Source organism: Hyposmocoma kahamanoa, unplaced genomic scaffold (assembly GCF_003589595.1).
Source record: "Hyposmocoma kahamanoa isolate Upper Pololo Valley unplaced genomic scaffold, ASM358959v1 232, whole genome shotgun sequence".
Classification (NCBI taxonomy): Eukaryota; Metazoa; Arthropoda; class Insecta; order Lepidoptera; family Cosmopterigidae; genus Hyposmocoma; species Hyposmocoma kahamanoa.
The window spans coordinates 3986828-4127423 of NW_020653750.1; the positions used below are offsets into that span (position 1 = coordinate 3986828).

General features: G+C 37.8%; 6 protein-coding genes and 2 pseudogenes across 14 annotated transcripts; 2 read left to right on the plus strand and 6 right to left on the minus strand.

The window, feature by feature from the left end:
- Positions 1-4861: 4861 nt before the first annotated feature.
- LOC113228621 lies at positions 4862-7938 on the minus strand (annotated as a pseudogene).
- A 9848-nt stretch (positions 7939-17786) lies between these two features.
- Positions 17787-39360, minus strand: LOC113228534 (WD repeat-containing protein 81). Of its 2 annotated transcripts, XM_026461880.1 has the most exons (19): positions 39154-39360; positions 38173-39070; positions 36668-36827; positions 35702-35861; positions 35470-35594; positions 35028-35206; positions 32246-34732; positions 31630-31805; positions 31317-31504; positions 31020-31092; positions 30683-30859; positions 30237-30397; positions 26068-26328; positions 25656-25863; positions 25127-25282; positions 23602-23736; positions 21302-21451; positions 20913-21019; positions 17787-19159 (listed from the first exon to the last, which is right to left on the minus strand). In XM_026461880.1, exons 1-19 carry the CDS (start codon positions 39358-39360, stop codon positions 18928-18930), a joined length of 6240 nt encoding a protein of 2079 aa, XP_026317665.1. In that variant the 3' UTR covers positions 17787-18927. The 2 variants fall into 2 exon arrangements, with proteins under 2 accessions (XP_026317665.1, XP_026317666.1); XM_026461881.1 differs by lacking the exon at positions 39154-39360 and having other exon boundaries at positions 36668-36839; positions 38173-38227.
- Positions 39361-52357: 12997 nt separating this feature from the next.
- LOC113228535 (uridine 5'-monophosphate synthase) lies at positions 52358-55097 on the minus strand. The gene is made up of 4 exons (XM_026461882.1): positions 54951-55097; positions 54370-54844; positions 53086-53555; positions 52358-52980 (listed from the first exon to the last, which is right to left on the minus strand). Exons 1-4 carry the CDS (start codon positions 55095-55097, stop codon positions 52648-52650), a joined length of 1425 nt encoding a protein of 474 aa, XP_026317667.1. The 3' UTR covers positions 52358-52647.
- Positions 55098-56538: 1441 nt separating this feature from the next.
- LOC113228553 (zinc finger protein 41-like) lies at positions 56539-77205 on the plus strand. Of its 2 annotated transcripts, none has more exons than XM_026461901.1 (10): positions 56539-56740; positions 57020-57186; positions 57485-57657; positions 59679-59832; positions 72230-72351; positions 72807-72990; positions 73525-73661; positions 74208-74400; positions 75191-75372; positions 76461-77205. In XM_026461901.1, exons 1-10 carry the CDS (start codon positions 56553-56555, stop codon positions 76596-76598), a joined length of 1638 nt encoding a protein of 545 aa, XP_026317686.1. In that variant the 5' UTR covers positions 56539-56552; the 3' UTR covers positions 76599-77205. The 2 variants fall into 2 exon arrangements, with proteins under 2 accessions (XP_026317686.1, XP_026317687.1); XM_026461902.1 differs by having other exon boundaries at positions 73528-73661.
- A 5204-nt stretch (positions 77206-82409) lies between these two features.
- LOC113228546 (zinc finger protein 583-like) lies at positions 82410-90908 on the minus strand. 2 transcript variants are annotated; one of them, XM_026461893.1, is made up of 8 exons: positions 90523-90908; positions 88583-88762; positions 86137-86280; positions 85664-85857; positions 84637-84811; positions 84398-84494; positions 83244-83437; positions 82410-82931 (listed from the first exon to the last, which is right to left on the minus strand). In XM_026461893.1, the coding sequence occupies exons 1-8, from the start codon at positions 90809-90811 to the stop codon at positions 82789-82791; spliced, it is 1416 nt and encodes a 471-aa protein (XP_026317678.1). In that variant the 5' UTR covers positions 90812-90908; the 3' UTR covers positions 82410-82788. The 2 variants fall into 2 exon arrangements, with proteins under 2 accessions (XP_026317678.1, XP_026317677.1); XM_026461892.1 differs by having other exon boundaries at positions 85664-85869.
- A 12778-nt stretch (positions 90909-103686) lies between these two features.
- LOC113228412 (zinc finger and BTB domain-containing protein 14-like) lies at positions 103687-119177 on the minus strand. Of its 6 annotated transcripts, none has more exons than XM_026461700.1 (14): positions 117672-117840; positions 116419-116557; positions 115432-115519; positions 110614-110721; positions 110290-110373; positions 109533-109553; positions 108749-108849; positions 108043-108186; positions 107449-107550; positions 107146-107293; positions 106556-106784; positions 105468-105634; positions 105020-105171; positions 103687-104547 (listed from the first exon to the last, which is right to left on the minus strand). In XM_026461700.1, the coding sequence occupies exons 1-14, from the start codon at positions 117713-117715 to the stop codon at positions 104413-104415; spliced, it is 1662 nt and encodes a 553-aa protein (XP_026317485.1). In that variant the 5' UTR covers positions 117716-117840; the 3' UTR covers positions 103687-104412. The 6 variants fall into 6 exon arrangements, 5 of the variants coding, with proteins under 5 accessions (XP_026317485.1, XP_026317487.1, XP_026317488.1 ...); XM_026461703.1 differs by lacking the exon at positions 117672-117840 and adding an exon at positions 119070-119177 and having other exon boundaries at positions 103695-104547; positions 115432-115534; XM_026461699.1 differs by having other exon boundaries at positions 103697-104547; positions 115432-115534.
- On the plus strand, positions 117944-118995 carry LOC113228622 (annotated as a pseudogene).
- Positions 119178-119434: 257 nt separating the features above from the next.
- On the minus strand, positions 119435-120135 carry LOC113228543. Its single transcript, XM_026461890.1, has 2 exons — positions 119979-120135; positions 119435-119865 (listed from the first exon to the last, which is right to left on the minus strand). The coding sequence occupies exons 1-2, from the start codon at positions 120068-120070 to the stop codon at positions 119562-119564; spliced, it is 396 nt and encodes a 131-aa protein (XP_026317675.1). The 5' UTR covers positions 120071-120135; the 3' UTR covers positions 119435-119561.
- Positions 120136-140596: the final 20461 nt, after the last annotated feature.

Here is a 140596-nt window from a genome sequence, read left to right on the forward strand (position 1 = left end):
TGACAGGCAAATGACTCCACTCCACCTGATGTTAAGTGGAAAGTGGTATCCAAACGCGAAGGAACCTAGTGCAGCGATGGAATCCTCACTGCACTAGCCGCCTCCACCCTGCCTGCCTACAATATGCCTCTTCACGCCTCGTTTGAAGGACCCCATATCATAAGAGGGAGGGAAGACATGTGCCGGAAGGGAGTTCCATTTGTCAACCGTGCGGCAGAGAAAGGAGCCACCGAACCTTTTAGTACGCGATGGAATGCGGCAGGTAGTGAAACGGTGACTACGAAGGCCAGCACGCGTGCTTCTGAGCAGGAACGGGGAAGGGGGGATGAGGTTGAACAGCTCCTCAGAGCACTCACCATGGTACATGCGGTAAAAGGCGCTAAGCGATGCAACATCTCTACGCAGTTGCAGAGGTTCAAGGCGTGATGAGACCTCTTCGTCGCCTATAATTCGAGTTGCACGACGCTGTAATTTATCCAAGGCATCGAGTAGGTACTTGGCGGAGCCGTCCCACAAGTGCGAACAATACTCAACGCAAGACCGGACCTGTGTTTTGTACAGCAGGCATAACTGGTCCGGCGTGAAAAAACGTCGCACCTTGTTCAGGACTCCGAGTTTCCGTGAGGCTGTTTTGATCACAGATTCGATGTAGCTCCTTGGATTCAAATCACAGCAGATTTCCATACCGAGCAAGGTGAAACTGCTCTGAGGTGAAAGTGCTGTGCTCATCAGAGAAGGCATGGGAAGGAACGGCGACAATTTTGTTGTTAACGCGCAAACCTGTGTTTTCTTGGCGTTGAACTCAACAAGATTACTGGATCCCCATGCAGATATGAGGTCCAATATCCTATTGAGCTCAACGACAAGATCAGATCGCTCTCTGTCAGTATCGGCGCGTCCAGCTGCGGGGAATCCATGATATCCCCCATGAACAGTGCTATCATCTGCATAACAATGAATATTCCCAAGTGGAAGCATATCATTGATATGCAGAAGGAAAAGCGTGGGAGATAGGACGGATCCCTGCGGTACGCCGGCGTTCACATTCACGAACCTCGAAATGCTGCCGTCAGAAACGACGCGAATTCTCCGCTCACGAAGGAAATCGGCAATCCAGCTGCATAACTGGGCTGGCAAACCGTACGCCGGGAGCTTGGAGAGAAGAGCTTTGTGCCAGACCCGATCGAACGCTTTGGCTATATCGAGGCTAACAGCCAACGATTCGCCACGTTTGTCTATAGCCTCACCCCAAATATGCGATAAGTACGCTAGAAGGTCACCCGTTGATCGTTTCGGACGAAACCCATACTGCCGATCATTAATTATGGAGTGATCTTCTAGGTATTGGGTCAGTTGTTTATTAAGGATCCGCTCTAAAACCTTGCATATTATGGAAGTAATGGCTATGGGACGGTAATTATGCGGGTCTGATCGGTCGCCTTTTTTGGGAACTGGTTGCACATTAGCCTCTCTCCAAGAGTCCGGCACACGACCTGAAGAGAGCGACAGACGATACAGTCGCGTTAGCACGGGAGTCAACTCAGCTGCGCAATTCCTAAGTACAATCGCTGGGATACCATCAGGACCACTAGCTTTCCGGACGTCGAGAGACTGCAGCTGCGTACGCACATCGCATTGTCTGATACGAATATCAGACATCGTGTAGCCACAGTGAGGTAGAGTTGGTGTTGGAGTTGGAGTTGGTGGCTGTGCGTTACAGTCGTCGAGACAGGAGTTAGCCGCAAACAGATTTGCCAAGAGGTCGGCTTTATCTTGCAGCTTGTGGGCTAGATTGCCGTCAGAATATCTCAGCGGTGGCAGCGAGGGCTGGCAGAAGTTCGACGCAACGGCTCTGGCCAGACGCCAGTAGCTACGACTACCTGTGGGATGCGTCAAGAGTTCTTGGCCAACTCGTGCGACGCGCTGAGCATCCGCTCTGATGTACGCTCTTTTGCAAGACCTGGTGGCATTATTGTAGGCTGTTTTAAGTGAGTTCGTATTGGGATCGTCTGAAGCTAGACCCCTGATCCAAGCGCGGTATGCAGTCTGTTTGTTCTCAACAGCCACAGCACACTCGCGGTTGAACCAGCGGTTGCGCCTCCCTTTACTGACGAGATCCGAATGCGGGATGTAGTATTCCATCCCGATTAAGATCTCATCAGCAACGGCAGTCGCGCTAGCTGTTGGATCCACCTCACTAAAACAGCGCTGTCGCCAGGGAACGGATGCAAAATAGTCCCGCATACCGTCCCAATCTGCCGACGCATAATGCCAAATGCGGCGTTTAGCCACAGTAGGTGGTGGTGGCAGTAACGTTGCCACTTTAGTGGATATCAAGCAGTGATCCGAAGTGCCCAGAGGGGCTTGGACCACCACCCGATATCCAGCCGGGCGAGACGTCAGCAGAAGGTCCAACAAAGAGGGCGCGTCACCAACCCTATCTGGAATCCGGGTGGGCTGATTCACCAGTTGGGTTAAATCGTGTGTGAGAGCGAATGTGTGGGCAGTTCTTCCAGCATGGTCAGTTTTAGAGGAACTTAACCACGACTCGTGGTGAGCATTGAAGTCCCCTAAAAACACCAATTCCGCTGTAGGAAACTGCGCCTGCGCGTCATCTGCCGCCCGAGTAAGGTGGTCCATGAGACGAGTTGTCTCCATGTCGCCGTGGTGGGATCTGTAGAGGCACATGTAGACACGGCAATGACTGCCCAGGTCAACATGTACCCCAAGGATGGAGAAGGAGGGGTCCTCCAAATGACGCAGACGGCGACAGCAAACATCTGCCCGGACAAACAAGCAGACCCCAGCTTTCGCTTTGAAGGAGTCTTCAAGCATATAGCCAGGGTAATTCAAGTAGCTGCTGTCAGCCGGGCAGAGTATTTGCGTCTCCGTAAGGAACAGCATTTCTGGTCGAGCCGTCTCAAGATGTTGATGGATGGCGTGGATGTTACTGTGGAGTCCTCGAATGTTCGTGAACTCCACCTTAAAGAGCGCTTTAGTGGTGGGGGTGTGCACCGCTGTACGACCGAAATTTGTACTTTGCGCTAACATGTTGGAGGGAAAAAGAGGCGTGAAGCGAGAAAACAGTGCCGCGACAAAAGCGGTCAAATCGCGGGGCCTGCTTCCCCAGAGACTTGCCTACAGACAAGTTGCGCTGATCCGCCGGACGGAAGGGCCCCCGAACCCCCCCGGGAATGGCTGCCGGGACCCCACCTCCCGGTCACCAACCGGCACGACGAACCACACCGAGATTATGCGCGGCATGGTGAGGCAGCCTCACGAGCTGGTTAAGCACGCTTGGGCCCCTGTACTGTACCGCGGGCGGCCAGCGGAACAACCGTTTCTACGGGTCTCCCTGGCCGGCGGGTCAATGCAGTTGTCCTGGCACTGGTTCGGAGTATTTATAAATGCAATATAATAAATTCAAAATCTCATATGACATTCTCAGATATTCCCATATGACATAAAACATTCCCAAATGGAATATTGATATAGACCATACCTTGATTACAGTAATCTATACATATAACAAACATAAAAAACAGTTTCAATTTTTGGTTGGTTTGGTTACAACAGTTGGTGAAATTACTGGCACATGGGACTTGACAACTTATGTCTCAGGGTGACGGGCGCAGTGGTAGTGTCCTTCAGATCTTTGCAATTTAAAGCTCTGAGCGTGTAGATTACCATCAGGCGCACAACTTGTTCATACCGTCACTTGATGTTTTATAAAAAAATATAAAAATTTTTTAACGATTGATTTATCGATGATTATGGTACAATATTAAAGAAATCGCCATTTATAGTGTACAATTTTGGTTTAGATACGTTTATTCCGTAGATAGGGCAGCTCATTTATTTTTTTCCATCCTCTAAGATCGAAACTGCAAATACACCGCACTAGCATTTGGCATTCAAACTTTTATTCAATTGCATATCAACTATAATTTTGCAAGTATATACTCGTATAATAGAAGTTTGCAATTAATTTGCAGTCGGGATGCAGCTCGTATGGACTAAGAATTTGGGTAGTTAAGTCATTTGATTAAATTATGCTCGTGACACATGACTTGCTGAAATTGGGTTATTTTATAGTGTAGTCATAGCCGTCGAGATAGCGAACGAATAATAAAAACATGTAACATAAGAAAACTTTATGATAAAACATACGACCCATAGTGCAAAAGATGAAATATATTAACTAATTATAACTTTTTTAAACAAAAACCGACCTCAAAAGTTCGTGGAGTTGATCTATTTGCCAAGTTTTATTGAAATCGAAACTCATGGGAAAATACGCTCTATTTATTTACGTTTTTACGTTTTAAATTAAATGAGCGTCCCGGCCACGCGGGCGAGTCTGGCTTGAATTTGGTCTACGCGACGATCAGCGCGGCGGCAACGCGGACTCGCTCGGCGACCGCGTGCGGGCTGGCGGCGGCGGAGCGCTTGTATTATTCAGAGGAATTTAAATGTTGTTGTCTAGTGAATAGAATTCAGATTTGCCATTAATGCACATGAAGGCGTGGTAACTGAGCGGCCGCGCTAAAACTTTCGCCTGTGTAACTGGGCGCTTAGAGGTGGGATATTTTCTTCAAATTTAAATGGGACCAATACTGAGGTACCCTCTTTCCAATAAAAAAAATCGTCAAAATCGATTATTCGTACTGGTGCCGTGTAATCGAGTAATCGTGTAACGTATACACAAAAAATACAGTCAAACTGAGAACCTCCTCCTTTTTTGAAGTCGGTTAAAAAACAAAAATAGAATCCTTTCATTTGCTACTACTTTTTCGCCTCGTGAGGCTGGTTAACGAAAACTAACACTTCTTATGTTGAATTTACACAGCAGACATTAGACTCAGTAATATGTTTCTTTTTCTACAAATTCCGACAAATTGTTTCTTATAATATAACGTCGCAACTCATCTCCTCCTATCATCAACACCATAAAAGGTACAGCCAAAAAGAAATCATACCAATACAAGGGTTCTGTACTAAAAATATTATTACACCAAGGCACGTATGTTACCAACAAAGCTGCTATCAAATCCACAAAAATGCTCGCATTTAGAACATGATTCTTCATACCTTTTTTTAACAACGAAATTCGCCTAGTCTTACAAATAATGACATCAGATATTTGTGTCCAACAAGTAGATACAAAATACGCAGTTTGCGCTTTCCGTGCAAGTTTTTGTCTTTCAGCATAAGACCATGCACGATCATAAGAATTATAAACAACACCGCGTGTGTTCTCCCAGCTGCTGCGAGTAAACAACAAACTACGTGGAAAAAATCCCTCTCCGGCGAAAGTTACGTAATAAGCGTACATTCCAGCACAGAATTGAATCAGGCCTATTTGGAAGTAAGCCATAAAAATCAATACTCGATTGACTAGGTGATCACTGGATTTGCGCGGGGGGATTTTCATGATATCTTGCTCCGAAGTCTCATAAGCTAAGCTCATTGCAGGCAACAAATCCGTACCCACATTTATTACTAGAATCAACATCAAGCTCAATGGTAAAGGTATTCCTAGACAGGCATACAAAACAAAGGGTAACATTTCAGGTGTGTTGGAAGTTAAGGTATACGCAATAGTTTTCTTTAAGTTATCAAAAATCCTCCTACCCTCTTCCACGCCTAAAACGATAGACGCAAAATTGTCATCAAGAAGGATCATGTCTGCAGCTTGCTTTGACACTTCTGTACCATTGATACCCATAGCTATCCCAATGTCTGCTTTCTTCAGAGCCGGAGAATCGTTTACTCCATCTCCAGTAACTGCAACAACGTAGTGTAACGCTTGATAATTTTCAACAATGAAAAGCTTCTGCTGAGGGCTGGTCCGAGCGAACGTAAGTTCAGCATACTTGATAATCGCATGTTTTAAGTCGCAAGCTGACATCTTACGTAACTCGTCACCCGTAATCACTGCAGCATGGAATTGATTTTTCATATGTGTTGGCACATCCATTACTTCAATATGATGCTCAAAAGCGTAGTCATAAGCGGTGGGCATTGTAATAGTACCAATCTTGCGAGATATAGCTAAAGCAGTAACCGGATGGTCACCGGTCACCATAGTAACTTTGATTCCTGCCTGCCTGCACAAAGCTATCGCAGACTTCACTTCTCTCCTTGGTGGATCTATCATCGAGATGGCGCCAAGAAACGTCAAATCTTCCAATGGGAAATTTCGCGTTTGTGTGTCGAATTTGTATCCAAGAGGATATTCATTTATCGGTAAATGCACATCACCATAACCTATAACTCGTTCACCCATATTTGCTAATTTAATAAAATTTTCTTTCAACTCTTTTTTGACGTGTGCATTGGTTGGCATTGGACCGGTCTCTGTCATTACATAAATACAAAACTCTAGAATAATCTCAGGGGCACCTTTCATAACCAAATAATAACTCTGAGTACTTTGCAATTGATGAATTGTAACTTGGTATTTATAAGCTGAACTGAACGGAATTTCAGCTACTTTTGGATTCTCTGCTCTGACTTTTGTCGCGGAGCGATTCTTTTCCATGTACCTCAGTATTGCTGATTCTGATGCATCACCGATTATCTTTCTTTTTTCAACCGGCAATTTCATTGTATCATGCGTGAAAGTTGCTTTGAGATTTAGAGATGCAGCAAAACATAAACGTATATAAGGTGATAACGATATTGCACTATGGTCCGATTTGTCATATATTTTGTAGTTGCAAAATAAGTGAGAAACCGACATTCTGTTTTCCGTCAACGTACCGGTTTTGTCAGAGCATATGGCTGACGTTGAACCCAACGTTTCTACTGCCTGCAACGTCTTAGCCATACAATTCTTTGTCTTAAGCTGCTTAGCAGATAGAGTCATACAAACGGTCAATGTCACGATTAACCCTTCAGGAACATTGGCTAGAATGATACCTAGCATATATTGCAGTGCCATTATCCAGTTACGGTGGATAAAAAATACCATTAGGAAGAAGATAAATCCGAATGCGAAAGCTACACCGCAAATAAGCTTAACAAAGTATGTTATTTCTTTGCTAATAGGCGTTTCCTCTTTCTTAAGTCCTGTGACTAGACCCGCAATTTTACCTATTTGCGTCATCTCGCCAGTGTCCACGACCAATCCACGTGCAGTGCCTTCTATAACAGGACAAGAAAAATATGCCATATTTTTTGATTCCAAAGGATTTTCATTCGTACACTCCACTGTATGCGTAATGGGAATCGATTCGCCCGTTAGCGAAGCCATATCAGTCTTAAAATTACTGCAAGAAAGAATTCTAACATCAGCCGGTACGACTTCTCCTCCAGTCATCTCGACGATATCTCCTACTACAAGTGCATTGTTAGGTATAATTTTTTGTATCCCCTCCCTTATAACTATAGCATCAGGTGGAACTAGTTTTTCAAAACCACTCATTACTGCCATGTTCTTAGCTTCCTGGTAAAATCCAAAGAGTCCAGTACCAATTACTGTAATGGTAATCACACAGCCTAAATACAAATATTCATTTGAGGAATGTCCCTCGTGTTCATCATCAATTGACTTTCTCAAAGAAAAAAAGTAAGCTATGAAATTTAAAATGGCTCCACACCATAGCACGCACTGGAACCATCCAAAAAGATTATGCCGGAACACTTTCCAATAGCTGGTACCTTTAAGTTCTTTTAGCTGATTGGGTCCGTTGCGTTCCAAGAGCTCCATGGCGTGAGACTCGGTAAGGCCATCTTTGAGATTGGTACGGAAAACTGCTTCCAGTTGTTTATGTGTAAGGAAATGTACGCCTGTCTGAGTTTCCTCTTTAAGGAAGCTGAGTTCCTCGCTGAGAGCATTTGCGGAATGTGTAACATGTATATTAGAGTGACGTACGACCGTACCGCTTCCTGGAATGGCGCCGCTAGAACGTCTGTGGTCCTTGGTCGGCATTCCGTGGCCTCGCTTCTTCACTGACCTTATAGTCTAAAAACTACTTCCTTCTTCTTTTTGCGTATTAGCGGTGCCCGTTTTAAAATTTTTTCAACGTCAAGTTAACTTAATCGACGACATTACTTCACTTCAAAGACGAATCCATTCAGCACTAAAAAGTATAAATTCTTCTTCTTTTTTTATTATTATTAATGGCTTTGCCCTTGCATTTAGCCCTGATATAGCCAATGAAAGGGTTGGGAAGGCAGAATTACAGATTATGGAAGAGGTACGAAATTTGGCTGTTTCACCACCACGATATGCAATTATTTTTTGTGAAATTACTCCATTAGTTTGTTATATTTATTAAACAAAGATCGAACACTTATAAAAAATTCACTTGATATCATGGCGGTGAAACATCCAGACATTGAATAAAACTTAATTATACAAAAAATAAAACTTTCAATTCTAGAAGTTTATTAGGAAATCATAATGTATATTTTTAATAACATTAATACATCCTGCAATAGTTAATTTTTTGAATGCGTCAATTGATCAATGGTTATATAACAGACACAAACTACGGAAAATTATTAATTATTAATATTTCATGAGACTCAATATACAGAATGGCTTCAATGATTGCAATAGCCTCTCCAGAGAATACCGAGTTCAGATAAGGGGATTTAAAACTAAGTAAGACATTGAACTTAGGGAACCAAACGGCGGCTCCTAAGTTGCCATGTTCGTGTAATTTTGAAGCGTCGGTAAAAACAGTGGTCCAGTCATGCCATTCTCTTTCCACTATATCATTGAACACCTGGTTTGCTCCTGGGGTAGTTTCGTGATTCCAAAACTAAGATGGACTGTTGGGCAGAACGTTAAACTTTTATAGTCGGTTTCAAACAGCGGGTTCTTATGATTTTAAGAAATATGAAAAGGGAGACTGAAAATTTTATTAAAACTATTAACAAGTATGGGAGGTTTCTTATGGGTTCAATAATTAGAAGAGGGGATAATGTTCGATAATGATTGCAATATGGGGATCAAAGGGTGAGAGGAGAATTGAACGATTTTGAAATCTGTTGGCAAGGAATTGTCTGCGAAGATGTAAAGAAGGCTCCTCCAGGCATTCGACTTGGAGAGCATTTGTTGGTAGGATTTCATGGCTCCTGTGATTATTCTCAGACATCTTGCTTGAATTCCGTCCATCTTAGCTACAGCTAACCTGTTACAGGGTATACAGAAGGAAGCTGCCATAATCAAAATTACTTCTGATGATGGCATTGTACAGGAGCTTTTGACTATATGGGTGTGATCCCCAGCGAACACTAGAGAGCGCACGGAGAACATTTGCACTTTTTTCGGCTTTTTGACAAATATAATTTATATGATGAATGCCAGATAATTTTGAATCCAAGATAAAAAAGACAGAATTGAGCCGGCTTTCAGTATCTGAGAAAGAATTTGAGCATGCGTACAGAGCGATATCATCTGCATATTGCAGGATTTTACAGAAGCAATTGACAGAGGTGTCGAGGTTGAACGTGTACAAACTATAAAGGAGAGGACCGAGGACGGAACCTTAAAGCAAGCCATTCCAGACCATTCGGGAGGGGGTTGTGAAACTATTAACACGGACTACGATAGAGCGGCCCATGAACATGTTACTGATGATATTGATCATCCTCTCGAGTATACTCATATTGAACATCTTCTGCCTGAGTAGTGGAAGATTCACATTATCATAAGCGGATATTACATGCGTTCCAGACGGTTTTTTATTACATGATTAAAACAGATGATAGGGCGATACGACTACATTCATTTGAGTTAAAAGGATCTTTCCCAGATTTCCAGATTGGCACTATAATTTGGGTTTTCCATGAGTTAGGGTCTATACCGGATTCAAACATTTTGTTAATAATGTTCAGGAAGAAAATTTTGGTGGAAACCCAACAAGCACACAAGCTGCTTATATTACCTCTGTACAGCCTAAAAGTTGTATATTAACTGTTTAAGGGATGTACTATAGTATTTAAGTTCTTCAGTAGCGTATTCAAAAGTAATTAAACAGGCGCAAGTCGTACAATAGTCGTACAACGGCAAACGTAATCCTAAGAGAGATAAAAAGGCTAGTCATAGAGCTATGACTAGTCATAGAGTATGGGCAATTGACATATATAATAATTGATATATATAACACCTTGAATAATAAATAAATAAATAAATAACGCACACACTCAACATAGCCCCGCACTAGGGAAACCCTGTGTCGCGGGTGCCATGGACACACACATAGACAACCACAAATTACACCCAAACTCACGAGAGAAATAACTGTAAGCCATACAAACATTTCTCCCGGCCCGGGAATCGAACCTGGGACCTCTGCGTGCCAGTCCGGCATGGTAACCGTTCGGCCACTGAGGCAGTTAAGTTGAGGACTTGTAGAGGGATTTTGAAGTTAGAAGTATTTGAATGGAGTTATTAGTTTTCTTTAAAACGCTTTAGGTTGTATATCGTATATTTCGAAAGCTCTTATAGCACTTTGAGGTGATGTAGAGGGTTTGAGTCTCCTAAAGTAACCAAATACCACAAATGTAAGAGCGGTTAAATCGGTAGAACGGTGTTAGTAAACTCTGAAGGCTATTGTAACAGAGACGCCATTACAATTTTTAATAAAACCAGTTTTTTTAGGTTATTTATATATTTTTTTATAAATTAAATATGCATAAAAAACGAATCCACTTCATTCTTTCTCACCCATGACCTTAAAGAAACTTCCAACAAAGCTAAAATATCTCATTTAAACTAAATTCAAACTTCACGCACTGTAATTAAATGTAGGGGAAAGGTGTATGAGATGATCCTTGGAGTTAAAAGGTGATCCTTTTCAATTGTAGCAAAACTAGTAACGTCATCTAGATATTTTCTTCATTAAAATGTAGGCCTCAATGTAGGTCTCATCAGTCAATTCGTAATAGCGATGTGAGTGACGAGTTCATTTTTGTGGAAAAGAACAAAAATTGTGTGAGTTTGATCTAAGGTAAAGTTGCTTAAAAGGTTAGGCAACTTCCATTCTAAGCAATCAATTGCTAAGATTTGTGTGTTGGTGGCTTTGTATAATGCTCTATTTACTTTTTTATTGGCGTGGTAACAGTAGACAGCATACATGTTATTTTGCCGAACAAAAAATAAAAATAAATTGTGGCAAGATGATTATGGTTTTGGTGTACGAGATGATCCGTGGAGATCATCTTGTACTGTATAGATTGTTAACGGACTATTTTTAATGTGTATGTTTTTCTGAGTACTAAAACCTCTTAATTAAATAGATTGCAATACGAATAAAATAGTAGAAGACTGGATTTCGTTTACATGATCGATCTCGATTAATAACAAATATAAATGCTTTTTCTTGTTTTAGACCAGGCCGCGTAATTGTAAAAGAAAAAGCGTACGTGGTGGGTGGTCGGAAGACTATGATCTAAAGAACTAGAGGCGTAAAAAGTAGGACGCCATATAGATCAGCAAGTAAATAGTTAGAAGTAGGTACGCGTTATGTCATTAAAAATACGAGCTAAAGGTAAAAATAAAGGGTCTGTCAGTGCAATGAAATAGTTAGGTGAAAAAAAAACTGTTTTCATCAGATGTGTTAAACAGGAAATCGAGCTCGTAAAAAGTACATTAAAGATATGGAGACGAGGATGGATAGCAACTTGCCATAAAAAACAATATCGCCCACCTTTAAGTACCTGCGATATACATTAATTAGGATTATTTGTTCTCGAAGTTCCGTAACTGTTGTTTCATATACCTAGATTACATATCTAGTATACTACTTTATACTAGTATAGTATAGTACTAGGACTTTGTAAAGTCTAAAAAGTTGTTGTTTTAATTTGTTTCTACCAAAACCTAGAAATTTTCCTAAATAGAGGCAAGGTGATTCCCTGGATCATCTTGCCCATAGCCTTAGGATCATCTTGGACACCCCGGTGTCCAAAACGATCCTTTAGTAGGGTTTTAAAAATATTGAAATATAATAATGAAAGATCACAAAAACAACGCTTTTACATCTGCTTTAAGCCGAATATCTTTAATCTGCCACCATTCTCCCTTAACGGCATCATCTGGTACACCTTACCCATACTTTTTACAGAAAAGACTGCACATGTAGAAGGCGCGTAAAAATTTTAGCTAAAATATATGTATATATTTACAATAAACTGGTACTCGCACTTTTATTTTGTATGTATTAAAAGGAAAACTTATTTTATCAAACTGTTGTAATTTTTTATTTGCAATCGTATCCTCCATCACTTTCCAGTCAGCAAAGTCACGGTCTTTATAAACAATAAATAAATAAAATGTGTTTTGTTTATTTCCCCATAATATCACTGTTGTATATCTAGTACAGCGCCGTAAACTCTAATTGAGAGATACAGTCGCGTCTAAATACGATGCGAGCGCTATAGTCGCGCTACAAGAACTTATTTTAGATACTTGGGCGCACATTAGCGCTCGTATAGCTCCTTTGTATTACTTAGGCACACATTAACCGCTTGTGTAGCACCTTTGTATTACTTAGAACCGCGCGCATCTTCTTTCTCTCTCCTTTGTATCTTCGTACTAACACACATTTAAGGCCATTGCAGAACCCAAAGCGTATAAATTGGTGCCCATTTTGGGGGTACAGCGGTGCTATAGCCGCGTATACATCTACTGTAGAACTTGTTAATGCAGCCTAAGCCGTTATTAAGAACTTCTAACCCGCTATTGGACGGCTTGTTATTAGAGCTTGTGTGCTAGTTGGGAATAGAAGCCCTGGTTATAAACGAGTAGGGGATACCGTCCGCACCCGGTGCAGAATGTCTTAAGCGGTCCAATGCACAACTTAGTTCTTCAAAAGAAAAGGGGTCATTCATACCGTCAGAAGTTGGCAAAGAGGGATTAATAGCGGTAGATGGTTCTGAAAGAACAAAAGGTCGAGGGCGCCAATTTTGTAATGAAATGTGTTGGATCTTTAGACGACATGTTATTATAGTCAGTTTGAGGATAGGATTTTACCCTGTTCCAGACTATGGTCGGGTGGATGCGGGGCTCCAAAAATTGGTGTGAGGCTAGGCGGAGAGTCTCCTACAGAAATTACGATAGGCAAATGGTCGCTTCCAAAAGAGTTAAAAAGAACAAGCCAGGAGATAGAAGGAACTAAATTTGGAGAGGCTAAGGTTAAGTCAGGGGCGCTGGCGTTTTGAAGGGGGGAAGTTCTACGTGTAGGAGTGCCGTCATTAATTATACACAAATTTGTGCTGTCCAGAAGGTCAAGGAAAGAAGGATAGAGAGTCGGAACTGTGAGATCCCCACAGTGTATGACGAATATTAAAATTTCCTAAAACAATAAGGGGGCGTGGAGGGTTGAGAGGATCAAGGATAGTTCTGTGATGAGGTCAAGCTAGGATGGGGTATGTAAACAGAGACAAATTATTTGTTTTGCGCTCTAATAGCTACAGCATGGAGACCTGTGGAGTGCGTAGGAATGGGAAGTTGTGAGCATGTGGTGTTCCTTTTCACTATTAGGACGCATCCAGCCCACCCATCATCCCTGTCATCCCGAGGGCACGCATAGCCAGGAACTCTGAAGAGGTCTCCTGGTTTTAGTCAAGTTTCCGAAATGCCAACAATTACAGGTAGATACTTTTTGATGAGAAAAGTAAGCTCGTGTTTTATTTAAATATTACGGGCGTTCCACTGCAGAATTGACGCCATTGTTGGTAAGAACAGATTGTAATAATTTTGAGATCATAGTTTGTAAAATTTCATGGCCATTGTACGGTAAGATGTCACTGAATTTGGAAAGAACATTTATTAGTAAATTAGTTATATTATCGGACAGGTTGTCATTTGGATTAATAGAATGAGGGATATGATTCTTTGAAGAGTCCTGGAGAGAACACCATAAGGTTGTGTAGATTTTGAGGTAGACGTAATAATGTTAAGTGGCTTTGTTCGTATTTGTGGTGACTTTTCCTAAAGGTTGTCTTGCAATAGGATATGGTAGGTAGTCTGGGACTGTATGCGGGCAGGGGTAGCAGGAGGGGACCTAACTGTTTGGGGGAGTGGAGAGAAGAGGGGGTCAAGGGGCGTTGGGTTGGAGATGTCGTGTCAACCTATGATTTTCGGACAGAGCTGAACCGTCTGGAAGCTTCTATGTACCCGATGTTTTCTTCAGCCATCACTTTTTTTATTAACTTTTGGCGTGAGTGCTCAGGGCACCTTGTGTCAATGGTTTTATGGGAGCCAGAACAGAAAAGGCAAGATACTGCTGCATCTCGTATGGTGCAGGAGGGGCTATCATGGTTCTGAGCGCATCGGGAGCAGCGAGGATGTGGACGGCATCGCTCAAGGAAATATCCAAAACGGCAGCATTTGTGGCATTGGATTATGGGGAGAGCATATACGAGAGACATGTTAAAACAGAATACTTTCTCTGGAAGGTTCTAACCCAAAAATGTATTAACTTTATTGTAAATAACATTAATGTATTAATGTTATTAAATTGTGGTTAATAAACATGTATTAACCACAGTGGCAGACGGTTCCCAAGTAGTTTGCCCCTCAACTATTCGTTTTTTATTCAGCCTTTATAACTTTAACGTCTGGAGGACATTTGATGGAGTGGAACAACTCCTCAAGAGTCCACTCCATGGTGATTTGGCGGACTACACCATTGCGAGGGAGGTGAAAGCGGGGAATCACAGCGGAGAGTTTTTGTGAACTGAGGAATGGGCTCGCAATAAACTTGTTAGCATCCAAGGGTGCATGGAAATAAACTGCTACCTTGTCCCTGCCAATGCTTTTTATTTCTAAAATTTCCGATACTTTGCCGTTGTAGATAGTTTGGACTATTTTCAATGCTCGAATTGAGCTAGTGGTAGCGAAGGAGTCGCTCACTGTGCGAGTAACGTGGACAAGAAAGGGTCCGGAATCATTGTTTGTATATTTCAAATCAAAGTTACTTGCGTAACCCTCTAGGGTATACGTATGTTGTACCGATACAGACGGCGGGAGCCTTATCTTCTTAGCGGCGCTGTCAACGTCCGTGCAGGCAGAGCGTTTGCCCTTTTGGCCGCAGGTATTAATTTCCATAGAACTAATAGACGGAGAGATGAACAGAGAACGGGGCCCCTGTCATGGGGCTCCGCCTCATTCTCAGAATCGGTAAACATAAGGAACACGTTCAACTACGTGATTGGTCGTACATTACTTATTTATGCAATATAAATCCGTTGGTATATTTTATTCTTATTATTGTTGACATTAAATTCACAATGATAAGTAATTGTGTTTGTTAAATTATTATAATGCGTCGAAGAACTAAAATTAAAGAATTTCAATAATCACGCAATCACACAAAATTATAAGTATTGTACTGTATTTTATGACAAAATATGTATAACAAACAATTATAACAAAATAGTGGAGTAATTTCACTTAAAAAGTAATTGAATATCAATTCAATAAAAATTTAAAATACAATATAAATATAATAATATACAGTGGCTTAGTTGGTATAGCATCTGGCACGGAATGCTAGAAGACGTCGGTTCGAATACGGCCGGATTGAAGGATTTTTTGTGAGTGTTCGATCTTTGTATTGATAATTATAACAAAGTAGTGGAGTAATTTCACTTAAAAAGTAATTGAATATCAATTTAATAAAAAATTTAATATTAATATGTTACCAAAGACCACATAAATTTTCTTTCTTCCGTGATTGTTACTTTGTTACGACTTGATCGAATCCGCGGTCCGACGCATTTTTACAAACCCTGAGCTAGATTTCCATGCTTACACACGCCGCCACCGCTTCGGTGACGGCATCTCAAGTCTAGCAACCCTGCTGCGGCGCTATGTCTATATATAGATTCGTTCTGGGCCTTTTGAAGGGAAAAGTGTCGTTTTTATTTTGACTTTCAATTATTTTGTGAAATCCAGTTTAAAGTGGAATAGGATAGTGCTATTGTGCCTTAATCGAAGATTAAAACGCGAAATTATACGAGTCTCAAATTGCCTATCCTCTTTGTGGTGGTCATATTTGCAGAAATATAATTAAACGTTTATGTTTTCGGCTGAAGGACTTTGTTTCCATGGCCAGCAATAATTTAAAAAAAAATAGCTATGTCTATAAGTCCCTAGATGTTACAGCATTTTTAATTAAAACCTGTATAAAAAATATATTATTAACTTTCCTGAAGCTCTCTTCATTCTGTTAGAAAAAAAAGGTTTTTTTTTAAACTACGATTTTATTAACATGCATAAACCAAAATGATATTTTGTAATAATTTTACGAATAAAATTAATGTCAAGTTTATTTTTACTTAGAAGTATGCTCAGATTGCATGGAACAAACAAAATGCAAAACGGTTTTGCAGAAGGTTCTTAAAACCATACAGGGACGCGAACTATATGTACACATAATATGAAACAGCAAATGAGATCTTATTAGGCTTCAGAGAAAGATACAAGAACGCCGCATACAGAACATATCAGAATAATTTAGAGTGAGTGTTTAAAGTGCTTTATTAAGTGTGTTATAATGGTGCGGTGCGTACAGATGTAGCGAATGAGTCGTAAATGCGCCTGTTTGCGAAAGGCTCGCGAAATGCACACGTGCTTTATGTTATGGGATCTGGTCGCGTACCGTTCGCGCGACACATATGTTTGCTTGCCTGAAGAGGCGCATTTAACTGCACGCATGCAGCACACGTGAAGCGCACATGAAGCGCATTCGCCAGATCTGTACGCACCCTTAGACAACATTAAAGTTGCCATTGTATTCGCGAATCTACTGTATGAAAAAAGATAAGAATGAAGAAGAAATTTAAAATCACAAATCAACTTTATACCTCTCTTTGTTTAGTGTTAGGTGTAGAAATACGCATAGAATACAATCATCATAATCAAATCAAAAAATAGCCTTTTTATTGGAATTAATATATACATTTTTAAAACGATAAAATATTATGCCTTATTTTCATCTACTTTGGTAACAAGGTTTTGTACTTATTAAAAAAATACATTAATCATTAACAATAACATATCATATTAAGGACCGTATTAATAAATCCAACTCATATGCAGGGTCTATGCTAAGATCTTACTTAAGTCAACAGTCAATAGTAAAAAGAATTCACTAGAGTTAAATTACGACTACTCATTAATTACGCATAATTTGAGATGTCAAAATATTTCCGCTTATTAATAAACGTCAGAGCAGTTACACACGGCGATTGCATTGCTACACTTGTGATTTATAAGCGCAATGTCGCGTTTGTATCGATGCAGTAGCGCGATTGCATCGATGCAATCGCCTAAGTGTAGCGATGCAATCGTGCGTTTCACGAACGCACGTTTGCATCGCTGCTAAATGTCGCCATGTCTAACCATTCTTACTTAGCACTTAAATTACGACTCGAGATCGTTAATAAATCCTAAGTATATTGGCACTTTGACTTCGGCTAAGCAAGAATCGCGACCTAAGCAAGATTTTCTTATTTATAAAACGATATTTACCTAAGTCAAAGCAAAAAATTACTATTATTAAGTAGTGAACTCAAAGTTTAATTTAATTCCTTGCTTAAACTTGGGCAAAGTTCGTATTGTAAATACGAAAACCTTGCTTAGCTCGCCATTTTTGCTTAGTTGAAACCAAAGTGCGTTTTATAAATCTCAGTATAAGGGCGCCTTCAAATTATAGGCTTGTAGAAGCGCTGCAGTGGCGCTTCTATGGCGCTGCAGCCGCGCCACCACTAATTTTCATACAATATTTAAAAGCGCAGCTGCAGCGCCACAGTCGCTCCACGCGCGCGCCACTTTTGCAGGCTAGATATTCTGCCGCAGCCATTAGTCAAAAACTCTTGTGGTAAACTTGTGACAAAAAGTCAAAACCAAAAATTCTTTTTGTTTAAAGCAATGAAATAAAAAAAAATATTTACTTTCTCTTACGATAACTTCATACCTCATCCACATATGATAAAATAAAAATAGTGACAGATCGGCCTTTTTTTTACTGATCACGGCAGTAAACATATAAATTTTCTTGAAAAAATGTCACAAACGCCCTTTCAACTAAATGCTATTAAAACTAAAACTAAATTTGTAGAAAATTACTAATTTTCACCGCTGCAGCGCTTCAACAAGCGTTTCATTAAACTCGCCATTAGTCACTGTAGATGGTACCTATCACCCAAATTGCCGATGATTATTACTTGATTAAATAACGAGAGCATGAAAGGTATCTCTAAATCCGAGAGACATCTTAGCCGATACGTATTTAAAATCTGATGAGAGCTATTTATTAAAACGGGCCTAAGGTGTTTTACAAATTACAAGACTAAATGTAGGATTAAATTATACTTACAATTAAAAATGTATACAATTGGAATGATTGCATAAAAATATACGTAAATAATGGTTTGCTACCTATAACCCTGTACAAAAAATATCTTTACATTTCATTCAAACAAAATATGGATAAACGAATTGCTGTGTGAAAATATTCAATTAATTTCAGATTACACTAAATTGTTTTACACCTTGTAGTCTTAGCGGTAAGGGCGTGGCAATATCATTACAGGATTTAAAAAAATTAACTTTCTGGAGATCAATTTACCACTCGTTTAACACCAATTTAACGGATAAGAGTGTCATAAAATGTTCTAATAATACTAATATTTGCAAGAGAGTCCATTACACTGAACAACTATAGCGAGGTTTGTAATTAATATTTTTTATTTTATGCAAAACTTTGTCATCGCTGCGATGCAAAATATATGGAAAGTCGGTTCGGAAAATAATACAATATTGCAACATCACCAATCAAAACGACTAACCAACGTTTTATTAAAACAATTATTTTACTGTACAATGCATGGTAATGCCACGGCCTGACCACAAATATAGCGATATCCAGTTATTCCTAAATCACACTACACCATCATCAATCAGCAAAGTAAACTTATCGTGCCATTATCGCTGCCCAACAACAAGAGCCTATTCAAAGGCAATACAGCCATACATGTTAGAACACCTTTGAAGGTATCTGACCGTAGCTTAGTGCTGGAGAACGAAGCTTCTTGATCGAGAGCGGTGTGGACCCCGATGCGGTTGTTCGTCGTACCCGATATGAGCTCATTGTAGTAGACGGAAAGACAGTGCACGGGCTCAGTGCTACCCCTGTACGTAAATAAAAAATAAATAATAAGTTCAGGGGCAATACCAATGGAAAATACGGAAATATTACGCAATTTCGTTCAACACCAGAAAAAAATGAACAATTTTACGCCCTGGTATGAAGCTGGCAATATTATGTTACAAGTATCATGTGCGAGGACCTCGATTCAGAATTCTTTGATATCTTAACCGAATCGTTCGATTGGATATCGTTCTCGAATCGAAGGGCGCTTTCCAAGCTATTCAGAACATTCGAGTTACAACGTTCGATTCAGATTCGGATACGATATCGTTATCCAACAACGTTTATGGAATTAGTCGGCGAATACAGATTATAAGAAAAATGAAAATCCTTTTGCACATGTTTAAGACTTTAAATATACTAATTTTAAATATACTAATTATTAATTTTATATGCTAAATTTAAATATACTAATTAATTTTATATGTACAATCTTGCATTAAAATTAATAAAATTGAACAAAATCCAGACTTTATTTAAAATAATAAGAGATTTCTATATTACATTCTTGCTTTGTAAACAATAGGAAGTTAGGTAACTTTCATTCGATAACTGTGTTCTGAATAACGTTTGTAGCCTTTGCCGGTCGAAAAACTGAGTAATCGTACGATTATTAGTATATTATACGGTTTAGAATACGACAATTCCGAAGTTCGATTCGGTTATTGTGAATAAAAATGAAACGAAATCGTATAATATCTAATCGAATCGTTCGACAACAGAGTTATCGTAAGGTTCTGAATCGACCTGCAGTTCCGAATCCAAGAAATGACGGTCCGAAATGCACAGGAATCATTTTATCTCTAGATGTACAAGGGATGTTCGTATTTCTCGTATTCGAATGGGACTCAGTGCACAAGCGATATCCGAAGTGGGTCCGAGTTTTCTAGATTTGCATAATTTCGGATTCGAAATGAAAAGGAATCAGATGCAGGGCACAAGCGCGCTTACCCTTCAAAACCGGAACGCAGTAATGCTCATATTATTACTTGGCGGCATGAACAGGTAAGGTGGCAGTAATTCCCTGAACAAAGTCTTTAACAAGGAGCTCTACTGCTACTAAATTATATATCTACTTGCTACTAATACTTTGGAAATTACCATCAAATAGTAGGAAGCAATACAGATTGTAAGTATCGTCCAATTCAAATTGTTTTAGAGTCATAGTGATTAGACCGTGCCACTTCGACAGACGATTGTTTGTTACTTAACCATGTCGAATAGGCTGGACGTGTTACGTGAATTTTGGTAAATTTAGTTTTACTCCCAGAAAGGACACTTTTTAGCCCCGAACGAAATTGCGAAGAGCAGTTAATACATTTTAAAATTAAATTTTGATTGAATTGATATTAAATTTTTTTTTACGTGAAATTACTCCACTAGTTAGTTATAATTATTAATACAAAGATCGAACACTCAGAAAAAATCCTTCCATCCGGCCGGATTCGAACCGACGTCTTCTAGCATACCGTGACCGTGAAATACTTTCATAGATTTCTCATAGATGGCCATACAATTAAAAATCGTTGAAAAACCAAATACAGAGATACGACAATAAGCACATAGAAAAATTCGTGAGGTCGGCTGGTTCGTTCCGTGGCGTAGTTGATATAGCATCTGCCACGGTATGCCAGAAGACATCGGTTCGTATCCGGCCGGATCAAAGGATTTTTTTCTAAGTGTTCGATCCTTGTTTTAATAATTATATTTTAAATTATTTGCACAAATACGTACTTGAGGTGCGCAATGAGTTCGCCGTCATCTGGTCGCCACAGCGCTGTTACTTGATCTAAACCTGAACTAAGTAGCCGATGGTCGTCCACTGCGGCCAATCTGAGTACCTGAGAAAAATTCTCTATTACTGATCTCTTATTATTATTATTTTTTACTCTTTATTTATTTAGAGACTTTGATCGTTACTGAACATGTCAGCCCCATTAGAAAAACAACACCTCAAAAAAACACTTAATAAAAAATCCAGACAAATAAATCAAAATACTACCTAACCAAACATGTATACAAAATCTCCGCGGCGCTAGATGCTATAATATGATAAAACGCTGTATTTTTACTTGTCACGTAACTTTCGTGTTTTTTTAGCTACATTGGTCACATGGCCTTACCTCTCCGTCGTGCGCGCGCCAGCAGGCGAGCGGCAGCGTGGTCCTCGCGTCGAGCACGCACACGTGCCCGCTGGCCAGCCCGCACGCCACCCACGCGCCACTCGCGCACACGCACATGCAACGCACGAACGTCGTCGCGCTCATCGGCAACTACGAAACATTTTTTTTATAATATCAAGTGACGGGACGAACAAGTCGTGCAGTTGCAGTGTCACTCAGAGCTTTAAGTCGCAATACTGCGCCCGTCACCCAGAGACATCAGTTGACAAGTCCAATGAGCCTGTAATTTCACCAGCACCCTTACCCTTCAAAACCGGAACACAGTAATGCTGACACTGCTGTTTGGTGGCAGAAATAGGTAAGGTGGCAGTACTTCCCTGGACGAACTCTGTCACAAGGAGCTCTACTGCTACTAAAAGTACTACATGCAAACATGGTAGTAGTTGTTATTATTATTGATACAAAGACCGAACAGCCTCATATCTTTCAACATAAGTTTTGTTTACAGTGCCCCTCCCTATCAACCCCTCCCTATCAACCTTTTGGTTGTGCGGGAAGGGCGCTATGAGCCCGCACAGGGACCATCCAAGTCAGGTCCTAATCTCATTTCAGCCAGTTACAAAAGCCGAAAAAAGCAGTAGCAGCTGAGCATTAGTAGCAATAGAGTTCGTCCAGTGAAGTACTGCCATGTTCCTGTTTCTGCCGCCAGACAGTAATGTTAGCATTACTGTGTTCCGGTTTTGAAAGGTAAGGATGTTGGTGAAATTACTGGCACATGGGACTTGTCAACTTGTGTCAACGGGCGCAGTGGCAGTGCCCCACAGATCTTTGCGATTAAAAGCTCTGAGTGGCATTGCAACTGCTATGGATAAGCGAGTCGCTTATAGCCAGGCGCACGACTTGTTCGCCATCGACGGCACGAATTGGTATCATGAGAACAAAAAAACAAACAAACAACTATTGCAATATCTAATCAGAGTAAAGGACTTGTTCTTTGTGTTTGGTCGATATTTGTATCAATAATATAGTTAGTAGTACTTGTTTTCCTCCAGTGCCGACTGTAAACAGTGGATGAAAATTCAAATAACTTTCATTTTTGACGTTTCTGCACGAAAAAGCCCTCGACGTCTCTTGTAGTGTCATTGGTTTTGTTCATAGATATAGGAAGTTTCGTTCAGCCATAATCCTTCTACCCCGGGCCTATCGAAGTGTGAACAGACAAAGCCTGTGCATTTTCTAAACCCATTCTCTAAGGTGTAAATTAAACCGTAATTTATCAGGCCTCCTTCTACTTTGGATTTCATCTTATCTGATTTAATAGAACTCTTGCGGAGCACTCGCACTTCTATAGGTTTTAAGTTCCACAGTATTAATTGAGTAGTCCACTAGCAAACTCCGTTATGTGTGTGAATAAAAAAAAGATGTAAACTAAAAAAACCAATTATTGTTCCGAAAACGGTTTTTTTGAATGGTACTTTCTTAATTATCTGAAAATTGTGATAAAAAAGAGATAAACAATATGAAGAAACAAAATCACAGTATTACACTTTTTACTTCATTTCCATTTAAAAATTGAACATACGAGAGTTTGGCAACAGTAATCTTAAAATATCTAGTTTTGTAATTGTTCAGAATTAACGTAGCTAGTTTTGTAACAACACTATGATAACATGGTTAGTTTAACAGTAAAAAATACAACTTCAAACTAATTTTAATTTTCCATCCACATCGTCAACCATCAATGTATCTTCACTATCTGTCATTTCTTCTTCGGTCACATTTGATTTGGTTGACATTTGATTTGATTTGTACTTGTCCGATAATAGGAGTACAAAATTCAAGAATTTTGTATGTAAACCAATCTTCTCCGAAATGTTTGACGGGCAAGATTTTAATAAATTAACGCGAACGACCTCTCGGATGACAAAATATAAATACCAAACAAAATAACGGATTTTGCACGAGTTTATGCTATATGAGTAGCGTTTGCAGGTTGACGACAAAATGGAAACTTTTGAAAGTGTAAAACTAAGAACAATAGCGACTTTTGCATGAGTAGTCAAGTTTTTTCACACACACATTTGTGCAGAATATACCAGTTTTGGCGCCGTTTTGTTGAAATATTTGAAATTATTCAAAATACTGATCCATTTCACGCCATTATCTAAAAATCATTAAAAATGTCACATAGCGCTGTTTGCAAGTTGACTACTCAATTGGCGAAATTCAAATTTATTACAAATTCAATAATAAACTGAGTAATATTAGTGAAATGAAAATCTCTTAAATATGTGTTATACCTTAAGCTCGTGAGTGTAATTGCAAGCGCGTGCGTCGATAATTTTGAGCGTGGCGTCCGTGGTGGCTGCGATTACGGAAGCCGACGGCCCAGGCAGCGTGCGCACTATGCTCACGGGCGATTTTATGTTGTCCATCTGTCGAATAAGATTAAGAATTTATAAGTTTCTCAAAGGTGGCGTTACGGCAAAGCAAGCCGTAGTTTGCTAAAATAATTTTAGTAGCAGTCTCTTTAGAAGTCCAGGGAACTACTGCCAACATACCTATTTCTGCTGCCATACAGTAATGTGAGCATTACTGCGTCCCGGTTTTGAAGGATAAAGGTGCTGGCCAAATTACAGGCACAACTTATATCCCACGGGAGACGGGCGCAGTGGCAGTGCAACTGCTATGACAGGCGTGTCGCTCACCGCCAGGCGCACGACTGATTCGTCCCGTCACTTATCATGAACAAAGACGTCTAAATCCAACACAAAGATATGCAACGGGTCTGTGGAGAAATTTGTAAAGCCTGCTGACTCCACCTGTAGGTCGGAAGGCGCAGGTTCGTGTTCAGTCTGATCGATGAATTTTTCTTTGTATTTGTTCGATCTTTGCATCAATAATCACATTAAGATTATTGAAAGTTGGGTTAAGCCAATGTTGTATTCGCCAATATTTACAGTGCACTTACACTTGAAAACGTCGCTTTTAAGCTACTGCTCATTCACTACGCTGACTTCCCTGAGAAGAACAAGCAAGAAACTCCAGGGGTTGCTCTTTTCAAATAAACTTAAATACACTTTGAATCAAATTTGTGTGGAATCTAGAGCCATATCGTGTTTTCATACATCTTTATCTAACACGTTGTCTTCAATTTTGTAACATGACTTTTCAATTAAAATATTTTTAATGTAGTTTTTAAACTTAGGAAATGATCACGTTAATATATGCTCCGGAATCATATTGTAACAATGTATACAATTGCCCATAAAAGAGTCGTTTACCTTGATAAACGAAATCGTTGTATCATGAGTTTGGACTTAGCTCTAAGGTTAATATTATGGATATGTTCTTTCTTATTGAAATTATGTATATTTTTACGGGCATATAAAATATTTGAGTAAATGTACTGTGATGCCACAGTCATGATACCAGTCTCCTTAAACTTTTTTCTGAGGGAAACCCGAGAACCTAAACGGTACACAGAACGAATCACTCGTTTTTGCAATACAAATATGATTTGATTGTCTGCCAAGATGCTCTACCTCATAAAATTGAAATTGGTAAATCATTGGTAAATCAATTGACGTTACTCCATAGTAACGTTAATTGGCGACCATAAACCTTGCGACACAACCAACCGAACACGCAATTTGCCGATAAGAGGATCATCAGCGCAGAACTTATTTACTTATAGATGACGTTGTAAAATAGCAAACGTGGGTAGTAACTTAGTTACCCTTTTAAAATTTCAGTGAAAAAATAAAAATTAATTTTCACACAGCAATAACGAATCTTATTTACTATACCTATTGGATAACTGACCTGAGAAACTACGCTTTCCATAAAGGGGTCCCAGATGTGAACGACAGAATCCGTGGAGACAGCAAGCCGTTGTGATTCTAAGAAGGCGAGAGACAGCACGCCTTTTTTATGACCAGTGTACGTCCAGTTGCACTGAGTTGTCGCGTTACCATCGCCCTGATATAAAAATATTATTATAAAGGTGCGTACAGATCTGGCGAATGCGCCTGTTTGGAAAAGGCTCGCGTGCTCCGATCGCAGCGACGTTGTGACCTGTTTGCGTGACGCCCACGCGCGTCATCTATGCTTTCTTGCCCACATAGGCGCTTATAACCGTACATACAATGCATTCGCCACATTTTTACGCACCCTTACGTTGAAATTACACAGTCTGAATATGTGTTTCCATGCTGCCAAGTATAAAAAGACCAGAAAATTATGTAGAAAGATTAACAAAACTTTAAAAACATTTTTGATAACATAATATTAGAAAAACTAAAACGCATTAACCATTACAAAGCGTGTGATAAACAAAGAAATCTTGACTAACCTGATTCCTCAGCGACCACAGCCTTACAGTTTTATCTTTGGAACCACTCATGAAACTGTTCTCATTGTCTAGACAATGTATGGACTTGACAGAGTGCGTGTGACCGGTAAACGTCTGCAGTTTGATTTGCTTGAGGTTGAACCGAGCGTCTTTATCGGGACGTCCGATTTCGTGCTCCCAGTAGATGAGCCAGTCACCTCGAAGATGTCTAAAAGAATAACAATTACATAGACTGATTTCAGAGATACGTGTTCTTAATTGAAAATCTGCACTTTGGAAGATGGTCACAGAAAAACGTAAAGCACCATCGACGAGAGAAGGAGATAGAGATAACCAGAGACAGACAGACGGACAGACTGATGGACTGACGGACAGACAGATAGAGGAAGTAAAGTATTAAAATTCAAATTACCTGTTGCTCTTACACCCATTATCCATTTTATATGCAACTACGTCAAATCCGGTACCTTGGCCGCTACAGATTTCACTCGGTTCGCTAACAACATCAATCCTGTTGCCTACCAAAGTTACATTGGAGCCAAAACTATTGGAGCTCGATATATGATCCATAACAACTTCGGATTTAGATGGTGTTATGTCTATATTCCTTTTGTTACGCGGCTCATCATTTAAGGACAATTGGAAGCGCTTGTCTTGGCGGTTGAATGTGGAACTGAAAATAAACAAAAGGAATTAAGAAACATTTCACGCCCTAATCCACTACATTTTATCGTTCGTCTGGCCCTCCTCGTCATTACTAACGTAATCCACATTTTTAGCATTAACATAACAGCGAAAGGAGATCTACAACCCCCTACTAGCGGTTTTTTTAAATATCTTATTTAGTTTCAGTAAGTATTGTTAAGCAAAACAGCGTAATTTTCACTTTTACTACCAAAAAAATTGTAGGTGTCAATATCTCGAAATATGTATTCTAAATTTACCAAAATTCAAATGCGTTAGTTACGACAAGGCGGGCGGAATAGTGTCCCACATTAGTGGGCCTCTCCCTTGGACTTCTAACACTCTATCGGCGGCATTCAAGAACGCATCTAAGTCGTCCCGCCATAGGCATTGACGCCATCTTGTAGCACATCTCTGTGGCAAAACATGCCAAGCTTTTTTAAAATTTTAATAGACAAACCCCCAGAAACATCAAATGATATTGCCAACGTGCAAAAAATCACGTAATTAAACTCTACTATGTTATCAAGAAAAACTAAACTCTTTTTAAATCAGACGAGAAGACTTTGTTGTATAGGATAAATTATATATGTCGGAATCAGTTACCACCTCAAACGTAATGTAACAAAATTCGGTGTATTGTTGACGTAATGTGCATTACGTGAGGTTAAATCTTAGCCAATATTATAGCGTGTTGTTGTCTAATTATTAGACAAACGATGTACTAGGCTGCTTACGCATCATATAATAATAATAATAATAATAATAATAATACTTTATTTCGGACAGTTATCCATAGTTTGTTAGTAAAGAACTTAGGAATAACGTTAGTTTATGCTATTCAAATGCTAAAATTACAATAAAATAAGACAATGTGAAACAAATAAAAAATGAAAAACAAAATAATTATACAATTCAAATCCAAAAAATAAACCACGAATACAACATTAAATATAAAATTATAAAATTGAAAATTACAAAATTGAAAATTAAAAAAAAATTGAAAATTATAAAATTGAAACTTACAAAATTGAAAATTACAAAATTGAAAATTATAAAATTGAAATTAATTTAACATACTCATGTAGACTTAAAGTAAACCGCCACATGAAGTTTCATCCAGTGGACCTGGATGGGGCAATCAATTTTATTAACCACAGTTTTTAGAATGCTGTTGGGGCACCCGCGCACACGTCGCCAAAGCGAGGCGACCCGCTTCCTCATAATGGCATGAAAGCCATCTGTGCGTGACTCAGCGCACATGTCTGAAGCGCTACAGTGTCGCGGTAACCCCAACAACATCCTAAACGCGTTGTTATATTGTACCCTCAGCGTATTTAGGGTCACCTTATTATACTTCACCCACAGGCTACACGTGTAGAAGGTTTGACAGTATGCTTTAAAAAGCGTTAATTTTACCTCCCCACTACAACATGCAAACTGCAAGCGCTCTCCGTTCTCTCTCAATATCCACCAGATCGGACTGATCATCTGTCACCCAGTGACCCAGGTATTTAAATTTAAAAACTCTAGTAAGCTCACTGCCACAAAGGGAGACCGACGGTACAACGCCCACTTCTCCACCTCGCGGCTTAAACACCAGGAGCTCATTTTTCTTTGTATTATACCTGAGTCCTTGGGCAACAGCATAATTCTCACAAATCTTAAGTAGCTCGCGGAGGGCACATATTGATGGGCTCAGCAGCACCATGTCATCTGCATAGCTGATATTGTTAACTATAACGCCATCCAATGAGCAGCCTACATTAGTACTGCTGAGCTCACCAATCAATGCATTTACATACAGGTTGAAGAGCTTAGGTGACGTTAAACCCCCCTGCCTAACCCCGCATCCCAACATGTATGGTTCCGACAGCGACCCAGCCCACTTAACATTGTTGATCTGGTTTCGATACCAGAACTCGAACAACCCAACAATCTCAAACGGAAGATTTGTCTCACATCTCAGCTTATGCCACAACACGTCATACGAGACCATATCGAAGGCCTTAGACAAATCAAGGAAGCACGCATACACAGGCGTACTTCTGTCCGTGTAATACCGAACAGTATGCTTGAGTCAAAACACAGCGGACTCTGTAGAAAGTCCAGGCCTGAACCCAAACTGCGCATCATGAATTTTTAGGTGTTTAGTTAAAATGCGATCAAGCAAACCGTCCAGTACCTTTGCCATGATAGTGGTCAACGATATAGGTCTGTAATTGTTTTTGTCAGACACATCCCCCGTTTTGTTCTTAACAAGAGGTACCACCATCGTCTGCATCAAACCGGCAGGTAGGTACGAGTGCCTCAAACAAAGATTAAATAATTGAGACAAAACCCCCGGTAATCGCTCACCCGCATGTTTTAAATGCGCTACGCTCAAGCCATCATGTCCAGGTGACTTCCCCTTTGACATTCCCTTAATGATAGATGCCACATCATCAGCAGTGAATTGAGAGATAGATGGGGCACCATAAAAGGAAGTTTCTCGCACCCACCCGCGGTCCGGCAGCTCACGTGGCACGACTTTGAAATGCTCCATGAAAAGGTTTGCGATATCCTTACAGTCTACTACGCCATCAACACTCACCGGACGACCTGTCTTCGGATTCATTTTGCCCGATTCCTTCAAAAATTTATGAAAGTTCCTCGACTCATGATGTAATGCCATTATATCAAATTTAATTTGTTCCTGGTTCCTTTGGCACCACTTTAATTTAAATTAAATATTAACTATAATCCATTTATTTAGGTACAGGGTCAAGAGCACGTTAAGCTTGATACTTAAGACTTAAATCCAACTCTATGCCGCTTACGATAAGAACAGTCCAAAGCACAGTGTCAAGATTGATGTGTTCTTGACTGTATTTAACTAAATGTAAATAATCTTGAGATGTCTATTTAATTAAATATACATTTATAAAATGATTTTTACTTACCTTCAAATACAAAATACAAATACTTAGCTTCACATGAAATTGTATGCCTATTTTTATACCTATTGATTTGTAAAGTACATGTTTCAATAAAAAGATGTATCAAGATTGTTTACATTTAACTAAATGTCCATTTTTTTAACTTTTAACTATAGTCCATTTGTTTAGGTACTTAACTAAGTACCTAAACAAATGGACTATAGTCTCGATCATGGTTTCTTTGTTTACAAATGTTACGTCATTTTGACAGCTCAACCTGCGTAAGGTCACAGAGAGGGGGCGCTGGTGTAGTTTGAATTTGTTCAATTAAATCAGTCATCTGACGTGTCCTATGACATGATGGTCATTGGCAGGGTTGCCATATGAAAATAAGAATTGTAGTTGAGGGTCAATGCTAATAAACGAGCGCGCATTGACAAGATGGGATTTTGGTGTAAGTTGCTTGGAAAGTGAAGACATAAGCGCGGCCCCGCTCTCTGTAAACTTGCCGCGTGATATTTTGAATTCGTTTAACCTGATCCATCTTTTGTACTTTCGAACTAATTACTGTTGATAATAATATAGTCGATAAAACAATTAATTGAAATCAGTTGACGTTATTATTTCACCACCGGCTGAACGAATTGATAACGAAGAATGAATATGCCAATTATCAAATAATTCCTGACTAGGGCAACACCCTGAACGTCTCTCGTTCAGACGGAGATTAAGAGAGAGATAGCAATACGTTCTCGATTCCTCCAGATGCGATATATATTTTGGTAGCACGGTATCGGTATTTGGAGCAAGTAGGATCACGTGATTGCGAATCGATGTTTCCCGCAATTAAATATAAAATAAGAATTTAGGAAATGTTTTTTTCGATTAATTTTTTTAGTGATTTGGTTTCAGTTTCGGATGTAGAATGACCTCTGTAAATATGGTCAGAATGCAAATTAACACATTGTATAGTTTATACCTGATATAATGGTTCTGCTTATAGCTTTGGCACAGCGCTCGCAAAGTGTCGTTGTTTTTAAGGCAACGCTCGATATAGTCTGCGCCTATGAACTTCTCGAACGCCGTGTATGAGTGGTATGCTAGCGCCTCGTCGAACGCCATGAGTAGCTCTTCTTGTGCCTGTTTTCACATTTGTAAAAATGTTACTATCGTGTTAATTAAAAAAATCTTTACTATTTACTGTCATACATTTATATTTAGAACTAAAGTGAGGAATAAATCGAGATAATCGAATTTTACAATGACACCATTTTAGAGAGGCCTGTGATGGGCAGCCAGTAATAAAAAAATACGAGTTCTAACACCACCCTGCTGAACTCAGCAGGGTGGTGTTACGACGGTGATCGATCACATCTATTTAATAAAGTTGGTCTATCATAATTGATTGTTCTAGTGGATACTCACAGTGAGCCTGACGGCGTCGGGCGGTTGGTCTGACACGTCAGGTGGAGTGCATGCCATGTCGGGCAAGTCAGCCCGAACAACGCGCCCGTCTTTCACTGTCCACTCCGCCGTCGTACCGTCGCGGCAAATTTCCAAAAACCCTTCCATTTTAGAATCCGCTGCGTCTTGTTCTGATGACTATATAACAAAGATAATTCATATTAAATGAATCTCACACATCGCTGTGTGAAATACCATAACAGTTTGTAATTTGTGTTCACGATTTTTTGTTTCTCTTCTTTAGTGGCCTATAACAAAAAATTTTGTATGCTGTATAGCCATTTTTTAACAATCGTACCTTGTCGCCATTTGAATCGTCCTTTGGCCAGTTATCTGTTTTACCAGTAGCTTTGTCAAACGCTAAGAAGAATCTGAAATAAAACATACATTTTATGAACAGAATGTATTCATTCTTATATCATGTAGTTGTAACTTTTAAGCTTAATATAGCCACTTTTTTATCGGCATCATAAAGCGATTTTCACATCGCGTGCAAAAAAGTGTTTGTAGACAGTCAGACAGTTTTATCGTCATGTGTCATAATATAAACATTTGTTATTAAGAAATAGCTTAAAAAGCTGTCGGAATTGCTAACCTCTGCAGTGCAGGCACAGCTAAATGCCTTCGAGTCATCTCTGGACCTATCCTTAAAGCGAGCGCATATAGCGCGCCCACCAACTTTCGCGCGACGCAAACGCGCGCGCGACCGCCGCTCGGGTAGGAACAACGCGTCGTTGATGCTAGCCGAAGCGCCGGCTGTAGGATGGACTTTAGAAATGTATCCTGTGGAATAAAACATGACGTTTACAGACCTACGAGCTAATGAACAACTTTTGTTCCAAGTCTTGAAAAATCGTAAAACACAGGAGGTAAATAACAGTAAATAATCGACAGTTTGTAATAATCACCTGCAGTTGCTCCATAACTTTGACATCGGACAAATAAGGCAGCAAATATTTAACGAGCTGCAGGCAAGCTACCACGCCGCCCTCTAGTGGCGCCGACAACCGCTTTCGACACGATGCAATCAACTCGCCCATGTGTGGTAGGTACTGGAAGATTATAAGCTGCTCGCCGTACATTGCTGCACGAGACACAATCATTCATTAGAGCAGTCAGTCTGATTTTAGCTATTCGAAAATGTAAAAGTGTCAGATAATATTGTCTTTTTAAAGGTAAAACCACATAAGTGACGTTTTCCACAATAAGTTTTTAATTTATATAGCTATGGCAAGAAAATCACTATCATTCTACTGAAACTCAATAACAAAAAAACTATAAACTCAATAAGAGTTTTCTCTGCAGAAAGATGGTGATTTTCTTACAAGAGGTACATAATTTGGAGGTTTTTTATGGAAAATGTCACTTGTGATTTTACTTTTAAACAGACGATATGTATAACCTCTGATCTCACGAACTGGTATGAGACTACGAAAGGAAATAAGACTATTTTAAGTGATCTCATACAAAATTTAAATATATCAAATTTACCGCGTAAATAAAGGTCTAAGAAAATATGCTTACCGACAATAGAAACAAGGCACTTTATAACCTTCGACGCGTTCCTGTCACCAACCACACGACTATTCACAATCGCTATCTCATCAAATTCGTCCCTCTCATCCCCTTCGTAAGCTGCCAGATTATCTTTTCCGATATAACAAAGCGTCAACATTTTAAGCAAATTCCTTGTAATATGTCTACAGGTAAGCACTGGACCAAGTCTGTGCGCCAACCAAATAAGACTTTCTGAACTCATATCTGAGATCTTACATGGACTCAATTCTTTGCTAGACAATTCCCCTTCGTGCAGACTTTTGGATGACGTTGGATCAGCATTTTCAAAGTTCCTACTGAGTTCCGTAAAGCTTTTTATTTGCCGCGAGTGTGATTCTTTCCGCACCTCAACATCTTCAAATTTCACATCATCATCGGCAAAGTGCAGGTAACTTGTAAACATAGGTCTTGCTGGTGACGTAGGTCTTTTAGGTGTCTCTATAGATTCTTCATTAGTTACGAAAACACTGAGATCATTTGTTTTCATACTGATTGGCGTAAAATACTTCGCACTTGATGGAGAAACAAATTCTGAAGATGGCGTAGGACTCACTATGTCTTGTTGGGGGTTAGAAGCATATGAATCTATAGACTCCGCTGGCGATTTACTTCTACTACTTCTACTCGGCAATCTTTCCTTTTCAGTTTCAAAATGGAAGAGCTCATTCTCGCTCTTATTGTCAGAGTCTTTCTCTTTCGAACTTTCGTGGACTTCTACAACCGTTTTCTCAACATTAGGCGTGGCCACGTGCTCTGAACCGTACGATGTGTCCGGAGAAAATATATCAGAAGTAGTTGACAAAGCATTCTTGACGGTGTCGTCAGAATATCGAGGCTTTTTGTTTGCCATTGCTCTGTGGTGGCATGAATGCCCGGGAGAACCAACTTCCACGGTTACATCTTTGTATCCTCCGACAGCCTCAACAAGGTGCTGAGTGAAGGTTTCCAAAAAGCATTGAAGGCCAAGTCTTACCATCAATTGAAGTAAGAATATATTGTGGTATAGTTTCACGAATTTTTGTTTACCTGCGACTCCCGAACAAGTGACTGAATCCACCTCTGTTAATTTGTGCTGTTCAGGCTTATCAATGACGTAGTCATCATCCTCATAGAGATTTAGAATATGCTTCAATAGTTTACTTTTAGTCTCCGCAGGCCCTAATGCTTTGCTTACTGTATCAAATAAGTACCAAGCTGCCAACACTGAAGTGTCTTTATTGGTTAACAATTCAATGTAATGTGCGAGAAAAATATCAAGGACATCAAATTGTCCACTCAATTGATTGAGGAGAACTTCCAAATGAGTAGCACAGGCTTGGATTTTACCTTCCGCGATCCGCTGTGTGAAATACAATTTTGTTTTATCTATGTTCTGATATTTCTCACATTGAACTCCATCGCACTCATACATGTACAGAATATTCAATTCATTACTGGTTAATTCATATTCATGTAAAGTACTTAAGAGCTTATATAAAATGTTGAAGGTCTGTGGAAATGGTATGAGATGTTGCATCAATAAAGGTTGCAATAGCTGCGACGGTGTAGGCGGCGGTAAACCTTTGTCTGTTACGATAATTTTCTTCAACGGGTCCTCCTTCGATTTAATGGCCAATTCGTTCCGGAAACTTAGACTCGGAGGCTGCACATTGAGCAGCTGAGACGCTAAATAACTGACGCATTTAGGCACCGAGTGGAAATTATACTTAAGAACAGTTCGACAATTAGTATATCGCTCTAGAAAGTCACTGTGGGTCCTCAATGGGCGCATGTAACTATGCAGGAAAAGTTCAACAATGAGACAACCAATCACTAACATGTCTCGTCTCCGACTTTCCGTAACGAACTGTTTGTACACTGTAGCGTCTGTGGTATACCTCGTGTTAAATGTCCTATTCTTTCTTTCTTTTAGAACATTTTCTAGATGAGCATCCTGACTAAACTTCTTCAAATAATTTTGATCGTAAGATGCCAAGAACATGTGATTCGTAAACGCCGTGTCGTCGGAATCTTTTGTCGCTGTGCTACTTTCTTTTTTTATATCCTGTTGTACTGGAAACAGATTCAAAGTAGTTAGGTTGTCCTTGTGTTTCGCTTTGTCATCGGCTTTAGTGAAAAAACATTTTGTTCGGAAATTGTCCAAAGCTTCCAGAGCTTGTATGGACGCGACTGGGTTGAACTCTTTTGGGAGATAAATGATTCCTTTTCCAAGTTCGGAACGTTGGACTCTGTAATGTCTTGAATGTGAGGAGGCCCTGGTTTCCGTAGCTTGCGTTTCATCAAGGCCCTGACTATTGCTTTTAGTCAAAGATCTCGCGCGGCTGCTGCTTTTGTGTCGCGAGGAACGCCTTCGATGCGTTGGGACGTTCAGACGCGAGACATGTTGAGGTAAGCTGCTTGATTCTTCTTCCTCTTCTGTGAACTCATCAGAACTATCCTGTTTGATAGATTTTTCTGGAACAGAAAAAAATTTCAAATGGCAACACACACCCAAATTTTATCTGCAACTTGTTTATAGTAATTTATGTATTTGCTGTCATATGTATTACTCGCATCTTAAACGCTGTTGTTAAATATTCTAAAATCTACGCGAGGAAGGGCACATTAAGGGTTGAACCGTATTATATATATAAAGTATAAAGCAGACTGACCATAACCCAATCAAAACACATATTTAGTATAGTCGCTGCGTTGGTGCGTGCTGACTAAGCTAGTTTCACCATTACTAATAACAAAGAGAAGATCTTACTAGCATCTCTAGGAGTAGTCCAATGCAACCTGGGCGGTGCAGGTGGCAGTGCCCGGGGCTGGCGTGGCGGATGTGGAGCCACGAACAGCTGCACAGTTGCGCCACGTCGCATCTTTGTGTGACCATCTACTAGAGACAGGCAGACGTTTTTGGCCTTAACTGACGCGGTACCTGAAAGCCTAAGAAATACAAAGAAGGCAAAAATTAACAACACATTACAACTAGATTCTAACAGATTTCAGTCTAAGCAAATCGGGAAAGATCAATCATGTGTTGTCTGGCCAGCAGTTTTTGTTTCCACACTGATAACATAACAAGTGCTACTGTTTCTATGGATGTTTGTTACTTAATAACATCATGCTGGAAAAATTGATTGGGAGAAAAATTTACCAATTCATTCTATTTCGTAATATGACGAAGATGATTATGTTGAAATATTTACTTATATCCGAATGTGATGTCAATCCAGTGATGCAGATTTTCAGACACATGTGCACTCTCCAACGCTTCCCTATGTTTAGTTATGAAGTCCTCTACGCAAGTCGCCCACGACGGTATTCCTAGATCCTGCAAATAAAGCAGAGAGATAAAATACTACCGTTCATAACTAGCTCTAATGCCTATTCAAATGGGCCATAAGTAAACGAAGTCAAAATTTTTAACTGCATACTTACGGGCAGATCTTCATGTATGCTCTTGAAGACAGTGGGATCAGTGTAGAACTCTGGAATACACTCATCTGGCGTCCATTCTTGCATACGTTGGATTGACACTGGGTACTCTGCTGGCACCCAGTTGTTACGAACGTGTTTGCAGAGCACTTCTTTTGGAGTTCTTTAAACAAAAAATGTATTTTCAATGTAATGGATGTCAAAAAAAAGTTTAAAAGTTTTTGAAAAAGTAGTTCTGGTTATTTTATCATTGATATCATCATCATCATCCCATTTATATGGCTCGCTACTGAGCACGGGTCTCCTCTCAGGCGAAGCTCTAGGCCTATAGACCTATTATGGTCCACCACGCTCGCCCAATACGGGTTGGCGACTTCACACCACCACCACCTTACCTATTTCTGCCGCCAAACACTAAAGTGAGCATTTCCGCGTTCCTGTTTTGAAGGGTAATTAATGGTGCTGTTGAAGTTACAAGCACTTGAGACTTGTCAACTTATGTTTCAGGATGACGGGCGCAGTGGCAGTGCCTCTCAGATCTTTGCGATTTAAAGCTCTGAGCGGCACTGCAACTGTTATGGGCAGGCATGTCGCTAACCACGAGATGCACGATTTGTTCGACTCGCCACTTGGTATTATAAAAAAACACGCTTTCCGAGGGTTGTGAACCATCTTCGACGTGCAGGTTTCCTAACGATGTGTTTCTTAACCAAAAAACACAAAAGTTAATTTTAAATTTAAAGAATTTTAAAGAAACACAGAGGGCGAGACTGGATATGAACCCAGGGTTTCTGCTTGAGAGGCGGTCAAACCATTAGGCTACCACGACGTATACATATAGATATCATATGTTTTTTACCTACTGACTTAGTACCAAATTAAAATTAGAGCAGGCATAATGTGTATTTAAAAGTACATGGTCTTTTCGATTTATTTAATACATATTAGTTTATGAAAGAACTCAATTACCTTCTCGCCAAATAGACATAACAAGTGATGTCAGACAGGGCATCGGAGACATGATGTGGGATTTGATCACTGCAATTCAAGACGTCGTACGTCATGTCGAGCTGTCGATCGCCCTTGGTCAAGCGGTACTTTGTCTTTGTCAGGTCGCGCCAATTGCGCCCTGCAAATAGGTCTTCTTTAGCATTAACAAAGTTTTAACCTAGTCTTAGTTAAATAAGAATGCAGAAGCTCTGTCCATATCATTTATTGTAAGAAATTTTAAAAGAGGAAAGGCTGTAACCAATAAAATGTTATAAAGAAAAGTTGCAATTATTGTAACACACTTCCTATAAAAGTAACTAACACAACACTCACCCCAATAGGGCCTATATAACAATATAGTTGTAATAGTAATTGACGTAAGTTTAACTAAACGAAGGTGATTTGTGATTTACGGGCACATCCTCTTGTTTCATGAATTTTGGTGGTAGTGGTGACAGATGTACTAAAATAAGAATAGTGAAGGAAAAGGAAACTCGAGAGCTATTTAAAATTTTAAAAATAAGTAGCTAGGTACCAGAAAAGCGTGTTTGATAATAATTGTAACTTTCTTAAAATAAAAGTTTTATTGACATTGGTTACTGGAAAGTGCACAATACCGAATTCGTCCCCCAGCTTGCCACCCTTAAAGGAAATAAAATTAGAAAAATAAAAAAAATATTCCATTTCTTAAATTTAAATGGGACATTACATTAATTGCATAACATACATACAAAAAAAATACTGTCGAATTGAGAACCTCCTCCTTTTTTTAAAGTCGGTTAAACAGGTGGGATAATGGTGGTCAGCATCGTCATAAACTCACATTACAAAAACTTAGCACACATATACATGTATGAGAGTGGTTCGATAAATGCTTGACTTAAGGTTAAATAAAAACTTTTTTCAGAATTTATTTTTATTTCTTAATTTAGAATTCCCTAATAAGCAAATGACGTTACTTTATAAAATTAGTTCGTAAATAAAAAAAAATAAAAATAAAAAAGTTAGGTGAAGTCGATGAATGTTTTGAAGATGGAGAATACAGAATTTTGAGTATTATGTTTCTGGTCTGCAATCAGGACATCAAAACTTGTCGAATTATGATACGAACTGTATTGCTACACTTCCGTACTCACCAAATTTGGCAACATATTTCAGTATTTTTATCTGATTTTGTACTGATTTTGAAACATGAGGCTTATATTTCAGTTTGACAAAAAATATGTTTTTGGTGGGTTGAAGAAGTTGAGATATCGCTTGTCAAGGTATACAGAGTTAAAAGGAGATTACTTATGAAAATAAAACATAATTTAAAAAAAAAAGTATCTTCTTCTCTAAGTCCTCGACTTATCAAACTGCCCTTGTATATAGTGTGTGAACCAAGCACAGCGCTAATGAAGTTTAAAGAGTTGCTTTGGGTACATATAATGAACTCTATAAAAATTTTATACATAAATGTAATCGGAATAGATCACAATAGTTACCACATCGTGAGGCAAAATCAGTGACCCAAGGCACCATAAAATGGGCTTGAGGATCATTAGCAGATCTTCCTGCAAGCATGTTCAGATGCAGCAGATAATCCAGATTTGATATCCTCCCTTTCACCCATAGCAAGCACAGTTTTTCCAATTGTGCAACGTCATTTCGCCAACACCACTCCTCTCCTCGCCTTCCTTGAGATCCTTGATTTGACACAGCAGGTGTACTCTGCTTACTTCTATTCAACTCATAAATTAAAGATGCATCTAATGTATGTATATTGTTTATTATAGAAGGTAATATTTGCAACCACAAATTCTCTGTCAAATAAATATCTTGAAGCTCAATCATACCCAAACTCAAGCCTCTATCGCTCATAGACTTTGCAACATTCAACAATTGGTATATTAAAAACATGCCTCTGGTATAATTCTTATCTACAAGAGCTGGACTGAAATTTAAGCAATCCAATAAATTATACTCATAGTGGCCTCTGTAGACTACAAAGTAGTTATTATCAGTCTCTAATGTGAACATAGCTGCTAACAAATTGACATGAGACTCATAAGATTTTGAAACATATTTATTGGGCACTATATCTTTATATTCTGTAGACTTTCCTGAGCTGTCATTCTTTATTCTAATTACATTACAGCCATACAATCTCAGCATCACTTCGGAAAGAAGCTGATCATGCTCCATAAGGTTGACAATAGTACTTTCTTTGGAGCTTTCTGTGTTTTGACAGTATTTCTTATAAGATTCCTTCCAAAGCGTTCTTTGATTGGTTTGTGAGACATATTGAAGGAGCTGTGCGAATGTTAAAGATGATTCCGAGTTACTTTCATTGAGTTTATATCGAGGCAAAGGTAAAACCTTGGAAACCTTTTTATGTAGTACCTAAGACAAAGACAGAGTCAATGTTTAAAAACAATGTAATAATTTAATATAAATACACTCAAGTATATACAGTGCATACATACTCTGATAAATACTTTTCGCCATGGATAAGAGACACTTTCACCAAGTTGTAGGGTGTAATCTACATTATTCACGCATGAATCGATTTCTGCGTTCTTTAGCCATTTTTTAAGCCAACTGCTGTGTACAACGACTGTAAATAGGTCAGACGTAGAAGTTGAAAACACATTTTTGTTGTTTATGTTTAGTTCTTTACTAATACAATCCATTTTACAATCATTTAAAAAGTCGTTGTTTTGGTTTCTCGTGACTGTGAAGCGAAACAGAAATGTTGACATTTCTTTGACAATTTATATTTTAATTTTTTTTTCTTCTTTCCATAAAGGAAAAGGCAAAAGTTTTACACCATACAGCCAAGTCTTGGTACATTATTCTTTTTTGGTACATGAAGTTGAATTATGTTTCTGTAAATATGGCCGCCACAAAGAGGATAGGCAATTTGAGGCAGCGTGCTTGGATTGACTCGGGATTCCTTAGAACGGGCCGATACGTGTATTTTTTAGTTCGAGATTCGTATAATTTCGCGTTTAAATCTTCGATTAAGGCACAATAGCACTATCCTATTCCTTATTAGGGCGTCTTGGGGGCTCCACCTACATCTTGGAGCCCAAGCTAACCTCACCTGCAAGTGGTGCGCCTGCTGATAGACGGACGAGGCTCTAGCGAGGGGTTTTCCCTTTCGGGGGTTGGGAGGTCAGACGGCAGTCGCTCCCGTAAAAACCAACACCGCCACATCAACTTATGGAAGTCAACAGAAGGATATGGCATAGGGATAGGGCGCCGCCGCAAAACGGCGCGCAGGAGCCTCGCCCGACTTCTGTGGCAAGTGGACTAGGGCTACCGTGTCAAGGGTGGGCACGGTTAAAGAGGCGAGCCCCTACCCATCACAGGAAGCTCCGCTTTGCCACGTGGAACATTGGCACGCTGACTGGACGCGCGAGGGAGCTAGCAGACGTGCTTTCCAGGCGGAGGGTCGCCGTGGCGTTCCTGCAGGAGACTCGGTGGAAAGGCAGCAGATCCCGGCTCATTGGGAATGGCTACAAGCTGATCTACACCGGTGCTCCTAGGGGCGTGAACGGGGTGGCCGTGGTGCTCTCCGAGGAGTTTCACGATCACGTCCTGGAAGTGAAACGCTTTAGCGACCGGCTTATGGTAGTGAGGGTGCTTATTGAAGGGGTCGTGACCCACTTGATAAGCGCCTACGCACCTCAGGCCGGTTGCAGCGACACGGACAGGGCGAGGTTCTGGGATCAACTCGGGGAAGTGCTGAGTGCCATTCCTTTGGCGCAGGCAGTCGTCTTGGGTGGCGACCTGAACGGTCATGTGGGTGAGGCGTGCGAAGGGTTCGAGCGGGTCCACGGTGGCTACGGGTACGGCAGTCGCAACGCGGAGGGAGGAGACATCCTCACAACGTGTGCGGCGGCCAACCTCGCCATCGTGAACACGTTCTTTAAAAAGAACCCAGAGCATTTAATCACCTACAGGAGCGGCGGACACGCCACCCAAATCGATTTCCTACTCACCAGGAGACACCATATCAGCAAAGTGGCCAACTGCAAGGTCATACCAGGTGAGAGTCTCACTGCGCAACACCGTCTTCTTGTCATGGATCTCTGCGTAAAGCCGGTCGACAAGCCCGCTGAGCGCTGCCGACGCCAAATCAGATGGTGGCGGCTTGATAGTACCACGTCCCAGGAGTTCATCTCAGCGATCGGCGATAAATGCGCCGACACTGAAGGTGATCTAGTCCAGAACCACTGGGACAACATTCAGGCTGCCATATCTGAGGCGGCGAAAGCGGTGCTGGGCTTGTCCAAGGGTGGTCGCAAATGTGACAAAGAAACTTGGTGGTGGAACGACACAGTCCAGAGGGAGGTGAGGGTGAAGAAAGCCCTCTTCAAAACGTGGCAAGCGTCCGGATCTTCTGAAGACCGCGATGCATATAGGGATGCCAAACGTGCCGCTAAGAAAGCTGTAGCCAGAGCCAGACGGGACCACTTGCAGCCGTTGTACGACAAGTTGGAATCGTCTGAGGGGCAGAAGCTTATCTTTAAGCTGGCACGTTCGAGGGTCTTAGCGGCACAAGATATTTCCAAGTGTCGCTGCATTAAAGACTCTCATGGCAACCTTATATGCGAGGTCGACGCGGTGAAGGAGAGATGGCGCTCATATTTCCACGAGTTGCTGAATCAGCAGCACGGAGAGGTACAGCCACCGGTCCTCCCTCCAAATCAGGGACTAGTGCGACCGGTAACGCCTGAGGAAGTCCACTTAGCTCTTCGTCGCATGAAGAATCGGAAAGCTGTCGGAGCCGATGGGGTTCCCATCGAGGCCTGGAAGGCAATGGGTCCCCGTGGTGTGGGCATCCTTACCGGCCTCTTTAATCGCGTGCTCTTCACCGGTAAAATCCCTAACCAATGGAGACTGAGTATTATCAAAGGGAAGGGATCAGTGCAGGAGTGCAAGTGTGGCGATTATAGGGGCATAAAGGTCATGTCCCACACCATGAAGCTCTTCGAGCGTATAATAGACTCTCGGATCCGACAGGAGAGTGCTGTCTCGGAGGGTCAGTATGGGTTTCGGCCTGGTCTTGGGACCATGGATCCTGTTTTTGCCCTAAGGGTCATCATGGAGAAATACAGATTGAAGAATACGCCTCTGCATTTCATGTTTCTTGACATGCAGAAGGCCTTCGACTGTATCCCCCGTGTAATGATCTGGTGAGCACTGAGATCCAAAGGGGTACCAGAAGCTTATATTGACATCATCCGAGACATGTACCGCGATTCCGATTCCATGGTTAGGACTGCTGTTGGTGACACTAAACCCTTCCCTGTCACAGTCGGAGTTCACCAGGGCTCAGTTCTCAGTCCCTATCTGTTCAGCGTGGTATTAGACGAGGTCTCAAGCTCCATCCGAGACACGCATGAGCAACCCCCGTGGATGCTTATGTATGCTGACGATATTGCGCTGGCGGATGCGGATAGAGGGAGACTGGTACGACGAGTGAATTTGTAGAAGGAGTCGCTTGAGAACGGCGGTCTGAGACTAAATGTGGCGAAGACTGAGTACATGGTCTGCAACGCTACAGATCCCCTACCCGTTCGCATAGGCGAAGACGTGGTCGAGCCTACGGGCCAGTTTAAATACTTGGGATCTGTACTCAGCGCGTCCGGAGACATCGACTGCGACGTCAGAGCCCGAATCGCAGCCGCTTGGGCAAAGTGGCGTGAGGTGACTGGTGTCATTTGTGACCCCAAGATTTCCGGTTAAGCTGAAAGGACAGGTCTATAAATCCATCATTAGGCCTGTCCTTTTATATGGTAGTGAAACGTGGGCCGTACTTGAGCGCCATAAGCAGGAGCTGCGTGTCACGGAAATGAAGATGCTGCGCTGGATGTGTGGAGTTTCACGGAAAGACTGTGTCAGAAGCTCCCGCATCCGCGGCAGCCTTCACGACCGTGACATTGCAGATAAACTGCAAGAAAGCCGCCTACGTTGGTACGGCCACATCTTACGGAAACCGGCATGCTACGTGGGAAACAAATGTCTGGCTATGCCGCCTCCGCCGGGCCCCGGTAGAAGGGGCAGACCCAAGAAGTGCTGGCTTGACGTCGCCAAGGGTGATATGCGTGCCAATGGTCTCACCACTAAGGATGCCGAAGACCGTGCAAAGTGGAGGAGAAAAGGCAGGAAAGCGGACCCCGGGCTTCGCAGCAACACTGCTGAGGACGCAACCGGGACAACGCTCAGATGAGAGAGAGAGAGAGCACTATCCTATTCCACTTTAAACTAGATTTCACAAAATAATTGAAAGTCAAAATAAAAACGACACTTTTCCCTCCAGAAGGTCCAGAGCGAATCCTTATATTTTAAGCGAATAATGACAGCATATGATTTAGAAAACATACAGCCTTTTCCAAATGTAGAAAAAAAAATGTAGAAAAATCTACTAACATTCAATTTTGGAACTGATAAAATGTACTCCCCATACTTACCAAAAAAATGTGCGTTATTTACGCCAGAACAACTCGTCAAGTCTATACCATAGTAATTTAAAAAATCAACTTTCAGAGTCGAGCAGTGTCGTCGTTCTAGCACCTTTGTCGCTAGATCTAGAGGATTTTATGCATGTTTAGCGGGTAAAAATTTAGTGTTAGCGAGAAAAAAATATTTACCTACTTCTAGCGTCTTTTTGCCCGTTAGGCTCTTTTCATAAACAAAAATTATAACCAGTCAATCGAATACGGTAAATTAGTAATATTCGGCAAATTTTCTAATCTAACGCTGGTAACACTAACGTAGAATCAGACTGAGCGGATTCGCTCTGGACCTTTTGAAGGGAAAAGTGTCGTTTTTATTTTGACTTTCAATTGTTTTGTGAAATCTGGTTTAAAGTGAAATAGGAAAAAAAAAACAAAGAAGCATTTATTTACTAGATAAAAGTAATTACAGTATCCATTGTTGGGGCTACTTGTAAGTAGAAGTTACTTGTGTTAGAAGCCCCGCTCTTCAGGGTTACAATTTATTTATATTTTTTTTTATCCGTAAATATTTAACTAAAATAAAACTAAGAAAGATGCGGATAGTTAATGTGTATGTATGGTATATGTCTGTGTCAGTCTATAAGTCTGTGTGTGTGCGTGCGTGTGTGTGTGTGCGTGTGTGTGTGTGTGTGTGTATGTGTGTGTGTGTGTGTGTGCGCGCGTGCGTGTGGTTGTGTGTTTGTGTGTGTGTGTGTGTGTGTGTTTGTATGTGTGTGTGTGCGTGTGTGTGTGTTTGTATGTGTGTGTGTGCGTGTGTATGTGTGTGCTTGCGTGCGTAACAGAACGTATAAGTACTACATATCTGGTTGTGTAAATAAATATTGATTTAATTTATTATGCATTTATTTATTTATTTTAGGAGGTTACTCACCAATCCTTATTAGAGCCTCAATGTCATCATACGTTTTTATTTTTAGCCAATCCTCTAGTATCTTTTTACCTTCCCGGGAAGCTTTACAATAAATATTGGTTTCTTTGTTGACAAGGTTGTATAGATAGGTGGATAATTTTATAAATTGTCTTTGAGCATACGTCGTACGTACCCTAATCTCGGGTGGAAATGCCGTTCGGTACCAGGCTAGCAGAAGTCACGTGGCGTCCACACTGCACTCGCGCTCGCTCAATGGGCAATCTCCTCGCGTATATGTACTCTTAATATTTCAAACGTATTTAATTTTGTTGATAACTAATTTATTATTAATACAGAACTAATTTATTATTAAAACAGTGACAAAAATAAATTTTACACACGTCTACTCAATTTAGAGGTCCGGGGGAAGAGGAAATAGAATAGTGCCATTGTGCCTTAATCGAAGATTAAAACGCGAAATTATACGAATTTCGAACTAAAATACCCGTATCGGCCCGTTCTAAGGAATCCCGAGTCAATCCAAGCACGCCGCCCGCCTCAAATTGCCTATCCTCTCTGTGGCGGCCATATTTATAGAAAAACTTATTTTTATGTTTTCGGCTGAAGGACTTTGTTTCCATGGCCAGCAATAAATTAAAAAAAAATCAGACAGCGGCAATGGTCTGTTATAAACAAAACAACATCCATTCGTTCGTTTGATGCCTTTCTCGCTCGTTACGATAAGGAATGGGGAAGACAAAAACCTATTGATGACATTTTTTCACTCACAGAATGATGAGATGAATATAATTTTTTTTTTGTTGTGTTCAAAACTAAATTAAAATAAGTTCTTTTTGGTTCGTATTGTCGTGCTTATTTGCAATTTTATTTACTGTTTGTGAATCAAATTCGATTTTCAAAAAAGCATGGAAGTACCGCCAAGTCTAGCGGATTTTAGGAAATTATTTTTACCTAAATCTAGCAGAAAATCTCTGACCATCTAGGGACTTTCAATTATGTATGTACCAAAAGTCAATAATTACTATGGAGATAGAACTAGAAACGTATTCCATACTTACTAAACAGTTTGCCTGAGGTTATAGACTTGAACCTAAGAAAAGTAAAAAACATCTTTTGTTTTAGCCAGTGTTGCCATATGCACCGTAATTAGGGTAAATGCACCGTATTCAGCACTTTACCACCTACCGTCGACACATGACAACAGTGACAAAATGTACCGTAATATGCAGGAGTTGGATTTTTTTGTATGCGAGATCGGTGTATGCGGTTAGTTTAATAATAACCTGCCCCTTTAAGGAAATCTTTTGATGCAGCAGTCTGTCCAAAGGCATAGACAAATATGCGTCAATTTTAAGCCTAACGAGGAAGTGTTGAAAAGATTAAATCAAATCGTTTATAAAAATTGAAAGATTGTATTTGATAATAGTTGTTTTATAAAAAGGATGAGATTTAGACTAATTTTTACCAAGGTATTTGTCTCCTCATTTTTGTAAATGTTTAGATTTAATTTTTTTCTTATTATAATTGTAATTTTCCTTTGTAAGTAGTAAAAAGTAAATTATTTACTTAAGTAGGTATAAGATAAAGTAAGGTAATTCACTGTCATAAAAGGTTACTCTTACAAAGTTAGACTATTGAAAGTATAATAAATGAATAATACCTATACCATAATTACACTGTTATTTTTTAACCGACTTCAAAAAAGGAGGAGGTTCTCAATTCGACTGTATGTTCTGTTTTTTTTCTTTTTGTATGTATATTACGCGATAACTCCGGTATTTGTGAACCGATTTTCATGATTCTTTGTTTGTTGGAAAGGGGGTACTTCCATAGTGGTCCCATTTCATTTTGAAGAAAACCATCCACCTCAAAGGGTGGCTGTTCACGCATGAAGATTCATTTTTATAAATAGCGCCTAACTTTAATTTAGGAGCAATTACTTTTAGCAATTATTTAATTGATTTTGCTATTTTTCCAATTCAAGGCGTTTTTCTCTCAATATACTTTGAGTAGTGTCGTAGTGAGAACCTATTTTTATTATATCCAGTATCAAGTCCTGTATAGTGGCGAACTAGGGGATATTTCAATGAAACTTAGCAAATAGACGTAATTCCACGTACTTTTGAGGTCGGTTTTTTTAGTACTTTGTACTGAGATTATTTCCGGGGCCAATCACCGTAATTTCTTAGGATCTACCGTATTTTAAGAGCACAATCACCGTCGACCAGATTTTGGACATGGCAACACTGGTTTTAGCATTTGTTGTCAAACTCAGGGCCGTATTCCAGAACTCTACTCAATACTCAAGTCAGAACTAGAGTATTGCAGTGAGCACTGAAAATCATACTCAAGGCCTTACCATTAGGGTCGTATTTCCAATGCTTGAAATCATACTCAAGTCTGCTCAAGTCCTGACTTGATAATTGAGTAGAGTTCTGGAATACGACCCTAATGGTCGTATTCTAGAACTCTACTCAATGCTCAAGTCAGGATTTGAGTATGGTTTAAAGCACTCGAAATCATACTCAAGTCCCTGCCATTATAGTGTCATATTTCCTGTGCTTGTGTTGCCAGTGCAATCCTGACTTGAGCATTGAATAGAGTTCTAGAATACGACCCTTAAACTCACTGCACGATTTACACATTACTTACACATTGCTTTTTGCTGTTGATGCACCACATCGCGTTACCCTCTAGGCCAGGAGTTCCCAAACTTATTTTGTTTACTGCCCACTTTGAGATAAGACAAACAAACTAGATATGAAACTAAAATGTTACGGGATATTTTTGGGCTTATTCAAGGCCTTTGACAGTGTGTCTGTCCCCACCTAAATCACAAAACTTGAACACATCGGAATTAGTGGTATACTTGCCCCTCGAGATCTTTCGTGACTACCTTATTAACCGGTCCCAATGTGTAAAAAGTAGATACGTTGATTATCTCAAACTTATCAATAGATGCATGTTCCTCAGGGCAGTGTCTTGGGACACACATTGTCCTTGATATATATCAATGAGCTGTGCTTAACATCGTTGAAAAATTGTAATATGTTTGCATACGCTGGCGATAGCGCATTAGTAGTTTACGATACTATCTGGAAAAAAGCTAGGAGCAAGGCCGAGATATCTTTTAAGTACGACATGAAATGGTTAGCGTGTATCTTGCACACAAAACTTTGGGCTATTCTTTGCTTGAACAAAATTTTGAAGTAAATGTTACATTTCATGGTCTTCCTTTTATTTAAGATGCTATATTAGTTAGAAGAAAACAATTATTGTGTTTGAGGCTTTCGATCAGTATACTAAAATTACAGGTGTTTTTTGCGTCATACTCCGGGGCAGAACCACATAAGCTTTAATAAGTTTTTATTTTTTCAAAAATATCTATGAGATATAATATCTATAAAATTCTAGTTTTATTTAAGAAATACCTATATCATTAGTTTCGTCGTAAATATTCATTCAATGTGGTTGTGCTGCGGACCATTCATAACCTATTTTTTTTTTTTTGTTAATCCGGGGGAATCTGCTTACAGATACCCCGGCCCCGCGGGGGCAGAGCAGGGGTTATGTGGGACTGGGCTGAACCCTGAAGGGGAGCAGCCCGACCGCACTAAACCCCCGGAGTGTTCCTCCTCTCCGCTGTAGATGGGGGTACGGGTACGCTGTTGCACTCGTCCGCGCCCCCACCAGCGGCTGGCCGCGCCCTGCGCAGCCCCTCCCCGAGAAGGGAGACACGTCGGTCCCCCGACTCCGAATGTAATGTAATGTTCGCCGAACACATGACGAGCCTTCCATCCCGGGCCCCTTTATGCTGAGCAGCGAACTCCCCCGAGTCCGCTACCCAGGGGCCATGGGGGCCAGGACAGCATCCACTCAACTGTGAAGTTCAGTGGCTGCTCCCCCAGCCCCTGCGGCGGATCTGATGACAGGCTCCGCCGCAACACCTAACGCGCTTCCGCGCGGACTCTCCGAAGAGAGTCCCTTGGAGCGCCCACCACGGGCCAACCGCCCACATTCGGCCGCGGAGGATAGGACGAGCGGCAACGACACACCGACACGTCTCTTCCCCCGCGGCCCCGCCGCCACTGCATCGTCGAAAGCGGTGCAGCCCCGCCAGGGTCGCGGAGGACAGGACGAGCGGCAACGACACACCGACACGTCTCTCCCCCCGCGACCCTCCTCCTTGCGCATCCGCGCGGTCCCGCTGACCAGACGAGGCCCGCGCGGAGCGCCCTCCTCCTCGGGCCAGCCTACCACCATCGGCCGGCCCCGTGGGTTCCTCTTAGCTTCACCGTGGGATGAAATCGACCACGGCTACTAGAGCCCCCCCGCCCCGTCCGTTATTTTCGATGACGTACAAAAACGGCTATGGCAGGCCCATGAAAAAAACACTACACGTTACAATTTGAGACGTAAATTTGCCGAGTTCAACGTTGGTGACATAGTTATGAAGCGAGCTTACTTCTTAAGTGTCAAGGATAACTGTTTTTCCAAAAAGTTGGCCCCAAAATTCATTAAGGCTAAAATTATCACTAAAAAGTCACCCTTAGTTTATGTGTTGCAGGATATATGAACGGTAAAGACCTAGGCACCTGGCACATTAAAGATTTGAAGTTAGTTGGTGTTAATAAATAGTTAAGTTCTTTCTATTTTTCTTTTGCAAAATTATTCCTTCGCGCTCCTTTTCTAACTGAGACAAGTATTTGCAAGGTCCCTAGTACAATAAGCTAGATACCTATTTTAATGTTGTGTGTAGGAGTCAGTAAACTTAGTATACTGTAATTGTACAGTTTCTGATTTATGTTCGTTGAGCGAGATGTATGAAATACTTATGATATTAATGATCGTGTTAAGCAGGTTTTTTTTTTTTTTTTAATATATAATAGACACACGCTTGGCCACAATCTCACCTGATGTTAAGCGACGATGTGACAGACGATGGGACGCGTTTGCCTAAAAAATGCCTATTCACTCTAGCCTTGAATAGCCCCAAATTGTACTTTTCGGGAAATACAGATGCCGCATCACATCACGCAGAAGTAGAGCATTCCATTCCTTTGCCGTACGCATCAGAAAGGAGGAGGCAAAGCGCTTAGTGCGAATAGGTGGAATATCAACATAAGAATGGAGTGCTCCGGACCTTCTAGTCGACCGAAGGAGGAACGGTGAGGGCGGAACCAAATTGAAAAGTTCCTGCGCACACTCCCCGAAATGTATCCGATAGAAAACCGACAAGCAGGCTACTTTTCTGCGATGATCGAGATTTTGGAGCTTCGACTCCACAAGAGGATTATTGTTAATAAGTCTCTTTGCTTTACGCTCCACCGAGTCCAAGGCAGCTAACTGGTATTGGGCAGAGCCGTCCCAAAGGTGGCAGCAGTACTCCATACAGGATCGAACTTGTGCTTTATACAGATTTAAAAGCTGTTCAGGTGTGAAGTACCGCCTGACCTTGAAAAGTATGCCTAGTTTTCTGGCAGCAGTTTTTGCCAAGCACTCGATGTATCGCCCAAAGTTGAGGTTGGATGATAAGTCCAGACCAAGTAGCTCAAGGTGGTCCCTTATCGGCACGGATACACCTCGGAAAGTCGGAGTAAGGTGTAGGGGACTCCGTTTTGATGAGAAAAGACACCCCTGTGTTTTTGCCGCATTAAACCTGACCCTGTTAGCATCTCCCCAGTCGGAAGCAGCTTTCAGACTCAGGTTCAACCGGGTGACCATCGCCTCTCGCTTACACCGGACCTCTTCACTGTTGTCTCGGGCGTCTGGCACATAACTCACCGCCACTGTGCTGTCGTCTGCGTACCCAAAGATACCGGGCATCAGCAGCAGGTCGTTGATATGCAGCAAGAATAGAGTGGCGGAGAGGACAGATCCCTGAGGTACACCGGCATTTATACCATGAGGAGCAGACGAGTAACCATCTACAACTACACGGATTGACCTATCCTTCAGGAAATCGCCTATCCATGTGCAAAAGCCAACAGGAATTCCGTAAGCTGGAAGCTTGTTTAACAGGCTATCATGCGTCCACGGCGAAAACCATATTGTCGATCACTGAGGAGATCGTTATCTTCGAGGTATCCAAGGAGACGGCTGTTCAATACACGCTCCATAGTCTTACAGAGTATGGAGGTGATTGCGATAGGTCGATAATTAGATGGGTCGGCATGGCTACCTTTCTTAGGTACAGGCTGTACATTTGCAAGCTTCCAGGATTTCGGGACTTGTCCAGAACTCATAGAGAGGCGATACAGGCGAGTCAACACCGGAGACAACTCGGGTGCACAGTTCCGCAGGACAATCGCTGGGACTCCGTCAGGACAATCGCTGGGATTCCGTCAGGGCCACTGGCTTTGTTGACGTCTAATTTGCGTAAAGCTTTCAACACCTCTTTTTGACGGATAGTGATTTCGGGCATTTCCGAGTCACATCGAGGTAGTGTAGGTGGTGTTTGCAAAGTAGCGTCAAGACGGGAGTTGGAAGCAAAAAGAGAAACAAAAAGATTTGCTTTCTCTTCAGCGGTATGAGCCAGCGATCCGTCATCTCTCATTAAAGGCGGAAGGGATGACCTGCAGAAACTCGCTTCGACCGATTTAGCGAGTGACCAGAATGCTTTACTCCCTGATGGGTATGAAGCTAACCTGACCCCAATACGACTAATATGGCCGAAGCGAGCTTTCCGTATCGCTTTTTTGCAGGATCTAGCGGCTTTATTAAAGGCTTTCTTCAGACGGAGGGTTTCCGGTGCTTTGCGATCTCGAGCATCAGCCTAAGCCTGGTACGCAGATTGCTTTAGCGTTTCCGCTGCTACTACTACTGTATTCTCAATGCGGATTTTATTTATTTTAAGAAAACAATAAAATCCTTCACTGCGCGCGGGGGTATTGTAACGTAGTAAATTAATAATATTTTATTTATTTTATTTAGGATGTATTCGGAAGAGTCCCGTGTCCAACAGTGGAACGTATACTTAGAGATATCGAACGAGGAATGCGCGCAAGCCATTTTTTATAGGCGACAACTGGTTCGGTTCCTCGCCCCCTTTGCGGGGTATCAGGCAAGCCGCTGTCCCGCTACCGCTTGGACGACGGCTCACTCCAAAATCTATCTTGAAGAGAGACGCACGCGCATTTTCTTCTAATAGCGATTTCCGCAAAGTTAATTTTTTTTTGTAATTTAAAGTATTTAAATCGTTTGTGTTTTATACCCACTTGTTTGGTAAGTGTTGAACACGTAACTTTCTTTTACCTATATTATGCCTTCTTGTAACGCCTATTTAAATTGTAGTCGTAACGGTTTTTTTTGATTTTGTAATGTTTGTCTATTTTTTGTAATTTGAAATGCTTTGGAATTTCCATGTTACTCCGTTCTGATTGTGACAATTACGCAACACTGCATTCATAACATGGTGCTTTTCCCCACCTCTTTGTTCACTGCCGTTGTCACAATCAGGGGAGCAAACCGTGGACAGTGCTAACTGGACCAATGGGTATTCCAGAGTCCGAGGTTCCGGTACCTTATTACCGTTCTCCTCGTCGGCTGGCCTGAGCCCAGAGAGCGACACCGTGCCCCGGACATCTATTCGGCGCGGCGGACACTCTCAACCCGCACCCCCGGACTTCATTTCGGCGGACGGATCCGGTCCTGTCCTGGTTACTTCAACCCCGGACGTTACTTCGGCGGAACAGCCAGGGGAGTACCAGCTGCTGGTCGTAGGAAGGCAAAAGTTCAGTGAATAACCGTTGGGTTTTAAAATAACGAACCGCGCCCAAATAAATTTTGTTTACAAGGGTATTCCTTCTTTTATTTAGAGGCCCCCCGTAACACACTATTTAGTGGTAGACCTCCTGGATCCTTTACATTGACAAAGGTGGTATGTATGTATGAATGTACAAACGCGTTCTGTATGAGTCATCCCTTCAAATAAGGTACACAAAGAAGGCGTGAACCCGTGACCGCCTCCTACTTGGAAAATTCTTTACATGCATTATAGACGCGAATGAAAAACACGTGCAAAAAAATTACACCCATACTTTTTTGAGAAACATTTATTTAATTGGAATATAATGTATGGAAACGACAAGATATTGTATAATGTTTGGCATCAGTATAGCACCGAAACAGATTACCACAGCATTAAATATTGGTCCTAGCAGACTTGACTGAACTTAGAATAAACTTCAAAGTTTTTAATTACTGACTCTTGATTATGAATTATGATAATCTCTAGACATGTGTCTCACAGAGACATAAACGTATGATATTTATATAATACTTATTGACATATACTATCTGTGCACAAAGTGATATGTTGTTAATTAATTATTTCTAGCAATTTAAAAAGCAACTAAAAATTTAGTGCAAATATATGTATACAAATTTGCTTTGTAAATCATCAAAATTGATTTTAAATATTATTATAAATGGTCTATAAAAGACGTGCAGCTTATTTTACTATTGGACTATTGCACACCATGCTAGAGTACAACAAACACTTTATAAATATCAAATAACATCTCAATCTAACAAAGGAAACTTAACTAGGTAGTGAATATCAATTGAAAAATAAAGCATTACTCTATTTTTCCTGATACTCTTTTCAAATAACATTTCCAGAGAGTATCTTTGTAGATGACAACTTGAGCTTCTGGACTTTTTGCTGTAACTATACCTCTCCCTACCACAATAACATCAGCACCATTGTCCAGGACCACCTTCTCTGGAGTATTATACACTTGACCCATGTCATCCTTAGTGCTTTCTAGTTGAACACCAGGTGTGAGCTGGATAAGACCTGGATCACTGAATGTTTCCTTCTTTTGGCAGACAAAGCCGGTTATCAAGTCTGGATATTTTTCTGCCATTTTAACTGATGCTTCAGTATAATCTGGACTAATAAGGTTACCCTGCAATTAAAACAAAAAAGCTGTATTACAGTTTGATATTTATAATTACATATGTTACTGATGATTGAAAAAATATATATTTAGGAAAGACAAAATATTTATTACCTCACAGCTCATTTCAGCCAGTAAGAACACACCTCTATTGACACCATTCACACAGCCGTTAAGGGCTTTTAAAATTCCTTCACCAGGTAATGAATGTGCAGTCACACAATCTGCCCATTCACTAATCTTGTACAAGCCTTTCAAATATTGCAAAGAAACTGTATTACCAATGTCAGCAAATTTCCTATCCTCTAGTATTAAGAAGTTGAAACGGTCAGCAAGTTGCTTAAGCTGCCTCAAAAAAACATCAGTAAAATCTTCGATAATATCAATGTGCGTTTTTACTAAGCAAACATGCTCCCCAACTTTCTCTAATAAATCAAGTATCTTTGTAGAAGAAGTCAAGTCAACGGATAGGCATAAGTTGGACTTTTTTGTGGCCATTATGGTAAAAAGTCGTTTGGCAATTTGACTAGTTGCAAGCTCAGCTCGTTTTTCGTATGGAAGCAATATGCGGTTCACTGTAGATTCTGAAATACAACATATATTTAATATTTACAGTCAACATTTATTATTGATTTATGGATTATGGTTCATAACCACTTCTTGAAGTTACCATTTCTTTAAATGCTACTTCTACAAAAAAACACTTCTTGAAATGGCTACTTCTTGCATTGACTACTTTTACAATTCAATATGTTTCGGCTTCAGATTAGGAACACTACCACAAGTTTGACCATGGACCTTTAAGTATATATATTAGATATTGCTTATTATTGCCCTGGAGGGTAAAGTCCCTCCATCCATTGCAAAAAGGATTTTGAAACCATTTCATAAAAACAGGTGAATAAAACATTTCAAACATTTCATTTTCATTTTTAGTTTAGATAAATGTCTGGGCATGGTCCTAAATTGGCAAAAGGGCTTAAAAATAGTAAAAAACCAATTTATAATTAAAAAATTAAATGGTCATTTCAAGAAGTGGTCAGTTCAAGAAATGGTCAATTTGAAAAGTGGTCCTTTTTAACTGTTGTCATTTCTCATTGTGGCCCTAAACCGTCGAGGCCAATGACCACGGGATTCCATCCTTGTTACTCTTCCAACTAAGCTACAGGTCGAGTTTAACAAGCTGTCGAAATTCTTCGATGTATCTGTTATAGATGTTCACATTAAGTTTTTCACCTTTCGTTGCCGTAAATCAATATTCTGATCATAATTAAGATAACAAAAGCAAAACCTAATATCTATTTTGAAAAGCCTTAAATTATATTTATATTTGGTTCAACATGTAACTCTCAATCACAATTTTTAACAAAATATTAAATTTTGAGTTTTAATACATACCAGTAGGTGGAGCTTGGGTGCCTTTCAAGTAATCTTGTACTTTAACAGCAGTGTCATTAGTGATCTTGCCATGGCCTAATAAGATTTCAATAAACTTTGTCATTGTAAACAAAGATTTCATGTGTACTTTATTTGCCTCAAGATTTTGACGTCCACCTTGCTCTCTATCAAGAATAATTACAGCTTCAGTAGCTATGAGACCTTCTTTATGTAAGTCTTTTACAGTTTCTAAAATACTTGACCCAGATGTGACTACATCTTCAATTATGAGACACTTTTGACCAGGTTTGTAGTGACCTTCTATCATTTTTTTAGTACCATACCCTTTAGCCTCTTTTCGCCTCATTAGCATTGGTATTTTTGCCTGAATGCTAAGAAGTGTAGCAATTGGTAATGCAGTGTATGGGACACCACAAAGGTGGTCACATTTTGCATCCTTGACTACAATATCGTACAGGAGTGTAGTTATCAATACCTGAAAATTTATACCTATTAATAATGAAAAAATCATACATTGACCCAGGATCGGGTAACTCAAGTTGATAGAATATCTAAATTATTACACAATGCCAAACATTTACCATTATGTCAGGATAACTAACAATGACCCTCAAGTCAAAGTACACCGGTGTATTTATCCCGCTTTTTGTTATAAAATCACCAAACTTCACAGCATCTACGCTGAATAATTGTAACGCCAGTTTTTCAAGTTTGTTATTGTAATCCATAGCGAAATAAATATAACTTTACTTAAAAAGAGAAAAAACACGTGCGTAACGCGCAAAATTCAAGAACACAATAATTAATTAATTGTCAGACATATTGCTCACTACATTTTGAAAAAAAAAAGAAACCTAGTTATGTTTTATTTCTTTTACTGTTGACAAATTGTGCAGATGTGAACTGTTTTAACCGCAAATAATCATTCAATCTTTTGGCACTGTCAAATTATTCGGTTAATCATTCTATTCAAAATTAATCACTCATTCATTCTATCCAGTCACATTCGGAGTTTTGTTAGAGGGAGCATGTCGCGTTTATTGTTGGGGAGTGTTTGATTTACTCAGATAAAAAGTGAAAATACTTTACATTATATGTTTTAAATTGTAGTTTATTGGATTCATTTTATGGTAAGTAATCTGAGCCATACTTGTTGTAGGTCTTTTAATGAACTTTTAGTTACAAAGCCACTTTTTTCGGAAACTTTTTCGCGCCGGAATATGAAAACAAATACACAATACAGGTTTTATTTAGATATTTTCTAAGTAGGTATTGTATGTACATTAGTAATCGTGCAGCAGCAAGCAGAGCCTATTATTATTACATTTTATAAATCGTATTTGGGACCCAGGTAGAGGATTTTGAATCGATGTAAGGGTAAGGTAAGCCCACCCTCCTATCGGTCCGAAGTGGGGTCCCCTCCCGTGTATAGGGGAAGTTAGGGTAGACAAAGGGTAGTCACCCCTATTGCGTAGGGGAGCCTGGGCCTTGGGCGATATCCGTTGGAAGGATGGGAGGGGAAGGGATCACTATTTCAAGTTCGGTTTTTTTTGGCCCCTTGTCTCTTTGGTAACGGCTTGTGCGAGTGTGGGAAAGTTTTTGTAAAGAAATCTTGTAAGTGCTTTTTGTGCCTTTGATACTTTTTATTTATTTTAAATTCTGTTTAATTTTAAGATAATCCTTCCTACTATATTCTCTGTTTACAATTTTTATTTATTTATTACACTTTTAAATGCAGGTGCCTCCATTGTTATAATATTGTATATTAATGAATTTCTTTTATAAATAACTATCAAATATCTGCCTACTTGTGTAACGTAAACACTGCACAATATTTACGTACATAATTGTTACCCAATCGTTGCAGCATTTCTAAAAGTACCGAATATACCTACGAGTATTCCAACCTAAACAATCCGTTATTTGTCTCTTATTTACGAAACTTACAATTCAATATTCAATACTTTGGAAAATTATTTTTACTTTTTCTCGGTACTATTTTTTTCTTTTTTACATAACAGCTTAATAAAAGACACACCCAACCATTAATAAATGTTTACGTTAATATATTCTGAGTCGAAGAAAATTAAATGAATTACCCATGTGTACCTACCTACACCTTACACAACAACATTAGACCATAGTACGCCAACAGGAATTTCCTTACAGAAAACATAAACTCGATGGAGCTAGCGCTTCAACGCAGCCTGCTCCCCAAGAACAGGCTAGCTCTCATAGTCGACTCCCCAGAAGGTGTGCGGTTCTGCTGCATTCAGTGTCCAGCTAAATACGACGATAAGGAGAAATTGGAAGTACATTTGTGCACGCACTTTAAAGAATACAGATTCTTGTGCTTTATTTGCGGTACTGGGTGAGTTTTCCTGTTAAGATTTGTGAAAGGAATTATTGTACATCTTATAGAGCGCTATCGATCACGGAGTAAGAAACAAACCTAAGTTCTTTTAGAATGAAAAAATAAATCATACTGCCTCTAGAGTTAAAATTTAATACGTCTTGTTGTAGTCCTGATAATGCTTACTCCTGTATTTATATCTATGCTACCAAACACTCATATAAGTTATTGCAACATTTTTATCGAGATCTTTGATTTTTTATCGATAATCGAAATTTCTTTACCTCATCCAAACAGACTGAAACGCAAAGAACACCTTGATAGACACCTCTTAGGACATCAGGAGATTCGGCCGCACATTTGCTCCGAGTGCGGCAAGGGATTTAAACGAAAAGAGCACTTGAACATCCACCGCGCCATTCACAGCGGCGATAAGAACCAAGTGTGCCCGCTTTGCCAGCGATGTAGGTACACAGGCTAAACTCGGGAATAAAGAAAATAGATATTCGTTTTCTGTATAGTTCCAATATACCTTCCACTTATTTATTCACCTAAATTTCAAACAGTTTTTAAAATTTATGTACGTAGTAACTTCTCTCCCTACTTAATAGTGTTACAAAACTCAAGGGATTTTTTCCAATCGTACTATTCTACATAGAACACGCTATACGCGATTTACGCACAAGATAGGTTATGGATTTCAACTTGTGCAGCAGCACTCCAAAATATCGCGCAAATGTAACACGCAAACTTTTTTCTTAGCTTTCTACCGCAAGGACCACCTACAAAAGCACCTGCAGACTCACAACAAACTGTTTATAGAACAGAATATCTTTCCGGTCAGCGACCAGGAGCTAAGGGAGATCAAGCAAGAAATCTTGGACGAGGACGTGAAACCTGTGCTTACGGAGGAGCAGCAAGCTGAAGTTATGCAGGTATGTTTTACGCCCACGGTTGCATATAGATTTTTTTTTCCTATTCAATGTACATCAGGCTTTTTTCTCGTAAACCACGTTCGATTTTTTTCTGTTTTGCGTAGACCCCTTGCCTTTCTAATACGGATGTTTTCAAACAACTGCGTCCGTGATCGAACGATTACCATGCCGGACTGCCACGCAGAGGTCCTAGGTTCGATTCCCGGGCCGGGAGAAAATATTTGTATGACCTACATTTATTGCTCTCGTGAGTTTGGGTGTAATTTGTGGTTGTCTATTTTGTGTCCTCAGCACAAGGTTTCCCTAGTACGGGGCTATGTTAAGTGTGTGCGTTATTATTATTGTTATTACATTTTTGCTACCTAAACACTTTCATAAGTTAGTGTCATATATAGTGGGAAAATTTATAAAAAAAGGACTTGGTATATTTGGTAGTTGGACTAAATATATATCCATTTAACTTGTTTCTTGTGAAATGTTACATTCACAGGACATTTATGCCTATTATAAAAAAGTATTACGTATGTACCTATGTACATAGTGACTCGGATGGATAAATTACGGAACAGTGTGATAAGAGAGCGTTACGGCGTGGAAGAAGATATAGTGACAAAGATAGAGAAAGGGATGCTTAGATGGTTCGGACATGTAGAGAGAATGAATGAAAGAAGAGTGACGAAACAGATTTATAAGGCGAGTGTGAGCGGGCAAGTTGCTATGGGCCGACCAAGGAGAACTTATCATGACCAAATTGAGGCCATCCTAAAGAAGGGCCAGGTCAAGAGTACCCTTAACCGACGAGCGTGTATGAAAGCATTGATGCGTGTTGATGAGGCGATAGATGTGTGTCAGGACCGTAGCAAGTGGAAGACTGTTGTCTCTGCCTACCCCGATGGGAAAAAGGCGTGAAGTATATGTATGTACCTATTTACATACTGTCTATTATACTGTACTATCTGTGTTATGTAGATTATTCCATTTATGGAAAACCAAAATTTTAGTCACGATCTGCCTAAGTGGGTTCCACTTTCGTGGACCGCCACCTTATACACCCCCTATTTCCTTTTTTCGCTGACGTGGACCCGTCTAGGTCGGAGATGACCCCGGGGAGGTCGACATAGACCACTTTAGAAATAATCGACGCATACCTATAAAAGTTTTAAAAAAATTTTAAAACTGTTAGGAATAAAGTTTTCCCACTCACGAGGCGGTGCCTGTTTTTTTTTTTTTTTTTGGTATTTATGTGCAATAAAGTATATTTGTATTTTATTTTATTGAGGCGATCCCATCTGGACATTAAGATATTAAGTTAAACTCGGTTTTTCCTTATGTAAAAGCATTATTATTACTATAAATAATATTGTTTTGCAAATAAAGCAGCAAAGTTTTAAAAATAAAATATCTGGGGAAAGCTATAACGCAATGATGACGTCATGGTTTTTGCGTAATTCACCTACATTAGCAATTTCATACTCGCTGTGACGCTTTCAATTGTTTAACATTTAGGTCCTTTAAATTCTTCGAGTCAATGCTACAAGACAAATTTCTACTGTAACTTTTTACATAGAATAATAATATATAATAATAATGTGCCAGACAACGACACCAACTACCTGGTCTCAAACTAGGGAAATTTCTGTACTGTGAACATCAGAGCAACTGAACTTTGGAGTATTTCCCAGAATACCCGGACTAGAACCAATTTAGTTAGAAAAGTTTATGTCCCTATTGGCCCAACCGGGAAATGAACCCGGGACCTCCTCATCCACCGCCCACAGTAGTGTTGGGCCCCAAAGGATGTCATGGTACTACGTCCTCCGCTGACCCACTGAAGGACATAAATCCGTTGCAATAGTCACAATAAAAGCAGTAGAGTTTTAGTATGGTAGAGAAACCATCTTACTCTTTGCAACTCGACGTAATGGTACCTATTCTGCGTAATGAAGTAAGAGGTAATATTTGTACTGTGCATTAAGTTTGTAGGTCATTGTACTTGTTTAATAAAAGTAATTCTTTTTCAGATGGTCGAAACCGTGCAAATAAATCCTCCCGTAGATAAAGAGAGACCATTCGCGTGCCCAGTCTGCTACAAGACCTATAAACGCAGAGACCACCTTAAATTACATGGTCTTACGCATATGAAGAAGGATAAAATCTGCTCCGAATGCGGTAGAGGTGAGTTCACAACAATATATTTTTTATAAAACCATAGAAGTTCGTTTCACTCGTTTAAACATTTTATTACGAGTACTAATTTCTTTCACAAATACACGTTGTCAAGGCGTCATCATCTCCGATCAAACATAGGTACTTGCATATAAGCGAAACAACATATAAGTGTTTTCGCTTTAACACGTACAGGGTAAAGAACCCGTATCTAAGCTTGACACTTAAGATTTAAATTCAACTCTAAGCTCCTTGCAATAAGAACGGTACAAATGCCAAAATAACTAGCTTTATGAACCCTCGATTGTATCTACTTGCTATATATACTAAGTACTTGACCACTGAAGTTTCATGTTTCTTATGTAATGCTCTCCCCAGAGCGAAACATATTTCACTTTTTAAATATATCAATTAATTAGAAACAAGAAACTCGTACTAAACACTCGTACACACATTTCCACACACTAAGTACCTATCTAATTTGTAAGATATTCCCCGTGTCTGTCGTAAGGTCATATTCTATTTTTACATTTTCTGTTTAGTGGGGGAAATCCAATTCCAGAGGGGTAAGGCAGCGGTAGGCGTTACCCCAAAAATCCATGAACGTAACATGGTAAGGAAAACGCAAAGAACGATTTTTAACATATCAAACTACGTCAATTTTGAATCAACATCAAATTTGAAAAAAGTTGAATATCATCTATCACTTCAAGCATATGTATATTGATAATCTTATGAACTTTCATTGTGTACATTAAATTATTTAATGTAGTAGTTAATTTTCTTAAGACAGCTTTAATATTCGCACACGTAATTCAACATTTATGAAAATCCTTTACTTCTGTTTATTAATACTCGTATACTATACGATTGATACTACGAACTACTTGACTAACAATAAATGTAAATGTCATTTGGTATAATAATTTTGATTGCTTCAATCAACTCACGTGAACATGCTGAAAATCATTGGGAAGTATTTTCGACACAACTAACACAAGTGGTGGGGGGCGGGTTCTGACCCTTTTTAGCAAAATGATCATTAGTGTGTACAGCTCCTAAGTTGTGATATAATTAGTCGCTATTGTATATTTAGTAAGTTTCAGTTCTGTTATCTATCACACTTCAACATCAATCTATACCATTTTTAAGAAGAAAAAACATTTATTACTGAATACTTGTCAAATACACTTTCCGCAACCCAAATAAAGGGAGGTCACAAAATCAATAGCCAATGTCCAGAATTTAGAATGAGCCGGCAAGTTTACATACTCGTGAGGCCAGCCGGCATCGGCAGCCCCCTGGCCTAGGGGCGAACCGGCAACCCCCATGGGGGAGGGATAGATTATGCTCTTGGATATCCAATTTGTTTTTGGGAGGGGCTTTAAAAAAGGTTCATCGGACTTAAAATACAGTTTTAATAAAACTAAATTCTTTTCTACTTTTAAACCTTTAACAGGTATCAGTAATATTTAATTAAAAGAGACACTGTAAAACATTACTTCTAAGTTTATACTTAATAATGTACTACTTTATTCCAATAAAAGAAAACATCGCCTTTTACGAGTGCGAAGTCAATCATCATCCAAGAAATGATGCCACTATATAGTTATGTAATAAGAATAAGAACATTCTCTAAACTAAAATAAACGTCCTTGCATTATGTAGTCTACGTACGTGAATGAGTGAAGAAGGCAAGTTGCGCATAATAGGTAAGAATTTGGATATGAAGACCCGACGACGTCCCTCGAAGTTTCGGTCCCTCCCCCTTGAATTTCAGCCTTTGCTACAAATCCTTAACATCCCTCTATCGTGCTATATAATAGTATATACGTATATTTTATCTATGTATACTTATTGGTAACGGTATGAAAACCACTATTATGATATTTTATACATAGCTGCAGCTACATAACGTGGACATAATGTTATTCTTGCAATAGCAACTATTTACTTGTAATACTTGCCTTTAAGTTACTCATTCTACAAATCTCGAAAGTTTATTATTCAAGTCAATGTTGAAGATGCATATTTTAATTATTATAAACCGACCTCAAAAGTTTGTGGAATCTATTTGCCAAGTTTTATTGAAATCGGTTATCGGAAAATGGGTGAAATCCATTAATCCGAATTCAGCGCCAAATTTGCCACCCTTAGAATTGGACTATTTCCTTCAAATTTGAATGGAACCACTACAGAGGTACTCTGAAAAGACTCTACAAAAAGAATCATCGAAATCGGTTCACAAATAATGTCGAAGTAATCGCTCAACATCCAATATATTTGATCAAAGCGTAAACAATAGTGTCAAATTGAGAACCTCCTCCTTTTTTTTTGAACTGGGTTAAAAATCACGATTTCATATTCTACGATTCAGACATATTCTTTCGTGACAAGAAGAAGCTAGCTAGAAAAGGTGGAGGAGGTGAGCCTTCCGGTAGAGGTGACCGTTATACTTTGGATTCGTCGAATCCCACGTCTAACCACTGTTCTAGCCAGAAGTCAACTTGAAGAAATTTGTTTTTTTTTATGATACCAAGTGACGGGACGAACAAGTCACGCACTTGGTTGCAAGTGACACGCTTGTTCATAGCGATTGCAGTGCCACTCAGAGAAGGGGTCTACTAACAAATTGACTGATGGTTTACAGTGAGACTACGAGTGCATAAAGCTGATAATGACTCACGCATGAACTGCAATCGATCCCGGCTGCATCAACTTCGTGCAGTCGAGGTCTCGGATAACGACTTCACGCATTAATTCATACAGCCGAGATCGTTTGCATGCAGTTAATGCGTGAAGTCAATCTGTTAGCAGCCTTAAGGTTGTGGAGACGCAAGTAGGAACGATACCATCAAATTATGAAACTAAGGAATCAATAATAGTGTGGATAGGTCGCTCTAACAGACTTGGTGGTCATCAGTGGAAGGAATTTGAGAGTAAATCTTTAAATAAAAATCAGTTAAAGAAAGCATGGGGTACCTTTTCCCTCAAATTATCGACGACGATTGCGTCTTAATGCAGAATAATGCTTGGCCATATACTGCTCGTTGAACTCAACCTAATCTTATATTTGGATTGTACTGTTATGCACTGGCTGGCTGGCAAGATCAAGTGATATAAATCCAATACTCCATTATAGGTGAACTGCAGAATGCACTAATTGAGGACTCGAATGGACATAGTCTAGTCTCAAGAATCAATAGATAACACCATTCTATGCATTTTCTTCCCTCTTAAAGCCTATACGAAGAATGAAATACACATTGTGAAAGAATATTTTTATTGAAATGAAAATATTGGCTAATTGGATATTTAGCAGAATCAAATGGAATCCCGATCGTCAGCAGCGCGGAAACGTTCAAGAAAAGGAAAGAGTAACATGAGACGAGGCAAAAAGTAAATCCTTGTTTTTGTTTCTTTCTTTACAGTTCAGTTGTCCTGAATTCAATTCTTCTTATTATTTTAAAGTTATGGTTTTAAACGTGCAATATAAGGTCAAACATAGATTCTTCAAAATATTTGAAATATTTTTTAATTTAATTTTCGACCTTTTTTTGCACCGTTAAATTTGTCGCTAAAAGTTTAACAAATCTCAATAAGAATAAAAAAAGATACTTAAAAATGTCCCCTAAATATTTCAATTGCGGATTAATTCAACTGTCGAGGTCTCCTATTGATAAGTCATACAATGACCGCGGACAGGATGGGGGCTGGCGAAGGATTGTAGGGGACATTGCAGTGGGGGACTAGGCTAATTACATTTTGTATGGCGCAAGGGGGCAAGGGGGGGCTCAACTTATGCAAGAAATAAGTAAAAATTTGCATGTCTATGTAACATTTAGATATACGTTTATGCAGACGGGATGTAAGGTTACTATTGTAAAACCAACTTCAAATGTGGTTCTTTGAGTACTAATGACCGTAGGTTAAATTTTTTACGGTATACTTAAAATTCTCGCACGGTATGTTAGAAGACGTCGGTTCGAATCCGGCCGGATCGAAGGAATTTTTTCTGAGTGTTCGATCTTTGTAATAGGGGTTAAAGTATGAAATTGCCGATTTGTACTGAAAATCTAAATTGTTTATTTTTTAAATATTTAACAAATTTATTTAATCAAAATAGTTGCCATTATTATCTATACATTGATGCCATCTAATGGGAAGGTTATTAATGCCTTTGCGATAGAACTCCGACGATCTAGACTGCACAAACTGTGTGAAAGCATTTTGTACTGCCTCCTGGGAAGAAAACTTCTTGTCACGTAGATAATTGTCCAAATCACGAAAAAAATGGTAGTCCGTTGGAGCAAGGTCTGGTGAATACGGAGGATGACGAATGGTTTCTAACTGCAGTTCCTGAAGGGTCAAAATGGTTTCTCGTGCTGTGTGAGGTCTCGCGCTGTCGTGGAGCAATAATGGTGAAGATCGATTCATGAGTAGGGGCTGTTTTACTGCTAGTTTTGTCAACATGGTTCGGAGTTCGGCACAATAGACATCTGCCGTTATTGCTTGACCAGATCGGAGAAAACTATAGTGAATAACACCATGCTGAGACCACCAAACAGTTACCATTACCTTTTTATTGGTAAGTTTTGCTTTAGGACACTGTTGTGGCATTTGACCTGGGGTCAGCCATTGCATTTTTCTTTTCCGGTTATCATAAAGAATCCACTTTTCATCACATGTTACAATTCGATCCAATATTCCTTCATTTCTGTACCGGTTCAACAAGGCAACCCACGTTTCAACACGCGTTTCTTTCTGCAGATCAGTCAAATCATGAGGCACCCATTTTTCGTATTTTTTTATTTTATTGATTTGACGCAAGTGAGTCAATATTGTGGGTAAGGTAACGTTAAACCATGCCGCTAATTCCTGGGTAGTTTGACTAGGATCGGCTTCCACTATCTCTCTTAATTCATCGTTATTCACCTGTGTGGGCGGTCTTCCTCGTGGCTCGTTCTTTAAGTCGAAATTTCCATCACGAAAGCGTTTAAACCAAAATCGCACGGTACGTTCATTAGTAGACCCCTCTCCAAACGCAGCATTGATATTGCGGGCTGTTTCTGCCGCGTTAGTTCCGCGTCGGAACTCGTATTCAAAAATCACTCGAATTTTCGCAGTATCCATCTTTCTTGTCTAAATTGAATAACAAAAACAATTGAAAGTCGATATTCAAATGTTTCAAATTAAAAAAAAAAAAAATCACAGAAACCATTTGAAAAAAGTTTCATTCGAAAACCTCAAACCATGAAGATTCTATGAAAATTCAAAGAACCTATTGCAATGAAACGGCAATTTCATACTTTAACCCCTAATATTAATACATATACTTAAAAGATTTTATATTTTTTAAACACACTCACGCGACAAATAAATGTAGGCCATACAAATATTCCTCCCGGCCCGGGGACCAAACCCAGGACCTCTGCGTGACAGACCAGCAGGGTAACCGTTGGGCCATGGTGGCAGTTAATATAAAACAATATATTTTATAACATAATTTACATAGCTCGATTCTAAATTTCGTATTCTACGTTTTGCAATAGATACATTTAACAAATATTAAAATTTCAATGTTTTAAAAAAAAAAAAATTATTGTTAGTTAAATGAGAAAATGTAATCCTAATTTGCTGAAAATTATCAAAGGTATTCAGAAATCTGAAACAAACAGCAACAGATATTTGGGTCGAAACTTACTCCAAACTATTTATTTATTTATTTTGTGCATACAGCTATTTTTACAGGATTGTCCCGATACAATAGTGTAGCATTTCAATTTACTTATATAAAAAAATACTGACTCATAATAATTAACTAATGCCTAACTACTTCTATTCAGGCTTGCTACAAGAAGTCCCTATTACTTTACGCACTTCTGGTGCCAAGCCACAAAGTTATAACAAAGTATAACATTAATTCATTACGTTACGAATACGCTATATAAAAAAAGAAGTAATAATACTTCAGCTACTTTTTTAATATAATATCAAATGACAGAACGAAGATGTCGTGCGCCTGATAGTAAGCTACACGCCTGTTCATAACAATTGCATTGCCACTCAGAGCTTTAAATCGCAAAGATCTGAGCGGCACTGCCACTGCGCCCGTCAACCTGTGACATAAGTTGACAAATCCCATGTGCTACAGGCACATGGGATTGCCTGTAGTTTCACCAGCACCCTTACTGCTTAGCGGCAGAAATAGGTAAGGTTGCCACCTTGCCAGTACCAACCTGGACGAACTTTTTATAAGGAGCTCTACTGCTACTACTTGATTTAGCTTGTGTATAGTGCGAGAACTACGGACCATTGGTCAAAAAGAGATGGAGCATTTCCCCTTTCTGGTGTTACTTAAAATTTAAAAATCCACTCTTTGGATCCAATCTTCAGTGCGTTCATTCATGACATATTTAGGTATGAAGACTTTGGATGTACTTTTGTGACACAAGTGAACAAACTGCCATGTTACGATTAAATCGACAGCATTAACACTACACAAGTTATTTTGTGTTTGAAATGTAAAAAGTTATCGCAAGTTTCGAGTTACGAGCCTATAAAAGGGCTCTGGTGAAAAGTTGCAATTTTTAAGTGTAAGTTTTTAGTTACTTTACAGTTAATTGTTCGTGTAGAAATAAAAACATGATCATTTGAGTGATTGACGCGCTAAAAGCTGATGAGTCAAATACTCTGCTGAGACCCTTACAAATTAGGTACAAGTTTGCAAATGTATATGGCCATTAATGAAATTCTTTATTATCTGAAAACCATGTTTTGGTGAACAGCGCCTATACCCTTCTCTATAGGAGACCCGTACCGAACAGGGGCAAATGTAAGGGTTGAAACTATACGATACGTTACGTAGAACATCTGAGAGCGTCCTTTGTGCCGGTTGGTTGGTTTATTTCTATTAAGTTTAACGGGTTCCTTTCCTACATTCGTGGAGAAAAAAATCTTTGTGCAGACAGGGCGAGCAGTGAAGGGGGTTTCAATAAGAGGGAACTTTTTAATTTTCGGGGTAGAAAAAAGTCGATAAAAATGGTTAAATCGATTCATTTAAATATAAATGCAAGCAGAATATATTATGTTACGTTTAATAAAATGTCTTTATCTTGAAATTTTATTTAAAAAAATATTTTTTTCTATTTTCACAGTATAAATGATCCGATTTTCATAAAATGTTTCGAAATTGGACTTAGATTTTTTGTGTTCTTTTAATCACTCAAAACCATTCCATTATTTAATTTTTTTTAAATTCAATTCTTCATTTATTCATTCGTTATTACAGGTACATGATATAGATCGTAATAATAATTTTATGGAATCTCTACAATAAGCCAAAATGGCATACGAAGTCAATTAAATAAAAATGTAATGTCAAAATAAAAATAAAAGAAAAATGGATACAAAAAGAAAAAACTAATAATAATTAAAAAGCCTAAAAATATTAATAACTAAATGGTACCCAACTGTCAGCATTTACCTATTCTAAGAAACTGTCATTAAAATATTCTTCTATGCTATAGTAACACTTGTCAATTAATAATTGTTTTAATACATGCTTGAATTGCATTCCACTAAGGTTTTTTATTGCGTCTGGAATTTTATTAAATATTTTGGGTGCCATATCAACAACGCTATTTTTGTATAGGGCCGTTTTACATATATTTCTTCAGATCATATATTTCCTGGTACGAAATAAGTGCGCTTGTGAACTTACTTTTTCTGGAAATTCACTCAAGTTCGTCTTAACAAAGATACATGCCTCAAAGATGTACAGACATGGGAAGGTTAATAATTTTAGGTCACGGAAAAATGATCGGCAACTGTCAGTGTATTTAATGTTGCATATGGCTCTGACACATCGCTTTTGGGCTCTAAATATAGTTTCTCTGTAGAGTTACCCCAGAAAATCACACCATACCTAAGGATAGATCCAACAAAGCCGTGGTAAGCCATTACCACAGTTCGGCGGTCCGCAGTTTTCGACAATTTGTAGAGTGCATAGCTAAGCGTGTATAGTTTTGCACAGACCTGTTGCGAGTGAGTTTTAAACGACATGTCCCTATCTACAGTTATACCTAAAAACTTTGTTACATTTACTTTTTCTATAACATTGTCACCACATTTAACTTTTAGGTCAGGTAGAGTCATTTTCTGATTAAAAACCATAATTTTAGTTTTATTAGTGTTGACTTTTAGGTTGTTATTATTCATCTACGTAGCCAGATGGTCAAAAGTAGAGTTTATCTCGTTTAGGTAATAATTGTGGTCACCGTTTGTGTTTTCAATAATTACGGTGCTATCATCAGCAAATAGTATCATTGGATAACCACAGCTGCTGGGCATGTCATTTATATACATTAGGAATAGAAGAGGTCCCAATATGCTACCTCACGGAACACCATGCTCTACAACTCTACACTTCGATTTGTACTGCTTAACCCAACCGCTGTTGATACATACTTGACTTAGCTCTGTGTACTGCTGTCTGTTGCGAAGATATGATTGATTAGGTTCAGAGCAACTCCTCTTACTCCGTAATTATTTAATTTTTCTAGCAAGACCTTATGCTCTACATGATCAAACGCCCTGGACATGTCCATGAATACTGCACAGGTAGGAATTCTTTGGTCTAGTTTCGTTACAGCCCTACGTGTTAAGTCATAAATTGCTTTATTTATTGACATATTTTTTCTAAATCCTTTTTGCTCAGTGATAATAATCTTGTGCTTTTCTAGGAACGAGTATAAATTGTTGAGTATAACTTTTTCAAAAATTTTGGAAAATATTGGAAGTAAAACCACAGGTCTGTAGTTGCTAATATTTTCCGCGTCTCCCTTTTTGTACAAGGGCATAAGCTTTGCAAACTTCAAACTGTCAGGAAAAACTCCCGAGATAAGACTCAAGTTAATTATGTGACATAATGGTAGAGCAATGGAATTAGCCACATATTTTACAGGTATTGTGCAAATATCGTCATAACCTACACTATACGTATTTTTTAAAGATAATATAATTCCTAAAATGTCATTAGGTATAGATGGACAAATAAATATTGAATTCGGATTTATTTTAATATTTATGGGATTACTATGGTCACTGTTATTGGAGGCTATTTGGTCTAAGAAATACCTAGTTGTTAAACTCATTAGCAATTCCCAAAGGATCTGAATAACATCGATTATTATAATTAATTTTAGCAATAGGCTCTTTGGGATAACAACACTTACTACGATTAATTATCTGCCAGGCTGCTTGGCATTTGTTTTGAGAGTTACATATGAATCTATTGTTGTGACTGCGCTGCGCATTTTGAATAATTCTTTTAAGTTTTTTCGCATAAGATTTCAGGCATTCTAGATTTCTGGTGCTTTTATTCTTTCTGTATTTCCACAGTAGATTTCTTTTGTGTACACAACTCTTTTTTATGCCACGTGAAATCCATTTTGGCTTTTCTTTGAAAGATTTCCTTAAAACTTTGTGTGGGAAACATAGATCATAAAATAATCGGAATAAGCTCAAGAATAACTCGTATGCCGTATTTACGTCATTACATTGAAATATTTCACTAAAGCTCAATTTTTCAATGCATTCCCTAAATTTAATTAGGTTTGCTTTAGAAAAATCCCGGGTCCTAACTCGCCAGGTTTTAAGTATGCAGGTTTTTTTACTGGACATACTAATAATTTAGCTGTGTGATCAGATAGAGTTGTGTCGATGACTTCAGCTTTAGCTATTCGTATGCAGGAAGCAAAATTATCTATACACGTTCTACTACATATTCTTACCTAGAATCTATCAAGTAATTGATAATTATCAGTAAATAAATAGTATATTGTAATATAGTATTGTAATGTATTGAAGTTGTTGTTGCGATGTTTGGTTTGTTGTAAACCCTTTGTTCAATATTATATTGCGACAATGTCCGATAGAGAACACAGGCGGAGACTGAAAAACAGCACTATGCTGAAGCTTCGTCTTTTACATTAACATAAATATTAGAAATAGAAATCAGAGTCGAGAGTAGTAGGAGAGAGAGAGTAGCTCATAGTTTATTATTACATGTATCATGTGATTTTCTATACATAATGAATAAAGTCCTATTTATTTAATTTTATAGGATTGTGTCCTTTGTGGAACACGAGCGAGAGAGACCAATTAGCTCTCAATGTAATGATAAATATGATGCACAGATGTAAGTAGTTACTACATACAAGGGATGACGCGATGCGTTGGGCCAGTAAAGGACTGGGAGTGGGGGCCAACAACTAATGATATTTTGTTTACCCTTCAAGGGACGCTAAGATAAAAACTTGTAAAGACATAAAACACGTGTTTGTTTTTTAAATAATTGTATGGAATCGGTTTGATTGTTATATTAATTATAAAAAAAGGTCTACTATAGTCTACTATTGAGGTAATACGTAGTACTTATTACCTCAATGACTATAGGTGATAAAAGATTCTAATTAGGATTGTTTACTTGAACTCTTTTTTTAAACAATTGTCTTATAAATAACCACTCTACAAACCGCCAGTAGATGCGGTTTGTAGACTGGTTATTTATAACAAAAATTTGAAATTAATTTTAATAATAATCCCTCTCTATTAAGATTTGATAATTAAGTATCTCCCAGATACAAGAACAGGTAGTTAGTAGGTGTACACTGAAACGTCCAAGTGTAAAGTAACTGAGGCCCAAATGTGTATTATAACTCGCCGTGCTCTGAGCGTTGAACACATTCACATTTACGGAGCAACATGGCCTAGTGGGGACCACCCGTGGGGTGGGCCGCCCCTCTATTTCCCAGAAGGGGATAGGATAGCCTACCTGCCAACAATGTTACTTACACCATCTACTATGGAATTATTTTTAGACAAAAAATTTTAGGGTCCAATTTTTTTGCTTTTTCTAATTGATTACTCGTACCCAGTTCTAGCTGCATTTAACCTCAGTCAAATAAAGAGAGTTGCTAAAGATCCATCCAGGCTATTGTTCGTTTGTGGATTTTTTTGTTATCATTTTCGACCGATGGCCAAATTAGTTTTTGTTTTAAGTCTGGTACAATCAGGAGCACACCAAGTTTGACACTTTGGACCTTCTTATCGCAAGTGGAATAGAGTTGAATTTAAATTTGAAATGTGAAGACTTTTCGAGTTTTTGAGTTCAAAGTTTCGATTCGATGATAGGAATATTCTTAGGAAATGAAACTATTTTTCCGAATTTAAATCGCGTATATTTGTTTTTCAAACAAACCAAACGTTTCGGGCCTTTACAGATCCCATGGTCACAGTTGACTGAGGTGGTACAGTCATGAACCAGTTATGTCTAATATTAATGCAAACCACCCTATTTTTTCACTGTAGTTACAAAAGTTATTAATTGAATACCTTATTTTTAATTTTACAAGGAAAATTTCAATTTACGCTACATTACGTTTTACAAATTACGATACGAATATTCTTTTTACCAAACATTTAACCATCTCATTAAGGAACGTACAAATAACGGAAATAATCCTATGATTTAGCCAGAAGTTTTTTTATTATACCAACTGACGGAGCGAACAAGTCGTGCGCCTGGTGGTAACTGACACGCCTATCTATCACAGTTACAGACTCACTCAGAGCTTTAAATCGCAAAGATCTGAGAGGCTCTGCCACTGTGCCTGTCACCCTGAGTTGACAAGTTCCATGAACCTGTAATTCCACCAGCACCCTTACTCTTCAAAATCGGAACGCAGTAATGATTTCAATTGCTTGGCGGCAGAAATAGATAAGGTGGCAATACTTCCCTGGACGAACTTTCACAAGGAGCTCTGCTGTTACTAACTACTATAATAGTAATTGTTAGTGCGTATTAATCGAATTCTAATAATTGCCTTGTCAAAAAGGTCCTATGTATGTATCTATTTTCGGATAGCGAATTTATTTTAGTTTAAACGCGACACACACGTCCGGTACTCACTCGGTTTTAGGGTCCACTGAAAATCAGCGTCACAGCCTTGTCCCGGCGGTGACATTAGCTGAGTGGATCCTATTACATACGCCACAGCCGCACACATAACATCTACTTCGTACAGCAATAGTGTTGACCAGTTTTATGATCGAATAATTATTTATTGCCAAGATTTTATTTTTAATTAATTTTATTTAGTTTTCTTTTTTTTTGTTATTCATTTTCTGTTTGTTTTAATTTAGTTTGTTTTAAGTTTAATTTAGTTCTGTTTTATTTTAATTTTTTTTTTACTTTTAATTTTTACTGTTTATTATTGTGTTGTGGTGTTTTGTAATAAATGTATTCTATTCTATTCTATTCTATTCTATTCTATTCTATTCTATTCTATTCTAAAATGTTTTATATAATCATATACGTATTATTGTTTCTTTTTACCTTTAGCGTTCCATAAAGAGGAGCAACTGCTAAGCCATATTAGCGTACACCTCAAGTCTTACAGCACTGCAGACGAGGATATGTCTATTCACGACATTCAAGACGAGCCCATGGGAATTCCGATACTCGTAAGTCCACAAAAACATCAACTTATTCTTCTGACACCTAGCGACATGTTACACCTAGTGACGGGTCAAACAAGTCATGCGCCTGATGGTAAGCTGCACGCCTGTCCGTAACAGTTGCAATGCCACTCAGAGCTTTAAATCGTAAAGATCCGAGGGGCACTACCACTGCGCCCGTTACCCTGAGACATAAGTTGACAAGTCCCATGTGCCTGTAATTACACCAGCACTCTCCCTTCAAATCCGGAATACAGTAACATTGTAACAGTAACACTGACATTACTGCTCGGCGGCAGAAATAAGTAAGGTGGCAGTACTACCCTGGACGAACAGATACAACAGATTTGAACTCAGAAAAAGATATTTAATTTTTGGATAAGTGTATTTAAGGTCAAGGATACTTTCATAATCCCTGACTACTATTAAAACCTCTTGTAAATCCTTGTACGTTCTCGCAGCCAGTGGACCCTGCGAATCTTCTAGCACCCCGACTGAATTACAAATCGGAGCGGCCGCACGAGTGTCCCATCTGCCACCGCAAGTTCAAACGGAAGCAGCATTTGAAGGTCCACGCCAACGTTCATTTGAAAATTCAACAGCCTATCCTCGCACCTACAATATGGTGCAGCTTGTGTCAAGAAGGTAAATAATTAATACGAATATAAACACATTTATCTATCTTGTCTTTTTGCTCTATTTCATTCGTGGAGAACTTTAGGAATTCGAGCCTCTCTGTAAATGTATCAACCTATGTTATTTATACGCAGTTAGGTACGGGTCACGTTTAAAGTAGAGGGTATCCCCCTTTTTAGGCTGTAAAAGTCAATATATCTAAAGCGTGCATTATTATTTCTACTGGGGTAAAATGCGACTACCGAGCTCTATTTGCTTATTCCGGACACCACTCGCATTAGTTTTTTCGTACACACCCGTTTACACTTGTGACTCTTGACCTTATCTCTTTAATTTGCTGACACCTTCAATCTGTTTGAGATATGTACGCCCTTTTACAATCGACCTTTCCCAATGTTTCCTTCCACTATATCGTAGTAACTTTATTATACTTCGCTTGACTGATAGAAGTAGCAGCACTTTTTAAAACAAACGTTTATATATATATATATATATATATATATATATATATATATATATATAATTTTATATATATGTATGTTGCAGGTTTCCACAACAACTCGCAATTCGAAAACCATCATTGCCTGCCCTCTGGCAGCGGCGACGTCGAAGAGGATCAAGTACACACAAACACACCCGCCGACGCTAAGAAGGAAAACAACTACCCTGAGTTTATTGAGGTAGGCACCAAAAATAATCAGAATAACATACAACCTCCAACTAAGGATATGTTCCTAGCACAAGAGGAGAATTTTCTTAGCATTTCTTAAAAACAATCTTAGAACAATACCACTCGCATACCACTATGCGGTGACCGCAGTGGAGGTAAAGTAAAGATGAGAAATACAGGTAGTAGTTGTATGAAATTTCTACAAGTTCAATATTAAATATCTCCTAATAAAGGAATTTAGAGTACGTTAGCAGTTAGTAACGTCAGGCCGAAAAGTGCCCTATTTAATAGATAAAATAATATTTGTCAGCGAAAAATGCACGATGCGCATGTTTCCGTCATGAATGCAAGTGCATTGACCTGATGATGTTACGGGTGTTCCAAAATGTGAATACATAACAAATTCTACTATTTACTAAAATTTCATACAATCAATATATTGTTAATGGTTTTTTATAAAATTGTAATTTATACATCTGCCATATATACAGGGATATGAGTTTTAAAAATTCATCAGATTATACTTTTGTACAAAAATAGAAATCTCTATTTCCAGGTAATAGATGACAACATGACCTACATGAACCAGCCAATCATATCGCTCCTAGAAGAACAGAACATCCCCACCCCGCAACGGGTGTACGTCTGCAAGTTCTGTTCGAAGCCGTTCAAGAGAAAAGATCATTACAAGATACACCTGCATATACATACTGGAATCAAGTCTTTCTTTTGCTCTGAATGTGGAAAAGGTTAGAAACATTTCTATTTTTTTTTTAGCCAGAGACCTGTCATGAATTAAAAAAAATACGTTCATATTTTTGTTTCTTTTAAAAAAAATATTCGAAAATTTAAAATTTCCATCTCTTACCAATGAGGTAGCTAGTGCCAGATGCAACTATGTAGGTAACTTTAAATTATCAATTGTGTAACGTACAAACTAGATACGAGCCAAAACCCAGGTCTCAGGGTGACGGGCGCAGTGGCGGTGCCCCTCTTGCGATTTAAAGCTCTGAGTGGCACTGCAACTGTTATGGACAGGCGTAAAGCTTACCATCAAGCGCACGTCTTGTTCGCCCCGTCAATTGATATTGTAAAAAAACTACTAGTGTAGACACGGCCAATACAGTGTGTAACTTCGTTTCACGACAATATGGTACATTTATTTGAAAGTCAGCCAACTGCAAAGCTGTGTAAACCTTATCGTTTCTACAAAATAAATTTAATACTTATTTAAATGGAAAATAATAAAAGAGTAAAGTTGCCGATGATAAGAGGCGGCGCCGACCTACTCTTTTGTTTTCTTCTTTTATTTTTTAAACGATATGTTCTATATTATAGTGCGTTTGGCAAAGTGCGTGTTGCGTTGCGCGACTCCGCATGCTGCATGTTTTAATTTTTTATTTACAGAAATATAACCTTGTCTCGTAGAAGATTAAGTTTATGTTACATTCCTCATTTTAATTAATCGCAGCGTAGCGTTTTAGTGACTCTAAAAAAGTTCTAACTGTGCGACAATAATGATGTTAAATTTATTGTCAGGTTTCTACCGCAAGGACCATTTACAAAAACACGAGCAAGTTCACCAAAAAAACAAGAAGAGTCCAGGCACAAAGTCCAAAAAAGCTTTGCCAGATCTCTTCCCTATCAAGATGATGCCCAATACTGTGAAGAGACCTGGCCCGAGTAGCTCAAAAGATGTGAAACCGGAAATTACTATAACTGTAAGTTATGAAACAATAATACAGATAAAATCAAAATAAAAGGCGCTACAAAAACCCGAACATGGGAGATCACTAATAAGTATATTAAGGGCAATCTTTCCTGCACAATCTTCACGCAAATGAGAAGTTAAGGGTGTCTTTAAATTAGACGCTTGTAGGACACTGCAGTAATTTTCATACAATATTTAGAAGTGTAGTAGCAGCGCCAGTGTCGCGCTTCTACAAGCGATTAATTTGTAAAATGTCTCAGCGGTAAAATTTCCGGGCAGTACTTCCTGAATTTGACTCCCAGAAACGACGAGTAATTGTATTTTGTGTGGTGTTCTTAATAGGGTGCTTGTTACCAACATCACTACGGGCGGACATTGATCTTTTGCGAACGCCACTAATTACAGCTCGGTGCCCAGGCAAACAAAATTCAAGGAATGTTATATTTACCACCTCCGACTGGGACACACGTTTGCCCAAAAGTGAGTTTTATGTACCCGTCATAGGGCAACATTGGCTTAGGAGATACAAAGGCATCTCATCCGTATTTTCTCAGTTGGCGTGAGGTTGTATGTACAAATCGTAGGCGAGAGTAATTTTTACTACGGAGCGTTTTAAACAGAATGAGGCTGTTAATTAGCATTTCAAATCTCTTAAAGTCAAACTAAAAATGTGAAATAAAATTACTTAAATGTCTTTTATCATCTAAAGCAATATTTGTAAAAACATTTGTATTCCAAAACATGGACTTAACTTGTGGTCCTTTACCTCTCACCTACAAATATAATGTGTTTATCTAAACCACAGTGTCCCGTAAGAGACGTAGTCAGCATTCGGAAATTATTCCTGCCCAACACTTGTCTCTTTACAGCGTATGGTGCTGTGGTTTTGAATATTTGAGACTATTGGCAGATGTCTCTGGTGTCACCTATGCGTTGATCCCGGAAGATGAGCTATACAAACATTTATCTACTCGTTTAGAACACTATTCCAACCATTGATTCTGACAATTAAACGTTTTCTGTTCCATAAACAAGACAGGTTGTTGCGAGACCAAGAAAATGGTGTTATTTGCTTATATACTTATTTTATTTATACAGGCGCCCTCAAATACAAAACTACGAGTGCCGCTGCAGATCAAAGTGCCGTACCAAATGGTTGTCGCGATGGACAACGGAGAGCAGCACGCAGTCACCATTGAACCCCATAGTGGAAAAGCGCAGGATGTCGATGCGTAGCCTTCGGTCCAACATCCCATACATATAAAGGAGTTCACAAAATCATGAACAAATTTCAAGAGGTAAACCTACATATCGATACCTACCTGCAACAACAAAAACATTACTTTTCATACGAACTTGGATCAACTGTTCTATCGACGTGTACTTCAATGATTTCAATTGTTTTTGACACCCTTATTAATATAAAAAGGAGCAGAATTAACCTCAAACGTGTTAACGCAACGCAAGAAAAAGCGTAGGTAGAGGTATGATTTAAATTTCAACATTTTGACCTCGTTTTTTCAAAAAAAGATTTTTTGCACATTTCATAATATTATTATGAATGTGTCTGCAGTGTATATTAAGAATGCCAAGTACCACATTACGTCACATTGGGTCCAAAAGAGAAATAAGAGTTATGTGTTCTTACTATGGAACCCTAAAAACAAAATACTTGATAATTAGGTAAGTAATTTTCATATTTGAAATAAGTAGTACATATTAAAATTGTACATATCTTTCAAGAATTTATATAACCTCTTTTGATCTTAATTTTTTTTAAATTTAGAGCTAGAGATTTTAAAAATTTATAAGGTGTTGTTCTTCTTTTTTCTTCGTAGTCCTAAGCAGAAATTGATTTGATGAGATTTTGCGTACAAAATGCTAGTTTCGATTATTCAAAATACAATTATGTGCTGTTGTATGCAATGAAAGGGGTGACATTTTCATATAATATTGTTATTTACGAGCGGGATAAAAGCAAACAAAATTGATTAAATTTGTCATAAATATCCATTTTGCGCATACATATATTTATGAGTACATATATATGACATAAATTAACATCAATAACGATATAACTGAATTCAAATATCTTTATTTCATTAATTTGTAAGTCATTATAAAATACACAAATTAACAAATTGTATTGATTATATAAAAAAAATCTGCTTACGATAAACCTGCGTTTGTCACATTGCATCAAAATTTTTGAAAAGTTCCTCAAAATTTATCTCTAAATTTGTGATGTTACGTGTAAGAATACTGTAATACAAAACTGAGAGTACAAAATAAAAATATTTTGCACATCAAATTTTTCTTTTTACTCCACCAACGATTTCCGTTTCACCAATTTCTTAAACTAGTTTTATTTATTTAGCCAAAGCTCATTGTATTGGTTATAGAGCAATAAGCTGACAATAAATAATGCAAACAATTAATAAACTCAAAACATAATATACTTACTAAATATTAAAATGTGAAATCTTAAGTACAAACGGCACCTTTTATATTTATTTTTCTCTTAAAATAGTATTTTTTATTAGTTCTGAGAGTGGTTCTGGAATGTCGATATCAAAACTCAATATTGACAAAGTATATGTGTTTAAAGGATAAGTCATACGACTTATCCTTTAAATCGGTTTAAAGGATGTCATACGACTTATCCTTTAAACCGATGATTCCCATAGTGGTCTATATCGACCCCCGGACGCCCGTTATGCGTTTCACTGCTGGGCGCGAGTGTCCTTTAAGGAGACTCGTGCAATTGATTGACAAACTGACCCAACGCGGTTTGGAGTACTTGCAGTAGGGCTAACACATAAGGGCGCGAATTGGGCGGGATAAAAGCAAACAAAATGGATTAAATTTGTCATAAATATCCATTTTGCATATTTATGTATACATACATATATTTATGAGTACGTATATATAACATAAATTAACATCAATAACGATAAAACTGAATTCAAATATCTTTATTTCATTAATTTGTAAGTCATTATAAAATACACAAATTAACAAATTGTTTTGATTATAAAAAAAATCTGCTCACGATAAACCTGATGATAACAAAATGATACGCAAGATGCTAACCTGTTGTGCTAACCCTACTGATTTCATCACGATATTTTCTCTTGTCGTTAACGAGAGGTATTGCTACTCCCGGCCTGGGAATCAACCCATCACCTCTGCGTGGCAGACTAGCATGGTAACCACGAAGACAGTAAATATTTCATAAATGTCTTGGAAATTAAATCCATGTGCAAGGGATTCGAACCGTTGACATCTCAATAGAGAAGCTATCCCACTGGGGTATCACCACATTTATGTGGTCTGTGGGTACCACCATTCTTTAAAAACATAAAGACATACGTCAACGTAAATTAGTTGCTCTCTCTACTTGCACGATTACAAAAGTAGTTCATTCGGGCAGGCTCGGCTCTGCCATGACTATCTTTGTGTTGTTCACGATATCGTTTTCTCATATAGTGGAATTTATTTTTTGATTTTAAGTAAAATAATGTTTTTTGACTAGTTAGGGCTCGCCGTCGCTCCCATTGCTGTGCCGCCCGGGGCCATGGCTCCCTCTGCACCCCCAAGCTAGACACAAGAAGTAAATGCCGGTTATTGGTTAAAATTTTGCAACATGGCGATGGTCCGTCTAATTTCCATAATTAGTTTTTATTTTAACACATAATAATAAAGGTACCTAAATGATTTGATCTACCACCTCGCAAACAGAGAACGTGGGTTCAAATCCGGGTTTGCACCTCTGAATTTTCGAAATTTATGTAAGAAATTTAATTACAAATTTACCATGAGCTTTTCGGTGTAGGAAAACATCATGAGAAATCCTGCACACGTCTGCAAAGCAATTTAATTATGTATAATTCCCAATCCGCATTCTGTGCGAGTGGGAATTACACGCCTGTGCCCTCCCATTGTAAGAGGGGACCTGTGCCCATCAATAGAACTATATAATATAGGCTAACTTTTATTTCATTATATTTTTGACACATACCATACCAGAATTCAGACCAGTATTTTTTTAGCAATGCTCCCAATCACAATAGCAATGTAAAGATATTACCAGAAACCGTCACTCACTCGAGCTTACGCGATAAATGCCTACCGCTGAATGTATCGCCAGCTGTGCAAGCGCTCAGACAATTTACATTACTATCCTTGTACTATCCTAGCGTATTTGGTTCCGCACGACTGCGCACGGCGGATAACGTTATTTTCAACTTTCTAAGCGCGCGCTTAGTTTCCTTTTTCCTCTTAGTGAGCACCTGAAGTCATTTTAGTATATAGGCTATTATAGCGTAGGTATTTTCGATTTTGTATGAGAGCGATGTATCTGTTACGTAGTAACTATTAAATAATCTGTGATAGTATTACTATTACTCATACTTTAATTATGTGGTAAAATTTTGGTAGGTGCAGTACTACACTATTCAGAATTGTAAATAAATGATGTAAATAAAATAAAACAATTGTTTTGCCGGAATGGTGGGAGTTTATTTACAAGGAACGCGTTGAAAACAATGGAAGCACAATACATGTATTGGAGTCTACGTCACCGAAAATATTACGTCCTAGACAATACATTACCAGGAATATGCGGAAAAGTTACATTAAGTTTTCTCTTTTATAAATCCAGTTTTATAAAATTAAGAGATATATACACGTCCATATTGTAATGTGGTGAATAAGAATAGTTCCTTTTTCATACTTATAGTTTTGTACTTCAAGTTATAAATACTTTGACATCGACAAATAATAAATGAACAATAAATTTTATTTATAAATTTAAATTTTTTGACTACAAAAATACATTAAAATCTACTATTTGGGCCTATCTGAATCTACTACTAGCTACAGAATAGTATTAATAAATTTATATTATAATAAGTAACTGCTATTTAAGTTATACGAAAAAACGTTTCATAATTTATATTACATTTTATTAAAAAGCGTACTTAGGTATATTACCTATATTTTATTTTAATAATGAATTAAAACTTACTTTAACATTTTTAAAACAACGTAATGCCCAAAAACATTAATTTAAAAAGACGTAACACTTAAAATCACCAACATTTTGTAACAATTTCAAAAAGAAAAATTTAATAATTTTTAATCACAGTAAAATTCACCAAATCACACTAATAAATGAAAACGTCTAATTTTAATAATAATGACTGATATTTCTATCGAATGAGAATGGGCTCATGAAGAAACACGGAGATGTCATTTAGATGATAAAATCATTGTTTGGAGTGAAATAAATTCATAATCTCTTTACCATTCAGATTACGCTCATGATTTTCTTAACATTGTGTTGCGATTATATTACGATGGTATGTCACGTTCCTGTTTTCATACAAAAGTTGAAAATAGCGTCTAGGTAAATGTTACTTTCCCACTAAAATTAAAGGTAAAATGAGACCAACAACAATGATGTATGCTATAGCTCATTACAGATTTTATGACTTTCGTGTTTACTTATAAATGATTATCAATAATTACAAGTTTCTTACCACGGTATGATTTCTTTTTATATTCCCGATATTTTGAAACGGTGGTCACGGGTCGACTGGCCAGCGGCAGATGACAGATTCTTAAAGCTACTTATAGTATAATTATTAAAGATGAAACGGATAGTGATTTGACAGGACACCGGATGTCCTAGTCGCCCGTCTAGGCCGGATTGCCGGATATCAAGCCGCCGGATATATGACCCACTGCCGTAAACATGTCGCGACCGGTTAACAGCGCGCATCGCCATGATTGATTGATTAGTGAATAGTTGCACTTTCCAATTGATGATTTGATTTGTTGTGGTCACTTGCTTTTTATAAAAGCGATTAATTTATTCGGTAATAGGCACAAACAAATATTTACATCACAGAAAAATATTACAGTAAAAAAAAGTGCAAATTCGGTAATATATTAATATCAGTGATATTTGTTTGTTGTGCCGAATGCAAATTTCTCGCGGTGGAGAAGGAAAAAAGCAATAACATCATTCTTTGGCCATATTAAATTATTGTTATATATCTAGTTATTACAAGTATAAGCCTAGCACTTGATACACCCGTTATTATTTTGTTTCAATTTGATTGCATTAATTTGTTTGTGATCTAAGTAATTCTAAGTATGGATACCATATTTGCCAAAAAAATGTTTAATTTACTTATACGTATTTCATTTGATCGTCGGGCAATTAAAAGTTATACTTAAAATTTAACAAAGTTTGCAAGAGTTTACAGTGAAAACTGTACTCTGAAACTGGTCTCGTTTATGAAAATAAATAGAATCAACTTTTACCACTTACTGCAGAACAACCAATCTTCCACCATAATTTACCTTTATTCAAATTTGAGTACTAAATTTACAGATAACGTTGTCTAATTTCATAGTTCTTTCAGTTTCAAGTAATAAATAGATTGTCAACGATCCTGTAGTTGCTGTATATCGTATTACTATCGTCTTTAATCCAGAAATCAAATTATTTGGCGTACCTACTACGATTATGAATTTTTCTCAGTTTTAAACGTCCGGTATCCGGCCGGATCCCTATTGTCTGTTGCAACTTCATTAATTTTTCATTATTCGAGACAAGCTAAGACGTCTAATTGGCCATATTGCCAGATCTTACATTGTAATTTTTCTTCAATAGTTTAATTTTCTGACATTTCGTTGTATCAAACAGTTGTATCTTAAGACTCAATTTATATTGCGCGGGAACGGAATTCTCGCGCATACTCGAGAATGCTCGCGCATTCCGCGAAAGATTTTGCCTCGTATCTAGTTTGTACGTTACACGATTGACCATAAAGTTCATTATGCATAGTACAATTCGTTATAAAAATTCGCTGCCATTCCGTTCCGCTGCAATATAAATTGAGCCTTACGGTAGCCATTGAAATTCGATAACAGCTTTAAGAACAGATATGATATTTGTCTTCAGACATGATGAAGGTACTCATCGAAAGCGAAAGAGGGTTCTTTCGCTGTCGATGAGTACCTTCATCTCGATTACTTGTGGCGTTACCATTGTCACCCCCTTTTTTCCGACAAACCAAAGTGAGTATGAGTATGATGGACACAATAGTATCGTATATTTATATATCCACAAATGAAACCCTGACGTGTAAACAAAACAGTGAGGTTCGAGCGTGAATATGCAGGTCTGTGACATGCCACCGTAAAAATTCATAATTTAAATGATTCCAAACAACTAAGCATTTGTCTAAATAACTGCGCTATTTAGATGCGTGAAAGCACTAACGACACAACCTCGTCGGTGCATTCCTAGTTCAATAAACCTCATCCCCACTCACCATCGACTTGGGCACGTTTAAAACGGAACGTCTTTTGCAGCGGCGATGAGTGTCATCAGATCGTTTTTATCATCGGGTCAGGAGGGCTCCGGGGCTGGTGCGGGTGCGGGGGGAGTAGCCAGTGGGGGAGAAGAGTCTTCCCCCTGGCATAGCTCGGCTTTCACGCGCCGAGCGATGTGCGAACGGGTGTGCTTGCGTAGGTGATCTTTGCGGTAGAATCCTTTTAACGAAGAAAGGTCGAAGAAAAATTGTGTAAAATTTCAAGTTACAGAAAAAGAGTTTAAAAAATTAATAGGTAATTTTGCCCTAGTTTTTAAAAACCTTGCATAACACTTTGTATATATGACAAAGCATAAAATATAAAATAATATTAAAATGAACTTAAAAACTGATTTATTGCATAGATGTTATTAGTTTTTTTTTAAAGTTTAATGCGAACGAAAGAGAAGAGGTTGAGGGAACAACTCTGAATATTGTTTTAATTACTAAACTGCCTTTATGAGTGTACGTAAAAAAGAGAGTGCAATTATACCTTTTCCGCATTCATTGCAAACATGCCGCTTCTCCCCCGAGTGTATGACAAAGTGCAGAGTGAGTTGCTCCTTTCTCTTGAAGGCCTTGAGGCAAACCGAGCAAACGTGCGGACGCTCCGGGTTGTGTGATTGCTTGTGACGCGTCAGATGGTCTTTGCGTTTTAACGCCGCGTTACAAATATCGCAGATAAACCTGATAAATAGAATAATATTTAAAAAATCAGTAAAAGCTTTTTTTTTTAATGTAAGGTCACTATTCAATATCAGTCACATTCACATTCAGTCAGGGTCACGACTCAGGTGCCAGCTGGAAATACCGTAGACAAGGCCACAGATGGGGTAGAAGGGTGCTTGAGTAGAGACCCAGAGATGGATACAGAAGCGTAGAAAGTCAACCGAAGCGCTGAACTGACAACCTCGTCAAAGTGGTAGGGAGAAAATTGGATGAGGAAAGCATAGGACCGCAAGGAATGGCGTGCATTGAAAGAGAACTACAGGAAGCATTGAGTGGATAGCGGTTGATAAAGAAGTAGAAGATGGGTCACTATTCACCGCACTCAAGACTGTTAAGTCGACTTCATGGCAACTATGGATCGCGACGTTGCCGAAAAGATGCTACTTGTACGTACATGCAATTATTTGAAGTTCAACTACTTTTATAAGTGATATGGTTAACTGTTAAGGTCGCAATCCATTGAATAGTGTTGTTCACTTATACACTACAGGAAGCATTGGAGTGGATAGCGGTTGATAAAGAAGTAGAAGATGGATCACTATTCACCGCACTCAAGACTGTTAAGTCGACTTCAGGCCAACTATGGATCGCGACGTTGCCGAAAAGATGCTACTTGTACGTACATGCAATTATTTGAAGTTCAACTACTTTTACAAGTGATATGGTTAACTGTTAAGGTCGTAATCCATTGAATCGTGTTGTTCACTTATACATTTTCAGCAGTGGCCAGTGGCCGAGTCGTTCGTTTATACAATTAGATATGGTGGATCTTTTTACATATTTTGTATTACACTATAAACACAGCAAGAATTCAACAGGCTGCTATGAACAACATATGTACGAGTATATTTTCATCTACTTAGCCTTTTATTTGTTAGGGAACAACGTCGTTTGAAAGGCTATTTTTTGCAAAGGTACCTTCTTTCCATGGTATGTCCGACAAGATGCTGCTCCAACAATCCTCTCTCTGGATATGCCATGTGACATTCTGGACAACAATATAGCGTGCTGCCATCTGCAATTAAATGATTAAATTTAAAAGTCCTCCCAGCGGGATATTCCGCAAACTTCAAAAGAACAGATAATTAATAAAATACAATTCACATTCAAATTATATCGCTCTTTGAGTTGAAATTAGTTAGCTAAAAGAAAAATACCAAGTGCAGTAGTGAGTCGTATTTCTCCCGGCTTAGGTCTCTGTTTCTTCTCTTTGCCCTTCTTCTTTTTCTTCTTCTTCGAGACGATGACCGTACTGGCAGTATTTATGGGTGAGTTGCTTTCGCTTTGATTCACAATCGTTGCACTTTGTACCACCACACTGCTTGCTGGCACCTAATAACGAAATATACTTTATGTTTCGCTTAATAAACACCGTATAGTTAACACATTTTTTATCTTCTTGCAATACGACCATCTTTTAAGGATGCGATTATGGGCTGTACTCCAACTGTTTTGCGGATGTTGCTGGTTAATTAGCACAGCGCAGTGGTGCTTTTTACAGCTTATGACTTCCGGCTGCTTTGAAGCGAAATGGTTTCACAGCCCCGCACTAGGGAAACCCTGTATCGCGGGTGCCATGGACACACATATAGACAACCATAAAATACACCCCAATACACGAGAGAAATAAATGTAGGCCATGCCATTCTCTCAGCCCAGGAATCGAACCTGGGACCTCTACGTAGCAGACCAGCATGGTAACCGTTGGTTGTCTTCTAAAATGTTGTCATGGGTTGTCTTCTAAATGATAATCCATAAAAAAAATCAACCCTTCACACCCTTATTAAGCTTTTAAACATTTGCCTTTTAGAAATAAATTATACTCTCCTACTGTAAAGTAATGTCATAGTCCCCTGACGTATTTATTACAGCACACGGGAGAGAAAAATTGATTGAAATATCTCTAATAACAATCGAATGAAACCGATTTTTCCGTAGATGAACATAGTAAAAAATAAAAATATTGAGGAACTTTGTAATTTTTTTGCCGACCGAAGTTTACTCAATCGTGTTTCGAGTCCCATTCACTACCTGTATCTTCTGTTCTCATTATCCATTGTTAAAATAAAAATGCGTATTTTTTAATGTCGAAAAAGCAATTTTCCTTGTGGGCATAATGGTCTATCGGCCTATTTTGGGTCTCACTTTAGCTTAACGCTATTTGAAAATGTTATTTCAACTTACTGTAATAGCGGGCACGGTAGCAAGTGAATTGGTGGCGACTGTTACTATAGTTGGTTCGTTCTTGCCTTCCACTGAGGACACGGGTGTGGAATACTTGAGAAGATGATGCAAGGGCAGAGGTAGCGCGGAGAGATAGTCTGTTACACCACCGGTTAATGTCTGCCAGGTGGAAGAGTCGGTCACGTCGCCAATACCTGGGGACAGAACTGTGTTGTTGAAGAATTTTAGAGGCGGCTTGGTGCGATGAGAAGGTAATTTCACAAATGATGTACTTATTTTTGTTTTACGTTGGTTTGCTTCTAATTCGTTAAAGCAGGAAAATGGGAACGGTAAACTGATAAAGGTTTCCATATTCTTGTTTAGATAATAAAGTGAAGTCAAGGGAGATTGTTTGTGTTGACTATGATAGACTTATTTAGCTTTGTGAATTTCGTAGAACAAAAAATTGGGTTTATGATGGTGAAGGTACTTACTTATATATTCATTAGCGGTAGCATTAGCATTTCTGTCAGGTCGCGTTTCTTGCTTAATCGCGCGCGCGATGGCGGCAGCCTCCTTCGGCTCATGCAGCACGACTAATAACTGCTGCCCTTGTTGAAGGGGCGTTGCTTGGGTTACTATTAAATAAAACGTTACTTCAAAGATAATATTAATATCGATGGTGGAAATTTGGAATGTCGTAAGGTACATTTCGCTGTAAGGGAAAAAGACCTCACAACAAAAAGTCTGTTAGGACATTTCAAATTTCCACTGTATCGACAGTAAGCAAGGGTAATAATTTTGTCGAAGTATCATATTAGGGGTTAAAGTATGAAATTGCCGTTTTATTGCAATAGGTTCTTTGAATTTTCATAGAATCTTCATGGTTTGAGGTTTTCGAATGAAACTTTTTTCAAATGGTTTCTGTGATTTTTTTTTTTTAATTTGAAACATTTGAATATCGACTTTCAATTGTTTTTGTTATTCAATTTAGACAAGAAAGATGGATACTGCGAAAATTCGAGTGATTTTTGAATACGAGTTCCGACGCGGAACTAACGCGGCAGAAACAGCCCGCAATATCAATGCTGCGTTTGGAGAGGGGTCTACTAATGAACGCACCGTGCGATTTTGGTTTAAACGCTTTCGTGATGGAAATTTCAACTTAAAGAACGAGCCACGAGGAAGACCGCCCACACAGGTGAATAACGATGAATTAAGAGAGATAGTGGAAGCCGATCCTAATCAAACTACCCAGGAATTAGCGGCTTGGTTTAACGTTACCTTACCCACAATATTGACTCACTTGCGTCAAATCAATAAAATAAAAAAATACGAAAAATGGGTGCCTCATGATTTGACTGATCTGCAGAAAGAAACGCGTGTTGAAACTTGTGTTGCCTTGTTGAACCGGTACAGAAATGAAGGAATATTGGATCGAATTGTAACATGTGATGAAAAGTGGATTCTTTATGATAACCGGAAAAGAAAATTGCAATGGCTGACCCCAGGTCAAATGCCACAACAGTGTCCTAAAGCAAAACTTACCAATAAAAAGGTAATGGTAACTGTTTGGTGGTCTCAGCATGGTGTTATTCACTATAGTTTTCTCCGATCTGGTCAAGCAATAACGGCAGATGTCTATTGTGCCGAACTCCGAACCATGTTGACAAAACTAGCAGTAAAACAGCCCCGACTCATGAATCGATCTTCACCATTATTGCTCCACGACAACGCGAGACCTCACACAGCACGAGAAACCATTTTGACCCTTCAGGAACTGCAGTTAGAAACCATTCGTCATCCTCCGTATTCACCAGACCTTGCTCCAACGGACTACCATTTTTTTCGTGATTTGGACAATTATCTACGTGACAAGAAGTTTTCTTCCCAGGAGGCAGTACAAAATGCTTTCACACAGTTTGTGCAGTCTAGATCGTCGGAGTTCTATCGCAAAGGCATTAATAACCTTCCCATTAGATGGCAGCAATGTATAGATAATAATGGCAACTATTTTGATTAAATAAATTTGTTAAAAATTTAAAAAATAAACAATTTAGATTTTCAGTACAAATCGGCAATTTCATACTTTAACCCCTATTATTTTGGAAAGTCGTAAGCGACATTTTGTAGTAAGGAATATTTCCATTACGACAAAATATTCCTTACGACATTTCAAATTCCACCATCGATATATTAATATACTGGTGTGCTGGTGTTGGATGTAGGTACGAAAGGACGACGTACTATTCTTTTCTTGTTTGCCCAGGCAAAATACGGCAAGTACCTTACGTCGATTGGCAAATCCTTTCACTGCGATGACAAGCATTATAGTGTATGCCATCGATACGATAAGGAAAAGAAAAATAATATATATTTTATTGCCCACGCTAATATTGTACACAATAAAAATTATCATTTTATTATAACTTTTTTTATTAAAAATTGACCTCAAAAGTTTGTGGAATTATATATATTTGTTTAATTGAAGGTTAACGGAAAGTGTGCGTAATGAAGTGTAATCCAATAAACCGGATGCATCCCCTAATTTGCTACCTGAGGAATGCTACCGTTTCTAATCAATTCACGAATGTCGGAGTAATCCCGTAACACATACAAACACACACAAACACACACACACACACACAAATACAGTCGAATCGAGAACGTGCTCTATTGGCAGCTTCATTGTTTTAAGCAACTTTTTATACAAGTTTTATTTACGAAACTGGAAAATAGTCAAGCCCTAGTTCAGTCTAACGACTACAAAAGCATAGTGGATGCCCTCGGCAAGGAGCACATAATAAAAGTGGAGCCTTCTCCGTGTCGGTCGGAGCACGTCTCAAGAGCCCAAAGGTATCGATCGCTCTATTAAATATTTGCCCGGGAGTCAAAAAGCTTGTCGGAGATTTTTGTTTCACATCATTAAAAAGTATTTACCCTGATGCTGCTGCATCATAGTAGCCATAAGATCATGATGTATCTCTTCTCTCTTCTCGGCTTTTAACTGCTGAACGCTTTCCGCTTGCACATAGCTCGTCTGCCCGCCGTAGGTGATATTGCCCAGGTTCACAGATGATGTGGACGCTGAGATTGTTTGGTATTTAACGCCAGTGTTCACTGTAAAATAAATAGATGTGAAAGTCCTTCAATCGGGTTCCGGAATCAATTTTATTCGTGGCCTAACCTTTTATTGGGCATTGGCAAAACAGTGGCCAACTAATATATTTTCAAAATTTCGCGCCAAGCGTAAGTTTAGTGTTCTCAACCACCGTAGCCATTTTGGTGTCTTCAGCCTAATAACCGTAGTCAATGTTTTTTCTCGCTTAATATACCCAATATCATTGAAATATTGTGATTTGCTTAACTAACCAATTAGACAGGAAGTCTAATGTATTAAAAACATTATAATATAATACCAATAGTCGTTGAATATTAAATTATCATTTTTTTGGGACTTTATGCGGCGGATGTGTAACCTCGGTCCGCACGACATTTTTGACAAATCAAAAATCTACAAATTCTCCGTGTAGAAGGTAAGTAGGTGATGTTTTTATTGTTATCTATGAAATTTTCTACCATTGTAGTTATGTATTTTATAATAAAAATGTCACTGCTTCTGGATGTTATCATACATCAAATTCCAACTTGCCAATGCCTGGAATTACGTTATTGTTGTGGCAAAATACTTACCAATGATTTATTGTAGTCTATCTTTTTTAGATGGCACATACGAAGAAACTTACTCTCAAAGTCAACTGATTGGCTCTAGAGCTTCCCGATGAATCTAATTCTGAAGATAACATTTGCGACTACGATTTGGATGACTACGAGATGTCTACAACAAATGTATTTTCAGTACCATCCGAAAGTATACCGTCCTCATTAACTCGCATTGTTCAAGCCCTGAGTATTTCAAGCAGCTCATCCAACACAACATCAACAGCAATAACGTCAAATTTTGAGTAATATCACATGTGATTGACACTTACCTATATCTTCGTATGTACTTAATTTTTTATTAGGATAAGTAAAGCATTTTTTTTATGTTGAACTTTACTGATTCTCGAAAAATATGGCATAATTTTGACATTGATCTCTTTATCCAGTTCTTATGTTTTCGCGATTGTTACACATAGGAAATGAAACTATTTTTCGGGATTATTTGACGTTTCGTTCGGGCTCTTTGTTTGAAAAAAAAAACAAATATACGCGATTTAAATCCGGAAAAATAGTTTCATTTCCTATTGATCTCTTTCTTTTGTGATAAAATGTTACACTAATGGTTCTAACATTACGCAATTTATTAAAAATATGACTCTTAAAACCAAAATTAATTTGTTTGTATTTTTATTTCTGTTTTATTTATATATTTTTCATTTACTACATACAGTTATAGGCAATTATTTTGCCATTGAATAGATAAACATTCTGTTATAGGCAACGATGTTGCCACCCCCCTTAAAATATTCAGTAAAAACCAAAATGTTCTAAAATAATTTTTGATAACATTAAAAATAATTTTAGAACATTTTGGTTTTGGACTGTGGTAACAGACTGCATATGTACCGTAAATACCTGGTTAAATATTTCGAAAAAATATTTTCCTGTAGTAATCAACCAGAAGCAAGCTTGTGAACTTGGAACACGGATGAAGTAAAATCGACTACGTAGCCCTATCGTCTAAGGGATCGAATCATTTTTCAGTTGTCTAACTTTTTATTCACGAATAATAAATGTTTAATAATAATAAAATAAATGTGAAAATTAGATTTAGTATAGGTATATAAATAAAGTAGATAACGTGTATGTATAAAAGCAAATATTTTTTTAAATTTTGATCCTTATATTTATAAGTAGGTATGTAAATACGATCTCACCAGTATGAATAGGCGCGAGACCGGCTAGCGTAACAGTGCCGGGCTGCGCGGCGCTCACTACGACTACGCTTTCGGCCTGGCGGAACTTGACCCCGTCCACAGATACGTTAGTAGTCGAGCCTGGCGCGACTGCGAATTGCACCCCGCCGCTGCCAGCCTGGTAGCGCGTCTCTTGCACCACCCCGCCATTACCACTGCCCTCATAGCCAAACTTCGCAGCGAACTGATGGATTGTCGGAATCGCTGTCGCCGTCGTCGGTAGATGCCCCGTAAACGGAGCGAAGTTCATTGTTCCCCGACCTCACTGCAAACGCAACACTTCTGTACCATATGGCCCCCATCGCAACTTCACAAGTCACGTGGAAAATGTGTGTCAGCGGGCAGGTGTGGACGGCAACACGATGAATCAAAGGGTGCGGCCCCTACAGGGCGCTCACCAACCCCCGCCATTACCTCACCCCAGCGTCTGTCGCATTTCAAGCACTCTATTTTTACCGGCCCACGTTCTCACACCATCGCCTTCGATGCCACATTGACTAACCTCACAGATATTGAACACAAGGATGTAAATGTAAAAAATTGGATATTTACCTGGTTTCCGATGAGATTAAGTGTTTTCATATCTTTTTAATTGTTCTGCTGAGGTGAAATACGGTTTGCGAGGGATGTCGGAGTGCGCGGTAGAGATGCGCGGAACTAAGAGCGCAGGCGCGGCGAGTTGCTCAGCAAAGCGGGTATGGGGCCAGCGGAGTGGGTCGGGGCGGACGCTACCACGCACGTGTATGTGGCGGGACTTGTTGAGGCGGTGTTTTCTGCTCAAAGTCAAGATTGCCGTGCCGAGGGTGAGGGCTACACCCGGCGCGATGAGATAGGTCAGTTGGGAGACATTCCGCGTTACGTGCGCGATGCAAAGTTATACACGCGTCGACTATTCTTTTTTTAGCTTTTAACTACACTTTTTGTACGTACGGGTGAAGTCTTCATCGATGTTACTTCCTCTGTAGGCACAGCTAACCCTTTCAAATTTTATACGCACGTGTAAATCTGCTGCCGATGCAATATTCTGAATATGTTCACTTAATGCTGCCGCTAAAAGTCTTATCAGACGGTTTCTTGAACGTTCATATTGTGTTCATTTTGGTACGCTGAGTCTTTTTATATGCGTACTGATCTGAAACTAACGGTGAAGTCAAGACTATCCGTTGACTCCTGGACTCCACTCTCGCCTTGAAAAGGTCCAAGTTATAGCGTTCGGGGAACACGTCTGCAGGCAGGGAATTCCACTCCCTAGCCGCTCGCCATACAAATGTGGAAGCGAAACGCTTCGTGCGAATCCGGGGAAAATCCACAACATAGGGGTGGAACCCCCGCCCACGTCTAGTCTCCCGATGATGGAAAGGGGAAGGCGGAATCAAATTATGCAATTCCATCGCACACTCTCCGTAATATATCCTGTAGAATACCGATAAGCTGGCAACTTTAAGGCGGTGTTTAAGGCTCTGCAGCTTCACCTCTACTAGTTCCGAGTCACCTATAAGCCTCTTAGCACGCTTGTCTATTGAGTCCAAGGTGCCCAATTGGTATTTAGCAGAGCCATCCCATAAGTGGCAGCAGTACTCCATACACGACCGGACTTGTGCTTGGTACAGCTGAAGCAACTGTCCCGGTGTGAAGTATCGCCTCAACTTGGAAAGGCCAAGCTTCTTGGCTGCATTTTTGGCCACGGATTCAATATAACTGCCGAAGTTCAGATTGGACGACAGGTTATCGATATGGATATATCACGAAAAGTCGGTGTTCGGTGAAAGGGACTCCGTTTAGTGGAGAAAAGACACGCCTGCGTTTTGGTAGCATTAAGTTTGACAAGATTGGCATCGCCCCAATCGGAGACTGCCTTAAGTGTCAAATTCAAACGACTAACCATGGATTCTCGACAAGACTGGATTTCTTCTCCACTGACCCTTGCATTGGTCAAGTACCTGTCCACAACTGTGCTGTCATCGGCATACCCGAAGGTACCTGGAATCAACATATCGTTTATGTGCAGCAGAAAGAGGGTTGCGGACAGTACATAACCCTGAGGAACTCCGGCTATCGCCCTAAGTTCGGAAGAGTAGTCTTCTAAGACCACTCGAATCGAACGTTCGCTCAAGAAATCCGAAATCCAATTGCAAAGGTCTATGGGAAGCCCATAAGAAGGAAGCTTGCTTAAAAGGCTTACGTGCCAGACCCTGTCAAAGGCCTTAGAAATGTCTAAAGACGCTGCAACGGCTTCGCCATGTTCGTCTATAGCCTCGCTCCATAAGTGAGAGGCATAAATAAGAAGATCCCCAGTAGGTCGCCCTCTTCGGGATCCGTATTGGCGATCACTGAGGAGATCGTGGTCATCAATGTACGACAAGGTCTATAGTTGACAGGGTCAGCTCTGCTTCCTTTTTCACACACGGCACTGGTTGCACATTTGCAAGCTTCCACGACCTGGGAACTACACCAGTCTCAAGCGAGAGGCGATACAGGCGTGTGAGTATAGGAGACAATTCAGGCGCACAGTTACGCAGGACTATTGCTGGAATTCCATCTGGCCAGCTAGCTTTATGCACGTCTAGCGTTTGGCGTATGCGAACGGCGCCATAGTGCATCCAGTCTGAGGTAAAGAAGGTGGTAGGTATCCTGCGGCATCCAGACGCGAACTCTCTGCAAAGAGTAAGGCGAGAGATTCGCCTTCTCTTCCGCAGTGTGGGCCAGCGAGCCGTCTGACCTCAGCAGAGATGGTAATGAGTGGCTACTAAAGTTTTTTTTCGACTGTTTTGGCCAGGGACCAAAAGGACTTGCTGCCTGCTGGAAAAGATGCAAGCTTGGCCCCTACGCGGCGCACATGGTCGAACTTGGCCCTGCGTAACACACTTTTGCTCTTCTTGGCGGCTTTATTAAAGGCTTTCTTCAGATTCCCAGTATTCGGAGCTTTGCGTAGTCGAGCATCTGCCCAAGCTTGGTGCGCAGACTGTTTTTATGCTTCAGCACGACTACAGTCAGCGTTAAACCATGGACGAGCTTGGGGTCCACTGGGTACATCGAAATATGGTATATAATACTCCATGCCCAATCGCAAGACCTCAACTACAGCATCAGCACAGCTCAACGAATCTCCTGAAGTGAAGCAAGCCTGTCAGGGATATGAAGCAAAAAATGGCGCATTTCGTCCCAATTTGCTAATCTGTATCGCCACACACGTCTCCTACCACTGGGGCCCTGATCGAGTGGGGAGTATACGGATACAGTTTTCACCAGACAGTGATCAGAGGTACCCAATGGTGCATCCACAACCACCGAGTATATAGGTATCGGTCTGGATCAGTTGTTGGCAGTAGGTCCAAGCAATTAGCCGTATTAGCCGCCACAAAATGGAAAAACTCGGTGCCTCAAGGTTCTTGAGACGCTTGACATAGATGTCATAACGAAAGAACACACAGACTCCGGCACGAGGTAGGAACCTGCGCTCCAGAGTATATACCCCTGTGTAGCTGAGGTACGCCATGCCCGTCGGACATCTGATCTGCGTCTTGGTGAGGAACTGCAGCTGCGGTTTATCGGTTTCCAGGTGGTGGTGGACCGCTTCGATATTTGAGTGCAGCCCTCTGATGCTGGTGAGGTGCACTTTTAATGGGAACGTGCAACCGCTGTGAAAAATGTATTCCTTTTCTATGACTCATAATTTTAAATTGGAGAAGCGAATAGGCAGGAGGAAGGTAGTTGAACGAGGCATTGCGTCGAGAACCAAGCAGCAAACGCACACTGCCACACGAAGGTACAATCGGCTTGGAGTCCGCGGGGAAAACCCGAAACTGTTAGGATATATACACACATCAAAAGTGTCTAGGGATCAAGTACGTTTAAGAGTATTGCTGCAATTAGGGTTAATTATATTAACTTTTTTGTATCGCTATTGATACTTTTTAGTGAGTTTTAACATTTAAATAAGGAATATTGTTTAAAATTCGATAATAAGAAGAAAATCGATTATCAATGTGGTTTGTATAAAAATGAGTTATAGCGTTTTGACAAAATCATTACAATATCTGCATCGGAACCTAAACAATTTACATTATTATGGAGAGACGACATCATTTAACCCGAGAAGTGATGATGCGAGCCGTCGGAATGTTGGAAGCTGGTTCCAGGCAACGTGCTGTGGCTTTCACTCTTAACACTACACAGAGCGTCATAAGTCGCCTCTGGACGCGCTATCGCATGACGGGCAGCGTGGCCGAGCGACATGGAGGACGATCTCGCATCACGACTCGCAGACAGGACCGGTATATCCAAAATACTGTTCGACGGAATCGCACCATGACCGCCATGATGTTGGTTACGAGGCTCCACAGCTCCTCAGGCTTGCTAATAAGCGATCAAACAATCCGAAATCGTTTACGTGAAGTGGGTCTGCGATCCCGAAGGCCGCTCAGAGTTCCACCTATTGCACCCTGCAATCGCAGGACCCGTTTACGATGGGCTCGCGAACACAGAAACTGGGAGGAAGAAGACTGGCGCTATGTGTGTTTTTCGGATGAATCCCGCTTCGGTATGAGACCGGATACAAGACGTACTCGAGTTTGGAGAACATCTGGACGTCATGAACGTTTGAGATATTGTCAGGAAGTTCATCCATATGGTGGGGGAAACAATAATGATATGGGCCGGTATTTGGATCGGCGGAAGAACCGATCTCATTTGGATCAGGGGTAACCTCAATGCTCAAGTTTACGCAGAGAGGATTGTTTCAGATGTTATCATCCCTTTGCGAGGCCAGTTGGGTGATTCATTTCAACTAATGCATGACAACGCACGTCCACACACGGCTAGAGTCGTAACACGCATTCTTGCCGAAGCTCGTATCAACGTTCTGCCGTGGCCTGCTCAATCGCCAGACCTCAATCCAATTGAGCACGCATGGGATATGCTTCAAAGAAGAGCTGTGCCGAGTATGCATACCGTACATACTCTACAACAATATTTTGACTTGTTACAAAACACATGGGCGGCCATTCCTCAAAGTGATTTTGATGAACTCATCTTAAGCATGCCAAATCGCTGTAATTGTGTGATTCGTGTTAATGGTGGAAATACAGATTATTAATTTTCTTATGTTTACAATAAAAATGAGCAAAATCATCATTTTCGCCATTTTTTTGTCATTTAATTGACGCCGTTAATTTGAGTTTTTTTCCACAATTTGCAAAAACATCAATTTTAGTTTAGTTTAATTAAATATCGGGGTAAGCGGTTAAATAAAACATAAGCATTAAAGTAAGAAGTCGTCCTGGAAGACTGGATTTGGTAAATATTGCTTAAATAATTTTTATTTCAAAAATATTCACTTGATCCCTAGACACTTTTGATGTGTGTATTATTAATTAGGACTGACTAATTCACTGCATTTTATATTGTATTAGGATTTAAGCTACATAGTTAGGTACTGTGGTTCTCAAGATTTAAAAATGGTGCCGCCGGAATAAGATCCCAGCGTGTACAGTAAAACGTCCAAGTACCTTTAAACAAGCGCAACGACTGAGTCTAATTTTTGCGACCAAATCGAAATTGTGTGCCAGGATTTGAGTGCATTTAAATCTAAGTCAGATACTGTGTTTCTTTAGATTGAAGCATGATAATGGCACCGAAACAAGCCTATTCCAGCGTGGTAACTTAAACATAAATATAAATTTAAAATAGCGTTTGAAGTAAATCTATTTTTTGAGACTAAAACTCTCATTGCTTGTTACCTAACCAGACAAGTTTTAAAAATTCGTTTAAAATGTACGCAATGGCGCTAAAATAAGACGTAAAAACAAAGCAAAATAGTAGAAAAACTATTTTATTTTAACTAATTATTATTTAGTCTTAATGGTCAGGACATAAAGCACTGCACCATTGACTTACAATTTATTTGTAAGTCAATGCACTGCACACAAAAACGTCAGTACTTGTCTTGCCGTAGTGCATAAATTGATTCAATATAAAATGTTCAATGTATGTAAATCATTGAATTTTGTCAGTAGGTTGTTGATACTTCCCCATGGAAAAGAGGTAAGCGGCAACTACACAGAAAGCACTTGGAAATGCACTGTAAAGCCCGTAGAGTTTTTGAGATCCATATAGCGAAACGGTGTGCCCCGTACTAACATATACTAATATTTAATTTTACGGTAAACGCTGTTATTGTCTGAAAATGTTAACACTAATTAGCTGGAAAGAGCACGCTTAACAAATTCGTATGGGACTAGAGCTTACGCTCTACGAAGACACTCTATCTCCAGTAGTTGCGGTCGGCTTATAGCAGCTATACTCAACCTTTTTCCTTCGGACCATAAGTATGTACATGTTTGCCATGTTACATACTACGGGCCGTAACATTTTTTAGGTACCTAACGTACGTAACGTAATGGAAGCGATTTTTTATAAATTAATTTAGAATTATTGTTATTAAAACTGAATTAGTTACGATATGTAAGCTGCGGGAATTCCCGAGACTGCGCAAAAATTCGCCAATAAGCGCGCGACCAATTTTTTGGCTCGTATCTAGTTTGTACCTTTACAAAATTGAAATAAAGTTCATTATGCTATAGTTACAAAGATTTATCATTCACTCAAGATACTAATTAACTTAGACACTCAGTTTTAAAAGACACCTTCCTGGTAGGTTAATAGTGTTTCGGGCCGCATATAAAAGCTTGCGACCACTGGTTAAAAATGGCTTTCTATTGGCTATTGTGTCGTTCGTGCTCAACTACGGTCTCATACTTTGGGGTCATCCAGGAAGAGTGTTCAAGGTTCAGAAGAAGTGTGTTCGTTCTGAAGCGCGTGGTTTGACGATAACTGCGAAACAAAACTAAAACTAAAGTTATAAATATTACATACTATATAATACTCGCTAAGTAATTTCAAAAAATAACAGCTACAACATGTGTAAGTATAATGATTCTCAATAATTTACCACACGAAATTAAGCTATTTTATGGACCTATTTTTAAAACACTATTGACAAAATTACTTTCGACACATGGCCTTTACTAATAGGTATTTTTAGCAATATTTTTTTTTAATTTACAAATGAAATAAAAAAAATCAAATTTAATTTAGCTTAAGATCTGTATAACTAAGGTATGAATCCTGGAAAATAAAAGTATATAAACATAATGCTATTAAACGCGGTACATACATACCATATATTAATCAAAATTATATTCAACGATATGTCATGCGAAGTAGTTAGGTACAGTCAACAGTACATCAATCAGTGCACATTTGTTCAAAATCGCGACCAGTGCAGTGCAACGAAAGGAACAAGATCTGTCAATGTGGAGCTTGACGTGCTGCCGTCTGTACATTCAGCAGTGATGCCGCAGGCGTCTGCATACGCAACCGCAGCTGAGGATTATCCGCATATCTTTATCTGTTTTCGCCTCCAACATTCGACTAAATCGACGCAGTTTTTGCGGGTACGGATGTTATGCAGATCACGAAAACTACTCAAAGCGCGTGCCGAATACTGGTGCCAATTAGCCAATCAATCCCTGATTGAGAATTCGACAGCGTGTAGGTAACGACCTCTCTGTTTTCTCCTGTTCCTACCAAACAAAAATTCTTGAGTTAACATTTACCTATAAACTTTTTCATTCAAGATTGTCCAGCTCTATTCGCGTAAAGGACGGCCCACGACATATTTAAATTTTTTTAAGTATTATAATTAAGGTTATTGAAAGTCGATGTTTTACTATCACGATACCTATACAATTTTTTTTCGTGAAATTATATCTATGAAAGATAGAAAACATAGAAATGTTATGTTATAAAATTGTTATCTTTTAAATAAATTAATAATAATTCAATGATGACCAGACCCAGAATGATCCACATTTATACTGAAAAAAAAAAATTATCTCACACATACACATCTGTATATTTCAGCGATGAAAAATTCGCATCCGCGTCCACATCTGCAGTTGTTGTCATAACCGCATGCGCGGCATCCCTGCCATAAGTTTCTTTAAAGCGAATATCGTGCTCTACATTTATATTACCTGTCGATTTTATATAATAAAACAGTTTATAAAAATCAAAAATTTATTTTGTAATCTCAATGTTCTCTTAATAAATTAAGTTTTCGTACAAAAGTTTACATCTAAAGGAAGTCTGCCCGTCAGTGAGCGTATTTATCAAAAGAAACAAAACGCTATTGTAAAAAACTACCCAATTGAGTGTCATGACTGGTTAGTGTCTTAACAACGCCGTCGAGATTATTCGTCGATTAATGACAATAAAAAAAATAGTAAATCGTTCACTTCATAATACTTTTAACTAAATTCGAGCCACGTTGAAAAAATTCAATATGATTACAATAAAGACGTAAAAAGAGAAAATGTTCCTTGTAACCTTAGCATAAGATACAAGAAAACGAAGCGAAATGGTAAATGTAATCGTGAGATATTATTTGCTTTTACACAAAATGTTGAATCTCAAAATATAAACGATGTACAAGCATTTACAGAAGAAATACTTTATCTGTGATTTTTAGTATTTTCGTACGTACGATGTTTTATAAGCAATAACAAAATAATAAGTTAGTTATGTATCGAAATGAAAGTAAAACTGACTTTCACCTCATCGCTTAAAATCTGTCTTTTTTTGGAGACGGAGTAAAATGACAGTTCATTGCGCAAGTGTTGTTCGCTTGAAAGTGGCTAGAGATTGCAGTCGATAAATATTATATTGACTATCGACTGAATGTTGGTTATGTTTATGAAATAAACAGCCGACCTTGTTTCATTTGAATCATCCTCGACATTATTCATTCAATTGCTCAGCACAAATTCAAGTGAATTGTCAATTTTTGTAAGTTCATACATACATACACTGTATTTAGAACTATGTTATGAAAAATACAAAGAGGAGACAAATTAAAAAGTTTTTCATTTTAATTTAATATAGACAATCAATAAAGGTTATTCTTACTAAAATGTATATGAATAAAATTTGATCTCGATACTAGTAAGTAAACTGTCAAAATAAGAATAAAGAAGGCAATAACGCAATAAGAAATCATTAGAACGTCACTCGTAACATTCACAATTCAGTCATTTAAGCAAAATTTTATCTTCTTCCACAATCTATCGATAAAACTATTGACAACAACTACATAACTATTTAAAATTTTATGAAAACTGGCAACCCTACAAATGTCATTTTACTCCGTCTTCAAAAAAGACAGACTGTAGGAATTATTCATGAAACTTAATATTGTTACTAGCTAGAATTTCATCACGTGTATTTTTATTGTATAGAAGCTAAGATTGCTTTTTCATCACATGTAACAATAGTATGAGCACCTAAATAAGCAAAATTAACGCAACTTACATCCCTAACTACAAAAATACATATACAATGTGTTGATTTACATTCTCACCATTTTACAGAGGTTCTATATCCGAAACTGAACCCAAATCACTAAAAAAATAAATTTAAAAAATTTACTAAATTCTTATTTTTATTTAATTGCGGTAACCAAGCTTGATCCAAGGTCATGACTTGCACTGCACGTGCCACAGGTACCGGCAACCATTTGAACAATGACCTATGCACAGTAGGCTTGTATAGTTCATGAACTACGAACTTTAGGAATATATTCCCAACACTGACCGACATGAACTCTTTCGTCTTGCACGGTTTTAATAGTTCATAGTTCTTTTTAGTTCAGTACGAACTAGGACTGTCTGCGTTGATAGTTCACCTGTCTTTTATACAGTAAGAACGGTGCGAGCGGGACAAACAGCGATCTTTCACTACTTTTAGTACAAGTTTGAGTGGGATGCACGATTGAACGTTCCCAGCTCGTTCGAAGTCTCTAATACGTATCTACATTATGTATATATACAAGCTTGCAAAAAAGTAATATTTTTTGGTAGGTATCTGTATGTATAATATCAATCTACGTGTACGAGTATATGAAATAGTTGTACCTAAATATTCATTTTTAAACACACCATTCTAACAAAAAATCTTATTTTGAAAAAAAAAAGGATATTTAGATAGAATGACAGTCTTTAAACCTGTAAAATATGAAGGAAAATCAAATAGTACCGATTCCATACAAATTGTATTTTTAATTATTTAGTACAGTGTAGTTATTGACCTCATAACAGTTGAAGTCCGCAGTAGTTCATGTGAATAAAATTACTAGTTTGGAGCGTTCGTTTAATGTCCGAGTAAGGACAAGACGAACTAACTAAGTAACGAGATGAACTAATTGAACTAGAAGACCGACCTAGTTCAGTTGACTGATTGAACTAACTAGAATCGCTCCCGTTAAGGACCGATCCGGCACGAGTCTAAGCGTAGTATGCGCAGAAAATATGCATTTTAGATCTATATGGAGGCAGAGTACGTGGGGAGTATCGTATCGAGCGCGTGATTGATAGATCAGTCCACCTTCGCGCATACGTTCTAGTTTCTCACGAAATGCAACGTGGTTTGTGTGTGATGTAAACAAAAGTTAGTGCAAAAAAAACCAGTACTTTATGCATTACCATAAAGGGCGTTTTTATGGCATGATGTGAAACGTTTAGTTTACGCAGATTACGAGTGTCGAAGATTTGCGCGTAAAAATCGTCTCTGGTTTCTTTCTGCTTTTTCTGTTGTGGAGAATGTGCTAAGTTGAAACGAAACTCTGCATATCTGTGGCTGGCTCCGGTGCGGAGCCTGCCACCAGCTGTGGAGCTAGATACTTCTAGCACTACTTTCATGTAACCTAAAGTTGGTAAGTAGGTACCAAACCTAAGTTACAAAAATCTTTTTTCAGTCAACTTTTCTAACTCATGTAAATAATTAGTAAATTATAAAAATACTAATACATAAACACGATTTAAAAAATAAGTAAATAAGCGATCGCGACAGATTCCGTATCGCTCGGTGAAGCGAGTGGCACTGTCCTCTGCGGTGAGTACACTTGCGGGACAATTTTACAAAACTTTACTAGATACAAATAGCCAGAATATTGAGTAGAATATTTTTAGATGATTTAGCATTATTTCTATTATTAATTTCTTAAATATAGCGAGAATGCAAATCAGCACCCTGTATAGAAATCAATTTTACACCTACATTAAAGCTGACGATGTCAAAATTGCGCGAATATTCGAGAACATCAAATAACTTTGTTAATATAAATAACGGTTGAATCAGTGCTCTAAGCTTCCTGGATATGTGGATTCGTATATGAGTACATGGTAAAAATGGCATACGTTCTAAAATTCGATATAAATACAATTCCGATTGTTGTTCCCGTTGCTCACAATCAAATAAGTATTGCTGGACACTTTTATGTGAAATGAAATTATCTACCTACATACGATCAGCGGCTGAAAAGTAATCTATTTTGACTATTTCCAAATTAAAAAGAATATTCGCCACTATTGTGACGGATTCGCTGTTAGTTCTTTTCAAAATTAGCGACCTTTGTGTATTACGTTTCGTTTCGTATCGTACATGTTGAAAGAAGAAAAATATTTAAAAATCAGTAACTACTTTTTTAAACAGATACTTCTGCGTTATACGCAACAAGCAAATATACGCGATTTAAATCCGGAAAAATACTTTCATTTCCTATGTGTAACAATCGCGAAAACCTAAGAACTCGACAAATACTTCTCTTTTCCTTTCTAACAAATACAATAAGTGCATTTCACTCACAGGCAACAAGTGTATAACCAGAAATAGAGACGAAATAAGGTCCATATATTCCTGGTAACACATTAGCGATACAGCTCTTATAAATGTCAACTCTCGTTTGCACTGAAACATAGGCCAACTACTGACCTGTGTGTACGTCTCCATATACTCCAAAAAATATTCTGTATTTATTATAAATTTAATATCTCTAACAATGCCGTGCTGTTCTATTTGGTGGTGTGGGAAAAACACAAAACATTTAATTTCAAAACAAACTGAATCACATTTCATCGGTAATTAAATATTAAATATGTAATTTTGCAATTTTCGTCCATTATAGCAAAGCTCAAGTTAACTGGTCGATTTGAAGTGAAACAGTTGACGACACCCGTCAATTGTTTCGAACTCGGGCTAGCCAATCGAAGCGCAGTTGTCACAGTAATGATATGGCCGAATAGTTTTCAAACAAATTAAATGACATTTCGTCTCCATTTCTGGTTATATACTCGATGCTTACAGGGTTATTGAACTGAAGAAAAGTAGCCGTAGATGTCTTTTATTTCATACATAAGTAGATTACTTCTCAGCCACCTCTTGTAGATACTTGCGTAAAACACATAACAAAGACAAGTTCATATGAAATACTAATATAACGTATGTAATTAATTACAAAATCACTTATCACAACTTATCGGAATAAGACATAAAGGCTCATACAATATTCATAGAATAGTTTTGAAATCACAACTCCGTTAATTAGAATGCCCTGGTATTTAGTGTATAATACTTAAGACACAACATCTATGAACAAAAACCAGGTCTAGATTTACCATTGCCATAGTGTGACTAAACCACTTTAACAAACATTTTGTTCATTGCAATTACAAAATGTGTTATGTTTAAGTGATTTTCGTCCACCATTATAAAAAGTGCACCTTAATTTATGTTCACGAGATGAAATGGTATAAATATCACAGTGGAATGATATTTACAATTTCAAAATCATTATGTACACATCCAGTGGTAAATTTTATCCAAATAATCAAAATATCGGCACTATGGACAAAAACCTTATAGTAATTAATTTAGGGTGCACTTAAAATGTATAATTGAAAACAATTGAAAGTCCGTCATTCTGACGTTTGATATTTGATAGCTATACAAAATAAATCAGTTTACTTTTTAATTCTCTGTATCTCGACATAAAATTAATCAAAAATCATGATTGTATGTTTCCCTTCAAATTGTGTACCTAAGTAAATAAGGAAATTTAGTACATTGGCAGTGTTTTCTAGTTCCCGTGAAAAACGATGTTTGGTGCCGATTTAAAATAAAGGCATATAGCTATACAACACGTTACACCCCACGCAACACACGCAAATAAATATCGCATAAATATTTTTTCCGGTATTCGGGAAAAATATATCCCGTATTCCGTATCTTCTCACTTAAAAATCCCATCAATCAGTTAATTTTAAATAGTGTTAGATGAATCAATGTTTTCAAAAATATAGTTAAATAACAAAAATGTACAAACGATGATATGTTCTCATTACTTATCATTATATACTTATGAACAAATTCTCCAGTTGTAGAACCTTAGTTATAATTAAATAGAAATAAACTTTACTGGTTTAGCTTATAATTTCTAACAAGATATTACCAAAAAAACATTGAAAAATTGGGAATGGAACATAAGATATATTTAATAAATATTTACAAACTTATAAAAATTGACATTGGCAAATACTTTTTATACCTGTGTGTGTAAATTTCAAACTCTGTTGGATATAAGAACACCATTGTTTGCTATGCATTCTTCGTTAAACTATATGATGTATAAAATTGTTCGCACGCACTTTTAATGGATAATTGTAAAAAACCTAATCAATATTATATCTACAGAATTTTTACAACAATTTAAATATGTTAGGCAAGTGTGTTCCATCTTTCTTTATATTGTAAATCCATAATCGTCATACCCTGTCGTCCAGATTAAGTAGATAGAGAAGTGTACTGTAACTTCGTTTCAAATTGAACTAAAATACTGAATTATCTTTGTCTAACGTTTGTTGGCCTGTATAACTATGCCAGTGGTTAAAGTACCTGACCAGTATACACCATGCTATCGTTATAGAGAACACACTTGCCCTGGTCGGGCTAACCGTACTGTCACGAATGCTGCGCCAGGAGTGCGTCTAGTTGCGTTTGCGCATCGGAAGAGGCCTGTGCGGCTTGGAGAGACGATACCATATGTTGAGGAATATTTATTTGGACGGGCACTTGCATGTTTGCGCTTGTAGGCATCTGTAACAAAATAAAAAGATACAATTTTAAACGACTTCAAAAAGGGAGGTTGTTCTAATTTTTTTTTTAATTTATGTTTCGGGATTACTCCGGATATATATATGTGAACTGACTTTTCGGTAACTGATTCCAACAAAACTTGGCAAATAGATGTAATTCTACGAACTGTTGAGGTCGGTTTTTTTTTTATATAAAAAAGCAATAATAAAGTGTTTTTAACTGAAGGCAGTCACTGCAAGTTATTACAACATTCAAATATAACAGTTCACTGTTCAGCAGCGGACCGTTAACTATAATGTCGCCAAAAGCACTCGGTGCCGGTGTCCGCAGGAAAGCTACAAAGGGAGGCTTTGTAGCCTCTTTACAGAGTCTATCTATAAGGCACCTACGGAAGTGATGGACTACATTTTCAGAATAAACAGATTAATAAGGGCAAACGATGAAGAGTCGTGATATAGGTAACACTTCTTACATGTATCGTGATTTCTGGCATAATAGTATTATTAGCGCTCATGGCGGGCTTAATGTCGATATCGGTGGCGGTCACGCCCTGTGCCTCGTCTCGAGCACGCTTCGTCTCATGCGACCGCGTGTGCTTGCGCAGATGATCCTTGCGGTAGAATCCTGAGAAACAAAAAACAATAATTACAAAGGTAGTTATAAGACAATGTATGTTGGTATATAATAGCAATAACTTCACTCTTGAGTAGCAGCATAACTCAGAGCAACTTAATTAAGCTAATCTTTTTGGTTCACCGCAATATTTTGTGAGAGCGTTTTAATCCTATCCTATTGATTTTTTTTAAAAAGGCCTGTTCACACCAGCGCTATACTTGGTGGGATATTCAACACGATTAGTATGGAAAAGCCTAAAACCGTTTGTAAAAGCAGTATAGAAACAACTAACACGTAAACGCTACCTTTGCCGCATTCGCCACAGAGCTCGGTTTTAACGCCCGAATGTATGACAGTGTGAAGGGTGAGATGTTCTCTTCGCTTGAAGCCCTTGCGGCACACTCCGCAGACATACGGCCGATCGGGGTTGTGACCCAGCTTATGCCGCTCGAGGTGCTCTTTGCGCTTCAGACTGCAAGAAAAATGCCTTTCACTAACTAATAATATATAATCTGGTATTCGATTATATATTAAAGTAGTAGCAGTAGGTTAAATTATTAACTGCATACATGGTTTTAGTAGCAGTAGTGCACCTTGTGAAAGAGTTCGTCCAGGGAAGTACTGCCACCTTACCTATTTCTGCCGCGAAGCAGTAATGCTAGCATTACTGCGTTCTGATTTTAAAGGGCAAGGGTGCTGGTGAAATTACAGACACATGGGACTTGGCAACTTTCCTGTCAGGGTGACAGACGCGGTGGCAGTGCATTTGAAGCTCTACTAATTACAGTTCAGAGCCAAGGCTGACAGCATTAGAAAACTGAAGGACTTTCCTGGCTCCGACAGTTTTTACCTTCTCTGGTTGTGGCCTGTGCCAGTATGGAACTTCGTACGCCCGAAAAGGGTACTAACTCAGGTCAGGGAAATTCGCAAACGTGTGGCCTGTGCCAAAAAAGAACCTATCGTCAATCGCTTCCATACTCTGAAGATTATGAAACTTTTACTTTACTTCCGTCTCATGGCGTATCTTGAAGACAACGACCTCCTCAGTGATCGCCAGTATGGATTCCGACGAAGGCGATCCACGGTAGATTTTTTTGTGTATGCTTCCCATTTGTTGAGCGACTCTATGCATAGAAGGAAAGCGAAGGCCTTGCAGTGAATGTCTTTGGACATTTGTAAAGCCTTTGACAGGGTCTGGCACGCAAGCCTTTTAACAAGCTTCCCTCATACGGATATTCTTCCGATCAATGGGCGATAGATACGTGTTAGCTTAAATCGAGAAAGGAGACCGCGATCTGATCACAAAAATGTATGCTGGTGTCTGTTAGACATGACAAAACATGTTAAACAATTACAAAAGCGATAAAATAAGACATCAGTGACCAACACTTACCCAGCCCCACAAATGCCACAAATAAACCTCCGTTCAATTTTATGTACAATCAGATGCATCTCTAGCTGTTCCTTCTCAGGGTATGCCATTTGACATTCAGGGCAACAGAAGATTGGTGTTCCATCGGAAGCCTGTGCTATGACAACTTGTCCTGGCTTCGGTCGCGCCGGCTTTGGTGGCTTTTTCTTATATTTTTTCTTCTTTTTGCTCTGAATTTTAACAGAGCCGTCTAAAAATTAAGAACATAATATTAAGTTTATGAAATATCACGATGTTTCACTACTACGATATTAAATTATTTATTGTGAAATTACTCAAATAGTTTGTTGTAATTACTCATACAAAGTTCTAACATTAAGAAAAATTCCTTTGCTTCTGCTGGATTCGAACCAGCTCCTTCAGGTATGGTATGCTGAAGGGTTCGAATGCAGCCGGATCGAAGTAATTTTCTTAGCATTCGATCTATGTATTAATAATTAAAAAAACATTTCGATTGTAACGTTTATTTACACTATGAGGGTACACAATAGAGTTACTCTTTACGTGTTGGTCTGAGTGGACCCATTTCTCACATAATTTTTCATAGTTACCTTCTTCTATGACAGCTTCTGCTATGGGTTCCTTCCTGTCATCATCCATGTCAATAGAGGCGACCTCGATCTCGATCTGATCCACCTTCTTGCCTTCAGGGTTGAGCCGCAAGAACTGCTGCAACGACGCTGGTAATGCTTGCGCTTGCTGGAATAAAATATACATTTACTTAAGTATCATCTTGATATAGTTAATAACTTCAAACCCTGTCCAGTCAGGGATCAAACTCGCAACCATGAACTTGCTAGTAGCACAAGTCGCCTCTGAATAAATAATAAATTGCAGATCAAGACAAGTCATACTTGCGGTGGTAACGTGTTGAGGTACTTGACGAGATCAGCATGGCTGCTGCTCGTGGTTTGCCATGACATGCTGTCGCTTGTCTCCGTGCCTTGAGAGCTTTCCTGCAACAAACCGTCATAGTATTATTAACCATTTTGATCGACATATAGAATTGCAAATTATGTAGGTTTATTTGTAATTGTAAAAATGAAGGATAACGACGACGATAAGAAAGCCTGTCTTAGGCTTGACTTACTAATAATTATTAACAAGTTAAACAGTTAAAATTGTCACTTAATATACACACCGGCGCACTTAGTGGAACACTATTTAAATCTCCAAAACAACGCAGTGTTTTTTCAATAGCCAGGTCGGTTGTTTATTTTTCATTTTAGGTGTCGTAATTTGAAAATAAAAAAATAATGGAGTGTGTGTAGTTAGTTGTCCTTCTTATTACAACCTGTATGAGTTATAACAATAATAATATAACAAATTTATTTATAGGTTATAATATAACCTGTACAAATATAACAAAAATCCCTTAAATTTTATTTTACCGTTTTGAAACATTTTGCTGTTTGATTTTCAAATATTATGCAAAGCTCGGTACTTACGTCATCGTTCAGATTGTCGTCACACTCTTCTTTAATGACAATGTTAGCGACGCCTACATTGTTGTTGTTGCTGGACGTATTGTTGTTCAGTTTGTTATCGTCCAAACTGTTGATCACGATTTGCTGGTTAGGCGTTATGAAGACCTGAATAATAAACAAAAAAAAGTGTAAGTAAGTATTTCTTTATTCAAAATAGGGATGTACTGTACTTGCTTTGGAATTGTCATTGTTTCTCAAACAAATGATTAGAAAATTTTCATCTATAATACAATGAAACTCAGTAAAAAAACTGCAAGCATTAAAATATAAGCTACATAGACAAAATGAATGAATGTTTGTCCCATATACGTCCCATTATTTTTCATCTGTCTGAGATAAAATATTCGTGAGATGTGTCCAAGCCTGCAAAAAATGTTATTGCCGCTTAAAACTGGAATATTAGATGCCACTACTAGGAGCACGAGTCCCTTCTAAGCACAAATTTAATATAACGGTGAAAAAACTATGGACACATGAGACTTAACAACTTTATGCCTCATCACGCTAGGTCAATGCAGTTTGGGGAATTTACACGTTTTCAATAGCATTGCAACACATTCCAGGTACATCCAATTTATTATAAATAAATTATTAATCATTGTTGTAAATTAACCTGGCAGTGTCTAAACACATAATAAATCTAAAATAAAAACAATCCAATACTAACTTGATGTTGTATTTGCTGGGGCTGATCCTTGTCTTGCGTTTGTGCCTGCGATGGCTGCAACAGCTGCATCTCTTGAGGCATCGCAGCCAGCACTTGAAGACCTGTTGAAAACCACTTTACAGTCTTGTTGTGCACTCACTATTAAGAGTTGTGTTGATTGTATAATTGGTAATCGTTTTTACTACACTACCTCATAGATTTTTTTTGTATCGCAATTCTTACTTGAAATCATTTACTTCTTAGCAATAAACAATGTGTTAATGCTATTACCCGCTTACTGCGTTGGTAACGACACTGAGGTATCTCTGTATCGTTACTGGGATACTGAGGTAATGAGCCAGGTTTTCTTTTCAAAGGGATGGTCGCTTTTGACATGCTATATAACTAATTATTAATATTTGATATATTCGAAAGGGTTGATAATGAATATTAAATGATTTTACTAGAGTAGCATATCTATCACTATCCACTATATTATTAGTTACCTTGGAACACGCAATGACTTGTTTATGTCGAAAGAAAAGCTTGCGTAATAGACTTAGTAGATGCCATTAAAGTAAATGCTTTATTACATAATATAAGTACTGAAAACAGACACTGTAGTAAATACAATATATGTGCAACATAAAGCAGTAAACACTAAGGTACCCAAATAATTGACTAAAAACACGAAACAAAGAGCAAGTGAAAAAAATTAAGTACAATGACGATGACAATGAACAAAGGACAGTGTAACAACATAAAATATTAGTGAACACTTAAAAGTAAAAATGTGAAAAATCACCTGTTCGCATCCTGAAAGTACCTGAACATGTAAAAAATAATGTTTCAGTATTGCTTGAAGTGTACACGGCGAATTGTTAACACTAAATATTTTTTCCGATTTCTACTATGCGAATCTCATCATCATCAATCGACATGTTGTACTTCCCAGTTATCACTCTTTTTTTTTAAGATAAATGCCGACAAACTAGATTTGAAGGGTTTGCCAAGTTACGGAATTATGAAGAACTAACTTCTACTCACAACAGGTACAGTCGATGCTCAAAGATACCTGACCCCTAACCGATCATTTGGTTCTGAGTAGGTAAATATGAAGAAAAATGTTAAACAAAGTAACATTTTTTTTTTTTATAATATCAAGTGACGGGACGAACGAGTCGTGCGCCTGACGGTAAGCAACGCGCCTGTCCATAACAGTTGCAGTGCCACTCAGAACTTTAAATCGCAAAGATTTGAAGAGCACTGCCATTGCGCCCGTCACCCTAAGACATAAGTCGACAAGTCCCATGTGCCTGTAATTTCACCAGCACCTTTACCCTTCAAAACCGGAACACAGTAATGCGGACATTGGCGGCAGAAATAGGTAAGGTGGCAGTACTACCCTGGATGAACTCTTTCACAAGGAGCTCTACTGCTACTATAAAAAGTCTACCCGCCTGTGTGATATTGAATCATGCAAATTGTTCTTTAAGTGGTGTTTGCTGTCCCGTTCGTCCCGTCACTTGGTATTATAAAAAAAAGATAAATTATATACTAACCTTCGGGTAACGTATTTCCTAACAACTGAATACCGCTGCCATCATTTGCTTCTGGAGAGTAAGCTACTGTGAGCACAGCCCCACCTGTTAAAAATATTAATGAATTAAGTTTTTAAATCAACGTAAAAAAGATTGTTTTAGGTTAGAAAGGATATTTTTTAGTTGAAAGCTGTTTGGCGAGAAGAATGGTAAGATATCGACATGTTACAGGATTTTAGTAAGTTTAAATTGTTGGAATGTTTTTTGTCCAGTAAATTTTATATGGTAAATAGTGCAAGTACACATAGACACAACATAACAAGTGAGTCTATAGGAGGTAAGTACCTTGCTGGAAACCTTGGATGGGTATCTGCATCTGATATTTGGGCTGCTGTTGCTGCTGCAGAAGGTTTGGGTTGAGCACCTGGATCTGCACCGTTGGTTGCGGGTCACCTAAACAATTTTAAATTTTCTTAAAATTCCAATATCAATATTTGTCCTGTTTACATTGATAAGTTGTGTACAACACAAGAATTTTGTTACCATTCTTGAAAACTAGCACCGCATTTTTACGGTGATAATTTTCTCGCCGTTATACATAATGTCACGACTTCGCGACATTTTAATTGATGTATTTTGTTAGCCGGCACAGCTACAATATAACAAACGTAGCGTCTGTGTCTTACGTCCTTAGTTATAATAATTTTGTTTTTGTGCTGGCAACCCAGCGGTTAAGTTTTAAACTTAAGTGTTCCTATAATTTTATTTCTTAATTTAATTGTTTTTATCGTGTTATTCTAGTAAAACCCCATTTCATTGCTGAATAATATCATTACAAAATATACTTATACAGTTTTTAAGTGCATGCATATGATTTGATCAGGTTTAATAAGTGAACAAAGTGACGTTGAAAACCGTCAGGTTAACCGGCCTAATACTTTTCAAAAAGTGTCTTATGTGAAATAATATCCGTGGTTGCAAAGCACATTTAGCAATTAAATTCATTGTTACACAACTGCAACAGTAATTATCGAGGTTAAAGGTAGTTTGTGCATTTTTCAAGTCACTTTGGAAAGATATACGTTACGAATTTGTTTTTAAAATTGTATGCTATTTCGTAAGTACTTCCATAATTATTAAGATAAACAGGTAGTTAAACTTATAATTATCTAATATTTAGTCTTTGTACGGATAAATTGTAAGTAACATAACCTCACTTAGTAATCACTTAGTAAAATAATTACTTTAGTAATCGCTCGATCAGCTGTCTTTCTTGCTAACGTTCTTTTCAAATTGTTTTCATATTCTTTTTCAAAAGCATAAACAATGTTTACTCGCAAAGCTGCTGCGGAACGTCAATTGGAGGATAAACTCCAACACGCTTTATTAGAACTCAAAACAGCAAGGGCACTGAATGAGCAATTGCTAACAGAAAGAAATAATAGTGAAAAAGAAATATTGGACATTTTAGATAGGAATAGGCAATTAAAAAGTGATATGGCTGAATTGCTTATACAAATTACGGAGGTACAACACCAAAGAGACTGACTAGCTACAGATAGTGGTAGATGGATTCAACCAAAGCAGCAGCGCATTCAGAGAAGCCCTTGCGCGCATTTCTTCAATAGAATGTGACCAACGAGACACATACAATCAAATAACTATAATGGAACAAGCAAGGGACAAACAACAGTCAACACAGTCGCAGTCCCTATTTGATGAGCTGGTCAGCAGTGCTCCCTCAATGGTATGTGCTGTACCACCCTCCTATTCAGAATCAATCAACATTGATCTGACTTGTGAAAGTCACTCATTTAATTCAACAGCTTTAACTTTAAATTGTAACAAAAAAAAAATTTAAAAGATATGTTAAAATTAATAAATACATATCCAGCACAAACAAATTAATAAAGAAAAATGTAGCATTTTGTAAAAATATATCATTAAGAAAAGAACATCAGAGTTTGTTGAATGAATTGATTGTACTCAAAATCTTGAAAAAAAAATAGGCTTAGCTATGAATGTGACACACAGCGCCTCCAGGCAGAATTACATAGTGTAACAAATTCATTAAAATTTATAACACAGAAATATGAAACCGCTCAATAGGAGATTAAGGAGCACACACAGCCTATGGATAATTTATTAAATTAATGTAAATATAATAATGACAGATTTGAGTCTTTAATGAATAATCAAGTTTGCAATAGCAAAGAATAAAACCACAATCCTCCCTGTCTGTGTGTGTCACTGATCCCTCCTTATTGTTGTTGCAGGAATCTTGTTTAGAATAAAAAAATACCTCTTTGTCAATAACTAGATCAAATGAAATTCAAAAAAATATTGTTATTTATAGTGATAAAATGGGTAAAAATATAGGTTTGCAACTTAATCACCTAGGAATAAAATTAACAAATATTTGCATGCCAGGTGCAACATACTGTAAAATATTAGATAGCATTTTGTAAACTAAATTTGGCCAAGACACTTCATTAATAATTTTAATTGGCAGAAAAGGCAAATGTAACAAAAAAGATTTAATTCTATATTTTTAACAATTAAATAATTTCATAAATATAAACGATATTACTTTGTAAGCTTTTCCCTTCAGCAATAGCCTCACAACAAGTGAAAATAATTTGAGTCATAACTTAAATAGAACATTACACAGCTTGACATTTCATTATAGTAAATTTCATTTTATGGATACTAATAATTTTATTAGTAAATATTTTTATTTGACTAAAGATAGGTGTTATCTTACTAGTTATTTTACGAGACAGAGAGTTGCTATCATATTATATTAATAATTCAGCCAAATCGTTGGCTACCAAACCGGCTGCTTCTATTTAGCAGTCCATTGACATAGGTCAGTTTACTGACAATAATCAACCTGTTGAAAATAACTCAATTTCTAATTATTTAAATTAATTAATAAGACAACGGAGAGATACTCTTAACAACACAATGACAGTAAAAAACCAACCTAAAACACACAGAAATAAAATAAATTGTATATTAAACCTGGCGCACCAAAATATTCAAGGCATGAAAGGCAAAGAGTTAGAAATAGAATTATTTATTAACTGTAATAATATTGACATTCTTTGTATTACTGACATTACACACCACTTTCTATCAAAACATCAGTTCATTTTTAGCTTCAACAATCACCAGATGGCTTGTTCGTTCAGCAGAGAAAAAGCTATTCATGGTGGCTCTTTAATTTTTATTAAAAAGAATTAAAAATTTAAAGAACATACAGATATTGTGAGCCTATGTATTGAGCGGACTATAGAGATATCCTGCATAGAGCTTGAACGGCTTGTTGAGCATGTACAGCGCGAATGTAGTAAAACTGACTTGGAATATTATAAACAGCGAAACTGGAAGGGTCAAACCTCGTAACTAAGATGTTCAACTAAGATTTAATGACAAAAATGTAAACACAGACGCAGAAGTTGCTAAAATGTTTGAAATTTTTTTTTTTGACATTCCACTTTTGACTACTAAGTCGTAAATTCATCTCCCACTGTCGCTAAATCCTTACTAAAAGAAAATAATGCAGTTAGTATGCCTAATTTAAGGTTCCGTCATGTATTTCCAAACGACATTGTTAAAGCCTTTAAATCTATAAACATAAAAAATACTGCTGATCTTCATGGTCTTTCAGTCAGAGTAATTAGTTCTATAGTTGATTGTATTGCGCCTTACTTAGCCTGTGTCTTTAATAAATGTTTTGAAGATGGTCTCTTTCCTGACGGGATGGATGGGAAGTCTCACATGATGCTATTGGTGTATTCTGTGACCTTTCCAAGGCTTTTGATTGTGTGCACCATGATACACTGGTCAGGAAACTTCGCCATTATGGTGTGGCGGGACGTGATCTCGACCTTCTTAAATCGTATTTACGTGGTAGGGTACAGAGGGTCGATGTTAACGGTACGAGATCATCAGGGTCTGCAATTAGCATGGGTGTCCCTCAAGGTTCAATTCTAGGCCCATTTTTGTTTTTAGTTTATATTAATGACTTACCTAGCCTCATGGAGGGTATAAAACGGAGAAAGTATTGTTTGCTGATGATACTTCCTTATTAATTAAAGTTAAAAGGCACCGATGTTCCTACGACGATGTGAACAATGCTATATCTAAAAAGTAGTTGATTGGTTTGCTGTTAATAACCTATTCCTTAATGAGAAAAAAACAAATTGTGTGAAATTTACCCAAAGTTAGAGAGACGGTTACAAACATTGTAGTTAGAAACGAAAAATTGAATCTTGTGGATACAGTTGTATTTCTAGGTATAACGTTAGATCTAAATTGCAATGGGGTCCCATATAAGTAAGTTATCAAAACGACTCGGCTCTGAAGTGTACGTGATTAAAAAATAAGAAAACTTTCAGACGTCGAAACCGCTAGATTGGTTTACTTCAGCTACTTTCACAGTCTAATGACGGTACGGTTTTTTGCTTTGGGGTAATGCCGCCGATATCAATAGAATCTTTGTCCTGCAGAAACGTGCAGTTAGGGCAATTTACAATCTGGGCCCCAAAGTATCTTTGAGAGATAAGTTTAAGGAAATTAACATTCTTACACTAGCCTCACAGTACATTTATAAAAATGTAATTTATGTTAAAAGGAATAGTAATTTCTTTATGAAAAATAGTGACAGACATAACAATAATATGAGGAATAAAAATAAACTAGCTTTTCTTGATAGTCGTCTTCACAAAGTCAAAAGATCATTTAAGGAGCAACATATACGCTTCTATAAGAAGATTCCGGGTGATATACAAAATTTGCCTTTCACGAGGTTTAAAACGATAGTGAAACAAAAACTTTATACTAAAGGTTATTATGCAACTTCTGCGTAATTGGATGACAAAAATCCGTGGTAGTAACCCGTTTAGCTCATGGAGGTAGTCTCGATCTCTGATGTTTCAAATAAAAAAAAATATTGTAAATGTTGAATGTGTACAAATGTTATTTACAAAGAGCAACCCCTAGTTCCTTGCTCATTCTTCTCAGGGGAATCTGCTTTACGAATGAGCGGTAGAGTTTAACCATTGTGAAGATTTCAAGTGTAATAATGCTTACCTATGAAATAAAGATTATTTTGAATTTGAATATATTAAGCTTAACTATAGTATAATGGTATCATACCAGGTTTAGCACCAGGCAGGGCAATGGGCACGGAGATGACTTGCGGTTGTTGCATGTACTGCATACCTTCGCCCACCATACCCACCACCTGAAACATCTCGTGCTGTCAACACAAACAAAAGCTGTATCAGATTTTATTATAGTATGTATAAGTCTTATTATATATCAATTAAAGCAATTACAATTTTATACAGAAGTAGTGAAATAAGTAGATTATACTTTATTTATTTAGTGAAATAAATACCTGTCACAATGAAAAAAAAAGATATATTTATAGTATAATTGTAGATGTTAATTTACAAGAGGGTCCACACGTAACCAGGTTTTAGATGTGGAATACTAAAATTTTATTATTGTACCTATTCTCATTTACAGCATTTTGTTTGCCGACATGAATTGGTTGCACAAAACCGTGCAAATAAGGTAATTTACGAGCTGGGCTAAGTACAAACAAATTATTCTTACTGTGTCATCACTGTGTAATTATGAAAAAGTAATTTATGTTAATAACAGAATATTTCTATGAATAACAGATTAATTTAATACGAACGTACAAAAAGAATTGACTTGAATATTGTCTTCAAACGGTCACAACATGAAGAAACAAAGATATGCCTATAAAATGAGATCCCAGTGGATATACAAAATGTCATGCCAATTATGAAGTTAAAAAGAAAAGAACCATGAAATAATAATAATTAATGTTGATATTAAATGTAAGATTTAAATTGATGTTAAATGTTATGTAGATCCTTTCAGCAACCTTAGTTATTTTTTTACTGGTTATCCGAAGGGCGTTAATGTTATTTTAGTGTGAAATGTAAATTTGAATGTGTAACATTTACACTCTTTTTTGCAATGAAAGAATAAAAAATACATAAAAATATTTCACCATAAAATTGTTAGTATTTTTTTTAATTGTGAAAATTTTGATAAAAATGTAACTTCAAATTATAAAATTTTTGCATTAATGTACTTATGTCTAACCTGTTGAATAGTAGCACCATTGGCGGCTACATTTTGCTGGATCTTTGCCACCGGCACCTGACCAGTGGTCGTCACGAAGTGGGTTCCAGTTGCCCCAACAGCTTGAAAAGCGGTAAAATTCATGTCGGAGTCTTCGTCACTGTAATCAGATAATATTTTATTAATAATCTTTATAAACCTGATATATTTGTTGTAGCAAAAATATATAACCGAATACCGCCTTTTTCAAAAACATTATTCTGTAATTAATTAATTCCTGGTATCTTTGTATTTAAACACTGTTGCAAAAGGAGATAAATACTTTTGATAAGCCAGTATGTGTAAAAATTAAAATTAATCTAATTTTAAACAAGTTGTGTGATTCTATGGAAACGCAAATACTTTTTAAAAAAACTCCTTAATCGTTGTTGCACGAATCATCAATCAGATTTGGTTGGTTGAAAAAGAAATCATTAAGACATAAATGAAATGCCTTGTAAAGTTTTTCATAATTGATAGGTAACATTCAACACTTCATGCCATTTGTATTTCTTCGTCAAAAATGGGGCAAAACAGAATATGAAATTTACACTCCAAGATAGTTCACTCCAAAATAGTTCAAAGTTCACATCACTACTTTCTCTATCGCGTTTGAGCTGAAGGGATTTTCTAGAAAATTCCTATTCTTACTTTTACTTATTTATGTCTTTCTAGTGTTAATGTTGTAATTTATAGGCAATGGCAAGTGAACTTATAGTCAACTTGCAAAAATTATGAAAAAGAAAAGAACACTATTAAATGCTTCAATTAAGAATAATTAACAAAGTAGCATTAAGTAGCATTACCTAAGAGCCTGCCTTGTGTTAAATGAAAGTGTTTGTTCACATTTAGAACTTAGTTGGTACGAAAAACTGTTTAACCGAAATAATTGACTTAGAAATTGTGAATAATATGGTAAACATGATTGTTTCTTAAACTAGCGAGGAAGGAAATAGAAAGTGGTTCAACTCCATATTTGCAAAATTATTGCACAATAAGTAGAGAAAGCTGGAACTGAAATCCATTTGACAAATTATTTATAATTATGTTATTTTTATCAAGTAATATAATTACTTAGATTTAGTATAACTCAGTAGACTTGGCACAGTTATAACTATTTTATTTCTGATTCTTAAAGGCACCAATATTTAACAACAATCAAAACTTTTCTTTTTTTGTTAACAGCAACATTTCTTCTTTTTTTTTCTAATAAAAAATATTCTTTGTCCCCATACCAAGAGGCATCTTCTCTTGTGGGCATTTTCTGCATGTCGCACATCGCGACAGGGGCTGCGGCGCCGCGTCGGGGAGTCCGCGCTCCAAAACACCACCAGTCCCACCACCACACCACCGCGCCCGCCACGGGATCACAATGGGACCATGGTAGGGCACATACCACTACCAAACACCACGCGCGATACACGACTAAAATTAATTCAACCGAGTGAGAGGCGAAAGATGGTCGTGACTACAAGAAAGTAGGTTAAAGAAAGTTTTTCATACTGGCTCGGCACTCTCAAACGAGTCTACAGGCAAGACGGCTATAAACTGCATATATGTATGGCTCTGCTCTACGTGATGCTCACTTTCTCTTTGAATACTTTCACAAGACACGTGGTGATGTGTGGTTGTGGTTCACTAGACTCTGTATTCTTTTATTTTTGACTTAGTTTATTCATCTTTAAAACAGTTCATTAAAAAAAACTATTGTAATTAAGTATATTATTATTTCATTATTTTCTGTTGAATTACACCTCAATAAAAGTCTAAATTAAAAACAATATAAGACAAACTATATTCACTATTATATCTATACTATATGTATACTATATTATATTCACTAATAAGACAATTTTGTTATCAAATTTTGTTTTTTCAAAAATGGTCCATAATAAATGGATGATTATGATAAAACAATAACACTCCATTTATTTTATCTGCATTCTGATTATTCTAAACTAGATAAAAATCACCCTACAATGTTTTTTAGAAAGTTGTCTGCTTGAGGTTAAACTATGTCATTGACCTCAATAACTTTCCAGATGTTTTAAAGAGACTAATACTAATGAAGGAATTTGTGCAATTTGATGGGTTAAGGATTTTAAAGTAATTTTTGTAACATTGCACAAAATTAGGAGTAAATGAAATAAAAATTAAGATTTATCTTGTATTATAGTTCAGATTTGTCATGCAATGTTGAGACAAAGGATTAGCAAATAAAATGGCGTTTAGGTTTTAGTTACGCAATAACAAAGAAGTTTGAGAGATGGGAATTTAATATAAAAAGTTTTCAAAAGCTCATCTGGTGGTGGGCGGAACCAGAAAGATATCGAAGGTTGTTCACCCCTACCAGTTCCTTAATGCGTCCACCGCGCGGACGCCACGCATCCCCACCAAGTGAGAGCTCCCCTCCATGCACTGCCGTTACCAAATCACTCCCGCTCCCGGCTTCCTCCACCAGGGACCCGCGAGAGGAGGGGTGGCACTCTGCTTCGAGACACGCGATGCGACTACTTCTCGCCACTCAGCGCGCCACGCGCCCCGGATAACGGTACATGAAAGTACCGCTCCAGTAATAGGGTCACGGATACAATCGAAACATAAACACTGTACTATTTACAAATTAGACTTACCAATTAAATTAATATATCCACAAGGTGAAGATTTCTATATGTACTGGTCATTAGGCTCAATTCAATGTTCTAAATTATAAAAATAACAAGTAAACAGCAAGCAGCTAGCTTTATCTTGACAACAAATGATATCCGCCATTATTGTCTTGCCTATTTCCAAAAATCGACACCAGACAGCGCGCGAGTCCGTAATCATGATTGGTTGATATCTGACATAAGCAACTTTTGAATGTTGCCATTAAAAAAAGAAAACGCTAAACATGGTAGGTAAGTTAAAAAAAAAACAAAAAATTTGGTTCTTTTTTATACATATTATTAATTAAGATTTGGCATGAAATCTAACATTATTACCAAACACTTATCTCGTAAGTTTAAAAATACAAACTTTAATGCTAGAGATTATGACATAATCAGTATACAATAAGCATAACAATAATAATAATGAATTGACACACACAACAAACCGAAACTCGCATTTCACAAAGATTAGATTTAAAATGGAAACTGTTGTCCTGTTCTTTGAACTCTTTCCAAATGTAATTCGAACAATAACTTATTATCATAATAATAACTGCTTTGTGAGGAATTTATTCCTGGATCATAGGAGGGTCTTCTTTCGGAGTCTGAAGACGAACTTGGAGAAGAGATTCCATTGTCTGTATTAATACCATTGACATGACTAGATTCTGGCATATGCGCGCTGCTTCTGTTTCCCAAATTATTGTTTATGTGCAAGTTGTTGATCCGCTTAGATAGCGGCATGAACTCGCAAGTGTCATCTTCTCTGGATCTTTTTCTGTAACAGATAAGTACAAATTTTGTTACTAAGTACAATGTGAATAACATGTGTAATTTACAAGGAATGAAAAACAGTGTGATAGAAAGTTTGCAAGAAAATAGTACCAGTACCTATTATTTTCTGTCATAGTACTGAAAGCATAACTTCCATTGTTGCTTACGCTAGTGTTCCAGTTCCCTGTTAGACCTTCCACAAAAGTCATCTGCTCAAAAAGCTCCGGCCACGAAAAGAAATTAATAGCAGGATGAAATCATATGTAACAAGACAAAATTTAGTCACTTCGCAGTAGATGTAAACGTCTATTAATTTAGCTGGTAGTAATGAATGAGTGACAATTCTGACAATGTGTCAATGACAGTAGATGACTCAGTGTTGCCAGGATCAAATCTCGCATTATCTCGTTGGTATGCAAAATCAGCTGATATTCTCATTTTTAAAGAGATTAAATATCATCGTTCTTTAAATCTTGTAGATACATCAGCGCTTAATATTTTCAAGGAAAAAGCGCGGGAAACTTCTAAGAAGGCGGACGTACATTTGTAACAAAAAATTTAAACTTGATTTTTATTGATTAATTCGATAATTTGAGTTGCGTAGTGTGAATATTTTAGAAGTTAGTATTCATCAATTGTATTTGTGTATAAATTGCTGTAAATCTGGTAAATTTTGTAAATATTTTCTCTATGTGAGTTGCACGACCGAACCTCCTGATATTGCTTTGGGTGACTTAGGCCCTAATCTATGTCCCCCTGTGTTGGTCACAATGTAACTATACCTGCTAACGGTAGCGAAATGGACACTTAAGTGGTCTGTACAGCGAAAAAAAAAAACATTGCAAAAGAATGAGGAGATGATCTCTGTAACACTAATGATGCAAATGAATTAGATTCTTACTATGGCAGTATGGAGAAAATATCAAAAATAGATACCGCCAATACTTTTAAACAACCATTCAACCGAAAAAGCTCTGGAAAAAACTTTACATACTCATTATGACAAAATACTGAACAAAGACTACCTCGATTCCACAGAACACACAAATTGGTCGGAAAGAATAAATTCTATCAGATGTAGCTCTATATGTTGTATATGTGCAAAGAATTGAGGTTTCCCCTAATGACGGATCCTACCTTCATCCCATCTTCATCCCATTACCTTTGGCAATTTCTTGAAAAAAATACAACTTTCAAAATATTTTCACTGGTAGTGTCAAAAGAATAGGTCGCAATAGATGTACTGTATCATTCTCCACAGTCCGAGATATTGAAATCTCGGACTGTGGAGAATGATATTTACAAATGAAAGAAATGGAAGGTACGAAAATAACGAAAGAAAACCTAAATGGCACAGTTGATGAAATTAAATTAAAGAAATTAAATTAAAGTTACAAATGTTATATTTTGTGGTGTTTTTTTTTTAGTCCATGCTTTTGTTGTCTCACCTTGTTAATAGTTTTTGTCAGTTTCAGTACATAGATATCGTTGGTTTCAGTCAACAATATGTACGTACGTGTGTGGCGCTCCAAACACACGCTGTTTCACTGATATGCGGCGAAAACGCTGCACATCATTTAGTCTGTTGTCAAACATTCAAGATAGTGGACGCAGATGGAGTCTCCTTTGAAAATTAATTTACAACGATGTGTTACTCACATTTCACTACTAGACTATTTGTGTGAACATAAATTTCACGTTTTAAATTATTCACATTGATTCGGTAAGTATTGTTGTGGTTTTTAATCTTTTGTGTATTATAATATTTGATAATCGCGAAACAGTATACAAAATTATTAATACAAAGATTGAACACTCAGAAAAAATTCCTTCAATCCGGCCGGTTCGAACTAGCATACCGTGTCAGACGCAATACCAACTAAGCCACGGAACGAACCAGCGGATCTCACGAATTTTTCTATGCTTGTTGTCAGGGGCCAACCTTAAGCAAAGAATCTTAAAGTTTGAATAACAAATGTATCTCAAAATTGTTAACTATGACAAAACCTTTTGCTAATTATCGTAGATTCCGCTCCGGCAATAGTTTAGCTTTTTTACAATTTTATTTTTGCTTAATTACCGTATAACGTGGTAATTGCAGTAGATTGGCAACACTGTCGCAGCTGTTTTCAATATTATTTATTAAAACGCCATCTACCTTTACGAAAACATCGAAAATTTAAAATTGGTCTCGCCCACATTAGTTCTGAACTAGTAGTGGGTAATCTCGACTACGATGATCTGAATGATTGAATTGGACCTGTGTCAATCGATCAATTCTGATAACCCGGGTCGATCATAACCCATGGCCGATGTAATCGGGTTAAATGACTCGATCATATGATCGATCTTTTAGCGGGCGACGGCCGGCCGGTCTTATTCTTTTTTTTTACTCGCTAGGTGAAAGGAAACATTATTTATGTTTAGTTCCTATTCTCAATTTGTAGAAACAATCTGATTTTCTGAGTTTATTACTTACTTAGGTGCTGAAATCTAAGAGTCAGACAGAAATACGTCATCACCAAATAATAAATAATATTTACTCACCGTGCAGACGATTACCCCAATAGTACATCGTACTGTGTATACCCTTGCAACACGCTGTATACTATTAGTAATTTTCATAAAATTCAAAACAAAATGACCTAACGCAGCGTTAAGTCATTTATTTTAAATTATTTTAAAGTATGGACAATAAAACCACGGAAACTGAAGCACGGTGTCTACAAACACTCATCACAGCATTAATAAGTATCAAACATAATAAAATATATATAATAAAACAATGAATCATATTCTTTTCAAAAACTTTTTGCAAATACATCCCAATACAGCTATTTAACGCGACTAGAGTTAGAAGAAAATTTGGGGTTTACTACACTCAAAAAACATTAATCACAACACAGGAACACACCGAAAAATAAACTAAACGAACTTACAAAATTACCATGTTACGTACGAGATAGGATAGGATGATTGATTGAGGGTCGTATTCCAGAACTCTACTCAATGCTCAAGTCAGGATTTGAGCAGACTTGAGTATGATTTCTAGCACTGGAAATACGACCCTAATGGTTGAGTATGATTTCTAGTGCTTTGAATCATACTCAAGTCCTGACTTGAACATTGAGTAGAGTTCTAGAATACGACCCTGAAAGACTCGATGATTCGTTAACCCGTCCGTGATTGGTTAATTTTTGATTCGATAGGTTCTATCGAACGAATTTTCCATGAAACGAATGGTCCATACGACCCGAACTAACAGAGTGAGAAGGCGAATCGGGTCGTGAGAACTTTACGTGAGAATGAACGAGACAACAATAATCTTGTCAGTTCCAGATTTATTGTTATGTGAATTGTTGAATAATCTCAATTTTTATAAAAATAAAGTCAAATATTGCACGCATGACTTGTGAAACTCTAAAATGATCAGGTTATTTAGGAGCTTGTAACTCGGGTTATCGGGTCACAGGTACTGTTCGGATCATTTTGATTGGTTCGATCACGATATAGTGTATGATCTATGCCGTGTCCTTTATTGGTACACGGCTTTCACGTAGTATCTCTTATTAGTTTGTGCGGCTTTCCATTGAGTCTCACAACTCCAAACGTAAGTCGCTGCGGATTCTATTCAATCAATGATCGAGATTCTGAGTTTTTAAAATAGACACCATTTTTATTATTACTCATTTTAAGATAGGTATTTCAGTTAATCTCGTGTTGGTGCCATTTAACCCTTTTAAATAGATAGAGCACACTAACTTCAGCACTTACAATCATCGAACTCAGCCCATATTGATTATTTGGAGGTGGATGGTTGCGAACTCTAGGAGATGAGGAACTGTGGTTGATGCGGGCTAAGTCAATTCTTATGGCAATATTTTTTAAACTAAATAAATTTATAATAATTTTTTAATACAGACATTTCGCTTGTTTACTAGCTATCTGGTCCAAATGTCCCCAAATGAAACTTCGCTTCTTTTATTTGTCCGTACCGTAACAATTTGTAAAACAGTAACAATAAAGTTTCAATAGAAAATCGAATATACATGAAGTTCACGAATTAGGAAAGTTTATTTACAAATAATATAAACAACACAAATTTAGGAGTCCAAAATCACAATTCGTCCAATATTTACACATATCAATAGTACATGAAACATTTAAAAATAAACATAAATTAAAACTCCGGAGCGGGCTTTACTTAAACTTTCGCAAATTACAATTACCATTACAATACATTGTTTCCATAAACTCAAACGTAAAGAAATAACGTCAAAATTATAACATAGTTGGGAAAGAAGCACGAGCAGTCAATATTATGTATTACATGATGATCTATTACATTGTGAGTGCAACAGCGAAAATTGCTTGCTGCGCAATGTTTTCTCAAGTATAAAATTACATTTGTCTCTTTCATTTGACATGCCGTTGCCATGCAATCTTGCGAATAACGTCTCACTCTAATATCTACTTGCGATCGCCCCTTTGGATCGCCCGCTGACCGAAAGGAAGGCACAACAACGAACGAACCAACCTTATATTATACACTATGAACCAATCTTCCGAAAGGGAACCGAAGAGAGTTGCAATTGCGATCCGAATGTGCCAAACCCGGTCCCGGAGTTAATAACTCCACGGAGTCGATAACATTGCATCGGATTCAATAAGGTTCATTTGAATCTTTGACTCCGGAGTTACCCATGTCTATTCTGAACAACCACGAGTACATTGTATACTATAGTAAACGATAACCATCACTAAGTAGTATGTGGCGATAACCATTACTAGCGTATGTAGTCTTTGTTGCTGAATAACAATGATTACATTTAGATGTGCGACACTAACAATATCAAAATATCTGGTAGAGTAGGATTCTGTCGTCGGGCCTACAGCCGTTGGTTAACTTAAAACATCTAACATTTACCGATTTCTTTCGTTATACAACGTTCATATAGCACATTTAGAGACTATGGGTCGTATTCTAGAACTGTATTCAATGCTCAAGTTAGGACTTAAGTTTCAAAGCACTAGAAATCATACTCAAGTCCTTGCCATTAGGGTTGTATGTCCAGTGCTTGAAATCATACTCAAGTCTGCTCAAATCCTGACTTGAACATTGAGTAGAGTTCTGGAATACGACCCTTAATCTTTCTAATTTGTGATTTAGAGCTAGCTCTACAAGATAACACTCTTGCAATCCGACAAACGAAATAGGAGTGCTTGATATATATCGATAATATATATATCGAATCAATCCGATACTATTGTATCATTCGGTATCGATATATTTTATCCGGTATATGAAAAATCGTACAAAGTAGAAAGTACACAATTCAAAATTGTACTTGCAGAAACGAAACGCACTTCGAGCGCTGATTCGCTGGTCATCCGTTTGTGTAACGTAGTGGTTATGTTCTCATGGGTTAGCCGCACACAGACGACCGAAAAACGGCACAACTATGCGTACTTTATACAGCAGTTGTGCCTTTTTTCGTTCTGGGGGCAGAATATTGCTTGTGTGCAAGCGATATTGTTGTGTTGGGAACATACGTAAACTTGGATTGTCAATAACATTATTATAATAATAATAAAGCGTACACTCAACATGGCCCCGCACTAGGGAAACCTTGTATCTCGGGTGCCATGGACACACTCAAATTACACCCAAACTCACAATATTTGTACATTCTACAATAAATGTAGGATATACAAATATTTATCCCGGCCCAGGAATCAAACCTGGAACCTATGCGTGGCAGTGGTAATCGTTCAGTCATGGAGGCAGTTATTGTATGTGTGCCAATCAGGATATAAAAATAAGAAATACATTTAATTGTTGAGTCAAAACAGATGGTTTTACTTATTTACTCTTAGTAAAATTTACTTCCTTTTATCTTTTTGAATGATTTATCGAAAATATCAATGATTTGTACCGATATATCGCAAAATATCGATACAACATTTAGATATATCACATCGGAAAAAATATCGATATTTTTTACATGAACATCACTAAAACAAAACGTAAAATAGTTTGCATTTACATGAGAATGAAAAGATGGCGGTGTTTAGTCAAAGTGAGTATTTACTTCAAATACTAACAGATGGCGGCACTTATCACACAAGTTCTGGTTCTTCGAATTTCGTTCAACGGATTTTTTCAAATTTTTTGACTAGCGTCACTGTACCACTTGTATTTTGTTATATATAGTTAAAAAGGGAATTTACCTTAATTTTTCCAGAATGGTGTACCTAAACTGTGTAGTACGGCTGGTTTATCTTCATTAACATTTATGATAGAAATAATTAGTGTAAGAGTACTTAGGTAATTAGTGTAAAAATTAGTGCTTATACTAATATTTCACATGTAAGAAAAGTGTGATGGACTTAGATTGGATTAGTCATTGGTGTGGAATTTCTTTAAAAATGTTTATCAACCCAGGGCCCTGATTTTAATTCAAATCGGAATTGATCCGATCGGGTAACCGCAATATTATACGCCTCGACTCGGAAAAAAATCAGTTTCCGATCGGGAGAGGCACGCAAAATCAAGCTGTATTGTTCTGTCTCGGTTAGTACCTTACCTACCCTCCTCTACCAAAAACTAATTACTTGCTTCCCGTGAAAGATCTGTGTAAATTTATGTATAGGTTATTTCCTACTTGTCAAATATCATATTTAAAAATAAAAGAGAAAAAATAATTTCATATAAATCGCACTGTATATAATTTAATATAATGTATATACCTTAGAATAATAACGCATAGAATGATAGTTTCATGTCAAACGAACTGTCACATGTGAGGCAAAAATCAAATTCATGTAGGCTAGTTTTAGTAGTAGGTTAATTTTCGGTTTTAGTCAATATTTATATAAAAATACAAGTTGAAACGCGTTACTTCCTTGTGGAATGTGATGTTAGTATCTATTTTATGTTTGTCTGACGTATTTTTACACTCATTTACCGCACATTTCGTCATTTTTAGTTAAAATTCTTGATCTGTTCGCGGTGCAAGTTGACCTTGAGCACTGAAGGCCCGTCCCACTCGTGTAGGCCCATTGGGCGCGCTTCAATTTGCCTCACTTAGCGTGTGCGGACTAGGTTTCTATGCGTTATTATTCTAAGGTATATACTATATATATATTATTTATCATTATTTTTTTTAGTTCTCTATAATATAAAACTGTAATTTCATAGCTAAGGACCTAATATTTATGATTTCGTTTGAAAATCGAATTGTAAATTTACGCAGTTACTCTTCTATCCACTTGAATCCATCTAAGTATCCACTATCCACCTATATGTATATAGTGGACTCCTCTGTTCTCTACTTATGACTTCAACTTGCGCCTTGTTGACAGCTAGGTTAGGAGCTTGTGGATATGTATGTAATTATTTTACCTATACATATATATATCCTCTGAAGCAAATAATCTATGAAAATCAAAGTAGGTAAGCTCAGGTACCTATCTACTTGTGTTCATTTCACGTCCATCCACGCTCGGCTCATTCCGAAAATTATAAATTCACAATTAATTGGTGAGCGCAAGTTTGGAATGCCAGTCGCACCTGTGCAACGGGTGTATCGCTATGCAGGCATCGTCGAGACTGGAGAGAGCTGTGAACGATCACATTAACATGATTCCGTTAGCCGGTTAACAGCATGTCTTGATAGGTGATGCTAGGAAGTGACAGGTACGAACTGAGACAGATTCCGTGATTATCTGGAGGATATTAGTCTGGTCAGGCCCAGGCTAATATCTCAACTCTTAGGGTCGTATTCTAGAACTCTACTCAATACTCAAGTCAGGACTTGAGTATTGCAGTGAACACTGAAAATCATACTCAAGTCCTTGCCATTAGGGTCGTATTTGACAGTGTTTGAAATCATACTCAAGTCTGCTCAAGTCCTGACTTGAGCATTGAGTAGAGTTGTGGAATACGACCCTAATGGTCGTATTCCAGAACTCTACTCAGTGCTCAAGTCATGACTTGAGTATGATTTGAAGCACTGGAAATCATACTCAAGTCCTTGCCATTAGGGTCGTATTTCCAGTGTTTGACAGCATACTCAAGTCCTGAGTTGAGCATTGGGTAGAGTTCTGGAATACGACTCTAAGTGTCGTATTCTAGAAGTCTACTTAATGCTCAAGTCAGGATTTGAGTATGGTTTAAAGCACTCGAAATCATACTCAAGTCCCTGCCATTAGGGTCGTATTTCCAGTGCTTGAAATCATACTCAGATCCTGACTTGAGCATTGAGTAGAGTTCTGGAATACGACCCTATGTCTCAACTTCTTGATTGATGACAGCGATGTCTTAAAGTTCTTCGCATACCAACGTAATGTAATGTGAACAAAATACTTTTACTTTTGAAATTTATTGTCATTATTTTTAGAGTTATTTCTTTCCATGCTTCATACAATGTAGTAAATTGTAACATAATTGTAATTTGAAATGGTAATGCTTAAATGTTTCTATACATATAGAATTTTTTGTAAATCTTTTCCAAATACAAGAAAAACAGCAGACAAACAGGCGTAGTGGTGCATGAACTTCTAGGCTTTTCCGCGCTACTGCGTGTCGCGGAATTCGCGCCTTATATGGCCAGTTAGTTGTCAGTTGTTGGCAGGGTTACCATCTGGCATGCATGCACTGAAAATGGCGGTCAACAAAGTAAACGGGGTTAAAACACATAGTACGTTTTTATATATTTTTTATATTAAACTGCCTCCGTGGCCGAACGGTTACCATGCCGGACTGCCACGCGGAGGTCCCAGGTTCGATTCCCGGGCCGAGAGAAATAATTGTAGGCCATACTACTATTTCTCCCGGCCCGGGAATCGAGTTTGGGTGTAATTTGTGGTTGTCTCTGTGTGTGTCCATGGCACCCACGACGCAGGGTTTCCCTAGTGCGGGGCTATGTTGAGTGTGTGCGTTATTTATTATTTATTTATTCTTTTAAATCTAGAAATCGAAAATGCAAAAGTGCATTGCCATCACCGACGAGCAATAATCAATATTTATCAGAATTATATAAAATATTTAAAAAATTGTGTGGTTTGTTACCACAAACTCACTAATTTTCGTTACCTATTAATATTTAATGTTGGGATAATTTGGGTGTGCCTACCTACATATTACAGTCGATGCCCTAAGTGACATTTTGGTTCCGGAAGCCATGTTGCGCATTCAACTGAAAAGTGTCCAAGGAATTCAAACTTTATGGTTGAAATTTGTTTTGGATATTTGAGTCAGTATATATGAAAGATCAAATTGGCTGAAAAAGTCAAAATCAGGAAGTTATATCAAAATTAATTTTACAGTTCATTACAGTTAATTTTACAGTTAAAGGTTATTTATTAAGTATTCTTCACACTTATCTACTCAGAACCCCTGAGGTTCTCTGAGCGGCCATATAGTTCTGAGTTGACCCCCTGGTCAAGTATCTTACGGTATCGACTGTACCAGTGACATGCGAACCTACTGAGTTGATCTCAGTTTCGTGTCATTTGTAAATCTTAATTAAAAGACTTACGACGTGGTTTCCGAAACGCATAGTCAATTATTATTAGAATTGTTTTTATTATTATATATATATAGTGACGGGACGAACAAATCGTGCGCCTGGTGGTAAGCGACACGCCTATCCATAACAGTCGCAGTGCCATTGCGCCCGTCATCATGAAGCATAAGTTGACAAGTCCCATGTGCCTGTAATTTCACCAGCGCTTACCCTTCTAAACCGGAACGTAGTAATGCTCATACTTCCCTGGACGAACTCTTCCACAAGAAGCTCTACTGCTACTTGGTTAATAAACTTAACTCTTCTTCTTGCTGTCCTTATCCCACGCAAGGTGGGGTCGGGACAACATGTATTTTTCTTCAACTCTTCCCTATCAGCCGTCATTACCATACTCACATCCATCTTATCCATGTCATCTTTCACACAATCCATCTATCTTTTATTTGGCCTTCCTATTTATATCCCTCCATATTCATAAATCAACCTACCTAAATTGAGCATTTGTATCAAAGAATTTTGGTAACCCTGGCCTGGGAATCCAGAGCACACCCAAACCGTACCCACGGTATTGCTATAGAAGGGCGTGGGATGTACAAAAGTAACCTAATTTTAGGGCATTGAAGCCTAATAACAATAACGCAGCATAAGGTAAGTATATAAAACCACATATCGCACTGCTTATGTGAAATTTAATATTATATCATTTCTGAACGTAAAATTTGATTCTCTACACGTCAAAATAATCATCGTTAGAATATTGTAAGAAACTATTAAAAGATATTTGAATGAGACACATTTTATGTGAGCTTAGTTCTGGCCAAAATAATCCTTATTCAAAAATATGAAATTATTGTTCCCATTTTATTTTTAAATATATTTAGGACATTGTTGAAGTGTCTATAATAAATTATAACATATACATACATTTTAATGATTTTTTGCATTAAGTAATTCGTTTTTCATCGATTCTGAATTCACTTTTTAATTAATACACTATTGTATTAACAGTGCGATATTGTTAAATGTAATGTAATCGTGGTATTTACCACGTGTATCATTGACGCTATTTATCATTTATAGAACATTAAACCAAAGATGAAGAATATTGTTATAATACTTCAAACGTCTATCCACCTCACAAAGGAGTTGACCTTGAGCGGGACATGTGCAGAAGTTCGTTAGTAACGTTGTAAAATTCCATCATCTGCGTTTATAGAACGTAACGTTCATAAAAAAGGATCTTTTTTTTATCTAATTTTACTCACAATCTACACGAATTACTTACCTAAACACCGTTCATAGCGACTACAAGTTAGTGCCAACATGATATCACATCCCTAATTGTACCTATTATGCGATTGATAACATAGCCACGTAATCAACTTACGTCAATTTTCACGACTCGGATCGTTACGTACCCTATAAGACAAGAAATAGTTTACAAATAATTATTCTATTCTGCTTTGTCTCATTACCTCTGCCATTTGAATTAAGTACACAGCAATATCTTGTTGGTTTGAACTTCAAATTAAGCCAGTATTTAATCAAAATCGTCATAAAAAAGCGAAACTGGAACACCATTACCAAGCGATTCATCAGTAGTAATCAAAACCACACCTGGCGGTTGACCTACTCAAGCAGAAATAAAAACGCTTTTCTCTGTTGAGGGTACAATTAAAAACAGAATTCGTGTCAGTAATACAATTTTCCCATCACTTTACACAACTCTCCGCAACTATGTTGTTCGCTACTTACAGCTATTGTAATTACTAGAGTTATGTTGAAATTAACCAATACGTTCTTCTAGAAAATAATACTAAAATATACATACGCCTATATTATTTTAACAATATAGTTACCGATAGAAACAGAAGAGAAACTTTAAACGAAAATGTAAACAATAAACAGTTTTATGATGTTTAAAAACTCAATTTCTTAAATTATACCTTCTTTCTCGCATTGAATTAGCAGCGCTAACAAGTATGCTCTCTTTACTTACGTAAGGTTAAGGAATGAGTTCTCGAGAAAACGGAAGTATTTTTGTGCATAAATAAACATAAACAGGTAAAAATGAAACTATTTTTCCGGATTTAAATCGCGTATATTTGTTTTTTCAAACAAACCGACGTGTAACAATCGCGAAAACCTAAGAACTCGATATAAACTTGTAAATTTAGGCATATTTTAATGGAAACTGCCAAAGTAGGTACCCAATACATTACATTTTATCAAGAAAACAGCTTTCAAAGGATAGATGTCGAAATTGGCAAAATATAATAAATGCTGCCCACCTTTTCATAACTAACGATTGCCATTTTGGTAACTTTCGACATAATTGGCACCTAAAGGTTTTTTTCTTTGAAAAATGTCGATTACGCTGAGTTTGCCGAAACTAAATGAAATATAAACAAACCGCTTATAGGGGGTTGTAGATTTTGTTTCGCTGATTCCAGATATGTGTATAACTCAATTTCGCTAAAAATATCGGTTACGTTAGTTATGTCAAGGAGCGCAGAATAATCCTACAAAGCATTGTATCATCTCTAGTTAATCAGATTATTTTAACAATCGGCGGTTCTCATTATATCGTCGCGAGAAAGTGAAGACCGTGTATGAATAGAGAAAGTATAATGCTGTGAATGGTATCATGTCTCGCGCTAGGAAAGTAAGGAATTTCCATATTTCTGCAAACTATCAAAAAGCCAAAGTTAATTTTTTAATTGAACATAACCGCGCCGTTAAATTGTTCCAAGATACATTCGAGATGCATATCTCATTACACAATGAAATGTCTTAGTTGAGCATATAGGTAATGTTTTACGAGTATAATGTGGATTTAATGTTTTTTGTACTTTAAATTTTACTGTTATAATATCTTTATGGACGTTTTGTAGAAACACATCTAGGAAGCAAAGGTCTGAGGCAATTTCAATAATAACTACCCGATGTTTTTATAAGCTTTTGGTTGTGTCAACCTATTACGTTTTCCCTTATTGTAACCGCGAAAGGAATTTCAATAAGAATTTGAATTTATACATAATTACTTGGTTTCCTTGTTTTTTTCTTCATTGAATACTAGCAGAATATGTTTTGATCGCACACTTAATATTACATCTATTTCAAAACTAAACTTATAATTGTTGCACATTCAGTATTTCCGACATTATCTACAAGATCGACGTGCAAACAATGGGTATAACTTAGTACGGCCTGAACTGTCCGTTAGGCCAAACTGCCCGCCTGGTTAGAATTCGAATTCTAACGGACGGACACGTCGCGAGGCGAGGCCGAAGTCCGCTGCGTGCCATTATTTATAATAATTTATAATGCAACTTCACATGTTGAACATGTTTTAGAAACAATGTTTCATTTTCGTTCATTATCATCCAGATATTGATTTTGATCATAAAAATCTTCAAGATTAGATTTGCGAGTTCTTCATCTCAATCTCTTTCTTTGTTTTATCTGCGTGACATACCTATGCGATACAAATTTATGCCTTTACGTTAATCAAAACTGCAAGCGTCAACATCGAAAGAATTCCCCGATACAGAAGTTAGTACCTTAGGTACTAATTACTTACTTATACATCGGGGAATGCTCATCCGGACCGGTTCAGCAATTTTTCGCTTCTTAACTCAGGCCCTCAAAGCATAAGAGGATCTTAGCGTCTTATCAAAAATAAGTCAAGGACCTAAATGGTTAGACACTGAAGTCATATTATGGTTGTTTCGTTTAATATGTATACGAAGAATATACCTATACAATATGGCAATTTCTCCATGAATACCTTACATATGAGAAGGAAGTGAACGCGAGAAAAAGAGAGCGACATGGTGATTTTGGTTCAAATCGAGACGATGAACCTGATTCCTACTCAGTATATCTTTCTAATTTGTGAGTTAAATCAACCATTGTTTGGATTTGAAATGTCAAAAGTTTCCGATCGGCCAGTTGTGAATCGCAATTATGCGCCTCGAGTCGGAAGAGACGCAGTTTCCGATCGGAAGAGGCAATCAAAATCAAGCTGCAGGTCTTCTAACGGTAGGCCGCGTCGTCGTCGTTCTGTTCTCATTTGTACATATTTATATCTGATGGCTGTGATTAATTTCGCATGAATGCACGAGTCTGTCTTATTTCGGTTGGTTCCTTATGTCAAAAACGATATCGCCTACCCTTAGGTACCTGTAAGATATTAATTAATTAGGAGTATTTGTTCTCGAAGTTCCGTAACTATCTTGTTTCAATAGCCAATACATCCTCGTCTCCAAATCTTTAATGTACTTGACGAGCTCGATTTCCTGTTTAACACATGTGATGAAAACAGTTTTTTTTTCACCTAAATATTTCATTGAATCAACAGACTATTTATTTTTACTATTTACTTGCCAATCTATGTGGCATCCTACTTTTTACACCTCTAATTCTTTAGACCAAAGTCTTCCGACCACCCACCCCGATTCGTTTTTCTTTTATAATTACGCGGCCTGGTCTAAAACAAGAAAAAGCATTTATATTTGTTATTAATTGAGATCGATCATGTAAACGAAATCCAGTTTTCTACTATTTTATTCGTATTGCAAGCTATTTAATTAAGAGATTTCAGTACTCAGAAAAATATACTAATAAAAAATAGTACATTAACAATATTAAACACAGTACACCAAAACCATAATCATCTTGCCCCAATTTACTTATTTTTATTTTTTGTTCGGTATAACATATACCCTGTATACTGTCTACTGTTACCATGGCATTAAAAAAGTAAATAGAGGATTATACAAAGCTACCAGCACAAAAATCTTAGCAATTGATTGCTTAGAATGAAAGTTGCCTAAATTTTTAATCAACTTTACCTTAGATCAAACTCATAAAATTTTTGTTCTTTTCCACAAAAATGAACTCGTCACTCACATCGCTATTACGAATTGACTGATGAGAGGGCACATCGAAGCCTATATTTTACTAAAGAAAATATCTAGATGACGTTATTAGTTTCGCTACAATTGAAAATGATCATCTTACACCTTTCCCCTAAATATTATTTAAATCCAAAAACAAATAATTGTTTTTGGATATTTTTATTTAAATATATCTATATGTGTATGTACATATGTAACATAACAAGACCATAACCATTTACGGTTCAAAAATTCCAGATGTGTCCGTTTTTCAAGTTTATGGTGTAACATTGTTAGATTAATTTTGTGAGACGAGTGAGGCCAATGTTTACTCAAACAATTGACGATTAACAACCTTATTTGTAAGTCACGTAGGCGATGCAAATTGAATCTAATAAGCCCGCAGATGTATCTCGGTATGTCTTTCTCAACATTATAGGAGTGTGTAATTGTTCCATAAACGAACATTTTCAATGACTAATCAATCGCTTTTAAGAACAGACAGTGAGAACGAAGTTCGAAATTTAGTTTTTCGAGTCACGGTGCCTACATCTATTTAGAAATATCTAAGAGCAATAAGACTTACTTTCTTCGTATATTGCCTTGTTTATTTAAAAGGGTAGAATAAGTTATCTACGTTATAAATCATATCGTTCGAGAATATAAATCGTATCGAGATCGCATGATCTATCACGTTGACGAGTTTTATAGCTAATCAATTGTGAAAAATCGCACTCACGAACGCCTACGCTTGATGTTGATGATATTTAATTTAATGAATTAAATTATATTCATACAAGTTGATTTTAATATCTAGGATATATCAACATCTAGGATTTTCTTACGAATTCGCAAAAGGCCAGGTTACTAAGTAGATAGATACGCAATAATATAATTTATGCGACATCGTTTTATGTATGTTTAGTTATTATATTTATCATATATGTATTAAATTTGGAGTTTTTTTAATATTAAAAAAGAAATCATAATTAGAACATTCAGGAATATCCAAACATTCTCAAAATTTATTACATTAATAAATCACCTCACCTCGTGATCAAGAGAACGGTAAAGAGAATTACGTTATGCATATTATAATTTATTCTTGCCATTGTGCGTACAGATAAGGACGGCATGTTTGCCAAGCTAGTTTGCCTTGGTATAAGCTTCCTTCCTTCCTTCCTTCCATCAGATGTATTCTATACTATTGTTTTTTGTATTTTCCAGCCCCTCTACAAGTTCGCACTTGTTTGGGTTTTTACTTTTAGTATTATAACTTACTGTACTACCTGTATCAATTTGCTTACGGTAATTCAAAAAATATTTGGTATCTCTATGTTTTAAAAGTAACGATTCACTTATATACACAGTAAACAAGGTGCAAGTGGCAATCATTTTCCCGCTTATGTGGTACCTAGTCAATAAAAATCAATCAACTGTAGCTAATAGTTAGAGCCAAACATAGAATTCAACTCTATTGGATCCGTGCTTCCATAATTCGTTCTCAGTTATGGAAACCAGCTGAATATGGCAAGCTTGAAATCTCGAGGTGTTATCCAAAAATGGTTACGCCAGTCAGCCAGTTGCATGCGCACAGCTAGACCTTTTAAGGTTTCTTTACAACCTTTTAGTTGAACTACTTATGCTCTGAAGGTTTTCAGAAGTTGCACGTATTTGAGATTGTTGTAGACAACATTAAATGAAATATGAAGATCATATATATTCATGTTGTACATGCTCTTCGTTTATTACCCCAGACGTATTCTTTTAATATTATGTGTATGTATATATATATGATGTAAATCTTAGCTTACCTGGGTTACATAACTTTCAAATCTAGTTTGTTGTATTGACCCTTGCAGGTATAGTAATCTTATTTTTTCAAAGTATTATTCTTAAGCTGCAATTCTTGTTATTGTGTTCTGTATCAGTGTCTACTTTTAAACTGTTGTTTGTACGACTAAAGTAATCAAACAAATAACAGGACTTCTAAACCAACGAGAAACGGATATCAACGTTCTTTATTTAATATTTTATGAAACTGTACGAACTTCGACATTTCACGTTATCATAACCAAATGAAGTGGCGAAAGATTTATTGGCAGTAATCATTCCATAAATGTTGAGATGTGAGCAATGAACTTGGGTATTAGCGCAGCTGCTCGCCTCGACCTTGCCTGTGTGAGACTCACTCTACTACGAGCTCATTGCTGCTGCGTGCGAACTGCATATAGTAAGGTTGCCAACGTACCTTAACGGCACGACTTTGAAGTCAATTTCTGCAATTTTACACAAAAGTAAAAATTACAGACTGCATTTGTCTTTTTTTATGATACCAAGTGACGGGACGAACAAGATGTGCGGCTGATGGTAAGCGTCAATTATGCTTATTATAATTACCTAGAGATAGGAGGATAAATTTCGATTCTAATTTAGTGTAGTTTCATTCAATGGATTTGTCGCATTGTGTTCAGCGAGAAGGAGGATTTAGCGGTTGTTGTTCAGGTTTGTTTTTTTATTATTATACTTACCAAGTGACTCGACGGACAAGTCGTGTATCTGGTGGTAAGCGACACGCCTGACCATAGCAGTTGCAGTGCCACTCAGAGCTTTAAATCGCAAAAATCTGAGGGGCACTGCCACTACGCCCATTACCCTGAGACAAAGACGAATTCCGTGTGCATGTAATTTCACCAGCACCCTTCAAAACCGAAATACATTAGTGCTCGTATTACGACTTGGAGGCAGAATTAGGTAAGGTGGCAGTACTTACCTGAAAGAATTCTTTCACAAAAAGCTCCACTAACACGTTAGTATAAATAGCAAATCTTTCTTTTCTGTTCTCCCTTCAAAACTATCATTACTGCTTGGCGGTAGTAGAAATAGATAAGGTACTTCCTTGGACGAGCTATTTCACGAAGAGTTCTGCGATCAAGAACCTATTATATTCAAAGGTATTTGTGTATTTTCACAAGCAGCACTTTCTTGTAGTAGTAGTAGACGATAGTACCTAGATATACCTACTTATAGGTATTGTGACTACGGTAAGATAGAATGATTAAATGGTCTTTATGCTCGTACACCTCTATAGTAAGCGTAAATTTTACGTGGGCGAAACACTTATTTACACATTTACTGTGCATAATAGCTAGACAGTAGTATAACCCTACAAACTTGCAACGAAATGTTGCATTTGCATTCAACACACAATACATACGTTTCGCAATCGCTGTTTGTCTTATTTTTACGATACTAGCGCTTCCTGCAATAGTCTGTCTTTAAGAATATGCTATCACTTGTGTGTCTGTTCTTATTAGTTTTTGTTGTCATCAGTCGTATAAACAAGTGCCATGTAATATAAATAAATAAATAACGCACACACTCAACATAGCCCCGCACTAGGAAAACTGTGTCACGGGTGCTATGGGCACATACATAGACAACCACAAATTATACCCAAACTCAGGAGAGAAATAAATGTAGGCCATATACATATATATATTTATATATTTATATATATATAAATATTTCACCCGGCCCGGGAATCGAACCTGGGACCTCTGCGTGGCAGTCCGGCATGGTAACCGTTCGGCCATGGAGGCAATAAGCGGAGCATGTAAAAGGTACCTAAATAGAGAATACTCGATACTAGTCTCAAAGAACTGATAATGAACACAAACATACATTACATATAAACTAGTACCAGTACTTTTTATTTTAATTATTACGTAGATATAGTTGCAATAAAAAAAAGGATCTGTACGTAATAGATCTTTGTCATAGCTTAGTGGTTGTGGTGTCCCGGGTCAGGAGAAGTTCCGACCCGGGAATCGAACCTGGGACCTCTGCGTGGCAGTCATGTAACCGTTCGGCCACAGAGGCAGTTACATATTATTAGTAATACGTCAATATTTCCTGGAAATATTATATAGAGAAGTCCATGTGTAACTTCATACTTTTTTATAATTAATATTGTTAAGAAAATCTAAGTACTTACCTTATATGAGTACAGCATATTACTAGAGACGACGGATTTGATAATGTATTGAACAAAACTGAAACTTTCAATGTATAATTCTGCATAATTATTATGGTGTTTATATTACGATATCTTTACCTAATTTCAGTTTGAAGAAGTGTATTTGTAGCGATGATTAACCAGGAAATGACAAGGTGTTCCTCCAATGAAATCGCACAGAACAGGGAATTTGTTTTCATTAATAATACATTTTAAAATTTGTCCCATGATCAAGAAATCAAATTTTGTTATTGAGCAACGAGATCGTAGGAATAAGTAGTAAATTAATATTAGAAATTAAACGCACTTTTTCATATTTATCTAACTAATTTATAGTACGATACTACAATTGTTGTCCAGAAATCAATTATACTTCTTCAACTTATGTGCTATTAAAATAAGAGGTAGATATGGTTGTGTATTTTATCTATTTATATCAACGATAACTGCGGCAAAAACAAACCTTGGATTTAGGTACATATATTTGTTTTCCTTGAATTTTTTTATTTTACTTTAACTATATATATATATATATATATATATATATACACATATATATATATATATATATTTATATATCAATTTCCGATTAAAATTCTGTTAATAAGCCAATTTCTCCAAATTATATTCATAATTTAATCGTCTTTTGTTAGTATAAAGTTGTTTATCTTTTATTAATCATGATTATGAAAACCATGTCAGATTACGTCGAATATTTGCCACATGACGTTATGCTTATTCACTGCGGTATTGTAAGGGCATTATGTTTGATGATGCAAAATAATATTTATAATTTAGCAACTCTTTCATTTTTGTGCCAGTACTACTAATAATGATGAGGTTGGACGTGGACGTGGACGTCCAAAAAGCTGCCCGGACCTCTATAAACAATAACTTACTAATATATGTTATATAAGCTAGAACTGTTAACACAGACATCGGATACCTATGATACACCCTGACCCACTAGACACAAAAAAATCTAACCCACATCCTCTCCAATTCATGTTGCATAACGTGAGTGTAACTCTGTCGACAATACTAGTCGTTAGAGTTACAAGAATCGGAGAGGATAAGGGTTATATTTTTCTGTATCTACGGAGCAATAAACATTTTTGACGTAACTCCACTTATGTCATTCTTCCATGAGAGGTGCGATAATGTCGAATAACAAGACGTAGAAGCTTATTCTACAACTACAACTCAAAGGTGCAAAGTATTAAATGTAAACCATTATAATAAATATAAGAGTTCAATTTTAAGTTTATGCAATTTTTATTCGATTATTAATCCAAAATTAATTATTTCTTATTTGTTATTTTGTACGTTCGACGTTATTGTATCATGTAAAACAGATCCTGACTAGACATAATATAGACGACAGTGATATGTAAATACGTACACAATACACAGTCAAGTCGATAATGTCTGCGAATAACCAGTTGCTGTTCATTCCCGCCCGGGCATTTAACCTCGTAAAACCGATGAACAGTGGAGTGGACTTTTTTGCAATGATCGGACTCTTTAATGAAGGAAGCCAGTTTGAAGGAGTCTTACTAGGGGTAATGTTATTTTAGTAGAGAATGTGGATACTTAACACTTTTTATAAGAAATGCACATGATGGGTATTTTATAGTAGTAGCGCGGCTTCTATGTGTGCACGTATGCTGCGCGTCTTGTACGGACGCACTCATTCGCATAATCTCGCAGTGCTCTCGTGTTGCATGACGTGAAAGTGGGCACACGCACTATTCTATTTAGAATTGAAGCAGTCGCTCGGTGTTTAAAAAATGACATCCAATAAGTGTTTATTATTGTCTAATATGATTTTGAATCAGAGTGCCTCTTCATAATTGATGATGTTTGTTATGTTTTGTGATGAATTGATGAACTTCATAATAGTTCAGCATTTCATTTCTATTTCATAATTGTACTTCATAATCAAGCTAACTAAATCGCGATGCTGGTATAAAAATATCAACACATAAGTGTTGCATTTAGCAAAGGTTATTTCAAAATAGCACGAGAATACTGTGATGAACACCTGAGGATCTTCTCATTATGTCGTGACGACAGATACTCGTGCAGTTTAAAGTGTCGTGGCTTGTATATTTAAGCGAAGTTGTTCACACGCAAAACAACTCGATTAACTGTCGTTCACAACTTTTTTGATGTTACGATGATAGACTGTCGTGACAATGGGAAGTGCTAGAACGACAGTCGTCTGACGATAAATAAAACGTCACGATGAAAATGTGACGACAGATAATCGGAGCTTCAAACAAT

Bases quoted from the DNA above. Each gene is read 5' to 3' on its own strand.
- LOC113228534 (XM_026461880.1), bottom strand. From the start codon at position 39,360: ATGGATTGTATTAGTAAAGAACTAAACATAAACAACAAAAATGTGTTT. The intron at 36,828-38,172 runs GTAACTATTGTG...ACCTATTTGCAG, and splicing joins TGATTTTGCCTCACGATGTG to GGCGCAATTGGCGCGACCTG. The intron at 31,093-31,316 runs GTTAGCAATTCC...GTTTTATTTCAG, and splicing joins GCTGTGCCTGCACTGCAGAG to ATTCTTCTTAGCGTTTGACA.
- LOC113228535 (XM_026461882.1), bottom strand. From the start codon at position 55,097: ATGGATTACAATAACAAACTTGAAAAACTGGCGTTACAATTATTCAGC. The intron at 54,845-54,950 runs GTAAATGTTTGG...ATAAATTTTCAG, and splicing joins TTAGTTATCCTGACATAATG to GTATTGATAACTACACTCCT. The intron at 52,981-53,085 runs GTAATAAATATT...TTTTAATTGCAG, and splicing joins TGGCTGAAATGAGCTGTGAG to GGTAACCTTATTAGTCCAGA.
- LOC113228553 (XM_026461901.1), top strand. From the start codon at position 56,553: ATGGAGCTAGCGCTTCAACGCAGCCTGCTCCCCAAGAACAGGCTAGCT. The intron at 56,741-57,019 runs GTGAGTTTTCCT...TCATCCAAACAG, and splicing joins TGCTTTATTTGCGGTACTGG to ACTGAAACGCAAAGAACACC. The intron at 72,991-73,524 runs GTAAATAATTAA...ATATGTATGTTG, and splicing joins GTGCAGCTTGTGTCAAGAAG to CAGGTTTCCACAACAACTCG.
- LOC113228546 (XM_026461892.1), bottom strand. From the start codon at position 90,811: ATGAACTTCGCTCCGTTTACGGGGCATCTACCGACGACGGCGACAGCG. The intron at 84,812-85,663 runs GTAAGTTGAAAT...TTTCGTTATTAG, and splicing joins CTACCGTGCCCGCTATTACA to GTGCCAGCAAGCAGTGTGGT. The intron at 83,438-84,397 runs GTACCTTTGCAA...TCTATTTATCAG, and splicing joins GGACATACCATGGAAAGAAG to GTTTATCTGCGATATTTGTA.
- LOC113228412 (XM_026461699.1), bottom strand. From the start codon at position 117,715: ATGTGCGACATGCAGAAAATGCCCACAAGAGAAGATGCCTCTTG. The intron at 105,635-106,555 runs GTAAGTGTTGGT...TTTTTCTTGCAG, and splicing joins TGTGGCATTTGTGGGGCTGG to TCTGAAGCGCAAAGAGCACC. The intron at 104,548-105,019 runs GTAAGAAGTGTT...ATTTTGTTACAG, and splicing joins TGCCAGAAATCACGATACAT to ATGCCTACAAGCGCAAACAT.
- LOC113228543 (XM_026461890.1), bottom strand. From the start codon at position 120,070: ATGACTTTTGTGGAAGGTCTAACAGGGAACTGGAACACTAGCGTAAGC. The intron at 119,866-119,978 runs GTACTGGTACTA...TATCTGTTACAG, and splicing joins ACTATGACAGAAAATAATAG to AAAAAGATCCAGAGAAGATG.